Source organism: Bradysia coprophila, assembly GCF_014529535.1.
Source record: "Bradysia coprophila strain Holo2 chromosome X unlocalized genomic scaffold, BU_Bcop_v1 contig_20, whole genome shotgun sequence".
NCBI lineage: Eukaryota > Metazoa > Arthropoda > Insecta > Diptera > Sciaridae > Bradysia > Bradysia coprophila.
Genome location: NW_023503307.1, coordinates 2055162 through 2192216, shown reverse-complemented (window position 1 = coordinate 2192216; position 137055 = coordinate 2055162). Strand labels below are relative to the sequence as shown.

The window sequence follows — 137055 nt, the reverse complement described above, 5'->3', positions numbered from 1 at the left end:
CACAATATTTTGTAGGGTATGGAATTTCCAAATATCGAGAATCACTTGTCGACTGTCACCGAAAACAAACTGCTAATTTTTAGCGCGGGATCTCAGGACTTCGGTGAGAGGTAATTCACGCCATAGGTCCTCCAAAAATTTAAATTTTGGCAACTGACAGTTGGACAAAATACTGCTGACTTCATGTAACTAATGTCAAAAACTGTGCTTTAAAAAGTCCTGATATGCAATGAGTATACTTTCATTGCCGATATGCACTGTGTTTTGAAATGGAAGGCGCACTTATGGCGTGAATTAATTTTTCAATCGGACTTATACTAGTGATAAACGTAATTTGATTAATGTTTGGGCTTGAAGACTGAAATTCGACGGATTCGACACGCAAACTACGATTGAAAAATTTAAATTTACTTAACTCGTGATATACTAATACCATTCAGTGACACTTCTGTCAGTATCTTACACTTTTAATTTTTTTTTTAATCTTTTATACTCTGTATGACAAAGAATTTAACGAACGACAATCGAGTCGACTGAAGAAAAACTCTGTTGAGAGTTCTAAGTGAACTAATATGACTGAACGAATCATTTTTATAGTCATTTTAAATACGTCGGGTTAATTCGGGCTTTGATTTCAAATACCCGCCCAAACCCGGCCCAACCCGAAATTCATTTTTTGAAACCCGACTCAGAGCCAACCCGAACTACTCACAACCTGCCCGCCCAAAACCCGACGGGCCGGGTCGGGTTTGCGGGTTACCCGAATCTTCGGGTCAACCCGCTCATCCCTAATCGACAGCCCTAAACTCAGGACCGGTTCCATTCGTCAGCTCTAAACGGGCCTTTAATATAAGCCCTAACTCGACACAGTCCTAAATGGTGGGGGTGCCAGCGACATGTACCTTACAGAGGTAGTTTGTAGTTTGTTTGCTTGTTTGGCAAGTTCGAATGTGTGCTAGAGATAGTATTGTACAAGCGATTTTTGAATTTTACGAATTTCTCAGTTGTTTTTGATGTTTTTTTAGCCCCGTACGAAGTACTGGGGGCTTATAAGATTAATATGCCGTTTGTAACACGTCGAATTGGAAGCAGACAGTAAGGGCAAAGCATTTGGTTATGTTCATAGATGACGAATCCGCAATAAAAAAAATGTCCGTCCGTCCGTCCGTCCGTCCGTGACCCCTCTAGCTTGAGTAAATCACAACCTTTTTTCAAAATTCTTTTTTTCCCCGATTGGTATCGATAAAAGTAAGGTCAAGTTCGAAAATGGGCATGGTAGGGTCGGCCCCTCCAGAGCTAGGGCCCTATAGGTGTTTTTCAGTCTTTCGACGATATCTACCGAAATACGCACGCAATAGCTACTTGTGATATATCAAATGAAAGGTATTGACGAGTAGAACAAAGTTGCTGAACATTGTTTTTGGGTAAGATGCAACGTGGGCTTGTTGGGAGGGCTCAAAGGTCGGCCCTAAGTGTTTTTTGCACATAAATCGAGTAAATCTCATCCGATTTTGCTAGATTTAGTTTTTTATAGAAGGTAATTGAATACCGAAAAGAACGTGGCAAAAAAAGTTTCAAATTTGGGCCCTTGGACTACTCGGCCCTAAGTGTTTTTTGCACATAAATCGAGTAAACCTCTCCGATTTTGCTAGTTTTTGTTTCATTTGAGAGATAACTGAATGCCGAATAGAATGATGGCGAAAAAAGTTTCAAATTTGGGCCCTTGGACTAAGGCCGCTACTCGGCCCTAAGTGTTTTTTGCACATAAATCGAGTAAATCTCATCCGATTTTGCTAGTTTTTGTTTCATTTGAGAGATAATTGAATGCCGAATAGAATGATGGCGAAAAAAGTTTCAAATTTGGGCCCTTGGACTAAGGCCGCTACTCGGCCCTAAGTGTTTTTTGCACATAAATCGAGTAAATTTCATCCGATTTTTCTAGATTTAGTTTTTTATGGAAGGTAATTGAATACCGAAAAGAACGTGGCGAAAAAAGTTTCAAATTTGGGCCCTTGGACTATGGCCGCTACTCAGCCCTAAGTGTTTTTTGCACATAAATCGAGTAAATCTCATCCGATTTTGCTAGTTTTTGTTTCATTTGAGAGATAACTGAATGCAGAATAGAATGATGGCAAAAAAAGTTTCAAATTTGGGCCCTTGGACTAAGGCCGCTACTCGGCCCTAAGTGTTTTTTGCACATAAATCGAGTAAATCTCATCCGATTTTGTTAGTTTTTGTTTCGTTTCGTTTGAGAGATAATTGAATACCGAAAAGAACGTGGCGAAAAAAGTTTCAAATTGGGTCCCTTGGACTAAGGCCACTACTTGGCCCTAAGTGTTTTTTGCACATAAATCGAGTAAATCTCATCCGATTTTGCTAGATTTAGTTTTCTATGGAAGGTAATTGAATACCGAAAAGAACGTGGCTAAAAAAGTTTCAAATTTGGGCCCTTGGACTAAGGCCGCTACTCGACCCTAAGTATTTTTTGCACATAAATCGAGTAAATCTCATCCGATTTTGCTAGATTTAGTTTTCTATGGAAGGTAATATAATACAGAAAAGAACGTGGCGAAAAAAGTTTCAAATTTGGGCCCTTGAACTAAGGCCGCTGCTCAGCCCTAAGTGTTTTTTGCACATAAATCGAGTATATTTCATCAGATTTTGCTACTTTTTGTTTCGTTTGACAGATAATTCAATACCGAAAGAAAATTGGGATAAAAAAAGTTGTAAATTCGGATTCCTAAGATTACATCGTAAACTTTTGTTTTATACTTGAGAAGTACTTCGTACGGGCTTTTGTAATTGCGCTAAGCGCAATTTTAAAGATGAACGCTTACAGTTTACAATTTGCAAAAATAGACAATGATGTCAAGTACGCAATAAGGTTACGGAAGCATTTTGATATCGGACGAATAAGGGTTACGGGCTTATTAGGGCTATGGACGTATAATGGTTTCGGGCTAAATAGGTTTACGGGTCGTACGGGGCTCAGTCGTAGCAAACGCTCCGACTGTTCTGATGCCTTGTTTTTATTGCGGATTCGACATCTATGAACACAACCAAATGCTTTGCCCTTACTGTCTGCTTCCAATTCGACGTGTTACAAACAGCATATTAATCTTATAAGCCCCCAGTACTTCGTACGGGGCTAAAAATTTCTCGATATTTGGAAATTCCATACCCTACGAAATATTGTGTTGGTAAATGGAACATTTACTCTATGGACGCGATTTTTCCGTCCGTCCGTCCGTGACCCCTCTAGCTAGAGTAAATCACAACCTTTTTTCAAAATTCTTTTTTTCCCCGATTGGTATCGACAAAAGTAAGGTCAAGTTCGAAAATGGGCATGGTAGGGTCGGCCCCTCCAGAGCTAGGGCCCTATAGGTGTTTTTCAGTTTTTCGACGATATCTACCGAAATACGCACGCAATAGCTGCTTGTGATATATCAAATGAAAGGTATTGACGAGTAGAACAAAGTTGCTGAACATTGTTTTTGGGTAAGATGCAACGCGAGCTTGTTGGGAGGGCTCAAAGGTCGTTACTCGGCCCTAAGTGTTTTTTGCACATAAATCGAGTAAATCTCATCCGATTTTGCTAGATTTAGTTTTTTATGGAAGGTAATTGAATACCGAAAATAGCGTGGCGAAGGCCGCTACTCGGCCCTAAGTGTTTTTTGCACATAAATCGAGTAAATCTCATCCGATTTTGCTAGATTTAGTTTTTTATGGAAGGTAACTGAATACCGAAAAGAACGTGTCGAAAAAAGTTTCAAATTTGGGCCCTTGGACTAAGGCCGCTACTCGGCCCTAAGTGTTTTTTGCACATAAATCGAGTAAATCTCATCCGATTTTGCTAGATTTTGTTTCATTTGAGAGATAATTGAATACCGAAAAGAACGTGTCGAAAAAAGTTTCAAATTTGGGCCCTTGGACTAAGGCCGCTACTCGGCTCTAAGTGGTTTTTGCACATAAATCGAGTAAATCTCATCCGATTTTGCTAGATTTTGTTTCATTTGAGAGATAATTGAATACCGAAAAGAACGTGTCGAAAAAAGTTTCAAATTTGGGCCCTTGGACTAAGGCCGCTACTCGGCTCTAAGTGGTTTTTGCACATAAATCGAGTAAATCTGATCCGATTTTGCTAGATTTAGTTTTTTGTGGAAGGTAATTGAATACCGAAAATAACGTGGTAAAAAAGTTTCCAATTTGGGCCCTTGGACTAAGGCCGCCACTCGGCCCTAAGTGTTTTTTGCACATAAATCGAGTAAATCTCATCCGATTTTGCTAGTTTTTGATTCATTTGAGAGATAATTGAATACCCAATAGAAAGTTGGCAAACAATTTTGGGTTTCTAAAATAATATCGTAAATTGTTGGTTTTATTTGAGAGGTACTTCGTACGGGCTTTCGTAATTGCGCTATGCGAAATTTTAAAAATGAACACTTTCAGTAAATTTGACCATGCCCAACTTGACTTGCATTTTGGTAACAGACGCATTAGAGGGTTGTAGACGTATTAGGGTTCCGGGCGTATTACGGCTACGGACGTATTATGGTTACGGACGAAATAGGATTACGGGTCGTACGGGGCTAGGTCGCAGCAAACGCTCCGACTGTTCTGATGCCTTGTTTTTTTTAATTTCTAGTGTTCACTAAAAATCTCACAAGTTTGTCTGGAAATTTTTTTTTCCCATAGTAAGCCATACAAACTTAGTAGTCCATAGAGAAAAATGTTCCATTTACCAACACAATATTTTGTAGGGTATGGAATTTCCAAATATCGAGAATCACTTGTCGACTGTCACCGAAAACAAACTGCTAATTTTTAGCGCGGGATCTCAGGACTTCGGTGAGAGGTAATTCACGCCATAGGTCCTCCAAAAATTTAAATTTTGGCAACTGACAGTTGGACAAAATACTGCTGACTTCATGTAACTAATGTCAAAAACTGTGCTTTAAAAAGTCCTGATATGCAATGAGTATACTTTCATTGCCGATATGCACTGTGTTTTGAAATGGAAGGCGCACTTATGGCGTGAATTAATTTTTCAATCGGACTTATACTAGTGATAAACGTAATTTGATTAATGTTTGGGCTTGAAGACTGAAATTCGACGGATTCGACACGCAAACTACGATTGAAAAATTTAAATTTACTTAACTCGTGATATACTAATACCATTCAGTGACACTTCTGTCAGTATCTTACACTTTTAATTTTTTTTTTAATCTTTTATACTCTGTATGACAAAGAATTTAACGAACGACAATCGAGTCGACTGAAGAAAAACTCTGTTGAGAGTTCTAAGTGAACTAATATGACTGAACGAATCATTTTTATAGTCATTTTAAATACGTCGGGTTAATTCGGGCTTTGATTTCAAATACCCGCCCAAACCCGGCCCAACCCGAAATTCATTTTTTGAAACCCGACTCAGAGCCAACCCGAACTACTCACAACCTGCCCGCCCAAAACCCGACGGGCCGGGTCGGGTTTGCGGGTTACCCGAATCTTCGGGTCAACCCGCTCATCCCTAATCGACAGCCCTAAACTCAGGACCGGTTCCATTCGTCAGCTCTAAACGGGCCTTTAATATAAGCCCTAACTCGACACAGTCCTAAATGGTGGGGTGCCAGCGACATGTACCTTACAGAGGTAGTTTGTAGTTTGTTTGCTTGTTTGGCAAGTTCGAATGTGTGCTAGAGATAGTATTGTACAAGCGATTTTTGAATTTTACGAATTTCTCAGTTGTTTTTGATGTTTTTTTAGCCCCGTACGAAGTACTGGGGGCTTATAAGATTAATATGCCGTTTGTAACACGTCGAATTGGAAGCAGACAGTAAGGGCAAAGCATTTGGTTATGTTCATAGATGACGAATCCGCAATAAAAAAAATGTCCGTCCGTCCGTCCGTCCGTCCGTGACCCCTCTAGCTTGAGTAAATCACAACCTTTTTTCAAAATTCTTTTTTTCCCCGATTGGTATCGATAAAAGTAAGGTCAAGTTCGAAAATGGGCATGGTAGGGTCGGCCCCTCCAGAGCTAGGGCCCTATAGGTGTTTTTCAGTCTTTCGACGATATCTACCGAAATACGCACGCAATAGCTACTTGTGATATATCAAATGAAAGGTATTGACGAGTAGAACAAAGTTGCTGAACATTGTTTTTGGGTAAGATGCAACGTGGGCTTGTTGGGAGGGCTCAAAGGTCGGCCCTAAGTGTTTTTTGCACATAAATCGAGTAAATCTCATCCGATTTTGCTAGATTTAGTTTTTTATAGAAGGTAATTGAATACCGAAAAGAACGTGGCAAAAAAAGTTTCAAATTTGGGCCCTTGGACTACTCGGCCCTAAGTGTTTTTTGCACATAAATCGAGTAAACCTCTCCGATTTTGCTAGTTTTTGTTTCATTTGAGAGATAACTGAATGCCGAATAGAATGATGGCGAAAAAAGTTTCAAATTTGGGCCCTTGGACTAAGGCCGCTACTCGGCCCTAAGTGTTTTTTGCACATAAATCGAGTAAATCTCATCCGATTTTGCTAGTTTTTGTTTCATTTGAGAGATAATTGAATGCCGAATAGAATGATGGCGAAAAAAGTTTCAAATTTGGGCCCTTGGACTAAGGCCGCTACTCGGCCCTAAGTGTTTTTTGCACATAAATCGAGTAAATTTCATCCGATTTTTCTAGATTTAGTTTTTTATGGAAGGTAATTGAATACCGAAAAGAACGTGGCGAAAAAAGTTTCAAATTTGGGCCCTTGGACTATGGCCGCTACTCAGCCCTAAGTGTTTTTTGCACATAAATCGAGTAAATCTCATCCGATTTTGCTAGTTTTTGTTTCATTTGAGAGATAACTGAATGCAGAATAGAATGATGGCAAAAAAAGTTTCAAATTTGGGCCCTTGCACTAAGGCCGCTACTCGGTCCTAAGTGCTCTTTGCACATAAATCGAGTAAATCTCGACCGATTTTGCTAGTTTTTGTTTCATTTGAGAGGTAATTGAATACCCAATGGAAAGTTGGCAAAAAATTGAGGGTTTCTAAAATAATGTCGTAAATTGTTGGTTTTATTTGAAAGGTACTTCGTACGGGCTTTCGTAATTGCGCTATGCGCAATTTTAAAAATGAACAGTTTCAGTAAATTTGACAATGCCCAACTTGACTTGCATTTTGGTAACAGACGCATTAGAGGGTTGTAGACGTATTAGGGTTCCGGGCTTATTAGGGCTACGGACGTATTATGGTTGCGGACGAAATAGGATTACGGGTTGTACGGGGCTAAGTCGCAGCAAACGCTCCGACTGTTCTGATGCCTTGTTTTAGATTCTAACAAAACGAGTTCTAATATGTGCGCGAGTTCACGAGTTTTTTTTAGACTGTTCTGCACCATTTGTGTGTGCGCGTGTGTGTGTGGTTGAAACATGGCTAATTCTTCGATTTGGCATTTTAGTTGGTTGGTATGTTGTTACGATTTTTTAAATGATTTTTAACATGCTTCGGCTTGAATAAAAAATGCTTATTTTTGTAATCAACACCAATATAGCTGAACAGTAAATTAATTTGACAAAAGTTTTGTTTGTTTACAAAACAAAATCGAAATAAAATGGTCGCTTTAGCCTCTATTTTTATCATATTTATTTATATACGCTGAAAGATTCATTATTAGGAGCAATACTAATTGTATTATACCCAGCACAATTGGTATAATGTCTGCGAATGAAAACAGCACGTATCAATGACTTCTTTTTAAGTAAATTATTATTATTATTAATGCATGTTTACTCAAGTGTTTTTTGCAGACTCAATTATAATTTTGATCAAATGCGAACGCTTAAAATGGAGTTAAATTACTTGACTTTTTGTCCTTTACACTATTCACTTGATACAGGATCAAATCTAAGTTATATTTTCATACAAAATTGAATAGCACTGGTGTAGTGTTATCTCTAACGTTGCGAAACTTAATGTGTCAACAGAAATGAACCAACGGAATGACGCGAGTTATTTATAACTAGATCACTGATGTGGTTTCATATTGGGGATCGTAAGTCTTTATACTCGCGTTCTGCCGTGCTAACATAATAACATGAGAGCACAGCAGCGTTTTGGGTTTGTGTGTGTGTCAGGGCATACTTTAGGAGATTTAATTCTTAAATTTTACAAGCCCTCTCTAGCAACCTAAATACATTCATTAAAGTGGTAAAAATGCAACATAGCCTTTGCATTTTAAAGGTAAAATTAGAAACTAGCCAACAGTGAACGATTCTACAAAGAAAGAAGTAGGTATTTTGACAGCTCAAAACGAAGTTGGTTTGCTAGAAAGAGTACAAGCGATTTCACTGCTAATATCATTTCTCAAAATACCTTTGCGAATTTCTCAGTTGTTTTTTGATGTGCTCGAACCAACAAATTTTCATAATTTTTGAGATCTTCACCTTAAAACAGTCCCTGGTGTACGAGGTCTAATAAATGTGCGAATTCAATACTCTCTCTAGTAACCAAACTCTCAGCAGCCCCCAACTCAGGACCGGTTTCAATCGTCAGCCCTAAACTAGCCCCAAACTATGTATTGAGTGGAAAGTTAAAAACATTTTCAGTTTACGCTAAAATGATAAACCGACATGTTTCAAAACTTCAAAACGTTATAACTTGAGCAGTTCGAAAACCCTAAGCTCGGGACAGGTTCCATTCGTCAGCCCTAAACGAGCCCTAAATGTTAGATTAAATTCTAGACCAGAGACACCCTCCATATAACTGAAACTGATGAAACGACATGCTACTCGATTTAAAACTCGGGACCGGTTTCAATCGTCAGCCCTAAACTAACCCCAAATTATAGATCTACTGGAAAGTCAAAAACATATTCTGTTTATGACAAAATACTTAAGTGACATATTTCAGAACTTCAAAACGTTATATCTCACGTAAATCGAAAGCCCTAAACTCAGGACTGGTTCCATTCGTCAGCTCTAAACGGGCCTTTAATATAAGCCCTAACTCGACACAGTCCTAAATGGTGGGGGTGCCAGCGACATGTACCTTACAGAGGTAGTTTGTAGTTTGTTTGCTTGTTTGGCAAGTTCGAATGTGTGCTAGAGATAGTATTGTACAAGCGATTTTTGAATTTTACGAATTTCTCAGTTGTTTTTGATGTTTTTTTTTTAGATTCTAACAAAACGAATTCTAATATGTGAGCGAGTTCACGAGTTTTTTTTTAGACTGTTCTGCACCATTTGTGTGTGCGCGTGTGTGTGTTGTTGAAACATGGCTAATTCTTCGATTTGGCATTTTAGTTGGTTGGTATGTTGTTACGATTTTTTAAATGATTTTTAACATGCTTCGGCTTGAATAAAAAATGCTTATTTATGTGGTCAACACCAAAATAGCTGAACAGTAAATTAATTTGACAAAAGTTTTGTTTGTTTACAAAACAAAATCGGATTAAAATGGTCGCTTTAGCCTTTATTTTTATCATATTTTTTTATATACGCTGAAAGATTCATTATTAGGAGCAATATTAATTATATTATACCAGCACAATTGGTATAATGTCTGCGAATGAAAACAGCACGTATCAATGACTTATTTTTAAGTAAATTATTATTATTATTATTATTAATGCATGTTTACTCAAGTGTTTTTTGCAGACTCAATTATAATTTTGATCAAATGCGAACGCTTAAAATGGAGTTAAATTACTTGACTTTTTGTCCTTTACACTATTCACTTGATACAGGATCAAATCTAAGTTATATTTTCATACAAAATTGAATAGCACTGGTGTAGTGTTATCTCTAACGTTGCGAAACTTAATGTGTCAACAGAAATGAACCAACGGAATGACGCGAGTTATTTATAACTAAATCACTGATGTGGTTTCATAGTGGGGATCGTAAGTCTTTATACTCGCGTTCTGCCGTGCCAACATAATAACATGAGAGCACAGCAGCGTTTTGGGTTTGTGTGTGTGTCAGGGCATACTTTAGGAGATTTAATTCTTAAAAATTCTTAAATTTTACAAACGTTTAAGTTAATTGAAATTTATATTGAGTTGGTAAGATTGCTTGAGGAATTAAGATGATTGTGCTAGAGATAGTATTGTACAAGCGATTTTTGAATTTTACGAATTTCTCAGTTGTTTTTGATGTTTTTTTTAGATTCTAAAAAAACGAGTTCTAATATGTGCGCGAGTTCACGAGTTTTTTTTTAGACTGTTCTGAGTTGATTTCACGAATTTCTCAGTTGTTTTTGGTGCTTTTTTTAGATTCTACCAAAACGAGTTCTAATATGTGCGCGAATTCACGAGTTTTTTGAGACTGTTCTGAGTGTACTAGATTTTAATAGAAGAATACTAATTACTTTTATTTTAAGTTTACATCGAAAGAAACTCATAAATTATTCCCTTGACTATAAGTCAGGGTCTTACGGATGAAAATCACTCGAAATGTTTGTCACGAAATGTATTTTATGATTAAATATTCCACGACGATTTAGACAATGGCTTGCTTATTTCGCCGTAATATTACGAATTATAAATATATTTGTCGATTTTTTTTTCAGTCAGGGCGAAGCTAGGGATGTAATTCACCCTAGTTGCATACTTTATTCATGAGAAAATGGGACAAATTTTCAGCAGATTTGCTTGGTAAAAAAGTCTTCCAAAATAGAAATGAACAAGACCATATTTGATGATAACAAATACTTACATCTATTGAAAAAATCAGTCAGTCGAGGGTCCTGACCCACCGAAAAGGTGAGGCCTAATTTAGTTGATATCTTTATGAACTAGCGTCGACAGAGATTCTGATAGATTACAAACCTTGATTTTCAAAATACAATTTTTGAAATTTTATATAGGAGGCCGTATAGAATTTTTTTCAGGATATTTGCATGACATATGGCCATATCATTAAAAATGCAATATGTTGGTGTTTTACTTAAGTTATGGTCATATCTTACACTTAGTTGTAGTCTTATTAATCGTCTTTCAAGGTTTTTTTTAAATATGTAAAATCAAGACGCCAAATCGCTCAAATATACTCTAAATGAACATGAACATTGCGTGCTTCAAAGTATGACAACTGGCAGAAACATATCTAACGTTGACATCGGGGGTTACTGCTTTTGATATATATTAAATTTTTAAGAACCAAAAGATTTTGCAGCCTTTTTGACCTAAGCCCTAATTCATCAAAACTCTCATGAAGTTAAGAAGTTTTAGAGAAGTAACCTAGAACACAGGGGACAGGTCCGTTTGGTCGCAGGCATTACATCGACGTCAGAGCTTTGCACTTTGAGAAAAGGAATTTTTATTGTAATATTTGTTGAAAGTCGTTTTGAAATTGAAAAAATTTTCTGTATACGTGAGAGTGTATTGGTGAGCTATGATATGAATCGGTCGGTAGGGAAAGTAAACGGTCGAGAAGGAAAGTAACGGTTGGGAAGGAAAGCACCAACACACTCTCACTATTACAGAAAAATATCTTTCAAAAGGGAAGAAATAAAAGCGATAAATCTAAAATAAGAATTGATCACTTGAAAATAAAAATGATTGCAGGAAAATAAGAATGTGATCACAACCAGTTTTTCAAATATAACACTACGAAATAAGATTCTATCAACCTAAAATAAGAAGTGATCACAAGTAGTACCTACCACCCGCTAAATCAAATGTGATCACTAAAAATAAAGAATTTGATCACTAAAAATAAAGAATTTGATCACTAAAAGTAAAGAATTTGATCACTAAAAGTCCGAACGAATACACATAAAAAGCGTTTTAACACGCCGAGCGATCCGGCCCATTGCCCCGGAGCGAAGCGGAGGGCCGCAATGCGAGCCGGGCGCCGGAACGGTGTTGGTAACTTAGGAGTTAATTTTTTTTCTCTCGCATCGTCTAATAATTAGTCTGTGTAATTCATTGCACATAAAAAGCGTTTTAACACGCCGAGCGATCCGGCCCATTGCCCCGTAGCGAAGCGGAGGGCCGCAATGCGAGCCGGGCGCCGGAATGGTATTGGTAACTTAGGTGTTAATTTTTTTTCTCCTGCATCGTCTAATAATCAAACAGAATAATAGATAGCATATCCTTATTTCTTGCAATCAAATTTTTTATTTTGCACGATCATTTCTTTATTTTTTGTAATCAAATTCGTATAATTGTAGATCATTTCTTATTTCGAGACGATCATATGTTAGTGGTAAAATTGCATATATTTAGTGATCAAATTCTTATTTTTTGGTGATCAAATTCTATTTTTATTGCTATCATAAAAAAATTGTGATCATTTCTCTTTTTCTAGTGATCATTTCCTGTTTTCTTGTGATCATTTCTTATTAAATAGCTATCACTTTAATTACATGCCCTTTCAAAATACCCCAATACACACTCGATGTGTGTTTTCGCTTGGGCTTCGCCCGCGCGTGCACACACATCTTGTGTGTATTGGGGTATGTTGAAATATACTATTCTTGACACAGCTCTGCTCCTACATAAAAATTAAAAATTTCAGAGTATATGTCCATTTAACAAAGTGTGACATTAAATAGTGTTAATCCCTTTTACAAACTGTGACATTACGTAGTATTGCTCGCTTTTACAAACTGTAACATTACAGTCTGTCGATCCCTTTTGCAAACTGTGGTGTTACAGACTGTTGCTGCCTATTACGAATTGCGATTTTACAGACTATTGTTCGTTTTTACAATAGGTAAATCTCAAAATCATTTCTCATCAATGTGAAGGCACTATTAGTCTTCGAATAGCATTAATATTGTCTATTCTCAGTTGACTGTCAATAGCATCAATATTGACTATTCGCAGTAGAATGCGAATAGCATCTGCCTATAATCTAGTTACATGGAATTTAAACAATTCAATTAAATGTAAACCACGCATTCCAGCGATATCGTAGGTTATTTATGGATCTAACGAAAACCTGGGAAACACCTCTTTCACCGGACGTTGTGTCGTAATTGCACTCCAAAATTAAAATTTATTCAACATAGACCATAATACTGGTATTATAAAACGATGGCATCTAACTTTAAATTTAAAGGTTCATTTATAAGATTATCATCAATGCCGTTTTAACCGTCACCCACGATACGAAACTTCAGTGACGGTAATAACGCCTGTTGGTTAAATTAGGAGTATTTGATTTTGCCTTGCCCAAGACCTACAGTTTTATAAAGAGTAACTGGTGCACCAGATGCAGCAAGGTGTAGCAAGATGCAGCAAGGTGTAGCAATATGCAGCAAGATGTAATGAAATGTAGTGAAATGCAGCAGGGTGTAGTGAAATGTAGTGACATGCACTGTAGTGAAAGGCAGTGAGTTAGGGTTTTATATATAAGATAACTGGTGCACCAGATGCAGCAAGGTGTAGCAAGATGCAGCAAGGTGTAGCAATATGCAGCAAGATAATCGCACCAATGGTTTTGTACCATTTTAATGTGTAGTTGTAGGGCGTGAGTTCATCAGTTTGAAACGAATTAATGTCTTGACATCGCTTACATTTCATATTTGGTAGTGATAATTTCCTACATGCAGAAACACCGTCGATAACATTCTTAACATTACTTTTTACATTGTATGCATGCTATCAAGCTATTCATGTCTTTAATGCTTGTGATAATTTTACAGAAGGATTGAATTTTATTTTATTTTGTGTGGATTTGATTATATCAATTAGGAATCTTACACTATCTTCAGATTCACAATCTTGAAGACAACGATTCGAAATACGAAGACCTACTAAAATTTAAGGAAAAGGTCTGTGTTTGGTAAATGTAGCTTTTAAAGAATGGATGTGGATGATGCATGTGATAAAAAGTTTTTCTTAATGAGAAAAGGTTGGGAAGTTGGTTGGGATTGGTTGCAGCAAAAGTTTAAATTTGAGTTTCACTATTATACTAACGAACTTTGAATTCAAATAATCTTATCAAATAATGTAATTCGCTTGCGATTCAACCAATTCTTTATTAAATTGACGAGCCAACGCACTTCAAGTGATCATAGTCGACAGCTGCCAAATGGAGTATTATTTGAAATGGTTTTTTTTACAGTGCCTTACAGTTGTGTGACACGCTTTCAAGTTTCAATACTCATGCTTGAAGTGCGTTGGACGAACCCTTTAGAACTATTAATTTCACTAGATCAACTGAATTTGCCTACATGCCTCGCATATCTTTGACCTGTGCATTTCACAGATATCACAGTATATACTCGCCAATCGGTCCATAATATTCATAATATTCAGACTTTCACAATCATCAAAGCTCTTACCAAACTTTATTTTATTCGTTTGCACTTAGATAAACACAAACACATTGTATGCATTGTGTGTTGATTTACCTTTTTGTAAATTTATGAAAGTTTGATTAGAACTTTAGCTTCGATGCAACGCTATTGCAATTCAGGAGAAATATATTACGAGCATAGAGGTAGACTACGAGCAACTCTTTCGATTGAGTAACCCGCAAATGGTAAAATAATTCAATGAATGAACCTCGACGGAATTTTAAGATTTTTTGTGAGATGTTGTCTATATAATATGAGAATTATGTCAAAACGTTGGTGCTACCTAAATTCTTCAGTATATCGCGATAGGAAAGGATTTTTTTTAGCAAAATGAAATCGGAAAGATGATTTTGCTGCTAAAATATTATTTTCTGCAAAACGGCATAATAATGTGGCGAATTTGAACATAACTACAGATGATATAGTTCCTATATGTGGTGGAAATCAATTTTCGCTTATGATCTCTCCATAAATCATATCATCAATGATTTACCACTCAAGCAAACCCATGAGATTCGATCGAACATTTGAATTTCGGATTTGTACACAACGTTATTCAAATTGCAGATATCACCAAATGGAAGACGCTGATGTGATAAATACGAACAAAGGTCAACTCTGTAACCATATAATAGCAAACCCTAGCAAACGGCTAATAATGGCCGTAATAATGTGTTGTAGCTCATATCAAATAATAGGTCCGTAAAATCGATGGAGACGTTTTAGTCTGTGTTTTAGCTTTATTTTTGTTGTTAGCTTGAAACAGACTGACTCCGCAGATGGTTTTTTTTCTGTTTCACATGTTTATAGCAGATCAACGGTGAAAATTGGCAAGCAAAGGAAAATTGTGCATTTTGTTACCAATGTTTTCGATTTTATTACGTTCAGATGAGCCATCGACATTATAAAATAAATATTTTTCCCTGAAATGATGGTGTTCACGTACAGTCGTGGTAGTCAGTACAATGTTAAACATATAAATGGAAAATCAATGTAACAGACAAGTCATTGTCTTCATTATTAAGAGTGTGAAATAGATGCAATGAAACTTACATTTTATTGAATTTTACAGTTTCTTTTCCATTTTGTTCTAATCTTACCGTTTTCATTCTTCTTCTTCTTTGATCTATTTTGGAATGACCGCAGATGGATTCCTTTGTAAAACAGCCTACCGATACCAGACAGATTTTTTAGTGAAATCAATACTCTCTCTAGCAAACAAACTCTCAGCTCTCTGTGTCAAATTCAAATCCTTTGTATTCTACTAACGCTATTCTATGTCTTGACTGACTACAATGTAACTTACATGAAAATGTCAAAGGCTGCTTGCTTCTTTTACCACCTTAATAAAAGGAGTTTGTTTGCTAGAGAGAATATTGGTGAAATAATCTTTATGTGTCCAGACAGAAATTGAACACTAGAGTCCAAAACCACGTTCAATTTTTTTTGCCGTCCACTCTGTCGTCAGTTGGAGGGTGAATGATAATTTTTTAATTCTAATCCAATTTGAGTAATATGCAGTGATTTAGTTTAATTTTTGGAATTCATTGTTTAAATAATTGGAAAACGTGGTTTATTTATTTTTTTCGTATTATTTTTCGGAGCTTTCGCACACAAACTGTGAGCTTTATCAGGAATGACAATAACTAATGAGACCTACATATCGTTTTTCTAATTGGTGTGAAAGGGATGGGTTACTATGAATTTGTCTTTCTTGTATGAAATCGTTTATGTTCGGAATTATTGGATTCCACGCGTTGCTCAAAATTAATCCTCGATCAGTGTTCATTAACGTTTTTATACTTTGTTGGATTGCCAGTCCTTCTTTAATTTTTCTTAGACCAAAATCTTTCTCTTTTATGATTATTTTTCCGTTGTTCCAGTCAATTTCATGATTTCTGTTTCTGATGACATGTCTTGCAACTGTCGATTTCTTGTATTATCTTCTTCTTACGTTTCCTTCCAGTAATATAAATTAGTGTCGAAGTAATCATTATTAGGGACCTCTAAGATGGCATCATCAGTTTATATATATGAGCATAACTTATTACAGAATTCTCTAACAATTGTCATTATATACAGAAACAGCAACGATTGTAAAATTACCAATCGCTGAAAATGGTGCAGTAAGTTGCAGTTTTCGAAATAGACGCATTTCACAATTCGCCAGACATCACACCCCAGTTCCATTATTTTTGATGTTTTTTTATTTAGCAGTCCATAAATTTAAAACTTGGGGCTTGAATTTTCCATGAGTGATGTTAAATATTTACGATGTAATGTAATTTAACCAACTTTTATGGTTAGCATATTAAAATATAGGTCCAGAGTGGAGTAATGACGAACAGATGGATGGTATGTGTGTAACAAATGTTTTACCTTCGCCTTTTTCAACAACACAAAAATACAATAAAATTTATACAAAACAACCTTTTCATACCCGTGCGCAGAGCACCCGGGAATTGAGATCGAGATTGGTTTTGCATTCTTTTAGGGCGAAAATGAACGTTTATACCTATTTTTTCGTGGGTAAATAAATTGTACGCCATCATCTGATCTGAATTAGAAAAATTCAGTTGCAAGTAAACGATTACAATAGAGTAGAATCGAATGGTGATCACTGATCAGCTAAGAGAAAATGTCAGTAGAATGCCGAACGAAAAATAAAGATAGTGAACAGGTATAGTAAGAGGAAAATGTTATTTTGCATTTCCTCACTTAAGCCTTGATTTCCACTTACCAAAAAATGTACTCCGTTTTGCCTCGGTTTAGCTAAACCACTCCTATTTTCTATTTTTTTAAGGTGTAACCTGAGTTCTTTTTTTGTACGTGGAAATCAAGACTAAGTTTTTTTTTCAAGCGATTCCTTTATTATCATCCCTTGACTGACGTGTGTGGGATACGAACGCACGTATGGTATCAAAACTACAAAAAAAAACTCAGTGTGAGAGTCGTGAGAGAACGAGCTGTCAAGTAAACAAAGTAAAACTTAAAAAATTCTATTTTGTCTTTCACCCGGAGTACTTTTTTAGTAATTGGAAACCAAGCCTTAAGCATGGATTGCACAATACTCTGAGAGAAAACTGTGTACAAAGAACTTTTTCGTAAACGGAGTTCGTGCGATTCAAACGTTACAATTGCTGCACTTTCGAAGCTCAAATATCTATTACTTCGTTGGGTTCAACGTTGTGTCTAGATAAAGGCCAAATAAATAAGAATTCATCTGCTCGTCGCTGATTGCAATTTGTGTATCGGGTTGAATGACTTAGGCAGCTTATTCAACTTTAGAGTCAATACCGAACACCATCGTGTGTAGGTACCGTCTATGCCGTCTCAAATTGACTTTCAGTCTTGTTACTAGAATAATGTGAAAAAATTACAGCCCTTCGGGGTAAGAAACAAGTCTATCCAATCTTTTTCTCTCGGTAAAGTTTTTCTTTTTTTTTATATATATGAAAAGTACACGAACGAAAAGCGTAAACGTTTTTATAATTTTATGTAGTTGTAATTTTAAAAGGGAGTGCGTCCTTGTATTGTTTGATATAAATTTTTATTTTGCATTCAAAGGCTTTTGCAATTTGAGTTTTCATTCTATAATTCCGTCAAATAGGTATTATGTACTAGGCAAAGTGTTTCTTCTGCCATTATTATAGTATATAATACTATAACTATCAAACGTACCCGATCACCGAAGCCATTCTTTTATGAAGCACCATTATTCACGTTCCGACATTCTACATTGGACTAAATTACGTTCGTTTTACCAATTTTTAAAAATTACAGTAAACTGAAGACAAACAAAAATTCAGACATTCCTGGTTACTCAAACAAACCCTTAGAGACTCATGTAGTTACGGTATATTTTTTGTGAATAGGCGTGTGCGGCTACCGACAATTTGAAATTTTGTGGCACCATTTCCCATTTTTTCGAGATTTCATTAGATATTCTACTCTTTTCTTATGACGTTTTCTTTGCATTTTATTCTAGACGTGTGACACCATTTTTTCCTCGGGTCGGTAACCCCTCGGGTGTGTGCATATTTTCAGCTCAACACAAATTAACTTTTGCTCATTTTTTTCACGAACTTTGAATATTTTATGCGAATATAAGTTTCGGCTATAAACCATTATATAGGTTGAACTGTTACCGCTCACACATTCGCTATAATTTTCATGGTAATTTCACTTTGGAATAGAGAAATATGCGTCGGAACATATAGGCATTCTTGGAAGAGGAAGAAGAGCGTAGTGAATTTTATTTTATTTTTTATTTTTATTCGTTTTACGATCAACAAACAGGCCGAAGCCCAATAACATGTCAATCAAAAATTTAGAAAAAAAAGAATATTCAAATCCGAATCGCATAACAAAATTAGAAAAAAGTTCAAAACCAGAAATTCCAAAAACTAATATGTAAGATGAGATTTGACAAGCTCCTTATACACTGAAAACCTGCCATCAAAAATATCCAACTCTGAGAAGAACATGTCGTGATGCTCCTGCAGCCGATAAATAGGACAATTTCTCTGGATGTTAGTTTTGAATTTCGGCAGATAGAAAACGGCTCTTCGTCGTGTCGACTTATTCCGGTGATCAAATGCGAGCTGATTGCGTAGATTGGAGTCGATACGGTAATGGATCAACTTGTAGAGAGCCAATTCATCATTCTCAAGTCGTCTAGATTCCAAAGAATGCATTTTGAGAACACTAAGCCGCTGGTCGTATGATGTTCGTTCCATGTTAAACTTGAAGTACAGCATTCTGGAAAATTTTTTTTGCACACGTTCGATTTGACTGGTAGAATTGTGATAAAACGGACTCCAAACTGATGAGCAATATTCAAGTCTACTTCGGACGAGAGCGTTGTAAAGTGACATAAAACTTGATTGATTGGAGAAGTATCTTCCACATCGAAAAATGAAACCCAGAAGCTTGTACGATTTTCTTGTGATGAAGTCGACGTGTTCGTTAAATGATAATTTATCATCAATGATGACTCCCAGATCGGTTATCGAGCGAACCCGTTCAACAATTTTACCACACAGCATATATGGAAACTGAACTTTGGTTGGACTATGAGTGAACGATAGGACAGCGCATTTCTTATGGTTGATATACATGTGGTTTGATTCACACCACCGTTCCACTAGATCGAGGTCACTCTGCAGAAGTAGGCAGTCACTTTCGTTGACGATCGGGCGAAAAACTTTGAGGTCATCAGCAAAACCGAGGCCGGAACCAGCTGAAAGAGATGAAAGCAGGTCGTTGATGAAAATTATGAATAGAAGTGGACCCAATATTGATCCTTGCGGAACGCCTGAGGTTGGAAAGAATTGGTTTGAAGTAGAACGACCAATCACTACCATCTGCGAGCGATCACTTAAGTATGAAGAAAACCATTCGACTAGGTTCATGTTGATTCCAAGTCCTTTAAGCTTGCCAATAAGACGACCATGGTCAACTTTGTCGAACGCTTTGGTGAAGTCGGTGTAGATTGAGTCAACTTGACCACCATCCACAATTTCGTTGGCCAAGAACGATACATACTCCATGAGGTTCGTTTGAGTAGATCTTTTGGAAACAAATCCGTGCTGAGAAAGGTGAATTTTATGCTTGATTTGGTCGAACAACATAGTAAACACAAGTCTTTCGAAAACTTTAGATACCGCACACAGTATACTAATTGGTCTGTAATTTGAGATGTCCGTTTTGTCACCATCCTTGAAGATCGGCGAGACGAAGCTTACTTTCCATTTAGATGGGAATTTTCTGTCAGCCAAAGATCTGTTGAACAAGATGCTGAGCGGTAGACCTAACGACATCGATAGGTTTATAAAGAACATCATGGGGATGTAGTCTGGGCTGCTGACTTTATGTACATTGAAACTCTTTAGCGCATCTTGAACTTGACTTTCCGACAGTGTAAACTCTGGTAACGTATGCTCATCGAATGCGTGCTGAAATGGATCATAAATTGGCGCATGGAGTTGAAAATTGTTAATTGCAGGATTAAAAACCGAATTAAAATAATTAGCAAAAAGAGTACAGACGGAATTACGATCGTTGGCAACTTCATCTCCAAGCTTCATGTCATTCGGCAATGAATTGGTCTTTCGAAGTGACTTCGTAAATGCAAAAAAGCATTTACTATTAGATTTAATCTTGTGCTCACAGTCCTTCACGTATTCGTCCAAACAATTCAAGATACCAACCTTTACTGCTCCTCGCAAACGACGATACTCAACAGAAGCCTCTAAAACTGCCTCAACATCAACCGGATTCGCTTTCTCCAGCTTATTAAGCTTTTTCTTCGTCCGAGCTTTTTTATTTATCAGGGAAATCAGCTGATGTGAGTAGTAGTTCGGATACTCTCTCACGGAACATCTACATTTAGGAATGGACTTAACATATGGATCTAAGACAGCGTAAAACTTCTCAACAGCGAGGTCAATTTCCAACCCATGAAGCTCCTTAACCCAGTCAATCTTAGCAAGTTCTTCGTTTAGCTTAGCATAATCTGCGCGATAAAAATTTGTCCTAGCAGGGCGATCTTCTATCAAGAACTTAAAAGGAGACAAAGATAGACAGACTTTAAGTGCAGGATGGTGTGGATCTTCCACAACTAATGGATCAGCGGTTCGGACGAGCTTGACTTGCTTTGGATCAAGATTAGAAACAAGTAGATCCAGTGATCTACGATTGAAATTTTCAACAGCATTGAACTGGTTCAGGCCACAAAAGGAAAGCAAGTCGACTAACGCATTGGGAATCGCACTTCTCACATGAGCCGGTTCACAACGCCCGTCAGCCTTGAGAGTCCACATTACCGTATCGCTCAAATTGTAATCGCCTGTAAGCACAAACGAGTCATTTGGGCCGCACGACATAATCACTTCACTAATCCGTTCAAAATGCTTCATATAATCAGGCAGCTTACTGTTTAACTCGATATACCGGACATTAAAAAAAGTCTTATCCCCATTCGTGTGCTCAACCGAGACCCAGACGTCTTCTTTTCCAAGCTCAAAATTATGCATACGCTTTGAGACTAATTCCTTTTTCACAGCTATAAGACACCCTCCCTTCCTGTTGAGACCTGTCAAAGACGAATTACGATCGCACCTATATATCACATAACGATCATCAAAAACTTCCGCACTCGCAAAATCGTCGTTCAGTCCGGTCTCACAGAGGAGAATGACATCGAAGGAGTTCTTAGCAACTCCCAATCTCATTTCTTTAGTCTTTGTCCTCAAGCCATTGACATTCTGATAATACACAGTAAAATAATCTGACATTCCGCTCAAAAAACCTGTAACAGAAATGTGAATAAAACAATGAAAATTAGTCTCACTCAAACGAGATTAAATCAAACAAATCTGCGGTTCGATAGGAAAAAATAAAAAAAACACACCGGAATGCCCACAATTATTGAATTGCAGAAAGTTATTGTGGTATTTAAAAATGAAGTTAGAAGAATGCTTTAAACGAATTTTTGTAAGTCAGACGAGTTGAAATAATATTTCATATTATGAAGTATGTGTTGAGCTGAATATTGAATCGATTCAACCTATTCGGCTCCCAGATGACGGAGTGAAATATTTCCCGTATATGAACATGTGACTGAAAAAAGCTTTTCTTAGATGAAATGGTTTCTTGTAACGTTGTGTTATATTTACAAAATAAGCTTTTTACACGATTTTATACGTGAAATGATTGGAAATGAAGTATAATCGATTCCTGATGACACTTTCACACAACAAAACTCTTTTCCCTTACATTGACTTAAAACATGAACATTTGAGACATTTGAATGCATTATGTCTATAACGAACCATTCAAACACATTCAACGCTTTTGATGTTCGTGTTTCTTTCAAGTAGATTTCAATTCACTGAATTTTTTGTACAGTATCCCTCAGGGCCTACTTTTTGAAAACTAATTTCTTGAATTTCTCGAAATTTCTCGAATTTTCTGGAATTTCTTGAAATTTCTTGAATTTCTCGAAGTTTCTCGAATTTGTTGAATTTTCTGGAATTTTCTGGAATTTCTTGAAATTTCTCGAATACGAGAAAATCAAGAAACTTTGAGAAATGCAAGAAATATTTCTCGAAGTTTCTTGAATTTCTCGAAGTTTCTTGAATTTCTCAAAGTTTCTTGATTTTCTCTAAAAGTTTCTAAAAAAGTAGGCTTTGGTATCCCTACTACCTAATGAAGTAGTAGTATACTACAGCATAATCATTCACTTATCCAAAGCACCTAGCAGAGCAATAGAGGTTTTTACACGTCAAATAAAGTAGTATTTTGATATCATGCCCGCACGTTAGTTAGCGGGCGTGACGCAAGTCCACTACCAAAAATGTTTTTAAAAAAAAATTTTGGGGACGGCGGAGCATATTTACAGCAACTTTTTGACTTCTCCCCCTTAACTCCAACGACCCCCAAACTAGGATATCTGGAATCTAGGAATCCATATGAGTTCAACGAGCTATCACACGTTACTGCAGCTTCAAAATTGGCCGAGATATTGAACTTCGAAATATTGATGTTTGTATGAAAATAAGCAAAATTTCGTTTTTTCAGATAACTGAAATCGCCTACGTTAGTTAGTTAGTTACTTACTCAGTTAGTTAGTTCCAGGATTCCGGGATCCAGGAACTCCTAAACGTTTCTATAGATTTTCCTGAAATTTTGGTTATAGGCTAATAATGGCCCAAAAATAAGAATGGAATTTTCAAAAGTTGGAAAAAGCTCATATCTTGGGAGCTGGAGCTCCTCAAAGTCTCCATATACAAATGTCATATAAAAACCAATTTGTATGTGTGTGTGTGTGTTTTGTATATTTTAGTGCATGATATGGATGGTAATGTGGTGAAAGGTGTGTGTTGTTTTTGGATGTGTTTCTTGTTGGAAATTGTGTGGATTATTAAATATTAACTTACACCAGATCGGTTCCCAAATTTTGGGATGACAGATGATTCCTCTGGCACTTCCTACCTTCCATCGGATTTTTTGATGGATTTGGGTTATTTTCGACATAAGTGAGGTGTTCCAAGGTTGGTTCCTAAATTTTGGGATGACAGATGATTCCTCTGGTACTTCCTAACTTCCATCGGATTTTTTGATGGTTTTGTGTTATTTTCGACATAAGTGAGGCGTTCCAAGGTTGGTTCCTAAATTTTGGGATGACAGATGATTCCTCTGGCACTTCCTAACTTCCATCGGATTTTTTGATGGTTTTGGGTTATTTTCGACATAAGTGAGGCGTTCCAAGGTTGGTTCCCAAATTTTTTGATGACAGATGATTCCTCTGGCACTTCCTACCTTCCATCGGCTAAATTTTGGGATGACAGATGATTCCTCTGGTACTTCCTAACTTCCATCGGATTTTTTGATGGATTCAGGTTATTTTCGACGTAAGTGAGGTGTTCCAAGGTTGGTTCCTAAATTTTGGGATGACAGATGATTCCTCTGGCACTTCCTAACTTCCATCGGATTTTTTGATGGTTTTGGGTTATTTTCGACATAAGTGAGGTGTTCCAAGGTTGGTTCCTAAATTTTGGGATTACAGATGATTCCCCTGGCACTTCCTAACTTCCATCGGTTTTTTTGATGGATTTGAGGTATTTCCGATATAAGTGAGTTGTTCCAAGGTTGGTTCCTAAATTTTGGGATGACAGATGATTCCTCTGGCACTTCCTAACTTCCATCGGATTTTTTGATGGATTTGGGTAATTTTCGACATGAGTGAGGTGTTCTGAGGTTGGTTCCTAAATTTTGGGATGACAGATGATTCCCCTGGCACTACCTAACTTCCATCGGATTTTTTGATGGATTTAGTTTATTTTCTATATAAGGGCAGATTTTGCCAATAACGGTCTGTTGCGTTACAATTTTTAAGACTGAAAACTCTAGTTTCAAGAAAAAATCGTAGTTTCAGGCATTAGACTGATCCTTCCTCTATTACCTCAAAGTGTTAAAAATTTGATCTGAGGTAACTGGTCATACAAAACTATTGCAATTGGCGGAGGTCTGCATTTTCAAACCCATATTCTACGGCGATCTCCGCTATCAAAATTTTTTCTCCGCCAACAACGGATTTGTTCCATTTGTCTACACCAAGTTTTATTCGTTTACCATAGAAACTCAGGCGTCCGCTGATAGACGATTTTACAGATTCTGAAAATTTACTATCAGCGAACCGCCGAGTTATGTGGGAGGACAACCAAAACTTTCGGGGATGGAAAGAGCCGGAAAAACTGTGGAACAAATCCGTTATTGGCGGAGAAAAAATTTTGATAGCGGAGAATTGACGAGGCTTTAAAGTTCAAATTCAACAAAATATGCCCATAAGTGAAGTGGTCCAAGGTTGGTTCCTAAATTTTGGGATAACAGTTGATTCCTCTGGCAATACCTATCTTCCGTCGGATTTTTTGAAGGATTTGAGCTGTAGTCGACGTGAGATGCTTACAAAACTAGTGACCCTTACCCCTAAACTTCCAAAAGAACTGATATCCCCCAAAAAACCCAGAAGGGTAAATGTGACGCAAGTCCTTTATCTTACTTACAAAATAACTGATATCGCTGAGGGTGACGCATCTGCGCCTGTACGCAAACGTTTTATCAACATAAAAGTGACCCAAAAAGTTTCAGAAAGAAAATTTTACCAAAAAAATTGCGTCACAAAGTGGCAGATGATTCGGCCTTCTTCCGTTTAAATTCCATTATTTCACGACGGATTTTGTCCTATTTTAATTATTTTCATAGCCATGGTTTCCTCAACATCTGCCACTTGTGACGCAATTTTTTTTTTTGGTAAAATTTTCTTTCTGAAACTTTTTGGGTCACTTTTATGTTGATAAAACGTTTGCGTACAGGCGCAGAATGCGTCACCCTCAGCGATATCAGTTATTTTGTAAGTAAGATAAAGGACTTGCGTCACATTTACCCTTCTGGGTTTTTTGGGGGATCAATAATACCATTAGCAGCCTTAATGATATTTTGCAATGACATTAAGTAAAAAGAGGTATGGAAATATTCGCATACTTCGATTAAAGTAGTACTCTGTTTTTTTCTGTTACCGTGCTAGGTGCTTTGACTTGTGTTTGAGTTTATGTTTATGTTCTCTCTCTCTCTCTCTCTCTCTCTCTCTCTCTCTCTCTCTCTCTCGATTAACGACAGTACAAACGGTGAAAGAGGTAAATATAGTCAAATGTAACACAGGTAACTGTGGAATCATTTACTACATCATCAGACCTGATGAGTAACATACTTTCGTAGAAAATTCCTTGAATACTTTTTCACCGCTGGCAACTCCTGCCCGCCGCTACAAGTTTTTCAACGGATTCAATGGCCAAACAAAACCATGTTGTAAACTCAACAATTATAGATCCAGCACTCGTGAATCTATTCTTAGTGGCACTGAGTCAGTGCTGGTATTTTTAACGTTGCAGATTAGCAGGGGTCTTAAGAAACAACATTCCTAATAAAACATTCGTGATCTTCATGCACGACTTAATCGTCTAAAAAAGAACAACACAACTTCCACAAACAGAACATTTTTGGAAAACGAGAAAAAGGGTCTTAATCCAGTTTCCTTGAGTTATATGAGACAGCGTTTCGTCCCACTACTGATCGCAAAACTCACTACGTCTATAAAATTTTCCATGAATCTTATGTGAACTCTTTTCGAAGTCCATATTTAAGAGACGGCCAGATCAAAGAAACGATGAGGCATCATACACTACAAGAACACAGCACGCACAAGAGTTTAAAACCCATAACATATTTATTGTGTTAAAATATCCTGTTAAAAAAATTGAAATAGTAAAACTAACAGACTCCATCGTAAATTATAAGTGTATGGTTGATGTGTAATAGTGGTAATGCGCTGCGTTGGTGACCAACGGTTGGTCCCATCTCCAATACGTTGGTAAACTGTTAACACTAATTGGTCGTTGAATTTTTTTTTGAGTAACGGTATTGTTAGTAGAATGTGTTGAGAAAGAATATTTATTTCATTTAAGAGTTTATACTGTTGTCCAATTAGATTTAAAAAAAATATGACGAGTCACATTGCATTATCAAAATGCCTGCCTCCCGGCTCGTTTGCTGTCGAATAATCACCAATAATATTCCGTTGTTGGGTAATTATGTTGTTCTTCATTTTTTTTATATTCGTCTGCTCTATTACGAGAACATTTTCCAAGTATTTCCTTCGCAATTCGATACAGATAATTTTGATTTCGCTGTCATGTAGACTTTTTCGGCATACATACATTGCCACAATATTCCCAAAAACACGAGAGAGAGAATAAGCGAAGATGTTTTTCAATTTTCGTTTGACATTGATTACTTTGCCATGCTGTAAAACGTAATTACTCATTCCCTGCTTCGAATGACATATTTTGTTAGTGAAAGTTGCCTTTTTTCGTTATAAATCAATTTTTATTGGATGGATCGTCATCAGCATCGTTAAACAGAATGTTGTTGTTGTAGCGCTGTTGACTATTCTTCCATAAAAAATGTCGATTCCGTTAAATTGTTTTGTTTAACAGTGATAACAATATTCAGGCATTACATAAACGCATCCGATTTATTTGATAGATTTATGGGAAAGCGATGATGCTCTAGTTTCAACCAATTAACGAAAATGAATTTGCCATAAAACATGTGATACTGTTTTATGGGACATACCCGCTTTCGAAATTACAGGCTTTTTCTCTTATCTGCGTTAGATGACTATCATCATTTAAATCCCAATTTTAATCCACAGAAGATTTAAATTAGCTTAATTCCTTGCATAGGATTACAATGTACAAAATTACTTACTGGAAATCCCTATCGGGATTACAATTTTAATTCCAGGTTTATATCTATGATAAATGTCAAAAATTATTTGTTTCTACCGCCGAACATCTGGACAAAAACAGTTACTTTCTCAACTCAGTGATTTTACGCTGATTTCCGTGATTCATCTAACATTTTCTGAGATAACACTTTGCCGCACTTATCGATTCCACAACATTACTGGACACATTAGCGGAATTAGCTAGTTTTGTCATTTCCGCCATTTCCACCATACTTCTACAGCTGAGAAAAACTATGCGAATGAATTCGATAATTCCACCGTGAATAGTTGCAAACTATTTTTTTAAATTAGAAAGCGAGCACTCGCACAAAATTAAATTATATATAAAATGGGAGGATTGTTCTCCATACAACAGTATTAATGTGTACGTAGACAAAATGAAATATCAGCGAAAGGTGTGGACTTGTGCTTCTTTTTTTCACAAATAATATTTCACTCTAAGAACATTAAAGAATTTAAAATGTTGTTCAGGGTTGTAGCTGGCACATTTTGAAATGATTCTATGAACAACAAAAGTATTATAATATCAAGATTAGGTCATATTAGGCCCGCTACTTGTTTCGAAAAAAGTGTGCAGCCTAATTTTCGATACTGAGTCTTTTACTTCTATTGGTAATAGTGTCTACTGTTGGTTGCTGATATTTATCATCAGTGTCGATAACAGGGAACTGAATCTTAAGGAAAACTTAATTTAATTTCAGACTGTTGATAATCGATCAAATCATAGTCATTACAGTGTACCGATATAAAATAGTTATTTTCGCAACTCAGTCGCGAAAAGTGAAACTTCTACTGCCTTTTTTGCGAAAAATGTTGTATACAACCAAGTGATAAATGCTGTTTTTAGGTACACGACGTGTATTTTCAAGCGGGGCTGCAAAAACACGTCTAGTGCCTAAAAAAGCATTTATCACTTGGATGTATAAATTACTATTTCCTAACGCATGCTCAAACGCTTTCTTAGCGAATGAGACGTTTCCAGCTCGAGTCGGAGGCGAGTGCTGGAACCAAATTAGGAAAATGACTATTTTGGTCTCGAAGCTATACTTTAAATTCTCCCAAACTCTAATTCTTTTCATCCTAAATGCGGCCCAGTGTTGGCCGTGGAAAAAGTTGTCTTCCACCATAAATTGTTCCAATGATGATGCATTAAACAGTTGCAACGAAATAAGAAAATATAAAATAATACGACGCTGGTCATTGGTTTGGTTGTGATAAAATTTTATTTCTTTGTATATTTAACATAAGCTGGTATTCTAATATAAATTCTGCTCTGCATTCATTATTTTAATTTATGAAAATTCTGCGGTATTTTCTTTATAAATTTCACAATTCTTTTTGCCTTCTCTGCCTAAAACTGAGACATTGTTGAGTCAAGGTTAGATCCACATTTCCTAGGAAAAAGCTTTGTGTTCAGTACAGTAATAATGTGAATATAAAACTAGTGAGAAAAAGGTCAGTTCCTATTTTTGAGAAATTAATTTTCCTTTATCTCGTAAAATATTCCAGAATTTCTATTTGCTATTGGCAAACTGACTTGACTTGACTTTCGCAATAATTATCTTGCCCCTGTGGGCTATCCCATGAGACTAATTGAACGTGAGGACTTGAATGATTACGAATGAAAATCAAGTCCTAATCCTCCCTTTTCTCTCTCCTAGACTCGATTCATTGTACACCAAGAGAACAATTGTGCACTTCTCTCGTCGAGCATACCCATTCACATTCACACTCCGCTTCCGAGTGTGGTATCTTCCATTAATCGAGTTCATCATCTTAAATGTGAAAGGTTAACATCGTCTTTTTTATCTGTCATTTCCTATTCACCCTCCAATTTCATCCACTTAAATGTTAATTTAGTTGCTCTAAATGCTGTGATAGGCCTGAGCGTGTTGACAAAACTGGCGAAGATAATTTGAAACAATCGCAAGTACAGTACACACAATGTAACCAGAAGGGCGACAATGTATACATGTAAATAGCGATCGTGCACAGTTGAAAACTAAAACACCAAACCGCGACATCAAAAGTTGCAAAAACTATTTACCAGAATTAATGGTAAGCCCTGCGTCATAAATAAATTGAAATAAAAGACGTCCTGCGAACAAACTAAATTTTAGCGGTTCATTCCGGCAGCAAACGACACAATAGTTTTCGTGAGAGAATTTACAACGGCTACACAGATACAATAAGATAAAAGCATAAATCTTGAATAAAAGGGATATTATGCACCACAGATGTCTACACCCGCGACAACGACGACGTTACGATTCGACTGTTTGAAAATGCAAATCTAATTTACATTTAAAACAAAGTTATTTGCATTTGTAAATAAATTGTAGCAATATGCCAGCAAAACAGTGTGTACTTCAGGTATACGCGAGTGTAGGATTGTACACGTTTATGAATTCAGTGTTACATTAATATGACTAGGCATATGATGCGAGGGAATAGAAAATCTTCCGTCTGCTTTTAAACTTTGAAATTTTTAATTGAAACAAAGGAAAAAAATAAACAGGACTTGGCGGATGTGATAAAATAAAATCTGTGAAAAAAGCAGAAGTACTTGAGCTCAGTACGGATTAGACTCAATACAATTTAACAAAATTATTGCTTAACTGAATGCTTTGACTTTTCTTCACGGAGTTTCGCCCTCCAAAACGTTCGATTGCAACTAGTTTCTGTCCCGCTCGAGGTCCCCCTCAATTTATTTAAAAGAAAAATCAAAATTTTTGATCGAATTTATAAGTCGTTATTGTTCTCGAAACATGATTTTAACAGTTAATTATTTTGCACTTTAGAAGCAAAGTTTTGGTATAAAAAGATTATTCTCTAGAGACTACGAAAACATTTACGCATCTCTTTTCTTTAAATAAAAGTAATTTTCTATTCGTCAGTCTCCATCACTTCATTTGTTTTACAATTCCGATGGGATATTCGTTTTCAAATCCTTTTTGCGTTACGGTGGATGACAAACTCTTGAAATAAGTTTCAAAATTAAAAAAGTTTTTCTCGTCAGACATATTTGCCACATAGGAAAAGTGTTCAACGGGTTTTTTTTTCTGTTTTTGTGTTGTGAAAATTACCTATTAAATGAAGATTCGGATAAGCTTTCTTATGTTTGTAATAGCAACTAAAGCTCAGATAACAGATCGCACGTGTCATAAAAAGCTTTTTAAATTATTCACAATATCGCTTCTTTAATGGTAAATGTAATGGAGATGTACTGAATATGCTTAGCTTTCACATTTGTTGTGATACAGTCAGAGGCAGTAAGATTTAAGCATGAATTTGCTCCAGCTGTTTTTCAGCGCATCCACACATACAATCAAAACTGATACTTGTTCATACGGTTAAGGCTGCTACATGTACGCGCGTTGTAGTTGTAAAACCGTATAAAGACGTATACATAGTTTTGATTGTTTGTATGGATCAGCTGACGGAAATTCATGATGAAATTTCACTGTCTCTAACTGTAAGAATAGCATGAAAATATTGTAGGGAATTGGGCAAACATAGCGACACAAAGAGTAAAAAATTCGGGACCTATCGTTGTAATTCAAACATTAATCGCATTATGAAGAGAAACTTTTAAATGTTTCGTAATTCGTACAATACCATCGTCACTGCAAAAACTTTCGGGGAAAATACTAAAAAGATTTTCAGAATTTTCTCGAATCTTTAGGACGAAACACTTTTTGTGAAATCATCTCCATGTACTTGAAAATAAAATATAAAATATTCTTTCATTCTCAGCACATCCAGACGGTGACAAAAGATTGTAAAGGAAGACAACACTTTAAATTTAAGGGGCCATTCACAAATTATCTACGCAATCTGGAGGGCAGATGGGTTGTCGGACTAAGGGCTTCTAAAAATTTCAAACTTTTGTCCTTAGAGATTGAGGGGACTTGGTGGTCGTCATTTTTCGCGGGCGTGAACAGAACATAAAAATAATGTGTTGACTTCTAACTTCCGGTTGTTAATTGCCGATTCATTTTCTATATATCGATAGTATACATCTGCGACTATTCCGTAGCATCCCTGTTGTGGCAGGACAAACTGAATACACGCTTGCTTATCAGTCTCGCAAAGCTCTTCACAACAACGAACGCTATGCACAACGGGTGGTATAGAGTCAAATCAAACTAAATTGATCGAGTCTCATAATTTTCAGTGTATCGTGATATGACAACAAGAGTTTTAATTTACACATGAAATAGTGGGGAGTGGGGCGATACCGAATTATTTCATCGATGATATTTTTAACGTTACCAATTGGAAACGGACACATTAGAATATCTATGAGTAAGTGTTACATAGAAAGCAAATGAAAGAAAAATCATCTTCCCCAGCCGCGGATTTGAACACGGGACCTCTCGATTATGAGTCGAGAGCTCTAGTGCCAAAGCCACGGGTTTGGACAAAATGATATTTATTTCGAATCTATACATATAAATCTGAACATCGGCGCACCACGACGCCCCTCGGCGCACCTCGGAGCACTACGGAGCACCTCGGGGCACAATGTGGCCTCCTAGTGGTCAGCCGGTCAGCCGGTCAGCCGGTCAGCCGTCCGAGGCCATTTTTAGAAATCGGCCTCCGACTGATCATTCGGTCAGTCCTCCGAGGCAGATTTTCAAACTCGGCCTCCAACGATTCAGCCGGTCAGACCTCCGACGACATTTTTTTAAAATCGGCCTTCTAGAAGCCAGCGGGTCAGCTCTCTGAGGCCGTTTTTCAAAATCGATCTCCGACAGATCAGCCAGTCAGCCCAGCAAGGCCCTTTTGAAAATCGTCCTCCTAGAATTTAGTGGGTCAGCTCTCCGCGACCTTTTTTTAAAATAGACCTTCTACAGATCAGCCGGTCAGTCCTCAGATCGCGGGGGAAACAACACGAGCGAATGGTGGGACAGTGTTAAGCGAATAATGAACGAATAATGGCGAAAAATGAGCGAATAAAGGCGAATAATGGGGAAATAATTTTTTTTTTTTAATTTCTAATACCAGAAGAATGTAACAAATTAAATATTGAAAGTTGCAAATCCAATCCTTTGTGGCTATTATCAACGTTTTAGCGGGCACGTCTAGATTCTTCCTTCGGTAGTTGACTGACCCATTTTTTGTCGCCAGATACAATTTTGTTTTTCAATAGTCCAAAAGCAGAGTTCAGCATTTTAATGCAATTTTCCAGAATCTTCATTGTACGCAATGTAGATTCGGTTAATTCAAGCTGACATCTCCGAGTTGACCACATCAAAATGTATTTAAAATTGGGAAATAATAGGCGAATAGAGGGAGAATGGCCAAACGGTGTGACAAGATTTTCCATTGTTGTTTCCCCCTCGTCTCAGATACCATTCTTCATAATCGGCTTCCGACGGAACGGCATGTTAGACAGTAAAAGGTGCTTTTCGAAAACTACATTTGAATTTCTTTCGGCTTTTCAAAATCTGTCTCAGATGAATCAGCTAGCAGAAGCTCAGAGTCGGCGCGCATCCTGATGGAACAGTGTGTTAGGCTATCGATGTCGACTTGAAAACCGCTCCCCCTGTCATTTTTCAAAAACAGCATTATCAGAAATCAGCTAGCAAGATTCTGCCTCAATCTAGAGTAACCTTCCCAAACAATTTTCGCGAACTTTTTACCCCGTACGAGGTGCGAACAATCTGCCTTGAGTAAAGGAATATATTTAAGTATGACTACAGACTACGAATCTGCAAAAAAAAATTGAATATACGCGTTGGTCGGTCGCGATTTCAAAGCGGTTTTTTTAATTAAAATTGTGGCTTAAAGTTCGTAGATGAGCAAAATTGTCCAATATATCATGTTTTCGAGCATTTTTGAGATTTTTCAAACTTTTTCGATTATATTTGCTCTTTAAACTTGTAGATCACACAATAATTATTAAAGCCGAAAAAGCAAAGAAATAACTACACGAATCTGAAACTAAACAGTCTATGAAGTTCGGTACAATAGATCAGAGTTGGCAGAGTAATGGTTAAAATGTTACTGGTCTCAGAAATTTGTGAGTAAAATAAAGGCAAAATAGCAAAAAGTTGGAAAAAAATTATCAATCTCGTTTTCCGGGATTTTTCATTAGCCAGACGTGATGCTGTGGACAATATTCTACTAATAATACTTTCTCGAGTTGATTGTGAGATTGGTTCTACTACTTCCCAAAGTCCATAGAAACCTTTTGTAATAGGTAATCCATTTATCGTGGTTCGCCAGAAGCTTTTCGCATATTAGTTAGGGAAAAGTTCCATTGAGAAGCACATATCTAATCTAACAAATATTGCACAAAATGGGCCAAGCAGTGGCCTCAGTGCACGTTTCTGTGTAGTAATGTAGAGAACAACTATGTTTAATTAAAAAAAGACAAATACTTGTTTGGCCAAAACTCCTGGGCCCAGTGCGACCCGGCTGTTCAATTTGTATGTTGTACGGCTATCTAGCACTACACGACGCGGCCGAAGGCCGCGTACCAGTGCTAGTGCTTTTATGTGGAGCGTGCTAGATTGAATGTGTAATATGGTGTATGTGTGGTGTGTGTACATAGATATTACATTGGGCTTAGTGTATTACGGATTACGGAAGGGGCGATACCAAATACAACAATACAAATAAATTTTGTCACTGTATGTGGACAGTTGGAAATTTTCTTCATACAAAATAGTACTCTATTTGGCAGCTGTCATTAGCAGCACCTTTGCATGAGTTCGTTGTCGCTATGTAAGTCTATAGATCGAATCACGATACACTGAAAATCTTCAGAATCATTTTAGTTTGATTTGATTTTAGTAACATTTAAACATTATTACAAATCAGAAATAAGTGTGTGGATGAGGTACTCGAATAATAGCGAGCTTCCATCAGAACAGGAAATTTAAATATCTGTTGCTGAATGCTTCGTCTATAGTCTAGACTGAATATTTATTTGTTTATCTACCGAGAAATACTTATCCATCAGAATTGTACTTTGATATTTTTCCAATAGAACGCACTTTTGCCAACAATACGTACGTTATTTTCAGTCTATAAGATAATTCAATTTACTCGTATATCAATTCACCTTACCGTACAGCTATTCTATATTGCGTAAAAACTCGATCTCCCAAGCAAAACATCAATATTATTATTAATTCCATTCGAATTCATTTCTACAACCTCACAATGCCATTGTAGATATTTAACAGAATTTCCTCCAAAGGCATAACAAATTTATACCATCAGCTTCCCTATATTCCATTTCTTCAGCAACGTTTCTTTCGGTTGAATTACTCTCCGACAATCTTTTGTTTTAAAGTACAATTCCAATCTGAACATCATGTTATGCGAACAAACTTCATTTTCCTGAATTTCCCTTTTTAACAATTTTTTATCAACAGTTTGGCTTTTGATACTCTATTCAACTGTGCGCATGACAATCAAATTGTTAACGATAGAATAGGTACTCCGTTCGTATGAGGAGGAAAAGCTTTTCGAAATGCAACAGTACATCAGTTGAGTTTTGCTTATAAGCGTGTGATGTTCATTCAAGTTCAATAGCAAGTTTTGTTTTTTGGTTCTGTGAAAATGTGGTAAATAACTGCCATCGAGTTGTTGCTACGAGTTACAATTAATAAATTATTGAGACTGTGACAGCTATACAATTAAGCAGTTAAGCAATCGTGTGTTAATTGTCTGTGTAAAGAATTGTAATGAACAGAAAAATGTTAAACATTTGTTTTTCGTTTTGTTTTAAATTTTTAACTTCAACAAAACGTTGTATTAGCTGAGGCACTTTGAATTCTGTGTACATGGAAAATGTGGCTGTGTGTATACTCATACTCATTTTGACAAAGTTACTTTCCGTATTATCGAGAAAGTTATATATTACAAAGACGAAAAATTCATTCCCTCCTGGCATAATATTCAAAATTAAAATCAAATAAAGCGAAACTGGGTACCAGTCTATTATAGAAATACCATGTTATGTTAGCTTTTATACAATTCACAAAAATCTCATTAAAATCACATTACGAAAATATGTGAAAAATGATATGTTTATATGAACAACTCTGGCGGGACATGAAACAAGAGTTAAGTTAATCATGTGTGCTCCACTCAAATATTATCAACAATCTGGCGCAAAAGTTTTTTTGATATCCTCAATTTACAATCGGACTCGGATAAAGAAATTGGGAATTATGATGTGATCAAGAAGTAAAGTAAAGTTTACAAAAAAAATGCGGGAAAATGAGTCTCGATTTTCTTTCTTAAAACTTGGGTTGATATTCTGAATTCTTCTTAAAACCGTGTGACAGGATTTTTTTTACAGTTTACCTGTCAGTTATATCGGTCAAACGTCTGAATTGGTAAAAACAAGAAATTATATGTCAGGTTTTTGGTAGCCTTCGGCTATACCATTTCAAGAAAAACAATAGCAGTAATGCCTACTAGTTGTTGTGTGTTGTCGGTGGAACTGATTGTATTTTGTTTCTTATATACGAATTCTGTTAAAAGAAAATACAAAATCTCATTTCTATGATTTCTCGTTTCAATTTAAATTATATTTCATGGAAATATTTCGGTGGTAGAGACATCCTCACCGTGCTGTTCAAATATTTGTATTAAATCGGAGTTATCCGCAACAATTTGGATATAATGGTAAATTATCTTCGCTTTCCACAAAATATTTCCATGGAAATTCTCGATTAATAATACGTTTTCTAATTCACTCATATTATTCATTGTGTGCGAGTCTTCTCCGTATCAAATAACGATATTTAGTAATCGGGGAAAAAAAGTAGCCGTAATTGTACACGCCAAAAGATTCAATATGATGATTACACCAAAATTCATATTTTATTCATTCACCGACGAACACAAAAAATTACTCAATTTGTTGTCTCTATATGTTTTGGCCAGCAAAACACACATTTCCCAAGTTTTAATTAGTCTGCACCCTCGATCTGTAGATATTACATGTTAAACTAGAAGACACATTTTCATAGCAGCCTGTAAGCATACTTAATTGAAAAGTGTTTCGTAAAAATTCCCAAAAAAAAGTTAATTAACTTGGGAGTAATTTCGTTTCGTCCGAACAGTTTTGGTGTTGGTATGTTAAGAAACATTATGCTTTTCGCTCGGAAGCAATGATTTCCGCAAATGTAGAGTAATGCAAATTTTTATGAATTTTATTTTGTGTTTGAATTCAAATGTGTCACAAAACCCTGGTGGATTGTGTTTTTGAAATAAGATGTGGCAATTCAGTAAAAAAGTGTTTGCATAAAAAATTTCTTCTCCGTGACGAGGTAGTGAAAACATCGTCGAGCATAATATTTACATAATACGAATTCTCTCAATGAAATTTCTTTTTCAAGACGTCGTCTTTTGTGACGTCTTTTTGCAAGAAGCATTTCCGCTCGGAATTCCATCCAATAATGAAACGTAAATATTGCTTGTGTATACGACAATAATTAGCGACTCTAAGTAACTTTGACGTTAACAGTTTAACATTCATTTCGAATTCTAAATAACTCGATTTAATTTGAACGAAATTGCTAGTCGTGTTATTTGAAGTAAAAAGGACAATAAATACCACATTGAGGTTACATACAGTGGAAAAAGTTTTTCATTTCACTATTTTGCTCACACACCGTTTTTCACATCATAGTGTGGCTATGTGGTCTGGGTTCTACGGTTTACTTTATTAATAAATTTTACGTGTTACGGCATGTTTCATTTTCATTTACATTGCCTAATCACGTAAAGCATTGTACTTACGAAGTTCCAAGTTGTTATTTGACAAGTGGGGAATACAGCCCTCCCCTTCGGGTCGGGCTGTAACACCCCACTTATCAAATACACAACTTGGAACCTCGGAAGTAATATACTAATAAAGTTCGTTTTTACATTGTTCCGAATGACCTTGGCTTTGAGATAAAGAGAGTCATTACGGTTACGTTTCCTGTTTCTTCTCGTAATTATATTACCGAGAGCACTACACTCACTTCAATCAAAATTGTTCACAGAATAATGAAGTCAATTAGAATTTGGTATGTGCTGTACATCGCATCGCTTGGAGGTATAAGCCTTGAAACATAAAGAGTTTGTGATTAAAATTTTTGATGTATGTGGGTAAATGAAGGTGGCTCCCCCTTCACACTTTTATGAACTGTAAAATGTTCTTCAAAACATTTAGAATTTGAATTCAAAAAGAAATTCGAGCTTGAGTAATTAATTCTACTACTTTCACCATTAAATGATATTAACTTCGTCTCAGAAATGGTTCGTTTCGAACGTTCGTTGCCTTAACAATGATAAACTTAAATTAATTAAATTTTTAACAGTAAAATGCCAAAAACATAGCGAAGCTTTATTTCATTAATTCATATCCACGTAATTTTTTGTTTCGTCTTATGGGAATAACGCTATGAATAATTCCCGTTGGTTCACTACTTTCTGATGCTTTAATGTTCATAATGTGTGTGGTTTTATTCTCTGACTATATACCATGTGCTGTGAAGCTAAAGTTTCGTATCGTATCCAATATACGGAGTAGAGTTTTCACCTTAAGCTGAAATTCTTTGGTTAGCGTTGTTAAGGGACGGATTCTTATTCATTCATTCATTCACAATAATTGATGAAGTAATAGATTTTGCAAATGCAAAACCTTGTTTGAAGTAACACACACTCGCTAATCATACTGGTTGTAAAAAATTAATATTTAATCAGATAAATGTTAACGGCAGATGGTTCGCCGACTCTGCGAGGTTGAACCGAGCATGTAAATGACAGGTGGACTGATTCTCTCCCTGCTGTCATTCACCTGCGCGTTCTACCTCGCAGAGTCTTCACGTCTGCAGCCGTTATCATGTCTTTGGAATTAATATGTAGCAACCAATTTATGATAGGATATTCCAATCAAGTTCGAAAACAATGGCAAAGTCAATATTTAAACGAGTCATGTACCATTTCTTTAATTGATTATTTGACCCGCCGCGCCAGCATAGTTTTTTAAATTTTAGGATTCTTTTAAAAATTTCAGTTATAAGAGCTTAACCTGCGTCTTTAAACGGCTATTATATTTGCTGCTGAACTTTGTATATCGAAATCGGATCGAAACTTGTACCGAATCGTATTCCAGTGAAGTATCGCCAAAGTTAAATCGCAAAAAAAAATCGCCAAAAAAAGCGCCAAAGTATGAAGAAACTCCAATTAACTGTCTTTTTTTTGATTTGTCGTTTCTTCACACTTTGGCGTTTCTTCACACTTTGGCGTTTTTTCTTGGCGTTTCTTCACACTTTGGCGTTTTTTGTTGGTGATTATAAAAATTCTCAAAAACTGATGAAACACCAATAAAAATCACCAAAGTGTGAAAAAAGGACAAGAAAAATAGCCAAAATGTGAAGAAACGCCAACATTTTGTTTTGCGATTTAACTTTGGCGATACTTCACGGGAATCCGAATCGTAGACACAAGACAAAATGATGCCGGTTCTCGAGATAAAATTGTGCACAGTGTTAGTTGTATAGTATAGTGTTATGTGAAAGTTTTTGTGTACGACCAAAGAAAAAGCAGCCAGGCAAAGCAAACCGGCAAACATCTGGAGGCTAGTCATTTACTCGCGAATTGAAAGTAAACTTTCAACATCAATTTCCCATACAGTGTTTCGTTGGAAATGAAATCCGGACCTTAACTGATGCGTTCAGTGAGATTGAGCGTTCTGAAACATAAGTGCATACGAGGTGTTTAGTGTTTAGTTCGAGTGCAAAAGAAACCGAAATACTTTCTATATATTTCGATATACAGCAATGATAATCCATGCCACGAAAATTATGAGAAAAACAGAATAATCGACCCTCACTTTCTATTACGTGAATTCGCTACTATATTGTGCTGGTATATGTATACGAATTCGTGAAAGGTATTACTTTACACGTTTTTCTCTTTGACGTACACAGTGCTCTGCAGTTAATATACAGGCTTGAGTGTATGGTTTTATTAGTGTAACATACATCGTATCCTGTAGATAGAACGAGTACTAAAAATATCGTTTTGAAAATAAAAATTAATTTACCTAATGAGAGGGTACGTAGAGAAAATTATTGGAAAGTCTATTTGAATGGATACAAAAAAAAAGTTTAGCTTCGGACGTGATATGTATCGGAAAATAAATAATTTAATTTGTGTTTGGTGGGGTGACTATTTGTATTTTATTCAGAAATCCATCGAAATTTGGTGACTGGCAAACATATATATACTAATAACTTCCCATTTCATTGTATCGCCACACCAGTTTTTCTTCCTTTCCCGAATAGGTCATGATAAATTTATTTTGCGTGTAAGTTTTCTTGTCAGGAGCTTCTCGTTATTTGTAGACTTGTCAGTCTCATAAAGAAAATCATCAAATGAAATACAATTGTACATAAATTTTGGATTAGGTCTGAGTTGAATAGATGTTATAAGGTGGAAATGTTCTATTAGTTTTCAAATTTGATGTGAAATATACTGAATGAAGAGCTGGCAAACCAACTAATTTACCATCTAAATTTGAGTGAGAGATGATAGCTACGTATTATCTTTCGGTGGAATATATTACAATTTGTATTTAATCAACCAATGGTATGTGGGTAGAGATGATGTTACTGTTTCGGCGGCCACCTAAAGTGGTTTATTTTCAGAAAATTCACTGTCATTGCAACACAAAATGTGGAGTGGTTTGGGCTAGGAATTTCACAATGTTGGAACGTTAACAGCGTCTCGATGAACAATTATATTTTTCGTAAATGAACAAAATTATTTGAGTTCGCCTGATGTATCTAATACAGGGAAGGGCAATCAAATTTTAGCTGAAATTTGCTTCAGGGCAATTCCATGTAATTTTGGAATTGGTGATGTGGGAACGGTAATTTTGAGAGTATTTCTGGTGTCCTACGGCTTTCTCATCTTCGAAAATGTTTTCGGAGATCCTCGATTCATAATCAAAAACGTTGTGTCTTATTTTTCCAGCTTCTGTACTTTCGAGATAGCTAGCCGTTCCCCATATAACAACACCATGTAACTGCCCTTCAGCTAATTCACTCATTCCAAGAAAAGTGGCCATTTATGTTTATGCGGTTATACCATGCGTGGACTGTTAAATGAGTATACACTCATCACAAGTTTTGTTCGTAAATCAGCTGAAAATCAGTTGATGCAAACTTGGCCTGAAATTCGATAACCCTTTACAAAAGAAGGTGTAATAGTCGTCGTCCCTTCTTCGAACCAATCTTGGTGCAGACAAATACTTATTAACAAACTTGCATTTTCCGATCTGCATCTGGAAAATGAGTTGGAATGAGAATTGTACAAAAGTGATGAAGACAATAAACTCTTTCAAGATATGTGTGCGTTAAATTTCTTGCTGTTTCACCCGTATTTCACTACATATTTATTTTATTTCCATTTTGAAATTTGAAGTTGAATTATGATGAAAACATAAAAATGATAGTTCGTGAAAGTAGGGTCATGGGACGAAATTTAAAAGGTTAATCGAATTCGACGAAGAGTGTAGTTGGAACTGGGGAAATGGAGAGGGAAATGGTTAAAATAAATTTTTCATATGCAAATTAGACGGAAATTGGAAAATACAGAGAGTATGACATTTAAGGGTAAATTGAAGGAAATAGAGGCCCACATAAATACATCTGTAAAACATTTTTTCTTCGATATATTTAACCGAAAATTTGTCCTTAAATTTGAAATCCCTTTTTGAAGGAAGTTTGTCAAGTGAAAGCCTCTAAGGGATTCTTTTGAAAATACACCTATCAAAATCGGATCCATTTCGTCTGGGATGGATATATACATGGTTTGAAAGGTCTTTGCCAGTTGACCTAGGCCTCACACAGTCTCGACTCTCGAGCCACACCTGGTTGCTGGTGGAAGATCTCCGAAGTTGGAAAATAAATATAAATATAAATAATCGTTCCGGGTGAGAGTGGGCTCGTTGGAAAGCTGAGCTCAAGTACTTTCGGGTCATGCCTAGTTTAATTAGATTCATTGATATATGGTTGCAAAAAATGCAAGAAATTTGTTTCAAAATCTGTGTGAACTTTAGACAGGTCTGGGATGGTACTGATGACTCTTAATGTGAACCTAAGATGCTAGTCGTAACATACATTGTCTAAACTTTTCATTGATACCTCATTTGCAGTGCTGGTGATTGCTGGCGAGTTTTACGAGTAGCGGTTGTACTAACATAAAGTTCTGTTATGTCAGCTATCACCAGCACTACAAATGAGGTATCAACGGAAAGCTTAGACAATGTATGTTACAACTAGCATGTTAGATTCACATTAAGCGTCATCAGTACCAGCCCAGACCTGTCTAAAGTTCACACAGATTTAGAAAATTTGTCTTGCTAATTTTTGCAAACATATATCAATGAATCTAATCAAACTAGGCATGACCCGAAAGTACTTAGGCAAAGCTTTCCAACGAGCCCAATCTCAACCAGAACGATCATTTATAACGGCCAAAAAAATCGGATAAAAAACACTATTTTCCCAACTTCGGAGATCTTCCACCAGCAACCAGGTGTGGCTCGAGACTGTGTGAGGCCTGCTGGCAAAGACCTTTCAAACCATGTATGTACCAATCCCAGACGAAATGGGTCTGATTTTGATAGGTGGATTTCCAAAAGAATCCCTCTCTATAATTTGAACACCGAGTAAGGTGTTGAAATGCTGATGTTCCCTAATAGTTCTCGATCATTAGTTGTGATAACCCTGTTAGTACCGCTGCAAAGGTAGCTTTATCAGTTCTCTGATAACTACACAATCAGACCACTTATAAAATCGATTTTGGATTCGTTGCAGCTGTATTCAGTAACTGGTTTACATTCCATACAAGTCTTACTAATCTCCACTAATAATATGAATTAGTTATTTACGTATCTGTGGTGGACGGTATATTTTAGGCAATTTCGCGAGTTGTAGCCCGAACGAAGTGAGTGTGATAAGCGAAAGTGCCTAAAATAAACTGTCCACAACAGATGCGTCCGCATACAACTTTTCATGCTGAGGGTATAAATAACGATAAAAATTCCTAAATTTATGCTCAAGGCATGAAAATAACTAATAATTTTCCATAAAGAACGTGTGGGTTATTTGAATAATCCCCGATTGTCAATTGTTCAACACTTCAAAATTTTTAAAATTCAAAGCGATTGACACAAACCGACATATTTGAGCCAATTTTCAAACTCATAGGCCTTAATAATGTCCTATCATTCATTCCGATTGGCATATTTGTTGTGGGTATTTTTTTCATCCATATTTAAAATTCTCCAGGGAATACAAATATTTGTTCCAGGTTAAATTGAACAAACTATGTTGTTCATTTCATACATATTTTGTATACATATTGTATGCAATGTGTCGGTATATATGGTCGGGAACAAAACAAAATATAACAAACGCCACATAACATTGCGTTACATATTACGAAATGAAAGCTCTCAAATCTGACTTCTACTCGGCGTTTCTTTTTTTTACATTTTTGTTTGGGTTGCTTTTATATGTAGACATGAATAAATAACGATTGCTTGCTTATGATGAAAACGATATCTGGGTGGATATGAAATATGTGAATTTATTTCCACTTGTTCTGTTTTTTTTTTATGAATCAATAAGCATCATCAAGCCAGTACCAAGAACGCATAATATATAAAAGCCACTTGTTCTGATTATTGGAAATTTATTACTTTTTTTGTGCAATAGGAAAATAGGGACGGAAAATCAACTAAAATATTCATACAATTTTCGTTCAACTTTAGGGAACAATCGGTGGCGTTGCCTTTAGTGTATTGTCCACCTTTCAACAATATTGTTCCACAAATAAAATTCAATAATATATGTGAGTTAGAGGTTGGTTTGGTCATTTTGAGAACAAACAGACAACTAGGGGTTAGAATTGGAAATTTTAAATGGTTCCAACATAAACAGAGAGTTATATTTGGGTTGTTTAGAAAAGATAGATTAGAGATTGTACTTGTTGCGGTTAAATTTTATCATCGACATAATAATTTTGTGTGCTTCATATGAAACGCGATAAGGGTATATCCACAAAGTATTATGTATCAGTGATGCGATGTGGACGTGACTATTATTAATTTTTGCTTAGTTTAGTGATTTTACACGCCAGAATAAGTTCAAAACAAATGGGCAAAAAAAACTCACCAATGATTTGAGGAGGGGTGTTTTAATTCTATTAATTGTCTCGCCGCTATAAACCACGTTAAATAACCAATATTAATATCCATGAAGTACGGTACAGTGCATAGTTGGGCGTAAAAATTACCGACATCCAGCAATCGAATAAGTTGATCACTTAATACGACACATTCCTTAATAAGCTGTTCATAAATTACGTAATGTTAAAACCTACACTTTTAGGACTCCCTCCTCTTTGTCACGCAAAATGTATCATCATCTGTCGTCTTACTCCTCGAGGGAGCATATAGAGTCTACAAATTGTCGTCATCGTATTCGGTTCGGTGCGAGTGCCTTGACTTCCGTCCATTCCTTCTAGGCTTTTCTCGCTTCGTCGTCGACAGGTCGTTTCCACGTTATTTTGGGTCTGGCCCTTTTCCGCTTACCCTGTGGGTTCCAGTCCAGTGCGGTTTTCGCAATGCTTCTCGCAGGGCGGCGAATTGTGTGACCGATCCATATCCATTTCCGACGTCTGATCATCACTTTCATTTTCTCGAATTTGGTTAGGTTCCACAACTCGATGTTTGAAATCTTCCTTCTGGCCAGCGTATTCTCAGGATTCTTCTAAGGCATCGATTAACGAAGACTTGTATTTTGTTCTCGATTGTCGATGTCATTTTCCAAGTTTCGCAGCTGTAGAGTAATACTGAGATGCAATCTGATTTGAAGAATTTCAGCTTCAAGTTTCTCGTTAGCTGTGTCGAATTCCAAATGTTGTTTAGAGAGATGAAATCTTGTCGCGCTTTTTGAATTCGGCTTTGAACGTCCATATTGGCTCCGCCGTCCTTTGCTAAGAAACTTCCCAGATAATAAAAGCTCTCAACTTCGCCTATTGTTTCTCCTTCGATTTTCAGGTTACACGGTGCAGTTGTGTTTATGCATATTAATTTCGTCTTCGTCACGTTTATCTTTAGTCCTACTTGTCCAGCATATTTAACAAGCAGACGTAACGATTCCTGCATGCCTCGTGCTGCCTGTGAGCGTCAAATCGTCAGCAAAATCAATATCTTCGAGACATTCGGTGAGCGTCTATTGAATACCTCTGGTTTCCAGTGTTTACTTCGCGCATCACTCAGTCTATTACCAATAAGAACAGCAGTAGCGATAGCACACGCAAAATGTATGATACTTTAAAAAAAAAAATGGATGGTCGCACAAGCCTTAAGTATAGTTTCCACTTAAAAAGAGCACTCCGTTTAGCCTCCGTTTACATGACAGTTGTAAAATAGAACAAAGGAACTGTCACGTAAACGGAGTAAAAAATTGAAATAAATTCAATTTCCACTCCGTTTGCGTGACAGTTTTTTTGTTCTATTTTACAACTGTCATATAGACGGAGGCTAAACGGAGTGCTATTTTTAAGTGGAAACTATACTTTAGACCTCCATCTCACCTCTTGCGTTACGTAATTTATGAATGGCCGTTAAATGACATTGACATAGATGGACAGGATAGGCTATCAAAATTTTGTTTTAAATTGCAGATGAATCACAGCATCAATATCCTTAAATCTGTTACTTCGGTTGTGGAACGCGTTTCTTTTACTTAATTTGTTTTGGCGTACATTTGTCTCTATAAGACAATGAGGCCACATAAGCCGGAGATCAGCAATGATTTTTATGATGATTAGCCGTTTCTGAAAAGTTAATAACACACATTCAACCGTTTTTTGTGCTTAACATGTTTGAGAGGTACTTTCACAGAATGGGGAATAAAGAAGTGGATTGAATGGGTAATTAGAATAATATGCTCGTATAAATCTCGACATAAATTCACTGCGCAGATCGAACTCTTTTTTTTTGTAAAATTGACTGAATTTGAATAATAAATTTTATGAAGAAGATAAAATCCCTGGACAGGTTGTTCGCTCTTACATTTGTTCTTCGAGTCCTTCGTTGTTTAATGTTAATATGAAAGCAGTCACGTATCGATTTGATATTCTTTTCTCTTCATTCATTTGATTGAAATGTTCTGAATATAATGAAATAATGTGGGGTTTGTATAATGTAAAACATTTGAATATTTATACAGATTCGGCTACACGAAAAAATATTCAAACATTCCCAATGAATGTCACATGTGTATTTCGATTGAATAAAAGGATTACAAGTGATGACGATGTATATTATGTGCAAAATAAAAAGAAGTTCGTGCTGTAAATTAGCAAAAAATTGATTTTATCAATATTCAGTATCCTAAGTGAAATAAATAAAAAAAAAATGTCATTGACAGTGAGGATTATTCAATTCCATCTACCGAAACCAAAGTCAAACCTTATTGGAAGAGTGGAATTTAGAGGTGAGTTTATTGTGACATAAGGAAAATTGTTAACATTACTTATACCATGTATACCACCACAGTAAGTTTTATATAACATCGAGCGTTGTTCAATTCATTTTTTTTTTTGAAGAAAATATGTTGTTGCTATCATACAATGAGTGCAAAAAAGATTATAAAGGGATCTTTGCTATAGCTTACAGAATGGTATCCAGTATCCCAAAAGAAATCAGTCATGACATTACAATCATCACCATGGAAGCTTAAACAATTTCCACCAATATTCCACTTTTTCGTATGCTATTGGAAATCCTCCGGCAGAGTTCCCACGTTGTTTTTCATAAAACTTTTTTTTATTAATAATTAAAAAAAACTGGCGATACATCTGATCAAAGCTTAACAGATGCATTATTCGGTAAACATTATACCAAAAAATATTTCAACATCAAGCATCTTAACTCGTTTCAGAAGTCTTATAACTTCATTGGAACAATAGAGGTTGATACGACTCGCGTAAATGTATGTATAAGTCAAAATAATGTCACACAAAAAAAAATGATGAGGAAATAGGGATAAATGGGTGAATGCTGTCAAACAATTTTCCCGAAATAAATATTCCATTATTACAATGGAGGGTCTTAATTGAATGATATTTAGAAATTATTTCGATCAAATTCTCTAGATAATTCTCCAAATATAATTAAAGAAATGTTTGCAAATTAAGAATGCAAGGTCCAAGAAATGAAATTGAAATTTGGAAATAAATTTTTTGTTGTACGTGCCCAAATTAGATTCGAACCCGAGACCTCTTGATTACGAAGCAAGCGTTCAACGAACTGAACCACCGGTGAATACACATTAGGCTTTACTTTCCTTGTATTCCCAACAATTTTGCACCAAAAAATACGACGATATTCAACGATACGATAGTTATTGGCCATTTAGAGAGCAATGTTATTGTGACAGATGCGAAATTACAACTCGAATTTTAATTCATAATTTGCAATTTGTGAATGAAATTCGGAGTTGTAATTGTGCATCTGTCACTTTTAGGTTGCTATCTAACTCAGCAATTAGATGTGTATGACGCACAAGATACCAAAGCCAAACATATGAAAAAAATTGACATGAGAATCGACAAAATAGGGTAGGTGTACCTATCCTCGGACGATTAATTTTTTTTTCGATTTTGTTTAAGAGTCAATTCGCCAATTCGTCAGCCAAATTTTCAATTTCTGAAACAAGCTATCGCCGATATTATTGAGTTCTAGCTCATTCGATTCGTCGTTCAATTCTAGCGAGGGGGTGTCTGCCATTTTTTCTCAAAAAAATCCAGTTTGGGTGTAATGTGTCTACGTGTGGTTTGATGTCAGAGGGTGTCAGAACACTTTTTTTAGCAATAACGTTAGGAAGGAGTAACACAAAAAGTTGAAACTTTGTAGGATTGTTGGCCTATCCACGGCCGACCGTTTGAGCCCACTCTGACTTCCGTACGCACCACCCATGGCCTTGGCCAGCTATCAGTCAAAGTATGGTCAACTTTCAAATAGTACTGTACCTCTGCAACATCATTGTTCTGATGGGTGAACTACATATTCAAGTAGCTGGCTTCTCCCTCTATCACATATCAAAAATCTACCACAGAAGTTTTGTGTTGCAGGATTTGCGGATCATTTGAAAAAAAGTTGACCTTTACGGCTGGAATGAAAGAGTAAATTTGAACCAAATTTATGTCCAAAATGTTTTTTTATTAGTAACGTGTCTGGGGGACAATCCTAGCCCATAGCCGATCGATTCCGAGTAACTCTTCTCAAAAAATAACTAGTTTCATCCTTTTTTTGAAATGCAATATCTCGGCCAATTTTGAACCTTTTGCGAGACCTTATGAGACGTGCGATAGCTCGTTGAACTCGTATTGACGCCCAGAATACGTGGGAGCTAAGGGGGAAAAGTCAAAAAGTTGCTGTACATTAGGGTGTAGCGTTTTGCAACCTTTTTTTTAATTTTTTAAGGCCTGCGGGTAGGTTCGATGCAGAATGGTCCACTGAACACGAAAATACGAAAAAAAAATTTTTGAAGTTCGAAGCTCCCATGCGCACCTCTGAAAACCGACTTTTTTGGTCCCAAAGCCATAGTGAGATTAGTTCTGCCAGCTGTGCGGAAAAATATATCTTAAGTGTATACGATAATTAATCGTAGAGACCGTGGCTTCGATTTGGCATACTTTAAAATTTAAAAAAAATTGAGTCACCGTTGAACAATTACAAAAAGTGCTCCCGACCATGACTTTTTCAGATTTTTTTTGGATTTAAAGCTTTCTAAAATATGTGACTGGAAATGAATATAGTCGTGTCGTAGCTCATTTTAAAGGGAATTTCAAGAGCTTTCAAACGAATATAGACTCGACGTAAAGATTCACTGGGTTGCAGATTCGATGACCTTCTAGTGTGTAGAAAATGGTACGAGAAAAACTATATTTTTTTAATTTTTCACAGAATTTATGCAAAAACGGTTCCAAATTGTTCTTAGTATTGCTGGCGTTAATAGAGCGGCGATCCTGGGACGAAATGGGTGATGTAAGGTGTAATTTAAAAAAACAAATTGTCGGTTTGATGATTTTTCGATTATCTTAAACATACGAGTTAAAGTTACCCCAAAAGTCGGTTATTTCTTCCCAGAATTGCTGCATTCTTTCGACTGACTTGTTATTGGGCTTCGGCCTGTTAGTTGGTCGTAAAACGTTGAAAAATAAATAAATAAAAATAAAATAAAATATGTTCCTTGCTAACGTGCAGGCATGATGAACTGATCTCATCATAAGAATACAATTTTGGTGGGTTTCGTTTGTTCCTTTCATTTTATTTGTTCGAGACGTATTCCACCAGATAGAATTAGCGTTTGTCTTTACGCTTCTTCAATTCCACACTTACGTGTGAGTGAAACGACACTCTTTATATTTACGCTTTTTTGTTGACAACGTGTAGAACGATGTGGAACAATTAAAACTGTAGAATGCTAACCAATTGCAAACTTAAATTGAGTTGAGTTTAGGTACCAGTGTTAAGTTTTAGGAATTTTAATTCTGAAAATTTGGAGAAAATCAAAAAAGCTTCCGAATAATTCCGAAAAATTATTTCAGAATTTTTTCGGAATTTATAAGGAATTAAAATTCCTAAAAATAAGCTCTGCTGGCAGAATCAGTTTTTTTCAGCTGGTGAGCATTGTACATAATGTTCTCTTAGTAATACGCGTGTATGTGACATGTAACAAACGATAAATGCAGGCGATACTATCAATAAATCAGACATCATCTGAAAGAAAACCTGCTGTTGCCAGGTGGGCTTGCCGAAAATATTTTGTCCGATTTTGTCGATTTTGTCACTGTACCATATTTTTCGGTACTATCTGTTAAGTTTAGAGGAAAACTGCATTGTAAAATTTGTATTAACAAGAGAATAAGAATATTAAATACACTTTCCTAATTTGATCAGCTCACCCATCTCAGGATTTAGGGATGAATGCTCTAAAATCCGTGTACGAATGACTAAAATATCAGCAAATTAGCACCATAAAACAATCCCTGAACGCAAAACTTACCAACGAATGATAAATTAATACCTGTGAGCCTGTGAGAACCATAAATCATAGACAACACTCAAGTTCCATTTAAAGTTTCATGCTAAATCAAACAAAGTTAAATTCGTTGCTACAATTTGAATAGCGAGTATACCTTTAACATTCGTGTCACACAAGCGTCAATTGGAAAACACATTAAACGAATGCTGTAATACTGTTTGGTTTTCGCAATATATCGAAGATTACCAGTCTTCAATCGCGAGAATCTTTACAGATTTCCTTTGACTCCCCTAGCGAATTTGAAATTTGAAAATTGTTTTCTAATTTTCTTATTCAATGTTTTCCTTTGATGTTTACAGTCATTGTGTTTGGCAATGTAATTTACGTATATATCTCATTCACAGCCATTCAGGTGATTTAAACATAATAGGGCGAGAGTATAAATTAGAAATTTTCAATGATTTTATTCGATAACTTATTTCCGGTACAAGCTTTAAGTTCGTTTCATGTTTGCGTTTAATTTTCGATTGTTTTTAATGCCAATGTTTATGCATGAACATGTTCATCTTTGGTGTTTGCTCAGCAAAGACACACATAATATTGTATTGTTGTTGGTGAAAACTACAGTCGACGTCAGTGATTTAAATTGACTTGAACTGACTTGAAGTTACTTGAACAGACTTGAATTTGTTTCAGCTGCTTGTCAGCTGGTTCCCTTATTGGTCTGAAAAACAGCTGGAAGAAATTAATGTCTAAATTTCACTGACGTTTACTGTACTATGGTTTTACGTAAAATCTGTCTCATAATGGACTTTTTAAGAAAATTGCGAGCTTACAATATGAATAAATTTTTCGAGGCTAAAAGTGAAAATCTACTTTAGAATAAAGCTTGTTTAAGTTTGCATCGCCACCATTTCGAACAAGAGATTGTCAGAAGATATCTTTTACATTAATTTAACACAGCATCGCAGCTGCAACAGCGTGACTGACGTTTACAAGAAATTTACATTTATTTTGATATGCAGATGAATGTGTTGAGCTTGTCTTATTTTCGTAAAAATATTCCAACGAATATCTTAGATGTTACTCTTAAACGATATAACTTAAACAAACTTGTGAGAAGTAAGAAAATATCCGTATCGATGTGTCGAGGGAGAGTATGTGCTTGTGCTTACAAATCAGGGATACGTAGATACTTGGTTACTTGGTTCACATTACACGCGTAAAACTTTGTTTCGGAGAAAAGTTATGTTTACCTTCTGAAACCAAACTCAAACAGGTGAAACATTTCCATTCACACAATGTTATGTTAGGCTAACCCATAAGTACACATATGTGACGTAAATGATGTTTTTTTTCGTATTGGAAAACTTTTTTTTTCTGTCTTCTACTTTTTGTGACATTTTTTCTCGCTTACCAGCATTGATTTTTGAAGAAATTGAACATGTAATGTGGGGATAGAAAACAGGATTTTTAGACGAATGAAAAGAGAAAAAAATGTAAAAATAAAAAGGGTGATTGTGTCCCAGGTGAATTTATTTGTCATTTTATTGGATGTTTTTAAAAAGCTTTATTGCAAAATGAGTATAACCATGAAAATGGGAAATTGAAATTATCCAACAAAAGTCGAATAAATATTTATTTTCGTTTCATAATGTTCTTTTTTGTGTGTATGGAGAAAAATTCTCAACACACACTGGCTGCCTTTCCTTTGATAAAAACTCACATTTTTTTTGTTCATCTATTCCGCCAGCGGATGGCACGCAGTGTTACCATTCTTTAAGAAAAAGGTTTATGGTAGCATCAGGTATACATATAATTTCATTTTCTAAGAAAATCTACTTCGCCGTTGTTTCAGTTTCATAATCTATCCGAACGCGTTTGGGATTTTTTAATATAATTTCTTGGTATCCTCACATGATGCAGGGCTTATATTCTGACAGCGAGTGTTTTTCCTTGAAGCGTATTATATACATCCTGTCCTATCTACTTTAACAAAGTGCCATGTGTAATATATAATAAGCTCCTATAGCTTAAAACCAAGCCATAAGTCGAATTTTCCATTAAAAAATGTGAAATATTATCCTCCTATGGAATGTTAAGAAAAAGATACGTCCTCTTCACTGAAACCTGCCCGAATCTTTTGGATAAAATTTAAATCACTCTGGGAAATTTAACCGTACAGGTTTTGTAATGACAAAATAATGTCACTGTTTTTCTATTGGCTACATGGTTGGTGCCATAGAATTCATGTTTAGCAACAACAAAAAATTGTCTGCAAGGAATTGACATTTAGCTAAAAGTAGGACAGTACAGCCGCTATTTATTTTTCGGCATGCTTTGTATAAGTTGCTTTAAACTCAACCTCCCATCCATCAGTACAATAAAAATTTTAATCCAAGGTCATAAAAGCCTTTGCTTTATTTTCAGCTGCGTTATTTCTTACAAAATGCTATATTATAGTAAAACGTGTTCAAAGTTTCATCAATTATAGTACTTTTTAGAATTTTTTAGAATTTTCACTGTCTGTTAATAGTGAGAACCTTGGCGCTACGAACAACTGTGAGACAGAAACAATATAAAAAAATGTTGCAGCTAAAATTTTCAAAAATTTTGTTTGGCTCTAAGCTCCGTCTAGCCCGAGCTACAGACTTCATCTTATCGATAATTTGCGCTCTTTTAACTCAATGATGAACAAAAATGTTTCCATTATATATTGTCCTATTTTCCATTACACGGCGCTGAAACGTTTCAAACATTGACTAGAGAACGACGAAAAAATAAATGTTAAGCCAAGTGAAGTAATAGATTTATTTTAATCAATGTATAGAAAATACTTACATTATGTCGATAAAATTGTTACGGCTGCGAAAGACTAAAGCCGAGCAGGGAAGACTTTAAAAGTTGATCGCAATAACAACTTTCGAAGTACTAATACGTCAATCAATAGAAAAATTATTGTGTGCTTTTTGTTCATACAGATCAATCAATTGATAGCGTTGAAATAGAACTTTAAAAGGAAACAAATTCACTGTCACATTGTTGTATACGAATCGAAGGTTTCGTTATTTCTGCTTCTTTTCATCCTACACATAATTCATCGGAATAAAATCTAAATTTTGATTTTTTGTTTGACATTCCATTCTTTGTGTTAGGTGAAATAATTCGCAAATTTTATTCTATTGGAATGAATTACATATAAAACCGTAGGATGGTAAAGGTCATCCTTTTTTAAATCGTCTACAAAATTAATGTCTCTGATTATATTGCACGAGGGCATTGTTCTCACTAAAAATTGATCAACAATGTTTAACTTCAAAGTTTAATTTGGTTTTATCTCTCAATTTTTTCAATAGAATAAATTTCTGCGTGTTATATGAAAGTTAGTGTCTTGCTTTAAGCTCTTTTAATTCCATTTTCCATTTGTTCATACATACTGAGCGGAGTCCAGTTTCGGTATATAAAATTTAAGTTCAAACAAACATTTCTTGATATAAATGCACGATTTGAAAATGCTTTTTAGTTGGGCTCACTGTTGCAACCAATATAAATACAAAAAAATATTTTTCATTTTCCAGGAGTTGCACACACAACTAATGAACTTGGGTCGAAATCAAACATTCTTCAAGTGAATCAGGTAAGGTGGAATAATATTAATGAAACACGTACATGAAAGTGTTAGATGGCTTTCGGAGTTAAAACTTTGCCTATAATATCAGGGAATATTTCATATGAAGTTGAAAATCTATGACAAATATGTCGGATAAGAAATTGTACGTGTTGCATGCGACAAAACATAATTTAGAAATTATGATCGGACATATATTATATGCCTCCCAAGTACGATTAATTTACAACAAATATACGTGACTTCATGACGACATTAAATGGAAATCCATTTTTTACAACTAGCAACGAGGTAAAAGAAACGGAAGTGCGGTGCAGCGCAGTGTGTTTCACATAGACTCATCAGGTCTGGTGTGTCTTTGGATCTAACAATTTTTAATAGGCAGCACTTCATCTTCAATATTTTTAACTCTAAAAATTAACCAGATCACATGCATCTATTTTGTCGGTGTCTAAATTGTTTTCGTAATTCTGCTAGAAATGAATAGTAAAACGAGATTTGATTGAATTTTCTCATAAATCCAAAGTCCACGTAAATGGTAATTCCTTCCTGTTTTTCGAAATCTGTGCCACACTCTCACACTGGCTGAAACAAAAAATGTTTCTTATGGTACTAACATTGCCATATATGAGGAATTTATAAATATTCCAGATGTCAGTCATGGCAGACTTTCCAACAAAATTGTTTAGCGAGACGCGAGACTATGGTCTTTGCCTTTATCGTCACTTTCGATAACTGATAGAGTGAGCGTATAAACAAATGGATACTTTTCAAAGTTCATTAATGTGAGTATATCACGGGCTCAATTATAAAAATTGTCTTTGTATCCTGCGGGCCTTGGTGTAGCGATAGCCTACTTTTATTTTATTACGACTTTTGACCGTCGCATTCGATTTACCATGAAGCAAGTTTACATTAAATTTCAATTTTAATTTTTTATTAAAAACTTAGTAATTAGAAAGAATTATACATGCTCTGAGTGTAGACGATTAAAAATGCTATCACAGAAGCAGAACAAATTTAAAACTTTAAAATTTATGTCTCATAAAAAACTTATATTGTGAAGCATAAACTGTCTGACTTTCTTTTTGCTTTGTACAAGAAGAAATAGAAGAAGAAGAAGACGAAAGTAAAAGCTAATTTCATTGGTATACTAAAATTAATGTTATTTACAGTCGTTCATATGGCCATTAGCAAGATGTGCATCACCAGAAGAGCACATAATTGTGGAACTTCGCAGTCAAACAACCAAAATATTGCTGAAGACTGGTCTTGCCTCGTCGTCAACATCAAGAGGTGGCAGTTCCCGTGGTGCCATATCGAGTAATAGTAAAATGGTTGGCCGTTATGTGATGCTAATGCAAGGTAACCCATATCATGTGTATTTTTAAAACTATGTGTTGTAGCTGTTGTCGGACTTAAATATAAATACCTTTGTCCATTGCCTCAATTTTACGTTTCTTTGTTTTGTCTGGTACATTTGCATTGCACAACAAAGGAATGTAAGGGATTCGAAAAATTATTTACAACCTAAGATAATGCCCATTCATAAAACTCAAAACATTAACCATTTAATTCGAGTTCGTTGTTAATGTAAATTGTCGATTTTATGATGGAGTATCCATCTTTTCATGCACGCGCTTTTATGACGACGTCTACAATATATTCAGAGTGGTTAATGTAATTTTATATGCCATGCCATGCACTGCACACTATATAATGTTGGTTTTTCGAATAAAAGTGTTGTAGCCGGAGATGTTAGGAATTTATTATGCGATGGAAAATTGTTATGGTAGTTGCGGTGAATGCATTGTGATGACGAGAAAAGTTTAATAATTAATGGTCAATCGAATCAATTAGGAATTTGGTTTTCGTAACGGTGATGTTAGTTACATTATTAACGACGATACTTTGGGAAATGATTTTACGGTATGGAGTATTAATACCAATGCCCTTCAGTGGCCTTTAGTGGCACGAGAAAATGGCTTTTGAAATTTCGTACATAAAGTAAAATAAGGGCAGGCAGTATTTTTCCTATGAATAAACCAAAATACGGATGAATGAATGTTGAATCATGAAATGCATTATTTATGTTCGTATAGCCTGCGAATCAGAATAATACATTCGCTTTTACGTTATACTGTCTAGAGAGAAGATAATTTTGTTTACTGTGAGCGTTCGCTGGATATAATACCGAAAATGATTCGCATCGCAACGTTGACCTATATTATACGATACAACGACACAATTGCACCTAGACCTATATTTTACCTTGCACTTTCGTTGTTTTACGTTGAAATTATATGGAAGCAGCTTGGTTTACATGCTCGTGCCGAGGTTAGTAGGTCATGCTGCTATATGTGAATAAAATTGTCTGCAAAAAGAATTGCATTTTGTTAAAACAATATTTCGTTGCTGGACATTTTTCGTTGGGAAATTGCAAGAATGGTATTTGCGAGAGAGCTAACATAGTGGTCAGCTTGTGTGGTAATGTCCTGTCCGTCGTTAAAATAAGTTTAATAAATCTCGGGTGCGATACTAAATTCCCAGCTGAATAAATCTGGGTGGGATTCGGATGCAATAGGTGCATAGTATAGTCATGAAAGTAGATGAAATAAATATTGTTTGTAGCTACACTGCTGCTGATCAGCTCGAATCTTTTATACCAGCACAGATGTACAGCAGAGCGATCAAAGTAGTGTATGAATGCACTAGTACGTAAAATTGATGTTTGTAAAAAATCAGTACCCCGGCTGTTGTACGCTGAATCTTATTCCTTACTTTTGCTTTAACTGAGATTTCGCACATCTGATGTGTTGTCAGTATCGGTTTCGCCTTGGGTTGACAATTTTCACATCTCTAAGGTAAAATATACATTTAAGGACATGTTAGGAAAATAACTATTTAGAGTGGTGACACCAGTCTCCGGACCTGTACCAGACACCTGTTGCTCTTTTATTCATATTCTTTTTGTGCGGTGATATTAAAGTGGGACGATTGTATTGATTGGAATGGAATAAAATCCATGAAAATGTTTAAACTTATTTTGAGTTAAGTTTATCTTGTTTACATTCGGTAAATGCAATAGAAAATGTTTTCAAAGCCTCTTATGCTACGATCTCATTCCGCTTAGGCAATCGTTCGGACGTATACTTGAATCATTGTGATCTTAAATCTTCTTTATTCTATGTCAATGTTATTTAATTCTTCACATTCGTCTATTTTCACTCACTCGTCTGTCTCTGCCATTACCCATAAACATGGTAAAATGTTACATAAAGTTGTCAGTCTATTATATAGCACTGATAAAGTAATCTCTTCCATTTCGAGTGACATTCGATTGATGTTTTACTCTGACTAATATCTACAGTGTTTTTGGATGTTCAACAATTTTTTTTCTTCTTCTGTTTTTTCAGGATTGATTGGTTTGGGACATTTGCACGTTGAAGATCTTCTATCAGATGTGAATAGTAAGCCAATAGAGGTAATATTTCTACTTGAGTATCTTTTTGTACGGAAAAGGTAAAGGGGTAAAGGTAGTTTGAAATCACTCGAAAAATTGAAATTAATTAAAATTTGGGTTGCAACTGAAACATCGACGGAAACTGAAGTCGTATAGCAATGAAAACCGTTTACATCGGCAAAAATCAGTCCGTTGATACCGTTGAACCCGTTTTTACTGAAAGGACAGATGTAGATTTCATTTTATTTAACCCAACGTGTTCTCCTTTATTCTAAAATTACAAAGTAAATTTTCTGCGTAGTAATTTAGTATATAGAGAAGATGCAAAAGAAAAAATGTTATTTTTTCCGCCCGTTCCAGATTGAAATAATAAACAGAAACAAATCTTTTCTTTGATGTTGTATGCGTAAAAAAAGAAAGAAAGTGGAAATCGTGAACACTTTCAATTTAACATTTTTTCGTAGATTTTACTCTTCCCGTCGTATCAAAATCCCAAACAAAAACCCTTTCCGTCCGCATAATAATGGATCTCTGTTATCACCTTCAATCTAATAATAACACAAAAAAAAGATGCTAAAACGAACTCTTTTTAACGTATCCGTTTCGTACATTACACAGGTATCAGTAACGTTTGATGTTATGTACACCTCACCGGATGATGAAGCTGGTAACTTTGAGCCGACCAATTTAATTAACTCAATCCAGCAAAACAGCTTAGATGACGATCAACAAATGTTGTTAAAGGACATTGAGCAAAATATCGCAAATTTAGAAAAAACTTTGTGCCAAGGTAAAGCCTATAAGACATGAAACACATCAGAGCTACTTAAACAAGTTATTATATTTTCTGTTTGAATGTATGAATTAATTAGCCAAATGTACGGAGAATATTTATTTCCAATTTTTTCATCTTATTTCCTTCGTAGTTTGTTTTTATGGAAAAAGCCCCGGCTCTTAAACATGGAAACATATCATTTTCTCGTAAAGCTTTTACATAAATTGTATTTTCATATTTACAGATAGAGAAAATAGTTCAACGAATGTTAGCAAGAAACGACACCTACTGAAACGTGTAATGTCACAAAGCACTGGCGAAAAAGTTTCGAAAAGCGACCCGAAACTGATGATGGTAAGGAATATGTTTCAGACAAAAAAATTGTAGAGTAGACAATTAATTCAATTCATTCACTATACTTTCCCTAAGAAACTTTTTATCTGACAAAAATGTCTGATTATATTAATGTCAGTTATGAGATAGCAAAAATGTATGTTTACTCAAACATATAGCCTTATGACCGAAGGTACGAGCCATGTTGCCTCGTTGCAGGGAGAAGGCAACTACTCTAAAAATTGTTTCGGATTTTTTTTTTTCGCCCAAAATACACTGAAAATGTTCACCGATCAACTTTTCGCCCAAAATACACTAAAAAAATTTCTGATGAACTTTTCGCCCAAAATACACTGAAAATGTTCATCGAACAACTTTTCGTCCAAAATACACTAAAAATGTTCATCAATCAACTTTTCGCCCAAAATACACTAAAAAAAATTCTGATGAACTTTTCGCCCAAAATACACAGAAAATGTTCACCGATGAACTTTTCGCCCAAAATACACTAAAAAAATTTCTGATGAACTTTTCGCCCAAAATACACAGAAAATGTTCACCGATCAACTTTTCGCCCAAAATACACTGAAAATGTTCATCGATCAACTTTTCGTCCAAAATACACTGAAAATGTTCATCAATCAACTTTTCGCCCAAAATACATTGAAAATGTTCATCGATCAACTTTTCGCCCAAAATACACTGAAAATGTTCATCGATCAACTTTTCGCCCAAAATACACTGAAAATGTTCATCGATCAACTTTTCGCCCAAAATACACTGAAAATGTTCATCGATCAACTTTTCGCCCAAAATACACTGAAAATGTTCATCGATCAACTTTTCGCCCAAAATACACTGAAAATGTTCATCGATCAACTTTTCGCCCAAAATACACTGAAAATGTTCATCGATCAACTTTTCGCCCAAAATACACTGAAAATGTTCATCGATCAACTTTTCGCCCAAAATACACTGAAAATGTTCATCGATCAACTTTTCGCCCAAAATACACTAAAAAAATTTCTGATGCACTTTTCGCCCAAAATACACTAAAAATGTTCATCGATCAACTTTTCGCCCAAAATACACTGAAAATGTTAACAGATCAACTTTTCGCCCAAAATACACTGAAAATTTTTCTGCTTCCTGTCAGTTGAGGGCGATGCTTGTCTATTTTATCTCGTATTTGTAAACTGCTTTGTAGGTCTGTGGTGTGATAAGAGATCGCTTGGACTAAACCACGGCAGAGTAAAGTAAACCAGGCAGAGGACACAAATTCAAAAAAGGAATCTAACTTAAATCATCTAATTCTTGTTATTTGTACACGTCCGTGGCTCTGAATTTTTGTTTTAACGAGTATGGACACATTCATGCAATTAAAACAAATCGTCTATCTTTACAAGCAGAGACAATCTAGTTCCATCAGCCTTCCAATATTTTTGGTATTAATGCTAGGAGTAGTGCTACGGTCTGACTCATAGTATTATCTTTAACTCCACCGTTGTTCGTAAAATTACCGCATACACCATCACTCGTTGCCACTATTTCGAAGACAATTTTCTCATTCTATAAAGTTTTCAGTTTTTAAGTGTTCGTGGATTTTAAGAGGCATCTGAATTATTTTTTGTACAACAAATCTATTTTTTATTGAAAGCTAACACATCCGTGGTTGTTATTGCGGTCGTATATCTTTCAAAAATGATTTTGGTGTAAAGATATTATCGAAAATCAAATACGTAACACACTAATGTAGGCTACAATTTGAGCTAAGCATCCATGCCTCTTAATTTTCAATTTGTCTGCCAGAGGTGTCAAAGCGTTGCATTCTGAAAGTTTAATACGCATACAAGCATTCATCCCAATCTAACAGATCATTGCATCATCTCATTGACATAGTCAAATTCTTTAAGTTACACATGATACCCCAAGCTCATCAGTATGTCTACCGGTCTACCCCCATTAGGATAATATGGAACAGAATAATGCTGTTTATTAAAAGCTCTTGTTTACCTCACAGCCTTGATAGCTCTTATGTTCTTTTCGAATAAAACTCTTAAAATTCCATTTTCTTACCACTTTAATAACGATTTTGTCGTTTGAAGACATTGTCACGTCACTCGATGTTTCACGTTTTATTGCAAACGATGAAGGAGAAGAAGCAAAAAACATTTCTACCCTTAAAATGAATAGGTCGCGGTTTACGACGCTACACAATAAGCTTTTATCGTATGAATTGAAAATTTCGTTATCTTTACTGGTTTCTGTGAGACTTATTTGAGGTACAGAAATTTCGTGAATTTGTATGATTTTAGCTGCAAGAACTCGACAATATCTGTAAAGAACGTTCAGTGTAGTCTTTGTCAGACTAAATTCAAAAGTTTATGTTTGTTGTTCCATGACCTATTTTACCAGATCGATTTTTGTGAAATTGCTAACACTCGCCATCTCGTCCAAAATTTTCCGATGATTTTCATCAAATTTTCCGATCAAAAATTTATTACTGTAAATAATAAAGTTAATCAAATTATACCAAATCGAATCGCATCACGAACATTTTACTGATTTAAAACATTTTCAACTTCGATTGTATTTTAATATAATTTTTGTCATCCACCAATGAGGAGATGTAGAAGAGTATTCGCATTTGAAATTTAACGAACATCAACATTTTTAGTATTTGAATAATGCTGTGGTATTATATAAATGCCTGTCTGTAGCACATTTATTTTAATTTAATCCAAGGAAAAAGCGGCCGGTCGACAATTGAATAACAGCCCATCGGAGAAAAAAGGAACATTGCGAACTGTACGGCAATTTATGAAATTGGGAAAACAACGGCATCAACGTCAAACGTCGCGTGACAGTAGCACTGAAGATGAGGGAAGGTATGTTTCTATATTATTATTGTTATGTATAATATGAATCAGTCATATCTCTCCAGAAATTACATTTTTGTTTATGGCATTTCTCGGGGCCATATAAATCATATTTATATAAACAATGAGTGACTATACACCGGGAATTTCATTTCATATTTTCATGTTTTCAAATATTTGAATCATTTATCATGGAAAACGAAAATATTTTCGTTTCGGTAATTATAAAACACCTTCTATCTCACTGTGCCATTCAGGCATTGATTCATGAAAATTCACTGTCCAGCCATCAGTGAAGCGTTTAACGAATTTCCATTCTTCCAATTTAATTCAACGAACACAAATTTAAGTTTTTGCTATGGCGTCTCGTCCATATCCTTTTTGTTTTCATTTTATTTTTAATTAATCGTCGATTTATTCAACAAATTAGGTCGATGGAACGACGTGTATAATATTAGAGAAATGCGACCCCATCCCCATTTTTGCTTTACAGCAAAAATAGACATTGTGATATTTACATAGAATCAACATTGATTTTCATAGTATGTTAGTGTATGTAATCCATGCCTCCGGATCCGAATACGATAGTTACATGGTTGATATAAGGCAATTAATTAAACGTCCTCAAATTGGTCATCGATTATTATCATTATTGTTGTTCTATTATTGTGTGTAGTGTATAATATCCAAGGCTGATTGGACAAAATCGTACGGGTGTGCAATACATATAAATGTTTCTATTAAAGATCTCTCATTACGGACACAGACGGTGCAACATCGGGCCAGGAAACACAAAATGAACAAACAGATAATATGTCACAAGCAGACAGCTTACAATCAGGTGCATCAAGTGACGTTGAAGAGTGTACAAATTTGGATAGCAGAAACAGGAGGTAAAAAAATGTATTTCATTTGCTCGGTTTTAACGTTTTTTACGGTTAATTTGAATGCAAAATTTCTCCTAAGGGGCATGGATGCTCAGCTAAAAAGCCTACATTTTTTCCGCCTTCATCTTTTACCAGAAATCTATTTGAAAAAATTAAAACTGTAAACCACAATGACAACCACAAAAGGGTTGGCTTTTGATGACGAAAGTAGAATTTTGTGCGTCATTTCACTAGTTATGAGAAAACTAAGCATTTTATGCAAATTTAGGTAAACTACTCACTTTTCTCAGAACTCGTCAAACTGATGCAAATTTCTTCTTTTTTATTAAAAGCCAACTTTTTTGTGGTTTTATATTTTGCAAAAGGGATTCTGGCGAAAAATATCATCGAAAATAAAATACGAAACTCGAAACTGTAGGCTACAATTTTAGCCAAGCACCCATGCCTCAACGGATTTATTAATGAAATAGGTAATTTACACCGAGCTTAAATCAGAATTTTTTCCTACAATTTCTAGAGTACGACCTCTCTCTAAGGTTGAACACCATTTAAAAGCGCAGGACTTTCAAGTTTGCGTGACAATAATTGAAGCACGACAATTGCCTGGTTTAAATATGGACCCCGTTGTTTGTATACAAATAGGCGACCAAAAGAAATATACCAGCGTCAAGGAAAGCACTAATTGTCCGTATTATAATGAGGTTCGTATATATTGTGCTTTGTATTTTAACATACTTCCATTCCATAGTCACAATGCTCTTTGAAATTAATGATCATTTGTTGAAATCTACGGTGTACAAGTGTACATACATTGTGTGGCACGTTATCATTCAGTGTACAATTCCGTACGTATCGTTTATATACGTTTAGCTTATTATTTTCTGTCTAGTCAGGACGAATTTAGATTAAATTTAACTGACCGCGGTTAGCTGTTTTTAAACGTTGAAATCATTAAAAAAATTGAAATTTATAATTTTGCGTGCGTGAACTTCATGAATGAATTTTATTAATTTTCATTACTTGGGGAATTGTGGGACACGTCATGTACGGCTCGAAAATTCCACAAAAAGACAAACGTCCTTAATGGTCCAATTTATAATTAATAATGGATGATCCAATATAACATTTTAACAGGAAGATTTTAGTAGAGCAAATACACTGAATTGCACTTGATGTGAATACTGACTTCCAGAAAAAAAGAGTCCAAACTGTATCTCAGCTAACAAAAATTTCAATTTAATTCGATGAAAAAACATTTCACATTTTTTAAATGGTTACAAGCTTAAAAACAGCATGACATCTACGGAACACACCATGTGCGAATAATTTCGCTAATCAATTAATTTAATGAGCAACTTGAAGTACACACCCCGAGGCGCAAATGGATTGCAAAAATGATTTCAATTCGAAATGTGTGAGCAACGGTTTCATTTTTCAACTATTCTCATATGTTTGTCTAAAATAGTTTTCATATCTAGGGTGAGAATCATAAAAAATAAATCTGTTCGGTTGCTTTAACAACGTGTATATGTGGTAGCTGGATATTTATTCATCGAATTACTTCAGGAAAGTGGATACTTTCGACGAAGTGTTGATTTAAGATTTGCAGAAGAAAAGATTTATTTTTACAAATGAATAGAATTAAAACATCCGACAATTTCCATCCAAATAATTCGGTTCAGGCGTTCCATACATATGAGTAAAATATATTAAGACACGTACTTAAATATATGAATATCAGCATTGCATGTCGATAACAATGACTGGCTTGAAATTGCTGGCTGTTATAATTCCACTGGTGTAATTTCATGTTCTTCATACTTTTTCTAATCCTCTGTGATGGAATCGGCACGTACCGTAAACAAATTCGTAAAGCTCATAAGATAACTCATATCATACATGTAACAGAAAGAATGGAGCTTTGGTAAAATTGTTGAAGTTAAGTAAATCGTGTGTCGTAGACGTAGAGTTTTCAGACAATATTCAACGACAAAAATGGTTTATTCACTTTCTGTGTAATTTTCACATACTCATTTTCGTTTGAATGAAACTAATTGTGGAATATCCGCTGGAAATAAATCGAAATCTTATTTTATGTTTACGTTTTAATTCAAGCGCCAATAAATGTTCATTCACTCATTTCTCCGTGGTATACGACAGGAAATAAGATAAATTTTTCAATCCGGATATTGAAGGCATTCATACATAGAGAAACGGGTAGAGTTTCTCTGGAGAATCTCACAGTTTTGCTATCAAAAAAATAAAATAAAAATTGAAAAGAAAGTTGAATAACAAAGAAACAGTGTAGCGTGTTTCTTCAATTCAAAGTCGACTCTCTTTTCCGCTTGAAATGAACTTTCTTACGTTATCACGTTTTTATGTGAATTAAAACCGCATTCCACAGGTATTAACAAAGAACGTAATTTCTTCTTCGCTTTATGGCATTATCGGGTTATCTGAAATCCAGTTTTTTAGCGTTCAGGTCACGTAAGGCCTAGTCCAAGCGTTACGAAAACAGGTGTATTTTACTCGAAATGCTTCTTGGTACGATTTTTAATGTTTCAATACATTCGTATGCCATTTCGATAACGAAATTAATGTTTTTCTTTCATCCTTAGATTACCAATATTTTTTCGCACTAGTTAGGAAAAGTGATTTTGTCGAAGTAATGAATTTCGTTCTCAATTTAATAGTTTTTAAGTCAACGTCATCCAACCTTACCACTTTGTACACGAGAAAATTACGTAATCCCACTATATGTAACAAATTATAAATAATGTTAAGGGCATTTTCTGTGTATCACCCAGCAGTAGTATGTAATTTGAAGCCACTACCATCGAGTTGACTTTGTTTTTCAATTTTTCTTTTGCAGTACTTTGTGTTTGACTTCCACATGGCACCGGTGATGCTTTTCGATAAAATTATTACTCTGTCCGTAAGTATCCATTATTTGTACATTATCTTCACTTGAGTACAGTCTTAGGTGGTAACGTTTTTTTCTTTGATATCCTTAACGAAATTGTGTTGTATATTTACGTTGAAGGTCCGTAAGGGTTGTGTCGGGTTGTGGGTATATTGAAGGCGTTCCGGGTATTAGGGCTTTGTTTGTTTTTGTTTTAAAAACGAGAAGAGACAACATCTGAAGTTTGTATTTTATTTTTGTAATGTGAAACCTATAGCTTAAAATCAAGAACGAGACAATATCCGCCAAACATGCTTCTTTAACACTGCGTCGCAGTATGAAATATAAAAAAATCAAACTGTCGTTAACACCCAAGGTAACAGGCTGATGAAATTATAAACTTATTCCATAAGCTAGGCGGAACATTGAAAAAGGGCAAAAAATAAGGAAAACAAACGTGGTTCAGCTCATCGGTTTTTAAAAGACCAAACGAACTCTTTTGCAAATTCATTTCGATTCATTCAGTGTTTCGTTTGGTGAAACTGAAACCAATTAATATTTAACTGCGTCTCGAATATCTATTGAATCTTTGCATGATGCGGAAAATTAATCATGAATGTACCTTTATGTCCAGGTTCTATTCTCGAAAAAATATCCTTCAGAATTTTGCAGTGTAGCCGGAAGCGTTATAGTCTTGGTTGAATCGATTGAATTTTTAATTAAAATGCAGCCATGTAGGGTAAGCGCACCAATTCTCGGACAAGAATGAGCCCTCGGATACCTATTATTCTTTAATTCATAAACTCTATTCTTGTCCCAAGATTGGTACGCTTACTCTAAATTCGAATTATTTTGTATCGAGCTTCAGAACGCAGTGGCATTATACCAACATTCAAAAACTGAATTTATATGAGAAGTTGTGATTATACTAACCGTTAAACAAGCTCTTCTGGTACTTGGTTTGCGGTGTATCATACAAATAACGATGTTTTCCTTGAAGAAACCATCTAAGAAAACTGACCTAGGCGCGACAATTTTACACTTTGTATGAAGTTACTTATAAGACTAATACAACATTTCGTTCTGGCTGCTAAATTTATTGTTTAGACGAGTGGGAGGTTTGCGGTCCGACTCAAAGTCAAGGGTTACAATATCTGACTCGTCAACAAATCAGTTAACGAGCAACAGTGGACATAATTGTGGAATGTAATTAAATTATATCCAACCACAACTGGTGCTACTTGGGGAGGAGAAAAAAATAATCAATCCTTGATTACGATTCAAAATCACTGTAAGCGCCTACATACTGTCATATGAATTTTATGTGCCATGTCCTGCTGCCTACATTTTATTTTATGGGAAGATCAATGTGATAAAAATGACAACGTTTTCGCACAGCCTCTTTTTGCGGTCCGACTCAATGTCAAGGGTTACAATATCTGACTCGTCAACAAATCAGTTAACGAGCAACAGTGGACATAATTGTGGAATGTAATTAAATTATATCCAACCACAACTGGTGCTACTTGGGGAGGAGAAAAAAATAATCAATCCTTGATTACGATTCAAAATCACTGTAAGCGCCTACATACTGTCATATGAATTTTATGTGCCATGTCCTGCTGCCTACATTTTATTTTATGGGAAGATCAATGTGATAAAAATGACAACGTTTTCGCACAGCCTCTTTTTGCGGTCCGACTCAATGTCAAGGGTTACAATATCTGACTCGTCAACAAATCAGTTAACGAGCAACAGTGGACATAATTGTGGAATGTAATTAAATTATATCCAACCACAACTGGTGCTACTTGGGGAGGAGAAAAAAATAATCAATCCTTGATTACGATTCAAAATCACTGTAAGCGCCTACATACTGTCATATGAATTTTATGTGCCATGTCCTGCTGCCTACATTTTATTTTATGGGAAGATCAATGTGATAAAAATGACAACGTTTTCGCACAGCCTCTTTTAATATACATAAGACATTTTATCTGCGATTTCATTTCAGTAATAAGGAACCGTGTTTTAATGTGATGTTGTCATAATTTTGCGTTCGCAAATAGTAACGACACGTGTGATACAGATTGTGTGTTTAAAGCAGACATGTTATACCAGCATAGAAGGGTGGTATTACATATAGCAATGTTTATTAATTTAAAACCAACAATCGTAGAAAACATGCAACATTATATTACCTGGCTAACATTAATGCCACACCTAACCCCCGTGTATACACACACACACATTACACATCTAAATGACAAAATGTACCTTCCGAAATTCCTTTACTACGATGGTAAACAAATTATTTGTTTTAATTGCCGGTTTCGTTCCTTGTTTGCTTGGAAATGTTTGTATAAATATTTGAGTAGGATTGAATATAACAAGTGGAATATCACTCAGCTGGAAATATAACAACATTTATGGCAGTCCAGTTTACACGATTTGATTGGTATTTAATGTCAACAAAAACGTGTTTTTTGCCATATAATAGGTTTGATCTTATTGGCAAATATTTTTTTGGTGTTGTTATTGTTTTACAAGCAGTTAACATTGACACTGATTTCCATATATCTATTGAGGCTTCGCTATTTCCGGTGTACTTAATCTGTAACATATGAATGGGAAAATGGTTTCTGGCAAAAGGCAATTTGCCCTTTTTCACACTTTTTTGTCCAAAACATTTGGCTGATCTGTCCAATAGGTCGACAGTCCACTTCGATAATGTAATATCTATGGGAACGAATATCTGTTCTTCAAAAACTATCGAAGTGAGAAGCTGTTTGACCTAGCAATTTCTGTCTATTTTGTGGAGTAAAACTAGAATCTCTGGTTAGATGACATAGTGGGCAGTGAAGAGGTATTTCAATATCCCAACTACGTCAATTTGATTAGAAGTTGAGAAGATTCTTTTGTTGAAAAATGAAAACCTAAGAAAACAAACTGATGATTTGTACATGAAGCTCGACATGAAGTGAGTAGATAGATAAAATCATTGACATATTACTTTAGGCATCATGTAGTTCGAAAAAAAAAGCTGAAACATCTTTACAATCAATGGTTATTTGTGTACCTGTTTTGGACGATTGATTTTAGGCAATTTCGCGGATTATAGGCTGAACGAAGTGTGGCTTACAAGCGAAAGTGCCTTAAATCAACCGTCCCAAACAGGTGCACATGTCAGTTTTCATGCAGAGGGCCAGAAACCCGAGAAAATTCGAAAAATTGCCCTCATTTTCGGCCCCGAAGCATGAAAATAAAATTTTATCCGACCTGTTTCAAAGCTCGCCGGATTATTTTCATTTTTATTTTATTTTCACAGCGTACGCGTAGGTCAGAAAAGTTCAATACAAAATAATGAAGGCCTCATGCCTTATGGTATATTGCGTAAACTTTAGCTGGTCCACTTCTCGACAGTTTTGATAATTTTCAATGGGACGTTCCACATTTGTTCTACATTTTTTTGAGCAGTATCAGCTTTACAGCCCAGTGAGCGTGAGCTTAAAACTTAGCTTTCAGAGAAAATCGTGATATCTCAAAAAGTTCAACATCAGTCATCTGTCGGTCGCTGTAGACCGATTTGGTATTTTGCGTGCACGATAATATTTCGGCTAAAGTGTTGATTGGATGTTTTTAGTCATTAAATAAGGTGAAAAAACACTAATGGAATACTGTTCAGCCCAACCAACCGGGAAATTGGTCAAAATTGACTTTGAAAATTTCAAAAATCCATGTAAAATCAGAAACGTTTTGGAATCAATTACTTTCTTCTTATGGTACGGTATTTTCAAAACTAACGATAAAAAGTACAAACCATTTACAACAACAACAAACAAGCAAAAAATGCAGACTTTTTTTCAGCAAGAGTTTTGAGCAAACCATGAAAAGATTTTTTGCGTAGAAATTCCCTAAATTATCGTAGCTCCTCTTCCGCCTACTGACACATTGCTTTTTATTCATTTGGTTTTTGTTTTGTTATTTTTACAAACTTTCACAATTCGACCCATTTCAGTCATTAAATGGTAAAATTGTAAAGGTTCGTCACACTGATCTATCCGATCAAATCTGATCTATTTGAATATTCAAAATGTTGACTTTATGGTCCTCATTCGTTACCCTTTACACCACTTATGTATAGTGAAACTCATCGGGCGATCAATACCAAATAGTCAATTGATAAAAGTGTATTTAATTTGAGTAAAACAAATTTAATTGAAATATCTTCACAGGTAATTCATTCCAGAAAATTCTTGAGATCTGGAACAGTGGTCGGATCATTCAAAATCGATCTAAAAACTGTATACGACCGATTGGGTACTAAAAATTGAACAAAAATAAATGTTTTTTTTTCTCTTTATGCTCAAAATTCCTTAAAATATTATATTCGTGTCACTTACCTATTATAGATGTTGTCATTATCATGTACTATTTCACGTTCATCTATACATATAATTACAGAAGTTTAATCCGCTTAATCAACAAATTTTTCTCCTTTATTATCGAATTAACTACTATACACACAACAAACAACAAATTTCTCTACTTCCATTACAAAATAAAACCACAGACCATAATATACCACTTTTCGTCTTACTGAAGTTTCTGCGTCAATGATTTCACAGATGAGGCATGTGACGATGCGTTTATTAAACAACACATTTCAGACGATGTTCGAAATTCAATTTAAAACAAAATTTCATTGTTACAATAGCAGCCGAATGTAGTCGTGTATTTTTGTCTTTAATTTTTAAGGATCAGAGTGCATTCAATGAACATTTCGATTGTATTCGACTTTGGTGTTTTAAATATTTGACTTTCACTGCACATTTGATTTGTTCTGAATGCACTCTGATAGGTTACCGACTGTAGAAAATAACATTAATTTCATTTTTTTATTTGTTGTTAATTTATACAAACAAATTTTTTCTCTCTCTATTTACTCATGTTTTTGAAAAAAAAAAATCGCAAATTTGGATGAAATAAAAAAAATTGTAATTACAATAAAAAGGTGTTGCAAAGTAGAAGTATGTTGCGGCCAAATGTATTGGTTGGCTCATTTAAATTGGATATTGCTACTGTTTGGCTTCAAAAAGGTAATACTAGTTGTACTTAACTTACGTGCCAGTGCTTATTTTAATCATCATTCACTCAGCATGTTAAGTAGAGCTTTATTGCACATACATTTTTCAATTCATTTACATTTCCGTTTGAGACAGACTTTACTTTACTTAGCGACACACACAACAGATGCAGTATAGTGGCCTGTTGCTTTGTCATTGCTCTCATTCGGAAAGCTTCAGTGGTTATGCGGTATTGCCGATATTTAAATCCAAATTGTGCAAGAGAATATTTTCTCAAAAATAGACTCTGGGTCAAAGGGATACCCATATTGTTGTAGCTATTGTTAAACTAACCGATAGATTGCCTTAGTATGCGCAATAAAAAAATCAGCTTAAATTTCAGGTTGTCCCTTCGAAGTTTAACTAACAAGTCGAAGAGCAAAACAAATCTCATTTTTTTCTGAATCTGTGGTTCCAACGACACAACGTGTTGTAACATTATTATGATCTAATATTGTAAAGTTTCTTAGATTATGCTAATCCTACCTATGCCAGAATAAACAAATTCGATCACTGTTCTCTACTGCATTTGAAGACCTTCATTCCGTATTAATTTCCTCTGCAACGGCTTCGTTACTTGAATTGGATTCAGTAAAAATAGTAAAAAAATCTCTTGCTACTCTTAAAAAAATCAAAAAAGTTCCTACATGACGCATTGGTGCGACATATGAACCAAACCCGAACAATAATAATTTTATAACAAATCCAACCTCATAAAAAGAATAAATAATTTAATAAAACGGTTTAACAACCATGAGATAAACATTTCCTAAAATGAACTGGTCTACAGCCGTGCGAGCATCCTTTCCCCTTATTCACAAATGGAGTTATCTGAAAAAACAAGTCATAAAATTGAAGTTGTTGTTAGTCATTAATTTTGTTGTTTTTTTAAGTACCGAAATGGATGCAAAAAACTAATAACACAACTGCTATGAATACGAAAAACTTCATTGTTGATGCAGAATTTATAATCGTTCTGTTCGTGAAACAACCGTTAGAGTTGTGCAACTGATTAATTTGATAATAAAAATGTTTTCTTCTTATATATGATCCAAAAATCGGATTCATTTTTCAAATTTGCATTTTATTTTTTTAAGTAAACATATCCCCATTTTGTGTGTTACAATTGCCATAAATTACCGAACGACCAGACAAATGGAGTGAATTTGAAAAATTAGGAACAATTGTTTTGCACAGATATGATGTACACCTGTTAAAATACTTCCGTATACCATGCTCATTCCATATGAAGAGAGAAGTTACGATGTTACTCGAAAGGAATTGCTTTCATACATTATATACATACACACAAGACCGAGTTCTAGTTGTTTTCATTCCATTTAGATTTTATGGAAATTATTTTAATTCATAATGAGAATAAGGTTGTTTTTGTGGAATCATTTCTATTTCTATTTGGTTGGGAAAATCTTAGTAGCATAAAATGAGTAATATACAAACCTAATTAAAAAATAAATGGCTTAATCCTTGCGGAAAATTGTTGTTAAATTAATTAAAAGAAAATATTTATTTCCGTTTGTCGTTTAAATGAATTTTTTCCGCGCTGATTATAGTACGATGAATAATCAAAAGAATTTAAACATTAGACGAGACGATTCAATGCACACATTTCCGTTAACTAAGAGAAGAAAATAGTAAGTTAAAATACTACCACTTAGGTAGCTCAGCCCAGGGCCTATTTTTGAAAAAAATTCCAAAATTTCCAAAACCTGCGAACGTCCAAAAACCGAATAATTTCCAACTGTTTTGGCAACTCCGGAGCTCAGCCTTATGTTTTAGCCTGCTCTCAATGATTTTGTTTGATTATTGACGCTCTCAACTTTCAAATTAATCATGCTCGTTCGTCTTCATTTGAAACCTGATAGTGTCAAGAAATAATCGAGAGTCAGTTAAAACGCAAGGCTGATTCAGGAGATGCCAAAACAGTTCGAAATTATGGAAAAATTCGGTTTTTGGACGTTCGCAGTTTTTGGAAATTTTTGGCAATTTTTTGGAAATTTTGGAAAAAATTTCCAAAAATAGGCACTGGCTCAGCCGTTCTTGCTGTTATTCGTTTCGCTCATTTGGTATGTTATTTCAAAATTTGACCATGAAATTCAGAATTGATACCTCAGAACGGGTCAAGTCAACCTGAAACCTGACCCGAAAAACCTAAAATCTGAGTTGACCTCAACCCGAAGTTCTGTTTCTGTTTCGATCTGAAGTGACCTGAAACCTGATTTGACCTGAGTTATCGTTCTTTCGTTTTTTCTTTCAAATAATTGTCCGAAAATATTTTGTATACATTTTTGGAAGATAAAACCTCGGGGATTTTCAATTTTGCACGGCAACTCGGCCTCGCCTCGGATTCATAAACGTAATTCAAATGAAAACTGGACCTTTCAACTTTTCCTAACTGGTTATGTAAATAACTATTTGTTAAAAATTGTGAATAATTCGTAGCAGTACAAAGTGAAATGCAGTCTCGTAATTAAGGTCTGTTTAAACCGGCAACACACAAACAGTTTAAAATTGTTGATCCTAGTTAATCCCCTTACGCACTGGCTTTTGTTATTCACACAGTAGTGCGATATAGCATAATCCACATTTCAGTGCTGACAATTGCCAGTGTGTTTCTAGATTTCATTAACTTAAATCCTCGAAAATTTATTTTAAAGTTTTTCTTCTGATTTACATCCTAAGACTTTGCTTTTGCTAGTGATCTAACTATAGATGATTCAAAGCAAATAAAATTTAAGTTAGTGTGGAATGAAAAGACTGGAAAATAGATCCTAATTTAGACAGAAAGCAGATTCAAATCGGAAGATCAAAAATGATGGTAACGTGGTTCAAATTGACTTTGTTACTTAAAACGTAATTGGTTCCTAAGTCTCTTGAACTATCTTTGGAATAACATTCACCCTTATTACGTGGAAAGCATTACTTGCAGCAATAAAACTGCAATATTATCTGGTGAATGAATCCATTATCCAAATACACATTTTCAAATTGAAAACAAAATTCAATTTCGTTTTTTATAGTTTTACTCAACACTTTAATTTCTCTGTGTTTACCGTTATTGGAATAAACGGAACTTGGGTTGTGAATACAAGAATATTAGACTAGAAAATCCCATGGATGTGATCATGTAAACAATTTTCTTCCCATTCCCTTTTCGTATTTAGTTACGTTGGATGATTCCCGGGTATTATTGCTTGTACAATGTTGTTTGTGAATGTCTCGCATTTAGAATTTGATTTTGATGGAACATCTTTGTATCACAAAATGGATATATTGATGATGGACGCTGAGCCTTCATAAACCCATACATTTATTAAACACGAAGGTTTTGTCCGTTTTTGTCTATCGAAGTAAATAAGAACACACCAGCCAGATCTTGTGGCTTATCGTCGTTGTCGATAACAAATGACTGATTTATTGTAGAAAAATTTGAAACATCGACCTAACGCTTACGTCAAGAGATTGCTCGTTAGAATGAGCTTCAGGCATGACTCAAAATGATGAACCAAAATCAGTCCTAAGTCAACATTCAACAATGTCAACTCTTCCATTCGTTTTTCTTTTGCAACGTTTTCGGTATCCAATTAACCATGATTAACCACAAAAAAAGGGTAAAAATTCTTTGCTTAATTGAAAGAACTGTAAGAGCGGTAGCGATGATAAGAAGAAAGCATAAATAGGGTTCAGGTTCAGATGCTACTTTGCGAAAATGCTGTCGTTTAATTGAATCTAATTTCTTGCTCGAAATTAGTTTTTCGACATGAACACTAGTTGTTGTGCTCGTACATGCCAATTTATGGTACAAGAGAAAATAATTTTATTAATTAGCAGTTTTCTAAAGAGACACACATTTAATAGCAGCATAACAGTCAAAATAGTCATAAACAGTTTATGAATCCATTGCTCATTTTGACTGAGAAAGTGTCACTCATTAGGAAGGATACAAGTCTTTACATAGAGTGATCGTAGTTATAGCAACAAATAATGTGCGTACTTAATTAATTGGTTTCAACTGAAATATGTGTTTGCATGGTTGCTGTATATAATGTTCGGTTAACTTCAATGTTGTATTTTATAATTTGAACAACATGAAATAAATGTGATTGGTAAATAGAAACGCTGTGTGCGACTGGAATTCATAATTCATGCTCGTTTGTTTCACGTCTGTTCGGAAAATTGGTTTGAACTTACAGAAATGTAATATTCTAATTCGGTCTGATGTAAATACACACGGATCAAAACGCTACCCATGTCACAATTCATTTTACATATAATACGCATGCAAACAAGAGTAAAATCGAGAGAATCCATCATTCAACCGATGATTGCTAAAAAAAATACTTCATATCGTCGTAAGGATGTAGAAATTGAAAAGACTTTATAAGAAAGAGTTTATTTGGTGGAAAATATGTGTATACCTAGGTGGAATTGACACTTTATCAACTTATTACGGCTATCGAAAATCGAATGCTGTGAACATTTTCCTGTCTGTAACATTTTTGAAAATTTCCCAAATTGAAGTCGTTTGTCTGTTGTATGTCAAAGTACAAAAATTCCTCTTAAAAGTTAAACGAGTCGATTGACATGCAAATTACTACATGCCATTCAACACTAAATTTATGTTGGCTTGACATGATGTTCTGAAACAGCAATACAGCCAAAAAAGCAACCCTATAAACAAAACTTTTTCTATGGAAAAAAAAGTTTAAAGTGAGTAGTCGCCCTTTTTCTAGATGCTATTCGTCCCATAATTCGATCAATTTTACCTTATAGTATGAGAACGATTATTTCCCTCACATATACAAGTCGAATCTTGTACAAAATATTGTCAGGTCACTCTTCGTCCCTTATCCAACGATCTGGATACGCTGCTATAGTTTTGTGGATAAACAAATTTAAAAACACCTGCCCCGAGGTCGAATAGCATAAAAATTCAAGTAAATTCAACTCGAATAACAAACAAAATTTAACGACACGAAGATGACATCTACTTTATTGAATGAATTTCAAGTGCCCATTCCATAAGAAGCTTAACGTCACTTTATTTTTGAAAGTTTCGCACGTCCAACAGTACATGTAAGTAGGTACCTAAAACGATTTTTTTTCTGGAACTTTAAACTCTCAAGATGTATGGATTGGAAAGCACAGTTTCAGACATTCAGCAGAAACTGGTAACACAACATAAAAAGAATGTTTTGTTGTACTGAATCAACAATAATTTTTGTCGAAAGATTAGTAGATTACATTGGAAGTTGCGAAAGTAATTCATTACATGAGGATAACAATTTCGTCATAAAAGCAAACTCACTCGAGCAAACTGCTATCTAACTGTCAACTTTAGCATGTAGTAGGCAATACAAGTATATACATCTTACGGTGACGAAATTGGAGGATTTATCAGAATTTATTCAAGACTTGTTTACTTGCATCAAACGTTGTATATACGAGTATGTCTTGGATTTTAGACAATATCGCTTGCTGTAGAACAAACGGAGCAAGACGGATATACATAAATACTTATCGGACTACAGCGACAACTTTTCCATATGCTGCATGCCTATTCTCGGTAAAGTGCACTTACCGTCACTTTTTGTGGCAGGGAAACACTTACTGTAGACAAACATGTAATAATATGTGATAATAAATAATGTAATAATTTCCCATTTATCACTCTAGACCATTTTCGTATATCGGTTCCCGGCAGATAATAGTAGATTATTCACCTCTGTCCACATGTTTATTTAGACACTTGGGGAGTTGTTGCATGAGCCGAAGACGAATGTTATAACCCCAAGTGTCTAAATAAACATTTGGACAGAGGTGAATACGCTATTTTATCTACCGACGGCGAAATAATAGCACTTTTTCACTGCTATTATTTCACCTAGGGAGATAAAAAAGTATATGGGCCTCTTGCCAAAATTGTTATCTTGACGTTATTACAAGGGGGACCGCACTGAAAAGAGTTGCATAGAGTTGCAATCTGAAAAAAAGAATTGCAAAAGAGTTGCACGCAAAAATAAAGAGTTGTAAAAGAGTTGCACGCGGAAAAAAAGAGTTGCAAAAGAGTTGCACGCCGAAAAAAAGAATAACAAAAGAGTTGCATGTGCCAAAAATAAAGAGTTGCACAAAATCTGGAATTAATACAGAAGAAAGATCTTCCTTCATTCGACCCAATACAAATTGTAAGAATACAAAGATAAGAGATTCTATAAAATTATTAAAAGAATTTCGAAAATGAACGTTAGAGACACAATTTGTGTTTGTAGAGAACACCAACTGACAAGAAATTTAAAATTTTGACACTGAGATGTTCACAAATGTCCTCCATTCCATTTTTCTCAAATAACTTTGGCTTTTTATTGTAAAAATTTCTAAAATTCGCCGCAAGTCAACAAAAAATTAGAACCGTTTCACTTCATTGTAATAGTAGAAATCTAAAGAGTCGCTACCATTACGTGAAGGTGGAACAAATCGATAATTAGAAACAAGCCAAACTACTGGAAATTTACCTTCGAAATATCCTTTCTCAAAAATTAACTTACTAAAATACAAAATTACATTTTTCAATTCAGCCACCCATTCATTTCTATCGTCATTGAATTCAAGTAATTATATCTCTGATAATAACACCGATTTTCGGTCCATCGAACACACCGATGAAAAAGAGTTGCAGAAAGAGTTGCAAAAGAGTTGCACGCGGAAAAAATGAGCTGAAAAAGAGTTGCATGCCGAAAAAAAGAGTTGCACGAGGAAAAAGAGTTGCAAGTTCAGTGCGGTCCCCCTCGCGTTATTACTTGTATCGTTCACAAAGCATATGACCCACCCATTGGTGATCGAATTGTTCATTCGCAATTATTGTATTTCATTAGAATATGAGTAAGTACACAGATGCATGACAAAGTACATCGGATTTATAAACAAATGCGTGCGTATGACATAAAATTACATAATACACGTTTGTATGGTACTGACATGCCTTCCATTTATTGCATTTTGTCATTGAAACGAAGTAGAAAACATAAATCCCATCCCATAAACCATAATCCGCTTTGCAGAATCTTTTTTTTTTCATCCTTTTTTCAAACCATTTATTTTCACATAAAGCAGCATGTGAATAATATTGAACTTTCAATTTTCTTCTAAATTAGGAAAAGATAAATAAAAACGTAAAGTTTGTGAAACTCATTTCATTTTGCTTGCAGTATATACATTTTGTTCATTAAAACGCAATCACATTCACTTCAATCACATAACATAAAAATTGAAGCAAGAAACTTAAAAAAAAAGAAATTGAAAAATAAAAACATAAATTTGGTTCGTGGTTTTCCAATTTTCTATTTTATTTACAGACCATCAATTCTATCACAAATGGGCCTTGCTTACCGACCCAGAAGATTTTATTAGCGGACCAAAAGGTTACTTAAAATGTGATATTGGTATCATCGGTAAGGGTGATACCGTAAAAGTGCCGCAAAAATCGGAAAAAGATCCCGACGACATTGAAGCGTAAGTCATTTTAACATTTGTTAGTGTTCGACAATTCAGCCAAAAAGGCCAGTTTGCAAATATGTACCAAATTTCGGTAGAGGTTTTCCAACCAATGAAGGGTGAATGTGAGATAAATTTCAAATTAAATTGGGTGAATGAAAAGGCGGGGTACACCATGCAGAGTGATATGGTTTGTCATCAACGTTGTTTTCCTTCTCGTAAACCTCACCGAAATGTGCATATTTTCTTCGTCGCCTTTGTTCAATTAACTTTTTTTTTCTCCAAAATTAACCACAAACATGTCAAAGCAACATTGCGAGTAAGATTTATTTCTCTTTTCTGGCAGTAATTTGTTATTACCGGACGGTGTTCCTATCGAAAGGCAACGAGCGAAATTTGTTGTGAAAATTTATCGTGCGGATGGATTGCCGCGAATGAATTCATCGATTATGGCGAATGTGAAACGAGCTTTTACTGGTGAAACAAAGGATTTGGTCAGTCCGTATGTACATGTGTCATTTGCTGGATTAAGTGTAAGTGTATGATTAGGTAAAATTTGTAAATTTTCTTTGTGTAGCAGAAAGTAAGACATTTCGACGAAATGGCTTCATTACTAAAATAAAAATTACCACATCTTCACTCTGCATACCCTTATGTGGTTTAGTCATCTTAAATATGGAATGAAGAAACTCTGAAAATTCAGAGTGTTTTAAAAATTTAAATTTATGATAAACACAACAGTATATATTGATGTTTCCATATTATACAGGGGAAAACGAGTTTGAAGAGGAATTCGTATAATCCAGTGTGGAATGAACAGCTCGTATTTACGGAAATGTTCCCGCCTCTGTGCCAACGTATTAAGGTATGTACTTTAAAAGAAATTGTAAACGGATAAAGGTAATTATTTATACGGAATATTAAATACAAACACAGCAGCTGTAAAGCGTAATATATAGGGAGTGTTTTTGCAGAGAGAATGTATAATTGAGTCCTCTGTGAAGAAGCAGTGTAATAATGTATGCAGAAGAATGCTTTACATTTTGCATTATTATGGGAATGAAGCTTTTTCTGTTTTACTTTTGTAAACTGTTGAACCGTTATGGAAAAAGAAGAATTTCTAAAATAATAAAGAATTGAGAAACTTAATTTGCATTTGCGGTTTGGAACTTTTTTTTTGGCTGAAAAACAGTTACAGTTTTTTTAAAACCTTCATACAACTGAATACAAGAAGTAGCAGTTTTCAGTACAAGTAACGAAACGGGATTGTTTTTCGCATACTATGTATTCGCATTACTGATTGAAGTACTCTTCGCCGTTTAGGCTTTCAAATCAAGATTTTTGTTTGGTGTACTGTACTGTGGTGTATTAGACTGTGGACACTTAAGTTTCAAAAGTAATCTTAAGAGTCATATCGCCAAATCTTCAGGCGATTTTTTTAACTTTGGGAACAAGCGGTCTCCGATTTTAATTAGTGATCGCTCGTTGGACTTGTCTTTCAATTCTAGGAAACGTGTCTTTCACTTTTTCTAAAAAAAAATTGTTTTCTGTGAAAAAAGCTCAAAAGTAAAGACATGTCAGAGGGTACCGAAAACAGTTTTTCGGCAATAACTCAAGAAAAAATTATTTTAAATTGCTGTAATGTTATACGAATGTCGGCCTTGGAAAGACCTACAGGTAGAGTATACGCACTGCTTGGTGCGAGTACATCCACGAGAGTTATGACTAAAAATATAGTGAATGTTCGGAGAGTCCGGATTCTCTGCAGCTTCGTTGTTCCACGGAACTGAGTATGGGGTGTTGTAGCTGGCCTCACCCACCCACTATCTTTGCACATATAAATGAACCCAGTACTTTTGTGCTTGGGCTTGCAACAAATGTCTTGGAAAAAAGTTGGTGCCAAAATGCAGATTTTTTCCTTCTTTCTGAGGGCTCTACAGCTGGAACAGTATCTGGAACGGTACTACGGCAGTCATTTTTTATCGTCTACTATTCTTTTACCTTATCAATAGAAAAACGCTGTGATATGTCGCGAATATATGTCGTTGAAACAGATCCAATGTCAGTAATATCAAGAGAAAAATTATTTAATTTTTCTCGGAGGATTTTAGTCAAATAAAGTGTTAGCACATGGCCTCAGGAGTCCGGAACAGTAATTAGTTTTTCAGTCGGACCAATATCTGCTACGCGACAGGAGTTTGGAAAAACGATATGATCAAGTGTGAGCAAACGGTTTTCCCAATCTTCTGTCACGCAGCAAATATTGGTCCAATTGAAAAACTAATTGAGTTCTGAGGTCATTTGCTATACGCTAACACTTTATTTGACTAAAATCCTCGGAGAAAAATTTAATGATTTTTCTCTTGATATTACTAATTACAGTGGATCTGATATATTCGCGACATATCGAAGCGTTTTTCGGCAATAACTGAAAAACTGTTTTCGGTACCCTCTGACATGTCTTTACTTTTGAGAGCTTTTGACAGAAAATAATTTTTTTTAAAATAGAGAAAGATACGTGTTTCCTAGAATTGAAAGACGAACCCAACGAGCTATCACTCATTAAAATCGGAGACCGCTTGTTCCCCAATCGCCGGAAGTCTTGGCGATATGACTCTTAAATGCAGTAGGAAACGTAATTCAGTACGATACTAGAACGAAATATGCATTTTTCGGAACTACATTACAGAATAATAATTCTCTCAATTCAGTGACAAAGAGTAGAGCCTTCATTAACTTTTTTAAGAAATACATTGGTTGGTGACTCAATTTGCTTCAGCTGTTGCTCAGTTGGTCCACGCTGGTTGGATCATGTATGAAATTTGATGATAATAGCATATTCTGTTGCTGAGTTGCGTAAATTCATTTTTTCGCAATTCCGGTCCATAATCATCACCTTTCCATGCATCCATTTAATGTCGTTTTGAAGGTATTTATTTCACTGTATTCCCGGACACAGCGCAATATGAACTTTTTTTCGCACGCCATTACCTTCAACGAAGGCTAAATTTTTATAAATAAAAATCTTGCATTGACCAGAAATCGAACCCCCGACACCAAAAGGTTTTTGAGCACAAAGCAGCGACTATAGCCATTCGGCTATAGAGTCATACAATTATACCGAACGTATTGTTGAAGAGTATATACTAAGCATTGACTACTCGATTTCATTCAACGCGTCTCTTTACATCACATTGTAATGTGTATTATAATGCAGCTTTCTTGATCGTTCAAATGAATTTCTGTATACACAAGAATTTTGGAACAAAATGTAGGATATGTTTTGCATTGGAAAGGTGATTATGGCCCGAAATTGCGAAAAACGTTGTATCTACCACGGTAGGTATGCCGGTATTTTCTCGCACACGACGTCTTGTCGACCTCGGCTTCGACATCTAGTGCGAAAAAATACCGGCATACCTACCTTGGTAGATAAATAACTATTAAATAAACGATGTGCAGTCGCGTAGTCACATTTTGCACACCATTTCGATGTACGTATCGAACAGTTTTTTTTTTGTGCGTTGATATACCAAATAACAATTTTACCGTGAGAAAGACCTCTATTTCCAGTACAAATTTCGAGTAAATTTGTTATTTTCGCCCACTTGCAGGTGATTCTTTGTACATTCAACGCCGCACTTAGTACAATACTTTCTTAATTTGTGAATTCGTTTTGTTTTGAGGAGTGCATACGAGTGGGAGGTTGCTATATTCCCACTCCTCATAACAACAAATTCGCAAGCCATGATTACGGACCTTGCCTTCGACTAAAGCCACAAAACATCCACTTCTCAAAAAATCAAAAATCAAGCAACGTAACATACCATTTCCCTTTGGTTTTCAATATCAATTTTTCATAAATCGTGCTAGTTCTCACAAAAAGACAGTTTCACACTTGGTGTAGTTAAACGTTTCAGTTGTTTCTAATATCGTTGACTTCTGTACCCAATGCACATTGCACATCCCATCGTATTTCCAATAAAAACAATTTCATTGTCATTTTGTGTTTGCAATTGCTCCATGCGACATTCAGTCTAAATTAAATTTTCAATTATCGCAATAACGTTCCAAATTCCGGCTCCATATGTTCCTAAAGCACTCACAAAATGCACATTAAATTATAAAACTTAGATTGCTAGAAGCAAATGAATGTTATTGGTCTGACCGAAATGAAACATGAACGGTGTGCGAAGTTCGATAAGAGGCTAGACAAGAGTGGATGCTTTAAAATCAATGACAACGTTGGCCATACAGTCCATATGGAATATTTATAAAACAATTTTTTATCTGTCGTATTTTCCGACATTAATAATCTGTAGTTGTCGTCTATCCGGATTTTATAGTAGTCTCGAGGCTACGCGATATATCAGCGCTGACGGGAACACATTTTGTATAGCATTTCGCGGAACTGTGAACTTCTAGGACGCTTGGTTTATTAACAAGCAAATCCAACTTTAACAAAATAATGAATTTTTGGCAAGTTAGATTTTGCTTATACAAATACCAATCGACCCAGACGTTTATGTATATATTAATAGAAATCTCACCTGATCAACTTGATCTGCACCAAAAATCAGATTAACTAGGGATGCTTTCGTTTTGAACGACCGAATTTGTTTGATACGACGAATGTTATTTTGGTATGATCTCCGTTACCTCATTTAATGTGTAACATTGCAAAATGTGAGGCGTGAATAGCAGTCAAAATTTGTTAACTGAATTGCCATTGATATACATCAGAACTAACACATTGGTTGAGACGAAGTTTTTAAGTGGAATGAATAATTCAAATGCAGTTTTCAATCCAAGCTCTGAAAAATTTAAATTCAAGACACTCTATGAGATATTTCAGAGACAGCACACCGCATTCCACGTTGAACTTAATATTAACCCATCGTCTTCTTCGTGTAGGTTAACAGGAGAACATAAGTCTAACATCATATTTCATGTATTTTAAGAACAGACAGAGACCGAATGTGTGGACACTGTTGCATACGACATGATACGAATTAATATTTATGTACAAAATTCACATAAATAAAGCTAGAACTTTCAGCGAAAATGGGATTTAATCTTTGAATATATTATGTTGTTTTTTATCGAAGTCTTAAAGTATTTTCCATTCACCTTTTTCTGTTGCAACGAAGTGCACCTTTCTTCATTTTCTCATGAATATGCAAAGTGTACACCTGCAGCACGGATTTTATTAAAGTTAATCGTCTGCTTTTGTGTTGTATTATGTATAAAGTGTCACTTTAAATAGTTATTTACGTATCAAGTGGAAAGTGATTTTTTTTGGCGAGTATGCAGTGTTGCAACATTAGTCGAACTTTGTGCAATCCTTTCCATTCCAAGTGTTATTAAAGTAGAATTTCCCTTATTCGCGGGGCGACAGTAGCAGCTTTCGCTGCATGACATAACAAATATGTTTCCTTTTAATTTAATCAAAATACGTCAATGGCAAGTGTAAAGTTAATGAATCTCGCACGCGTAGGATCTGTGATAAATTGATGGTGAATGGTGGTGGTAATTCAAGCAATTCTCAGTCAGTCAAATGTCACACAGAAACAATTTTCCTTTACATCACCATCACAGTTAATTGACTTGATCATGTTTCATGGTATTAAAAATTAGAAATTTTTCCTTCCGAAATTTTCACAGAATATTAAATAGACTTGACGATTGGAGTAGAAAGAAAAGGTACCGTTGCGGACATGACAACATCTTGGGATTTCTGTTCATAGTAAAATCTCCTTATAATCCATTTTACAGTTAACGAACAACCTCACCTATATTCACCAAAGAAAAAGGCACGTGTGTATAATACTGTCCGTATTAAGAAGAAGAAACTTTCCTAACAAAACATGAAAAAAAAAAAAATATTTTTATCGCCACATTACACAACGTATGTTACACCTACGGCACACATTTTATTCGCAGATTCAACTGAGAGACGCCGATCCAGTTAAGCCTTCAATCATTGGAACTCATTACATCGATCTGAAACAAATCTCCAATGATGGCGAAAAAGGATTTTTGCCAACTTACGGTCCCTCCTTTATTCATTTGTATGGCTCAACGCGGGACTACAGCTTATTGGATCAACATTCCAATTTGAATACGGGATTGGGAGAGGGAGTTAGTTACAGGTGAATATAAAAGTTGTTGCTGGTAGATTCCGTTGATGTGTGAACATTTTCCTGTGAATTTAATGCTCACTTCCGTTTTCGTTAATTAGGGCGCGATTGTTGATTGCAATCCGAACGGAAATCACGGATAACATTGACATAAACTCGGAGAAAAATGGTTTGAAAAGGCTAAAATATTTACAAAAAATCCACCGCCAAGTAACAAAAAATTTCAGTCGAACTAGAACCAACATTTCCCATATCCGAATCGTCCTACTCGAAAACCGAAGAATTTTTCCTCTTTTCCACCATAATGGAGGCGTCAATGCTGGATAAAAAATTGAGCGAGAAACCTGTATATTTCGAACTGAGCATCGGCAATGCCGGTAACAGTTTGGACGGTCACAACGAAAGCAATTGCAATAATTTAAATGATGACGAAGAGCTGGAAACGGTTGACACGACATCATATAGCAGTACGACCAGTTCCTGTAAGCCGATTTCACACGATAAATCGCACTTTTACCTGCCATATTGGGATTATAAGCCATGCATGGATGTCCGTTGCTATTTTCCTGATTTGCGTCGTCGAATGTATAATAGTAATATGATATCGAAAATCAGCGATAAAATGGTAAATATTCAATTCTTGATGGTTGTAGTTGTTGTTGTTGTTGTTACTTACATTATGGTGGTCTTTGACGGTATTTTAGCTAAATTAATTGCGTTAATTGATATTGCCATTTGCATAATTTTCGTCGACTGTGTGATTGTTTTATTATGTTCCTAAATTGGTTGAACATAAGTTGCTATTACAGCGAAATGGCTATTATAATGTAGTCACTAAATTATTGTGTTCTATTCCATTACCGCAAACTTCGTGTCTGTGACATTTATTCATGTGTAATGGAACGGAATGGTTACGGGGGTCGGTGCATTAAATTAACCATCAGGTACGCACGAAAGCGTATTTGATTGTAAAGTTGTGCGAGCAATTAGCACGCGATAAACAAAAAAACATATAATGTGATTAACTGAAACAAGTCACATGATGTTTGGTTATATTTATCCAAAATGGATTCTCTTGGGATTGAAAAATCGCACATGCATAAGTTGAGAGAAGGAGAGTCGGGGGAAAATAGTTATTTTGCACCACCAAATGCAGGTTGCCAACCCGAGACGAGACCGAGTTTGACATCATGTGCGATCAACTAGTTTCATTTACTTTAAAAAAATTATTCTTTTGCTTGGTCAGTAATTCCAATGAAAGTATACTCTTTAGGTATACGGATAATGTCATATATGGTTGAATAAAAGAAATTTTTTGCAACAATTTTGGTCAATTCAAAGCAATACAACGTTTTGTTTACATTTCCTGTTTCTCACTTTCTTTGAACCGAGCTTTTAACTCAACCAACAATACCTAACGTATGGATAAACAATCTCGTAAACAATCACTTATTATCGAGTTCAACGCACCAGCATATATCTGGATTTTAAATGTAACAAACAAGTTTATGTAACTAAGACACTCTTCTTGTCATTGTCAAGTACAGTGCAAATGCTGCGGTGCGTTGCAACATCAGTTTGAATTAATTAATGATGCAAAAATTGAATTGGAGTAAAAGAAATGAATAGTCGAGGGAATTATTCAGCATCTAAATCATAAGAGGGATTCTTCTGAAAAAACAGAAGACCAAAATCGGACACATTTTCAGTTTCATAAAAAATCTTCAAAGCTTGTGTGTCTAGCGTGAAGTGATCAAAAACCGAAAACTTGCACTTTTCTTACAAAAATTTCTTTAGTTACACGAGCCGTACATGGTCGTGTGGGGTGTCATTAGAAAAGTAATTGCATGTACTTCCGGGGCAAATAGAGTCTTATTGGGTTTAAAATTCATCCACGCTGGACGCTGAGATATGTACAGTTGAAGTTTTCAAACGAAAAAAGACTGAAAACTTACACTTTTCTAACAGAAATTTCTCGAGGTACACGAAACGTACATGGTCGTGTTGGGTGTCATTAGAAAGGTAATTGCATATATATATCGATATTTATAGATATTTCGTTCGGGAAAACCTGACATTTCATAACAAAAAATCATGGTAAAATATGTCGTATTTCAGTTGTTCTGAGCACAAATGTTTATTTTCTGTCCAAAAACAGTATTCAATCAACAGTTTCTATATATGAGGAGATTTATTTTCGCTACTTTCACGTACCTCGTAAAAATGTATGGAAATCGATGAAACACACATAATTTTTCACATTATTTCGAAATGTGCCCGCCACTCTACCCCTCGAACAAAATTTGTTTGTTATTACACAAAAAAGTGAAATACGAAGAGAAATCAGAAGTGCAAAATTTTTTGATTAAGTTTGGTTCAGGCACACCGTGAATAGTGTACGCAATATAGCTTAGCTATCCATACAAGTTATGTATATTAAAACGGCACTGCACCTTCAAAATTTTCCTTTTAAACTTATCTTTATCTTATCTCCCATTAAAGTTGCTTACAGCAATGTTGACAGTCCCGTACGAAGTCAGCCAATAATAACTAGATAAACAGTTATATACCGCTACACAACAGTTATATACCGCTATACAGGTGTAGCATTGAACACTGTCAAAAAAGATGCGGCAGAGAACTCATTTTCATTTAACTTTTTTTTTGTGGCAAATGACGTTACCTGCGGCAGGTAATCAGCTTTTATATTAGAAAAAAAAACTACCTGGCGACGAATCTGATTTTTTTTTGTTAATGAAATATTCGTAGAAACCTTTAAAAAAACTTAGCCTTCCTCTTGACATTGCCACACGGAAAAAGTATTAGTGCAATCGAACTGACTTTTGTATTGCTGATTTAACACCTCCAAGCAAAGACAAAAAGTTTCACTTTACTCAGTAATTCCGACTCGACATGTTACAAACGTTGTAGTAGACGCATTAGATACGTGCACTTCGTACGGGTCTAAAAATAACGAAAATATCAACATTCTACTGGGTATTGTTTGTAATTAAATGTTTCCCGGTTCCCTTGATAAATAACAAAAATATTGACAAAACGAATTGCACAATTATACGAAAATGTGAAAATGGTTTTATCCATTAAAGGATCAAAGGCGACTAGTCAGATGAAATTGATGAACGCCGGTGGCTGGATGATATATTCGAATTAAATTTTAAAATAAAACATAGCTAACGCCGACCCGTAGGAAACACCTATTCGTGTCAAAAGCCTTTAATGTGAAGCTCTTTATTTCTCTTACTTCATACTCTTCTCTATTGCAAAGCTATTCGCCCTTTAAAATCACTTACATTATCCACTCTTTGCCTTGTTATCATATACAAATTAGACCCCAGTACTTCGTACGGGTTTAAAAACGTTTGTGCTTGACTTATGCTCCGGTTTAAAATATATAGCAAATAGAGTGCATGCCATTTATTGTCGCTCATCAATACGAGTAAAAAATTATCTAGCAGCCCAAAAGAACGCCAACAACTCACTTCTTCACAACAAAATTAATTTTCATACTTCGCACACTGTAAGAGTTATGAAGTTTTAGTTACTTTGAATTATTACAGTAGACATCAGTGATATTTGCTTCAGCTGTTTTTCAGCTGATCTACTCATACAAATAAATCTGCTTATGACCATGTAAGTATTTCACCCATGTAGTTGTGTTTGTGTGAGTGGAACAGCTGAAAAACATGCCTAAATTTCACTAACGTCCACTGTACTGAGACAATAAATAATAATTTCTAAACAACCAGAATTTCAAAATTTGAAAATCATGTACTTCAAACGTAAATCTCAAACCCCAAAATTTATTGACCTAAATTCAGCACAATCTTTAAGTTTATCAGCACAAAATTAACCCAAATACGTTTCCATTATTTTTTATATCCAATGGAAAAACTCACATTTCCGTAAAAATACCATCTCTAATTGCACATTCCATTCTCTCCCCTCTGGCTGTGCAATTCTGTCGCGAATTCAGTATAATCGGTGTAATTATTCACCAACATACCACATCTTCACACATCGCTAAACGGCGAACATTCAATTGCGTTACTATCAAAATTTTCAATATTTTGTTTGTATGTTGAACGGACTCTGTGGCTGGTTTTCGATGACACACTCAAGCGTTGGAACGTGGTTTTGTGATTTACTATTTGCATTGAGCAAAAAAGTTTCAAAAACAATTCGTAATGTAATTGAAATATTTAATTTAAAATCGAAATTTATTCAACACACGGAAAGCGTATCACGATTCGTTACTTCAGTTGTTTAAACTACGTGATTCAATAGTTATTTACATGACAAGGAATAAAAAGTCCAGTTTTCGTGTGAGGTTTGTTGATCCGAGGAGAAGCCGAGGTCCACAATCACACGAAAACGCGACTTTTCATTTTTATCCATTGTTATGTAATTTATTTTATCGCATACGCGGTGTGATTCCCCGAAAAAATTATTCACCTAGGATATATAAACAAACATTATACTTCTGTAAATTGTCAAAGTGTCATTCGCATATCTTGTTGTCTCGTTTTCGCTTATGCGATAAAAAAGAATATGCACGTATGACAAGCCGTCTCGGCAAGCCTCGACCGCTTGTTCATACGTGCATAATATTTATTACATGCTGTGAACTCCCAAACGAATTCTTGGTTTCCCTAGGGATGTAATTCGCCACTTTGGACTCTAGGGAAAACCAAAGTAGTAAAACCTTTTACAAACTACATGCGTCGAAAACCGTAGTTTTCATGTTTATAGCACTACTTTCTACGGCCTCAGCATGGAATAGTACATTACTATACCAGTGAAGTAATTTGATATCTCGTATCCGAGGGCTTCAGCCCGAGGTACTTTTACTCATCGTGATACGAGATATCAAATTATTTCACGTGTGAAGTATAGCGTTTTACTTTACGAGCGAGGGAAAGGGTCTTCACTAGTGAGGGAAAGGCCACATTACCTCACTAGTAAAGTAAAGTCCATTACATAAGTCGGGATAAAAATGAAAAATCTCGTTTTACTTTACTAGTGAGGTAATGTGGCTATTCCCTCACTAGTGAAAACCTTTTCCCTCGCTCGTAAAGTAATATTATTTATCTGTCTAGAACGATAATCTCGAGCTTATCCCTCTAGGGAGTTTTTGTTTATCTCGATATATCTGTTCTCGACAGATAAAATATGATATGCACCTATTGCCAGACGTCAAAATAACAGTCTGGCAATAGGTGCATATCATATTTTATCTGTCGAGAACAGATATATCGAGATAAACAAAAACTCCCTAGAGGGATAAGCTCGAGATTATCGTTCTAGACAGATAAATATTATTGTGTTTATTGTCCTCTACTTTTCATCTTTTTATCCCTAGTCATGTAATAGTTTCCCAGGTTGCTAGGAATCTCGCGCCGCGTCATTCACAATAATTCTCATTTTGACACATTTTGTATAAGGAAGATGTCACTTTGTAAGTTATTGTGAATGACGCGGCGCGAGATTCCCTAACACCGTTTCCCCATCATATAACATTTGCAATATCCTCTCGCTTATTTTTGTGATCGATGTTGCTAACAAATGATTAGCCGTCACTAAGCCTTTGCATTGTTAATCTGGAACACACATTATGTCTGTTAACCCAAGCATTTATTGTGTAATTGTAGGAGGAAGGACTTATTGAAACAAATGCCTTACTTGAAGAGGAAGACGCACGTGCCGAAGTACGATTACGATCAACATTAGAAGATGTGGCCACCAGTTGCTCAAAATATATAACATTAACGAAAAGTAGTCAATCGGGAGCAGGCACTGGTAAAACTAAATTGGACAAGGAACGCATGAAGCTTTGTATCCGTGAAATTGTACGGACTTTCTGCGATTGAACTATTTTTTGTCAAATTTTCAAACCTATTTTGTGCACACTAGGAATCGATTGGTAATATGTCAAGGAATTTAAGGGCATTAGTCACAAGAAGCTCAATGAAAGAACGATACAAAACAGCTCAGACGTATTTACAGAAGCTTAGGTTTCTCATTGACGATGTAAGTACGATAGGGTCAATTTGACGAATTTCCCTTTCATCAAAAGCCCTTTTGTTCAGCCTCAACATTCCCTGCCCGACGTGTTCATATGGTTGATCGCAAATGGAAAACGAGCCGCATATCATCGAATCAGCGCACGAGATCTGATCTTTTCTACAAGTGAAGAGGAATGTGGACCTTTGTGCGGAATTGTACAAACGATAATGCTCAAATTACCTGGAAAACATGCTAACGGTCCCGCCGGTTGGATAGTACAGGCTAAACTGACCATTTATTTTTGGTTGGGGATGCTAAAACATAAGCAATACTTCTATGCTGGTCTTCCCAAAGGATTTGATATGTCACAGGAGTTGAGAAATGCCGAAAGAATCCGGGCGCTAGCACCGTCAAATATCCATTATGTTGAGAAACATGTTAGTCGAACGTTGAGTTAATTTCAGTTTCAAGAGGAAGGAATTCAACCAAAATGTGAATCTCTTTCAGACATTTCAACTCCGTGCCCATATTTACCAAGCCCGATCGCTAATAGCATCCGATGCGTCAGGTATAGAGTGGGATACGAATACTCTGTACAGAGCGAAATAAATTTCAATTTTTCACAGGACTCAGTGACCCATACGCAACCGTTTACATCACCGAATTCTCCAAAACCACTCAGGTCATTGAAGAAACCTTGAGTCCAACGTGGGACGAATTGCTTGTATTTGACGAAGTACTAGTTTACAGCTCAAAGGAAGAGATCAAGAAGAATCCTCCGACAGTCGTCATCGAAATCTACGATCAGGATAAGGTTGGCAAAAGTGAATTCATCGGTCGAGCAATTGCAAAGCCCAGTATCAAATTGAAAGAAAATGCGTACATGACACCGTCGTTGGAATGGTTTGATATAACAAGAGGGGTTGATGGAGCTGGTGAATTGTTAGCGGCATTTGAGATGTTAGAATTGGGATCAGAGGATCTTCCTCGCTTAACTGAGCCTAAAGTTTTGCCCGTTGAGGTAAAAAGTGGTAAGGACGAAACCGATACGTTTTAATGATAATCAGATAATTAGAATAATCATTTTTCCAGATCGTGCTGTACCCCAACCGTCTAAATGTTCCATATTGCCAGTTCCACGCGATGTTCGACCGAATTTATCGAAATTTCGTATTGAAGTTCTATTTTGGGGTCTTAGAGACCTGAAGCGTATCCATTTTATGTCCGTCGATAAACCTCGCATTGACGTCGAATGCTCGGGAACGATACTCAGTTCAAGCATCATTCAAAATGCAAAAAGGAACCCCAACTTCCCGAACATGTTAAAGTTTTTCGATTTGGAACTTCCTGTTGAAGAAACGTACGCTCCACCAATTACAATCCGTTGTGTGGATTGTCGATCGTTCGGAAGGTATACATTGGTCGGTACGCATCAAATCACATCGATACACAAATACTTGCACCGTCCCGTACCGAAGGAAGAATTGAAAAATGTGAACACATTGGGTGGTCAGATCATTTTGGCTTCTCCGGTCAAAGCTGGCTCCGATGAGCTGGTTACCATTCCCAGCAAAGGACATGATCCGAAAAGTGCGAAAACCTCGTCGTGCGAAAATCTGACATTGTATGGAGCGGCATGCGTTGGGAAGGTGTAAGTAATTCATTAACTGCATTGATGAAATTGTCACATCAACATTGCATTGCCCTTTCAGCGTTCAAAAAAAGTCACACAAAAAGAGGTTGGTCGAACAGGACGATTCGTTGGACTTTGACGATGACGACGAGAACAGCAAAGATTGGTGGACAAAATATTTCTGGTCGTATGAAAAACTAATCGAGGATGCCAAAGAACAGAAATTTCGTATCACCGGCGGAAACAATAACGTGCCTAACGGTAAGGATGACAAATCGAAATTGGGTGTCAAGGGATCGAAATTGGTTGCTCGACTGAGTCCAAAACATCGTCGAAAAGTGGAACGGTCGAAATCTTCGACAGCACTGTGCCAGGTATGAGTGTTTTGTAGACGGATAAATACCGAAGATGAATGTCGGATGTTCCAGATATATCCAACTGACCTGGAACACGAATACAATAATTTCAAAGAGTGGCTGCTCTCGTTCCCATTATATCGTGGCAAGAAAACCGGTGACTCAACAGAAGATGAAAACCGAATCGTTGGATTTTACAAAGGTGCAATCAAAGTGTACAAGTTGCCCATTCAAAAAGGATTGGAGCCGGCATTCGCACCAACTCTGCCCACAAACGATCCCATTCATGTGCTCGTCCGTGTATATGTAGTAAAGGCATCTGATCTGCATCCAATGGATTTGAATGGGAAGGCCGATCCGTATGTGGTTCTGCAATTGGGTAATAAACGAATTTCCGACAAAGAAAACTACGTCAGCAAGCAATTGAATCCAGTTTTCGGGAAATGCTTTGAAATTGAGGCCACATTTCCACAAGACTCGATGCTCAACATTCAGGTGCTGGACTGGGATTTGGTTGGCTCCGACGATTTGATTGGTGAAACGAGAATCGATCTGGAAAATCGTTTTTACAGTAAACACAGAGCGACCTGCGGACTGGCATTTAAATACGAAGAGTGAGATTCTCTGAATGGTTAATTCTTTCGAAATTTTTTGCTCATTTTGTCCAATATTACACTAATGAAGGAATGGCTACAACCGTTGGAGGGATGCCATGAAACCAACTCAAATTCTTCAGAAACTGTGCAAAGAAAACAAATTGGAAACACCGCACTACTTCCAAGATCGAGTGGTAATATCGAGGTATTGCATGACATTTTCAGAAGAAGAAGTGTTAATGTGGAACGGACCAACCACATGTAAGAATCGGGATGAACATTTGGCATTGGCTGTCCTACATAGATGGGAAGAGATTCCGCGAATTGGATGCAAGGTACGTTGTGTCATTTGAAGTTGATTACCGGCTGGGACTGGTATATTAAATCTTGTTATATAGATTGTACCCGAGCACATTGAGACGCGTCCGCTGTACAATCCAGATAAACCTGGTATCGAGCAAGGCAAATTGGAATTATGGGTAGATATGTTTCCAATGGATATGCCTTTGCCGCCGCCGCCAGTAGATATTTCACCGAGGAAACCAAAATCTTATGAATTGCGTATTGTGATATGGAACACTGACGAAGTTGTTCTGGAGGATGACGCTTTTTTTACCGGCGAAAAAATGTCGGACATTTATGTGAAAGGGTTCGTATCTTATAGCTTTGTCCGTTTGATTTTGCTTTATTTTCTGACTGACGAACACATTTCAGTTGGCTGAAGGGACCACAGGATATACAGGCCACAGACATTCATTACAGGTCTTTGACCGGGGAAGGAAATTTTAATTGGCGTTTCATTTATCCGTTTGACTATTTGGCTGCTGAAGAACGTATCGTTCTTTCGAGACGAGAGTCCCTATTCAGGTACATCGATTTTTGCATCCGTGAATGTTAGCAAAATGTTTAACTTGATTTTCTGCCAGTTGGGACGAAACGGAGGTCAAGATTCCTGCACGGTTAGAGCTCCAAGTTTGGGATGCTGACCATTTCTCAGCTGACGATTTCCTGGGTGCCATTTCACTCAATCTCAATCGCTTTCCCAGAGGTGCAAAATCGTCGAAACTCTGCACGCTGGACATGCTGAAAACGGAGAACGTTCCAACCGTCAACATATTCAAACAGAAACGTGTACGCGGCTGGTGGCCGTTCTTTATCAAAAAGGAAAACGACGAAATGGAATTGACTGGGAAAGTTGAAGCGGAGATTCATTTGCTGACGAAAGAAGAGGCCGAACAGAATCCAGCCGGCTATGGAAGAAATGAACCAGACGGACTGGAGAAACCCAAGTAAGAATAGCCGGAATAGCCGGAAGTTAATACTGAACATGAATTTACTACTGCCTTTTATTCTATTGCAGTCGTCCCGATGCATCATTTATGTGGTTCTTGAATCCGTTAAAATCGATTCGTTACATCGTTTGGCATAACTACAAATGGGCAATACTGAAAGTGCTAATTGTAATTGCAATAACAATCATGATTTTGCTGTTTTTCTACTCAGTTCCTGGCTACACTGTGAAAAAGTTACTGGGAGCCTAAGTTCATTCCACGGAAATCAGTGCACCACTAAAGTTGTTCTCGTTTAAAAATTTATTTGCAACCGAAGTAGTAATAGTGAAAAATATAGTGAGTGCATATCATTAACTTAACACTAATAGCTGACGCCATTTAAGTTTATTTAATAATAGAGAGACAAAAAGAGGTTTTTCTGACTGCGGCAGTGTTATCAAAAGTGTAGTAGAAGGTGCCATTTATTCATCTGTAGGACAATCTATCTGATTTTCTATACTTTTGTCATGCCTTGGTTTGATTTGATTTTTTACATTTTTTTGACTGCTGCTTCCAAACCGATTTGAGAAATAGAACAATCACACCATTCCGATCAGTTAATATTTCCTCGCTTATAAAGATTCATTTACTTAATGCCAATGACAAGAAAATCAGCATCCAACGTAATGTGATAAAAAATAAAATCAGGTCAGACCCATATCCGTACACATGGTCCGCCTGCCAAAACAACCACATTGTAATGTACAACCGAAACAGCAAAAGTATTTTTGATAGAAATATTTTATTTCGTCATTTGAGGTGTAATTTTTTTTAGATCCTATACTGTTTGTCCCACCAAAAATATGCTTCGAACGAATTGATTTACAAGTGTACCTTGACTTTAGTAATATCTTACAATTAACATGGAGTCTGGTTGCGATGTCGGTCATCTTATTTTAAACTATGAAAATGCACCTAGCTTGTAGCAATGAAATAGTAAAAAGTTGCATCAAAAATCACGGCTGAGTAAAATAAACCAGGCAGGAGAGGTTCATTTTTGAAAAGTCAAATAAGGGACATAATACACTGTATGAAAATGAACTCAAAGGAACACTGACATTCAGTAGTTTTATTCGGAAAAAATAAGACAACCAGATAATTCAGGTCTTTAGTCGAATCAAATGCTCTTGGCTGGTTCATTTTACACTACCGTGATCAAAAACTTAAATCACCTTTCACTTTTCACGTTCCTATGAAGTTAGTATAGGAAAATTTTTCAAAATTGAAAATTCTCGAACAAAAAAACTTAAATTTCCACTCAATTTACGGTCCGAAGACACGACGTTTCAGTGACTAATTTAATTCACAAACCTCATTTTTACAGAAAATATTGCATCAGAAATTATTATTTTTGGGTGTTGTTAAGAGCGTACTACGTTTCCTATGATGATCGGTTCTGCTTTAATTTTTGTCAATTTTTGTGATTTAAATCAGATACTGCAAGTGTCACTCACCACACCAATAACAAATAGCTTTAGTTGTTTTAACCTCGGCTACACTTCGGATCACACAAAGTTCATACAAAACCTCCACTTTTCATCGGTTACCTCTCGTCATGTTTTGGATTTTATCACATACGCGCGGTGTTCGGATATCAAAATTACCTAGAAGTTTAATTCAAAAATTACACTTCAGTTCTATGTTGTTGTCTCGTTTTCGCTTATGTGATAAAATAGAGTACACACTTGTCACTATCAGTCTCGGCAAGCCTCGACTTCTTCGTGACAAGTGTGTAATATATATAATATGTCTCTGTGTGGTAGGAGTAACATTATGCATCAGCTCGGAGAGGGTTTGGGTTTATCTTTGCATCGACACATAAAAGATGATATGCAAATATGTCCAAATGTTTATTTTGAAGAGTTGAATTTAGATCCGCGCCTTCGACTTAAGATCACAGTCACTAACTCGTAAAAAAAAACAGTTGGACACAGGTGTATATATTTATTACATGCTGAGGGCAGCGAAAGCCAAGCAATTGCTTTTTCATGGATTTTGTTTGTTTCACTCGTCCTATTCGTTCGACTTGTATTTCGTCACATACTACAAGCATTTCTTGTACATTTCTTACAATCCACAAGCGTGAATGCAACGACGCACTTTACGTTTTTTTTAACGTTAAAGGCATAGAAAACGTGAAACGAATCAATCTCGTAGAACCTTTGAGCTTATTATTTGAGCTAAGTTTAATCAAGCTCTGGAAAGGATATTAGTATCGAAAGCACACGAGCAATTTTGCGTTGATGGGATCAGCAGTTATGCAGCGTTTTCCATTGCAAGCATTGTCAGCATACAATATCAGTGGAAAACGTAGCATGATTGTCTACATCATCAATTGAAAATAGACAGTGTGGTTGCTGAGTGACAAACATTAACCCACCAACTCCAAACATCTTTTGACAGACATCCGACCATATTCGTTTTTGGTGAATTTCATTTCAGAAACCAATTCGCAAACAGACTTTACGTTAATTTATTGAAGTTAATTTTGTAACGTGATAACATAATTGACAAATTTCTTTACCCGTTTTTCATTTTACAGTTTCTATATTCACACTAATGCATGAGTAAACTGTTACCAAATCTACAAATTTTCTTTGTGCATATCTACTATTTAAATATATTTAGTATAAAGCTTTTAAATATGCAATTTCCAACCAGAAAGAAATGCATCGTACGCTTACAGCCCAGAAAAAACATGGAACCTAAAATTTGCACGTATACAATTTTGCCTCAGACTTTAAAGAAAATATATTTTCTCCCCCCCCCAGTTACCTAGAAACTAGTTTCAAAATAAAATAAAATAAAATTAAAACTACGTCCGCTCCTTCAGCATTTGTAATGTCTACCTGTCGAAAAAAAAATCAACGAAGTTTAGTGAATATTCGTGAATAAAAATACTATCCTTGTTAACGTTCAAACCTCGCTGGTTGAACACACGTTGAAACACGGAGTCCTGGTAGAGATACGTATCGATTTGAATTTGTTTAATTCTTTCGGTTGAATAGGCATCTCAACAAAGTGCAGTGCTGGTGATTGCTGGCGAGTTTTACGAGTAGCGGTTGTACTAACATAAAATTCTTTTATGTCGGCAATCACCAGCACTGCAAATGAGGTATCAACGGAAAGCATAGACAATGTATGTTACGACTAGCATGTTAGGTTCACAATAACCGTCATCAGTACCAGCCCAGACCTGTCTAAAGTTCACACAGATTTTGAAAATATTTCTTGCAAATTTTTGCAAACATATATCAATGAATCTAATCAAACTAGACATGACCCAAAAGTACTTAAGCTCAGCTTTCCAACGAGCCCACTCTCACCCGGAATGATCATTTATAACGGCCAAAAAATTCGGATGAAAAACACTATTTTTCCATCTTCGGAGATCTTCCACTAGCAACCAGGTGTGGCTCGAGACTGTGTGAGATTTTGAGGTCTACTGGCAAAGACCTTTCAGACCATGTATATATCCATCCCAGACGAAATGGGTCCGACTTTGATAGGTGGATCTTCAAAAGAATCCCTCTGTATGGAACTCGGTGATAAATGTTTTTTTCGGCACACATCGTGTACTGTCACACTCGGCTCTCGGCCTTGGGAAATATTAATTTCGTTCTGTCTGGTATGTAACTTACATTTGTGGATCAGATATTTTACTAAACACGTGAGAAGGAACTATAGTTTCATATACCGAGTTTAATAAACTAGTCTCAAGTGACAATGCATCAACTTCGACCACTTAAAAATCTAGTGCTTCAACAAGTTAACGTTACCTGGAATGACAACTTTGAAATTTGAATCAAAACATCGACACACACACACAGACAAAAATATGGTCGAGAGATCTTTATGTACTGTATCCTCATTACAAAATGACTAAAAATGACTTAAATGGAGGGACAATCGCGGCTTAATGGTTTTAAACATTTTACAAATGCTAAAGGTAGGACAATTTTTATGCAAATAACGAAGAAGAAAATTATTCAGTTGCGTTACATACAAGATGAGTATTAGATAAAAATTGATCTAACCAAATAGAGGAAATATTTATTTGATCTTGAAGTTTAAAAAAAAATATTAATTTTTATCTAATGTTTGTCGTTTTGAATGTAATTATTTTCCATATCAATTATATATAGCTAAATAAAAATGCCACCACCATACCCTTATCCCGCATCTGATATATCAATAAATTTGTAAATTCGTGAAATATTATTTTAATATTCCAACCTCCAGCCCATATATTGTGAAATTAATAAATCAATAAAAAATTAAACGAAATAAGAATTTTAAAAATCATTAAAAGAAAAATTCTAAAAAAAAAAAATTAAGTTCAGTGTACATTACTGATACTTGTTGCCATATCTCTTCTAAGTGTACAAAACAAATTACAAAGTTTCAAAAATAAATTATTCTTTTAATTGAAAAAATTTCCTTTTTTCTAAAAAAAAATCTCTTTACACTAAGTACGGTCATTACACAGCAAGGTTTATGAACCCTTACCTTTTACAAAATAATTTATTATGCCACTTCCAATGGGTGAGGTATAAAAGGTTTTCTAATAGTAGATTTCATTCCTTCAAATCAAACATATATTTTCCCGTTCTATGAGTTTGCAGCTGCAGATGCAACGGCTCCAATCGTAATAATCAAATCAACAATTCGGAAGCATGTATACGTATGGCGAGGCCCTTTATATAAACTCATGGCGGGAGTAAAAATGCGCTTTACCTCTTGCTTGCAGTGAACTAATATACGGAATAGTTATTAAATGATCATTTGAGAGACGCTCAACAAATCTGTAATTTTAAATGAACACCAGTTGCTGAACAAAGTCATCATATGAACTGAAAGTCCTTCTCTCTCCATAATTTTTCTATATTGACAAAACAATCAGCACCACAGATTATCTAAAAGATCCGCAAACAAGACCTTCAAATTATGGTCGCCTACATTATGCAGACGTAAGCAACTACATAATCGGGCACGATCTGATAAAAGACTCCTATAAACGTGTCATCCTGAACTAAGGGAAAGTTCCGTTCAACAGAATATGTTCAATAAGTTATAGTAAGCACAATGTGCCCAACGGAGTCCTCCTCGCGTCTTTTATACGGCAAGTACAACTATTTTAAATTAAAAAAAAAGTCGCTTACGTAGACACTGGGCCCGAAGCCCGAAGAGCCTGTTATACTTTTATGCGTTCAACGAAAAAGTGAATCATACTTTTAAGCAGAGATCAAACAGCAACATTACCTTCATTTTGAAGGCTTAGATAGACCAGTGCCTCACGGCACTTTGAGTCCCTCGTAAGGCCACGGTTTGAAACATATGTCAAATTGTTTTAAGTATCACCCTCGTTGAACGTAGGAACGTCGCAGAACAAGTGTTTCTCATTATTTGATTGAATTTTTGTATCAGTAAATCTGATTTTAGCAAAAAAATAAAAATTTTAAGGGTATCAGGAATGGTAAACTTCCTTATTTTAGAGAAACAATCAAAACCATCGCTCATTTTATTTGTCATTTCTACGAACATCGACAAAATTATTTTCTTTTAATTACTAGAATTACGGTGAACACGGACTTCGAAGAAAATGGCATCATCTCGGATGTAATTTCGTGTGTTTAGGGTCTTATGTGGAATGAAAATGTACTGGTTTTGTTCATGCGGTTCATTCTTTCGCTTCACCACAATCGTCTTCGAGATGTCTTTAGCCTGGAAAAAACGAAGAAAATAGAACAACGCATCATACAATTGACTGGTAATGCCCTTACATCGTCTAGATTATCTGGTTGATCTCGTAAAATTATGTCAGCTTGAAGCTTACACGGCCACACAAGAAGGCGATCCCATTCTCCATTCACTACTGTTAAACATGCAATTATATTTCTACCCTTCCACGTACCTATACCGTTTAGACTGACGTCGAGCTGAAATATGAAGAGTTTACTTTTCAAGCTATAGTTCCGCTTCATCATTGTCATGCATTACCCGGAGTGTGTATCCGTACTGTTTGTTGCAGAACATTGGACTTTTCAGGGTAACATTATTCTCCCTTCCGTCTTTCAGCTTCACAGCATAGTCATGAATACGCCAGATCAAATGACCTCTGGTATTGTGTATTTCCATCATTATTCGTTGGTTCATCATGTGAATCTCCAAATCGTTTAGCAACTGTTTGGTTTGATGCGATAGCTTTTTCACGTCGACCACAATTTTTTCTAACTTATCGCACTTGTCCTCGGTTTCTGTGACAATATGCTTCATGGACTTTACTTCAAAGTCTAATGTTGCGGTGCGATGGTGATTGGCAAGCGATAGTGATTTTAAATTAGCTTGAAAGTCGAGTTTTACGCTTTCTATCTGTTTGGCTACGTCTCGACAGAAGGAGCTATAATTTCGACATTTTAGATAGATAGGATAGATGTGGAAAAAACTTCTGGGCGTTGAGTCTACTTACTCGATTTGTTCTTGTTGATTTTTTAAAACTAATTGCATGGAAGACTGTTTTCCCGGTGACATATCTCCAGATATGTTTGGATACGTCATGTCCTCAGATAAGCCAAGTTTTAAGTTGACAAAGCCCGACTCCAATTGTTGAATTTTCGAAGCAGTTATGCGATTGTCTTTTATTAAAACTTCAACATGTCCCCGGATGTTATCGTCCTGAATCACACTTTCTTCGATTTCTTCGAATTTCGTTCGAATTTCTTGCCGCCATTCATCTAATTGCTGAAAATCAAACAGTTTGCATTACAATGTCGTTCACTTCCCGCATCTCTCTGATATTCACGTGTAACTTGAATTCACCTTATAGTGGTACATCAAACGACCAATGTCCACTTTTAATTGTTCGATGTCCACAGTGCGTATTTCTGTCTCTTCATTCAAGCATTTCTTCAACGCGTTCAAAACCTCACCGACCTTTTGTGTCCATTCATCGGATACAACATTATGTTTTCTCAAACCACCTACGTCGGATATCAATCGATGCCGTATGCGAATTTCTTCGTTTAAAGTGGATCTCAGCGAACGAATGTCTTGCTCCAACAATGCTAGTCGATTTCGATAGCTTTCATCAGTGATAACGTCACTCATTTCCGGTATATTGTACAATTCGAGTGATGTTGTCGGTGATTTAGGACATTCTTTTAAATGGGTATCGATTCTGCGGCGTTGTACATAGGCGTTGCAACTGTTCGGACATTGTTCGAGCACTTGGCCACACTGAGTAATGTGATTCTGAAAGATTCAGAAAAGGGAGATTTTTTATCGACAAAATACAGGTTAGAAAGTACATGAAATGTTGAAAGATAAATTATGCCTTGAGACTCATCGAAACAGTAATCTTCTGTGTCGCATTTCCATTTACATCATTCTTCTTTGGATGATATACGACATTCTTTAATATAAGAAATTGTCACATAAAATAGAGGAAATGTTTCCAGTCCTGCATGCAGCACACCTCTCCTAAAGTCAGTGAGATAATTTAACTTTACATAGCGTAAGTTAGTTTAAAATATAATTCAGCACTTTAAGTTTTCAGATTCACTTTACCAACGCACTTCAAGCAAAAGTACTTAGATTGACAGCTGTCAACTATAGCACTACTTTATATGAAATTTTTGTACAGATTTTTTTACAGAGCAAAAATTTGTTCGATACACTGTCTAGTTTCAGTACTCTATTTAGAGTAGCACACATGCTTGAAGTGCGTTGACTTTACTTTTTGCATGATAAAAGAACAGCAGTCAGTTCTCACTAATCTCACTGATTTATTTTGTCGTCGCTCTCGATAACTAGCCGTTTTAACAAGGTTCAGTTGAAATTAGACAAAGGTCTCTCTTGCTGTTGAGACGACCTACTTTATGTGTCATATTAGATTGTATCGATAAAACAATAGTGTACTGGATTTCTTTGAGGGATTCTTTTGAAAAACAGCCTACCGAAATCGGAAGCATTTTCCAGTGGACTTTTCATATAAAAGGTATTGGTCCAAAGAAGCCAAAACCACTTCCTAAAAGAATCTTCGACTCTTGTGTAGCTAGTAGGAGGTGATTGATAACGAAAGCATCACTTTTCACTGAGATATGATCAGTTGAAAAATGGGTTAAAATTTGAATCTGTATCCGAAACGCAATTAAAACATCAAAAAATTATTGTTTTCTCTGATCACTACTCGTTTCATCTTTGAAATGGCACCAAACATGCATGGTTCAATGGTGAAGTTGAATGTACCTTTGAAATGTAAATGTGTGACTCAGTTCCTCTACTCGCATAATTCCGTTCGCTGGAAAAATTCAGACAGTTCCACGTATTCCAGATCCACGCGATTATATCGCATTGGTAACGTCCTAAAGTTCACTCAAGCTTCATAATTTGGGTAGTTTCAGTGTGTTTGGTGGCCGCAACGATATACCCACTGAATGACTTGTAATATACGATGAGCTTAGGTGCATATTGTCTAGCCTACATAGAGGCGATATATCAATTAAGCACCTAACTTTCCTCAGATGGTATTTGCATACTTCGCGGCGTGGTTCGGAAGTCACGTAAAGCCGGTGGTCCAGACTACCAGACTGCACTTGTTATTGGCTGTAAAGGGCTGTTAGTGAGGTCTCTAAACAAACGAATAATAAGATTCTAGTTGCATCGAAAGTACGTGAAAGTACCTTTCTAATGACACACTCTTCTCGACCTTCTACGTCTTATGTACCTGGACAAAGCACTGGACAAAGTACCTGGACAGTGCGTTGACCTGGATAAATTTCCATATGACAAGTGTATGCTTTCGATTTTGAATTTCCCGCTATCACCGCACAAGCGTCGAGTATTCTTTTTTCGAAAGTAAGTTTGGCTTCTAGGAGAGAATTATCTTTCTTGGCGCATTAAAAAAAAAACTGGGAAATACGAATCGATTCTGGTAGGCTGTTCCTTCTATAGAGAGACATTTTTGCTTTGAAAATATTACCACAACGAAAGTGTTCATTCTGTTCTTGTACGCTTGAAATGTTTTTGAACGTCTCACAATAAAAGTGAGAGCATGTAATAAATATTGTGCAAGCGTAATAAGTCAACACTTGTTAGCTCGATGATAAGAATGTTATGTTATGGTTTGAGTCATAAAATACATAGAACTGCTGTGATGTACAATTTTATCATCATTCACTTATGGGCTTATGAGTTTATTTATATTTAATCTGAAATCATAAGAAAGTACCCAAATTCCTAGATATTATACCGTCACTCATTGAATTCCAAATTCAATTATCAATTCTTCTTCATCCCCAAAAACCGGAACATTTAGTTTGAGATAAAATTTCACTTACCGGAAAGTTTTCGGCATCCAGCCATTCGTTGCAGAAATAGCATGATGTCTTTTCGTATTTGATATGGGTGACCACTTCCCGATCATGGTTCTCCATTTATCTAATAAGGTGTTTCACTAGCGTTGCTGTAGATATTCCTTTATAATGTCCCCTTTTTGCATTCGGTGACTTATGGTTTCGCCGAGAAGACCATTTCTACTTCAAATCATAAATTGAATCGATAAGTTGGTAGTCGATTATAGTCGGTGGCAAAATTAGTTTTGTTTGCTTAATTTATTGGACGGCTTAGTGTGGCAGGTTCAATATCTTAATGTCATTAAGATACCGTAGTAGCAGATAAACGCCGAATTTATTGATGAATTATGGGAGGACATTTATTAGAAAAGATTTGAAGAAAACTAACATTGTCAAAGAACGGTTGAACTTTTTGGTTTAATTTTTGATCATAAACTCAGAACTTCACATTGATGTATAAACTACTTTTTCTTCTTCTAAGAACTATAAACTATGAATCAGTGTTAATTTTGTCTTATATTTATTGTCTTTGACGCACACCTTATGCCTCGCACAATTAAATTAATAAACTGAATTCCACATACACGCGGGCAATAACAAATTTTTTCTTTCTCTTATCGTTTTGTCATAGAATTTTTTGTGATAATGATAATGATAATGTAGATATCGAATTGCGCTTATATGGATATAACACTGATAACAATTTCAGAATTGCAACACAGTAAAACACAACATCATTTTTAGGTAAACATAATTTACACTTACACACCAATACGAATTAAAGTTATTTCTTCAACATTCATAAATTAAACGATAAAATGTTCGTAGCGTATCTACATAATAATGCGGATGCTCTTAATACTATTAGGTGTACTGACTTTACAGCCTGGTTTCATGATTATAGTGTTCAACAAAAAAGAGTCATCCGGGTCTATTCAGCCTTTTGTTACAATGAAGAATCATCATTGACTGAACTTTCATCTCTTTTGTCCTGATTTACATTTTGCAGGAACTGCAGTATAATATGGGAGAAGTTAGAACCATTTTATCCCGTCAAACTGTCTCGGGATTTATCTAACAATTTCTACAGTTAATGCCAACCTTTCTTCTACAGTTAATGCCAACCAATTTTATATGTAGGCTTGTTTCAGCAGCTTCATTCATACTGGTTTACACGTTTACACTCGTATAAAAGCTGGGCTACCCTTCTAAAAGTTAATTTTTATCATCGTAAAGTAGGTAAAATTGTCAGTGGCTTGATGATAATTTTACCTACTTTGCAATGAGAAAAATTAGCTTAGGGTAGCCCAGCTTTTATACGCGTGTAAACGTCAAAATAATATGTGGACAATGCAATGACCAGTCGTGCAAAGTAAGTTATAATTAATTGGTCTTCATCAGACTTCTCGCTCTGATCGTAACAGTCTAAACTCAAAATCTGGTTGAAATTTTCACTTTGAATGTACTGTTTTGCACACGTAAAAAAACCGTTTCGTATCTTAGCTGTTCTTTTTGGTCTCTCTGATTTCTCTCACTTGCCATTTGAAATAGCATACGAAATGAGATAAAAACGGAGAAGAATAGCAGTAACACATTGGGTACGAACGTGGGATTTTTTTACGCGAGCAAAGCAGTAACTAGTATTAGAGTGAACTACAATAATGGTTACCTGTGCTACCACACTAATTGGGAAACTCATTTGCTACTGCTCTAAACAGAACAAGCTGAACATGTTTTAGACCAGGGTTCAGTTTTTCGGGATCTAATTGTTGAAAATAAAAACCTGAAAATGTCATGAAAAACTTAAATTTGAGGTGTCAAGTCTGATATGTTCCGAAGGAGTGCTGTCACAGGAAATAATGTTTCAACAGATGATGTTAGAACTATTGTATATGTCCAAAGTAAACTTCTATCAATTTTCATTTCTCCCAAGTACTTTTTTTGTGTTGAAATTTTACCCTGATCCAAATAGCTCTCTTTGATGGCCGTAAAATCGAAAGAGTAGACGAAAATCTAATGATTTATGTCGCAATATTTACTGTTTGGATCTTTGTGTTGTGTGTTCTGACTGAATGTCAGCCGAAAATCAAACTTTCTGCTTTTCTGATAAAATGTGGAAGCTCTTTTGTTGAACATAAAAGCTGAATTATTCGTCGAAAAACAAAAAAACAAAATTAAAGTCGTAAATTTATAGACGTTAAATAATACCGATTCTAAAACACCATCCGCATGTATCATGCCTCGAACGTGCAACAAGAAAAAGTATAAAAGTCAACAACAGTTTTTTCTAGTAATGTGAAGCTACTATACGTTTTCCGTATAAGGCTGAGTATACACCACAGAGCGAACAGTATGTCGAAGCTATGCATGCGTATGCAATGCACAATGCCGTTATGGCAATTTTAAATGGAAGAAAATTCGATTTTTATTATTGTTGTGCACATTAAGCCAGTTTCTAATTTGCTGAGCATTTTCCATTTTTGTTCCAGTTCGTCGCACATCTAATCTCGTTTTTTGCTGAAGCACTAGATTTCTACGCAAAGGCTTTATCGACGAGCTGGAACGAAAATAGGCACTGGTGCCACCCTCCCGTATTTTTATTTTTTTAAAGGAAATACAAACTGGACCAATTTTTCATACAGTTCGAGTATCGACCGTCCGCTTATTTGTGTACATCGACCCTAAACATCAACAATTTTCTTCGTAACAAAACTTCGATAAAAAGAATTAACGTTGTGATGATTAACAGGAGCATCTCTTATTTGGTGCAATCGTAACAGTTTGGTACAGATATGGATCGTCGAATTTTCTCGGCTGACCACGCCTTCCTGGCAATCTCGATCGATCAACAGCATTTTGCATTCTAGAAAATGTTTCGATTAAGTGCGAAAACAACGAAAATATTTAATTGGCACGAAAGCGGCGCTCATTACCTTGCCATAACTTTATCCAACAAAATATCAACAGCTCTTCGAACATTTTGACCTGTAGCCGCACTTGTTTCAATGTACACCAAATTATATTTTTCGGCTAATTGTCTGGCTCGGGCTTCGCTAATGACGCGTAAGTGTTCCAGGTCACTCTTATTGCCACATAGAACAATGTCCGGATTTTCACAGTAAGCATGAACCTAAATAATTAATTAATTGTAAATGTACAAAGTTTGATACGTATCTCACTAATAATGAAGTTGCTATTCGCAGTCGCCATACTACTTCGTATAATGCTGTACTATAGCGTATACGATTTGGAAAACTTGACTGCGAATAGCATCTACAAAATAACTATTCTCAAACATAAACGATAACTTTATTGTCTGTGTTTGTTTATGTGTATACCTTTAACTGTTCCAACCAGTTCACGACTTCCAAAAACGATTTTTCATTTGATAAGTCAAATATTAACAAGAATCCCATTGCGTCCCGATAAAATGCGGTTGTTAAACTGCGAAATCTGCGAACGCATTACCGTTTTCAAAACAAAACTCTCAATTTAAATCAAATCAAAATTAAAGTTACCGTTCTTGACCAGCAGTGTCCCACAGTTGTAAATGAATACGATTATTCCGTCCATTAGCTCTGTAAATCTAAAAAATTCGAAAGATAGAATAGAAACGTTGATTCGATTACTCGATCAATTTAATTTTGCAGTGATTAAATTACCAAACGTTTTTCCCGGAAATCGATACCAACCGTTGAAATAAATCTCGACTGAAAATTACCGTCGGTGTATTGATACAGAAAGCTCGTTTTCCCGCTTCCACTTTCACCAAGTGCCAAAAATTTGATTAAATAATCATAGTCTACGGCTGAAGCCATTTATTATATTGGTATCCTAATTGGGGTTGAAAATTTTCGAAAATCTATTATTGTAAACATATTGAAGAGCAGGGCTCATAATGATATGGTTAATTGACTGAGATAAAAGTATAATATTTACTCTGAACAAAACCCCAAATTTTGAGGTGTAATTAGGTAATGTAATTAAAATAGAATTATTCTCCATAAACGCAAATTTTATTAAGGGCGAAAACGATGGGAAAATGTGGTTTAAAACGAAATAAGGTTAATGGTTTTCTAGCACTGTAAATACGCCAATTTCATAAAGCGAATAGTCACTGAAAGGGATGTATCTATAAAAACAATAGGAATATCAAATTAGTATGTTACAAGTATTGTAATGTTGATTTTTTCAGCACTAGGAAAATTGGGTCGTGTGCTGAAAAAATCTCATTACAATACGTGTAACACATCATGCTTTGTGCCAACCGAGAATTGAAATAGACAAGAGCACAAAAAATCATAATTTTCATTGTAAACAATCACTCTTCAAATTTGATCGATCACATTGCTTTGCATTTTCTCAAACGAATGCTGTAACAACTCATACAAATTCCAGATCAACACTGCTTTGAGTGTTGTAATATCACATCAAACGGGTGCTGAAATAAGTCACTTTACAACACTAAAATGAGTGCTGAAAAGAGTCGTATTTCAATTCTCGGTGGCACAAATTCCTTTTAATAATCGAAATTTGTGTTTCGTTTTGATTTGTCGTTAATTTATTCTTTCCATTACATTTAAGTTATGTGGTCTACTTTATGGAAACTGTGGATTTCACGTCTGTCTGCGCCTTGTTTGATGGTATCGGTTTCCATGGTAACGGTGTCCATGATACCGATTTCCATATTGATCGAGTCTATAGATCCAATGGAAAAATTTCATCCCTATGCCCTCAAATCCACTCTCATCTAGCACAATTCTAGATGCTGTAACACATACATATGCGATGTGTACTACTACTACTCTCGAACTTGCAATCGGTGTACGTACATATATTATTGAGTGGTTTAGGTTCATGAAAATCGACTAACGAACGATTTTGGACCAGGGACTATTTTTGAGAAATTCTTTGAGAAATTTTGAGAAATTTGAGAAATTCTTTGAGAAATCTTTGAGAAATTTTTGAGAAATTTGAGAATTTTGAGAAATTTGAGAAATTTTTGAGAAATAATTGAGAAATTTTGAGAAATTCGATTTCTCAAAATAGTCCCTGTTTTGGACCCGTAAGTGTATAATAGTATGTTGTGTTACAAGTATTGTAATGTTGATTTTTTCAGCACTAGACCCAAGTTTTCCTTACGAGCGGAGCGAGTAAGGAAAATTGGGTCGTGTGCTGAAAAAATCTCATTACAATACGTGTAACACATCATGCTTTGTGCCAACCGAGAATTGAAATAGACAAGAGCACAAAAAATCATAATTTTCATTGTAAACAATCACTCTTCAAATTTGATCGATCACATTGCTTTGCATTTTCTCAAACGAATGCTGTAACAACTCATACAAATTCCATTTCAACACTGTTTTGAGTGTTGTAATATCACATCAAACGGGTGCTGAAATAAGTCACTTTACAACACTAAAATGAATGTTGAAAAGAGTCGTATTTCAATTCTCGGTGGCACAATAGTACATTACTGTCTTGCTGGGACATTTTTTGTTGAGGGGTTCGAGGAGGTTGTATTTCCAGTCAAAGGCGAAAAATGCATACCACAAGATTTCCCAACAAAACAGTACAGTACTTTGTTGTCTTGTGGCCAGAAAATGCAAAAAATCAGTTTTGAGCATTTTCTAGCCGCAAGACAACAAAATCTATTACTTCACTAGTCTTACCATACTTCTTAAATTTATACAATGGCAATAGCTCATAAATTTCGTAGTTTTTGTATACGAAAATCTCTGCTCAGAATTGGAAAATGTTGAGCTCAACATTGCAAGCTTTCATCCATCAAAAGAATAATATAAAATAATCAGGTTGCTTTTTCCACATGAAAAGTTTTCCATTAAAATATACAATAAATTCGATTTTAAAACACAATACGAATAAACAATTGGTTTAATAGCACAACTCTCTTGACTACATCATTTCTATCGTTTAAAATGTACACCGGAACATTTAAATAAATTCACTTTTTTATTTACAGATCTCGTTTTACAAACAAAAATTTGATACACATTCACTAAGGACTCTCTCCGATAAAGCAGTCAGTCACTCACTGAGTTTTAAGCTAAATTTAATGATCTCATTGAATACATCACATTCAAAGGAAACATCTCTGAAAGACATTCACTCCTTGTCTTATCATAATAAAGGATTTCATTATTCTGATTACACATTACAACGTATACGTTTCAGGAAAATCGTTGATTTAAATATAACAACAAAAAAAAAACGTTCGGCCGAAGTTGAGTGGCAACCGTATACTTTCTCTCCTCGTAGCCTGTACAGAATTTGAATTAATCGAAATTCGATTTACTCCCTCTAAACGTTCAAAATAAATTTGTAAAAAAAACGAACAAGGATTTTAGCACAAGTCGTTATTAATTAATTACATCCATCCGATACTGGACGTTGTATTGATTTTGTGCGGTTGTATTGAAACTCATTGAAACGTGATACATTTATCGGACCAAAGAGGGTACAATCAATACACAATATTGGAATAGAAAGGCGATTATATAATTTCTTAAAATCCCTTTTCAAGCATTACCTGAGCAAATGTCGATAACGTATGGAACAGAAGACATGAGAAAGATATTGCGACCTCGACCTACGACGTTATTCGGTGAATGGCGAAATAAACTGAAATGGTTTCCCTTACAAAGACTTCCCGGTAAAGTTTATTACGTGCGTTACAATATCAATCCAAGGATCAATCAACTGTTGTAAATTTTGAGTATTTATATAATTTAGAGTTTGATATGATATGACCTTACGTTCTCGATTCTTTATGAACGTACAAATATGTGGTTAAATGTTTACAAGTTTCACAATCAATGTCCTAGGATTTAATGTTACCCGGGAGAGAAGAAATGAAGGTACTAGTCAAATCAAATTTTTCTCGTTAGACCACTCCTGGCGAAACGTGCTGCCTTAACAAACATTTTTGAAAGAGGCTTAATAAAACCGTATGGATGAAAAGTCAATTGACTTTAAGCTCAAAAGCATGTAAAATGTATTCATAACTCGGGATAACAACGAAAAGTTTGGTTTTGGTATGACCTCAGCTTCGTCTCGAACCAACGAAATACACACGAAAACTCTACTTTTCATATTTTTATCTCTTATTATGTAAAGGACTATTTGCTCGTAAGTGTAAGTAGTGACTGATATGCACGTTGCTTCCACGTGCCGTACAGCAGAAACCTTAGACAATTGGTTTCCAGGTATCCATCACAACGAAATGTTGACAGTTGACAGGCCCTAAACGATTACCGTTTACACTAACCTCTAAGCCTTTCGTATTCAACCGCTTTTGTTTTGCAGCTTAAAAGAAGAATAAACATTTTCTAATCCTGGATCCACCTATCACTCTGGTTGTGCCTTTTTTTGGTTTCCATATTCATATAGAATATTTACAATGATAGAGCTATGTAATTTAACTATTCCCAGAATCATCAACGTTCCGAGCAATTACTTTATGAAGTTCATGGAATGTTTTTTGTCTAACAACATCATAAGTATCAACAAAGGATATATGATACATTTCGCTACATTCATAAAAAATGGTTGGAAGTTGAATAAAAACTTCATTTTAATCTCTAATACTAAGAAATGAAGTGATTTTCCACTGATCATGGCCCTACGTTAGTGGTGAAGGGCCGTGACGCAAGTCCGTTCACACTGAAAAATTTGACAAAAAGAAATTCCGCAGGACTGAGGAACATATATACACAACTTTTTTGACTTTTCCCCCTCCGCTCCTACTACTTCCCACTTATTTAATTCGTTGAATTCCTTCGTCAACATCTGCCACTTTTTGACGCAAACTTTTTTATTATAATTTTCTTCCTAAAATTTTTCTGGTAAGATTTTTGTTGATAAAACTTTCGCGTACTTTCCTCATCAGCTGCCATTTGTAACGCATACCTTTTTGCGTGTCGAATCTGTAAGCGTCACCTACACCGATATCAGTTCTTTTGTAAGTGGATAACAGGACCTTGCGTCACACCTCCACTGTAAGTCGTTTTGGGCGATTTTGGTATACCCTAATTGGTATATTTTAGTTGACCATTACAGAAAAATTGCCTGTACCAATACAGAAAACGTTGCCTGTACCAATACAGAAAACGTTGCCTGTACCAATACAGAAAACGTTGCCTGTACCAATACAGAAAACGTTGCCTGTACAGGCAGATTTTCCCCAGAGAGATAAATGCGAGATTATCGTTCTAGGCAGATAAAGATCAATAGAGTTGTTGACGACCAACCCAATTCGATCACTTTCTGGTGAAAACGTTTTTGAATCGGACACACCATTTTTGTTTCCGGACGTTTATGATGCTATCGATAGGGAATTTCTTAGCACGTTCAGTAGTCATTCGGTGACCAGAAGTACTCAATGATCTGTATGTCTAAGTCTATGGACTTTTACTATATCAAGAAATATCAGAATATATCACCTTGCATGTGAACTTCATTAAATGAGTCCATAAACATCTTATAAGACATAATTTGTAACTTTATTTCGGTTAAGACTGTCTCAAAAATCTTTCGAGTAGGTCGACTTACCCACATATTTGACATCGTGAAGAATACAAGCCAGATAGCGAATAGGACAAGTTTGGTATTTTTGGAAAGGTGCGGTCTCAGACTATGAGATATACTAGCAACTGAAGCTATACCCAGCAGTGGATGAGCTAGACATGACCAGAAAGGTTCCCGATGGTGAAAAAATCAGTGAAAGTTTTTCACATTCACAATGTAAAAATCTTAAATTTGTTGTTAGAGCAAAAAATTGTTCGGTAGACCAGAGACAATTAATTTCATTTTTAGTCGAACTTTCCATACATTTCCATTAAAAAAATCTGAGGAATGTGGGCACCCATAAGAAACGTTTTTAAGATTTTTTGAAAAAATTGAAAAAAAAACCCTCCCAATTCTTTGATATGTTAAATGGGATGTACTAGCCTTCATTTTAAGCCAGTAAAATGAAAAATCGGTTGGGGTACTCATTGACCAAACCATAAAATTGGACTTTGATGCCTCACCCTGACTCACAGCTACACAGCCTTTCGACCCGACGATACTTTTATTAGAATCGTCTGTCAATTCTCTACAAACTACCATTAGATCGTTTCATTCGGGGGTAAAATTTTCTGAAAAAGTCATGATTTTGAAATTTTGAAATTTTCTCAGAGTCGTCCCGAGCCGGAGAGGTCGTTTAAAAAAAACCTTCTATGAAATGATCACCTTGAAATTCCCTATCGATAGCTGCATAAACGTCCGGAAACAAAAATTGTGTGTCCGATTCAAAAAAAAAATCACCTTCTTATTATTTACTTTTTGTTTAATGCGGCTAATACAGACGCAGACGTTATCGTTAATCGGCACCAACGGAGGTGTGTTTCATTTTTAGCTGATGCCTATCTAACCCATCACCACCGCACCGGTGTCATTATTATTATAGTGTACATCGCTGTATTCCTTTTACCTAATACTGGACAGCGACAACACAAATAATTGACTACCTATATATTAGGGACGAGCAATGTTCATAGTCATAGCACTGCTTCTAGCACGAAAACTCATTTTTGCAACGCCAAAAAACCTTCAAATTGTCAAATATGTATGCGTGTACGATTGCATGTGTTGTGTGCTGTTATTTATTCACACCAAGAAATCATGACTCATTTGCAAGGCCTATTTTGATTGCATAAGCCTCCGAATATTTCTTGTGTTCATGCTAGAAGCAGAGCTGTGCCATAGTGATTTTGTTCAGCGAAAATACTCAAGGCTGTATACTTTGGGGAGGTCACGCAGATGCAAATACGCGGGTTACACACCACGTTTCATACAAAAAATTCACAACGCCATACAAATTCAATTTTGGTGAATTTGTTTGTATGGAAAAGGTGTGTTCCCGCGTATCTAATAAAATGGCGATCTGCGTGACCTCCCCAAAGTATACAGCCTTGAAAATAACAGTTGGTTACGTTCCTGTTTGAAGTTTATTATTTTGCCCGAGTGAGGGGTTGCAAATTATAACAGGTATTTATGACATCGAGTGCGAAGTACTTTATTAGGCTCTAGATGTGTGATTATGACACGAGGCTGCAGGTGCCATTAGCCACAGTATTATAAAGAGACTATTGGCACCCGGAAAAATTAAAATTTGAATCAATATTTCGGATATTTTGAAAATTAAACTTGTTTTGTACACAATCCTAGCGAATCCATATTCTTGCGAAATGTAACGTAAAGACGGGTTGTTCGATACTAGGTACTTAATCCTTTTACTAAATATAACACAGATTGCTGGGTCCTGAGGAATTGATTATTTTACGAAATGTAACGTAAAGGTAGTTTGTCCGATCTTAGGGAATTCATCCTATTGATAAATATGATGTAAAGGCGAATTGCTCGATAACATTACGTTACATTTCCTAAAAGAATGAATTCCCTATGATCCAACAAAAAGGCTTCACGTTTCATTTCGTATAGAAGGATGAATTCCCTAGTATTCTACAGAACGCATATACGTTATATTTCGTAAAGGGATTAATTCCAAGGTATCGAACAAACCGTCTTTACGTTATATTTTGCAAAAGGACGAATTTCCTAAGATCGAACCTTTACGTTACATTTCGTAAAAAGATGATATCCCTAGGATTGTGTACAAAACAAATTATTATTAAAATTTTATTTTTTCCGGGTGCCAATAGTCTCTTTACAATACTGTGGCTAATGGCACCGGGTGCGATTAGCACTAGAATAATAAAGAGACTATTGGCACCTGGTGCCACAGTATTAGCCACCCGGTGCCAATAGTCTCTTCGTTTAATTTTGTCTAAAATTTGAAATACTCACTTGTATAGTTCAAACATAAATTATGATGTGTTTGACAACGCTCGACATAACTGCTACATTGCTACACACTGCTACAGTGGTACATCCCCCCTAAAGCATAATACAATACATGCTTCGAAAAATAGAAACTAGCCGACGATATGCAGCTGATTTAAAATTGGATATCGGGTGATAACAGTATATCGAAACAACGCAATAGTTTTACTCTGAATGCTTTGTATACCAACAAGAACTTCTCAATGTTTTATTTATCTGTTCCGATTACAAAAAATCTGCCGAATAGCTGAAAAGTTTCGTTGCTGGAGAATATTTGCCTTTTGTATCACCATTTTTATGTTTTTCTTTTCATTTTTCTTTTAATGTTTATGTAACAGCCTCGGAACGTATGGCAGAGGTGTATAAGCAGTAATAAATGATTAAATTTAATTGAATATTCATGTGCTTAATTTTGATAAGGTTTTACGGTTAAATACAATATATATGCCCAATATGTATGCCATGTATGCTAATAAAGGTTAGCGTTGATAAATGTGATTATTATTTGCTCATTGTATACACATAATATTGGCTCTGCCGCAACTTAATGAAAATTGACTGAATATTTTCAGCTCTGGTTATTAAACTCCGTAACGAAGCAACGAACTTCAATTGGTGTGAACTGATAACAGAACATTTCGTTTAATTAAACGAATGTAAGGTAAATATATCATGTCAAGGTTACGACGACAATGCGTCGGTGAAAGTGGAAAAACTGTTGCTGATTGACAATAATTGTTGAAATGGTGAATCAAAATCATACGACCTTCCGACAGGTGTATTTACACATGCCTTCTGTCCCCCTCCCCGAAATGTATATCGAATAAATTATTGTCGAAAAGCAATCCAAATCGTATACAAATAATATCTCCCATTATATTATCGATTGCTTTCTCGGAATTTCTTCTCTTTTTTTTGTTCTGCGTAATGATGGATGGGCCCTGTGATTTTACATTCAAACCAAAAGTATTATTTTATGAATCATGTTCCATTTAACTGAATCTGTAATCAACCTTCAACGAAGATTTAATGTAAAAATACAATCTACATAAACAAAATTGCATCAAACGTTTATACATTACCCTGGAAGGTTTTCACCTTGACCCAAAGGCTTTAGTAGAAAAAAAAGAACTCGTCTACACAACAACAGCTATCGGCAATTGAACGATTTAACATGCGCTACATTATACGTGCACATTACTACAGAAATGGAAATGTTTTCCTAAAAAATGCCTCAAGACTGACAGGGAGTCCTGAAATTTTTCAATTAACTTTGGCTTAGTGTGCTACTTCAGACAATACCTCTACATTATGTTTTTAGTGTATGGATGGGATTCTAGGAAATCTAAACAATTCACTGCGTCAATTATAATTCCTACTCGCATTACTGATTGAATTGAAATGTTTCAGTTGCTAAATTTGCGTTAGATTTTACACCGTCAGCGGTGCGTAAAAAAGACACAACGCTCTTCGCCTTTGCATAGAAATGGGTGAGTGTATTCACTTGTATTGAGAGTGTCACTAGACTGCCAGTAACGACGTTAGGAGTTCAAGTAAAGAAAGAGTTTAGTCATAGAAATGAATCTTATGTATGATTTAATGAAATTTTCCTTTTTCATCCTACACTTCTATGTGCAGCAATAGTGTGGAACCTATTGGTTTTGGATTGACTTAGATACATTGATTTAAGCACTTGCCTTATTCAATGAGTTTTATTCTCACTCGCTCGTCTACACATTACGAACACATTTGCAAACGTTTAAACATTTAACTCAATGTTCATGAAAAAGATTTCTTTAATTTGCGTGATCGAAGGTGATCGAATGTCACCCTTCATGGAGGAATGTAATACCGAATGCACAAAAATTAGTGGAAGCAAAAACAATGAGTTCTACAATTCCCTTACAATAGGTTTTTGCGAGTGGTACGATTTTTATTCTAACTTTAAGGTTTCATAGAAAATAATCAAAACTGCTACAAATTACTACTATGTTACTACGTTACTATGTGAACTGAAGTTTGAAATTGCCTTTATTCTCCTGCACCAACGCACTTCAAGCAAAAGTGCTTCGACTGACAGGTGACAAATAGAGAATGGTCCAGTTTCAGTACTCTATTTAGAGTATGCTTGAAATTCGTTGCGCGCACACAGGTGACTTTTTTACAAAAATAGTCTTGTATTTTAACTTGAAAAATTACTCTTACACGCCGCCAATAACTTTAATTTCAATGACGTTAAATGTTAATTATAATTATAGCTTTTCCTGTTGACATTTCGTTCATCGGTGTACCCTTTCCAACCAAAAAAAAGAAACGTCGCCCACCAATGAAGCGGACACGTTTTTCACCTTGTTTTCACTGGAAATTCATCGTATGCTTTGACAATTAGGTTGACGGTCCATTTTACCAAATTATTATTGAACGGTGCAAATTGTCGTTCGTCCTTAACAATCGATTTTATATAAACATTTTTGAAAACTGTGATTTCCATACAAATGAGCCAAATGACACAAAGTACTTAGCATCTAAGTAGCATCCTCTGTTAAATAGTGAAATAAATTGCGAATTTTTCATTTTTACACAAGGTCGTGTTGTTAAATAGTTTTTACATGCTACATGCGTCGAAAACCCTACTTTTCATGTTTCAAGCACTTCTATCGTTGCCCTCAGCATGTAAAATCCATTACATAACTCGGAATAAAAATGATAAGTCTCGTTTTAGTGTGTTTATTGACATCGGCTACGCCTCGGATCAACAAAACTCACACGAAAACTCTACTTTTCATCCCTAGTCATGTAAAATACTATTGTCATGTTTCGAGCACTTCTTTCGACGCTATCAGCATGTTAAATCCATTACATAACTCGGGATAAAAAGATGAAAAGTCTCGTTTTTGTGTGTTTATTGACATCGGCTTCGTCTCGTATCATCAAAATTCACACTAAAACTCTAGCTTTCATCTTTTTATCTCACTCACTACCATACGATGGTGTTTTGTTGACGTTTTTTGTTTGATGGCAGTTTGAGAGGAAGAAAATGTCTATTTTCTCACCTCTTGTTTTGGTAAGGAAAATTTCTCTTCCGAACTGTCACCTGTGTTTTTGTTGACGACTTGATATTTTGTTTCGTGAATAAAAACGGTTAATCACACTACGCACATATGAAAATCATTGTGTTTAACCTCGGAAAGGATTTATTTTTTAAAAACCTAACTGTATCAACTGTGTCAATACATATCGTCGAAATAAAAGAAAAATTCTTCTATCTCAAATTGAGTCTTTTATGGTGAGTGGCTGTTCGCGAGAGTAAAGTGAAACAGTTTTTAATTCAACGAATTTTCGCTTTTCACAAATACAATGTTCAGTTCAGGATGTATAGGAGATCACTGTCCATAAGTACTCTAAAATACAAATTATTCCATCAATACATCTAATAAATTTGATGAGAAGCAAGCATCTTCTGTCGAAGTAGTGTACTATGTGTGCCGAGGTAGACGTTGATGTCACTTTTGTGCCTTTGAATGTAAGTAGGTAACCATTAATTCTCATATTTCCTTCCCTTCCCGAAAACGGAAAATAGGCCCCATCACAGTATTTGATTGTGCGTCGTTTCCTCTCGAAGTAAGTATATTCTTCATTGTTCCATCATTGCCTACAGGACATGGTTTTAAGATATCTGAAGAGTACGAAACATTCTTTTATGTGGAATTTCGTCATACTTTTTAGGAAACATCAAACAACAACTATACTTCGGTTGAGTTTTTGTATAGATGCAAACAAAAGACTTTCTGGGATAACTTTCTAATTCAAAATACATAACTCTGCTTATTATAGCAGTCTTTTTGAGGGAATCGGATTTTGTAGAAATTGTACCGACAAACAATTCCTATGATATTTCCATATGTCCGCATCTTAAATGGCTTAAATTAATAATATATAATAATTTGCTGTAGCAAACATTATTTCTCTAACACTCAGCACTGTTTTGTTAAAAAAAATAATGAATTGAATTTCCAATGTGCCTCCCATTCATTTTGCATTCCCATTTCTGTTGCATGATAGATAAAACCGTCCATGGACAAGCATATATTGACAGTATGAGAGTCTCGATGCAAGAGTCGTTTTGCGAGCAAAATCGTTATGTATTTGCAATTTAATTATTTAATTATTGATGGAGGTGATTGAGTTATAACCAATTTGTGCCTACGCAGTTCGATTGAAAATCTTCTAGATCGGTGCGTCCTCATAAGGGAACGTATAGTTGTATCGATTGTATACAAGGAACGTCATTTAATCTTCGGTTAAAAGCGGCCATGATCAACGTATTATAGTACATTACCAATTACACCTTCTTTCGATCAAACACACAATGCATGCCATTGTGGCTGTGTACTTTAATCATGCACAGAATAACGATTTTCGTTTGATTTTATTATTCCCTTTTCTGGAAAAGTCTCTTAATGACAATGTTGACTATTTCGGTTTGTACGGGCTTGATCCCTGGTATAATGATATGAAAATATATTAGCTTTCAGTAGAGGGACTAAAATTTAATTAAGTAGCGGTGAAATGTGTCACATTGTTGCGGATTGCTCTCTTTCGTTCCATCAAATTAGGATGTAAGGAAGAGCCAAACCCACCACAACTACATATATTTTTTTTGTTATAAATCTTTTATCAGCCAAAAGAAAACTGTTCTTCATGGGTGAAATCAAAGGAATTCCAATGGAGTCTCTTAATTGAGAGTGTCATCTAAAGTTTAAACTCAATGACAAAAAGAATATTGCTCTACTGTATGGCACAGTAGCACTTACAGTTTAGGAATTTATCATTGAGTACTGTTTTGCATACGTAAAAAGTGCCACTTCCGGGGCCAAAGACGGAGCGAAAATTTTCTCGGGTTCTTGGCCTCATACATGAAAAATAATTTGCGTGTCTGTCTTGGCCGACGATTTTTAAGGTAGGCGCATTTGTCACAGTAGATAATAAATAATTGTATTCGAAAACGTGAGGTAAAGTTAACTTTTCTGCACGGATCCAAAACTTTGCCTCAAGTTTTTGTGTTTTCGGCTACGCCTCGATCGCCAAATTTCACACAAGAAGTACCATTTCCATCATTTGCCCCATTGGTAAGAAATGTACCATAATCAAATTGCCGCTATGCATATGATTTAGAAGACAGTATGAAGGCCGTTCGAAAGGTCGTAAGTGAATATCTTTAAAAACATCGGATGCTGAATTAATTATGAACATTTTAATTCATAATTCACTTGAACCAGCGGAATAATATAAACTGTTGTTCTACCAGACTGTAATACTATCTGTTACACGAATTTCTACGTTTTAATTCTTTTTTTTTTCGTACCGTAATTTTCTTGTAATTATCCCTCAATTAAAAATAACTTTAGCAAAGCAATCATACACCATCTAAGTGTCTGGAAAAACTCCTGGATAACTAATTGCTTCAAGTTAAAGAAACTGGAAATTTTTAAACGAATCTACGGTAAACTTGCTCGTGGAAATGACTTTGTCGATTCCCCTTTTTTTTTTAATGAGGGTAAGCGCGTATCAAACGCTTCTTTGATTGACATGTTGACGTGACTTTTAATGTTGCTTAATTCTTGCAACTTTGTGTGTGCATGTAGTTCTATCGAAGTAGTAATATTCTATTTGTACAGTTGCGATACAAAAACTATTGTTAAAATTGCAACGAATGATGTAATAGTTATTTATGAAAGAAGAATCACATTAATGCGCGTAGACAATTTCGAACCACAGATCTCACGGATTCCACAGTTGCATTTTTGCCTTTTATAATAGATGAAAGATTGAAAGTGAATGTTGGAAACGTGAGACTGTGGTCCGAAATGGACTGTGTGAGTAGTCCAAATAGTTCGGGTTGTCAGGTGTTCGAATTCAGAATGGATCAAAATAGATGCATGGATGGAGGTGTAGCCGAAGTGTACAAGAAATCGTGTGTGAAAAGATAAAAATTAAAATTTTCAATGAAATAGAATCGGCAATCAATCATTGGTGCACTACACTACTTTCAACATGGTTGTTTTCTCAACTCGGTCAAATCTCCAATACTTATATTGTGAAAAACGTGGTGTGCTACTCAAGGTTAAATGCTTTCTTAGCCACTAGTTGTGTTGAGTGACAATTACACATCTAGGGCCTGAAAACATATATCACTCGGTTGCTCAAATTGATTATTTATGACATCGAGTGCGAAGTACTTTATTAGACTCGAGGACGTGTTGCAACACACATCGTGGGTCTAATAAAGTACTTTGCGGAGAGATTCATATAAGTATTTATGCAACAGAGGCATATAAGGTTTGCAAATTTTTCACACTATGGTTTTGAGTTGCCTATAACTATTCTACTTAAGTACTGGACACAACATGTCATCAAGTATATTTTATGCATTTAATTTATTCAGGTGTGATGTGATTACTTGATTAAACAATGGATCTTAGGATCCACAGTTTTTTGCACTAGTGCAACCAATTTGTTTACTTGCACTCAATTTTTTGAATGAAATCAAACTGGTTTCAAAAGTTACTAATGAATTGCATAAAATATAAAGTTTTCAATTAGCTTGATAGTCGGACAGCTTTCTATTTTCTGTTTCAATTATGAATTATACATTTTTCCAACGAATCGACTTTTAATTAGTCGTATTTGATTGTAAAATTTTGAATTGGTTATAGTCCTGCTGGTGTGCAGGTATATCTTTGAAAATAATATTTAATGAACACTCGAACATAGATAATATTCAGGCTCCAACAGTAAAATTCACATACCAAAATATCTTCTGATGGGAAATATCTTCTTAGTTTGTGTACAAAAAAAATTGTTACAAATTTCATCGCCAATTGGATTTGATTTCTGATAATAAAATCACATTTCCTGCCATTGTAATGAGTTTTCTATCAATTTCTTTTTTTCAATCACTGTCCATCACAACACACACATTACAAGAAAAAAAAAATTGGAAAATCGCTCAGTGGCTAAAAAATCTATGTATCCACACACAAAACGCTTCAATATACACAATTTAAAACCACAGGGGTGTAACTTAGAACAATTTTTATTGTCGCTGCTTAGAACATTTTTGATTTTTGTACCAGCCCTGTTGAATGTCGTTCAAAAACATCGAATCGTTTTTTAATTTTCTGAATGTAGTTTTCGGCAACAACGATTTTCTGTTATAGTAACTTTTAATTGTCTTCGGCAATTGCCTAAAATCGATGCTATTTTACGACAATTTTTATGGTAAAGTGGTACACCCGTGTTTAAAACTCTCGTTGATGTGATTGATCAACCCCTAAAGCTCACATTTATAATATTATGTGCAACCAACCTGTTGCTAGTTTCCGCGTTCCGAGTATACTGTCAACGATAATATTTCGATATTACCTTCATAATCAAAAAGCTACATTTTCTCTGTTGTATAGCATATACTTATACTGTGCGTCTGTATATATACTCAAAATAGAATTTCCCATACTTGTTGCGTCCATATTCCATATATACGAGCAAAGTTTATAGTCCAGTTAAATTCATACCAATTTCGTTGCCAGTTCTACTTCGTTAAACATGTAAATTGGAATAGTGTAGAGGAATTTGCAACTTCACCATAACGTTTCCACCATTTCGATACAGGTTTCGTGGAAATTTTCTCGTATCTCAGTCCTTTGGTTTACAGGGGGGAACTCACTGAAATTTAGACAAGAATTGACTTCTGATGTTTTTCAGCTTTTCCACCCATACAAAATTCTACAGACGCTTTTATGAGGTATTACCAATACCACAAGCGTGAAACTATTTCAACCGTATAAAGATTAGTTTTTTTTTTCTATGACCAGCTAAAAACAACAGGTGAAGCAAATTCATGTTTAAATTTCACTGTATCCAGTGTTGCAATATCTTTGTCGCTCATTTCCGCACACTATAAACAAACCTTATTCTAAAAGGCTTGTTTAGCGATTTCAATTCCAGAACTTGCCTCCGACTAGTTACTATAATTTCCTGAATAAAAAACATTTTGTAGGCCTTTTTGTAGACATGAACGACTTACCTATCTCATTGGAATTGAGACCAAAACGACTGCATAGAGCACCCATATGGTACCGTACCGCTCGACTAACCGTACATGTTCATGTTCCAGAACAACGATTTTTTTATAGAGACAAACAAGAGAGAAAGAGAGTGTGTTGAATCGGATCTAAAGATATTTTCCCATATATATTCCAGCATCCCGAGGGTTGTCTGATTGTTATGAAAATGTTCTAAGAGAACATTTCGTTAGCGCGTTGCATAGCTTAAATGATGAAAAGAGATGTAAAAAAATGGGTATACGAAATACTTATAGATGAACTGATACAGTGAAAGGATTTAGGGAGACTGAATACAGCTGGATGATACGCCGTATCGGAATAATGTAAGCATACAATATACCATTATTTGGTAATGGCCTATCTCATACCAATTTCCCAATGAAAACAATAGGTTGACGAATTTTATTGCTTTTATAGGGACAAGAAATTGAGAATTTTGGTGATCGCACAGGAACGACCCAATTTCGTGTCGTTTTTTCGTTAATAGGCTTATAGCTTTCACATATAAAGAGAACGAAGGGAAAAGGTGAACAAGTCTTGCGAAAATTATGGGAGGAAAATTGTATTTATTGTCTGTTTCGTTTGCAAAAGTTATGGGCTTACAATCATTTCTAGTTAACCAGAATATCCTAATTAATCGGAACTTATGAATCGGAAAGTTAGTGGTTTTTGTGGTGAGATGGGTGGATCGTATAACAATTATAACGAGAACTGGCTAGGCAAAAAATATGAACTCGCGTGGTAGTGGTAAAACCAAATATAAAGACGTATGAGCATTTTTCTTTGTATGAATTGACCAGCTGAAAAATCTCTAAATTTCACTGTACTGCGACTTTAATTTTCTTACCTTCGATCTAAGCAAATAATACACTCCCTTGGGGTTATAATGACTCTTTAGAGGTAATAGGTATTTGTTACGCAAAGTAAACCGGTAGTGATACGTATGTCCTATGTTCGTTGTTGGAGTGGACACGGACAGTGTAATTTCTAACTTAAGTAAAGTGCAACCAATTTCGATGATTCATTATTTTCTCCATTCAGTAATGGTAGAAAGGAGTTCTGAGGTGAGAGAAAATCGGTCTAGGGTTCAGCGCAATTTTGGATATCTGGTCAAGGTTTTCCCATAAATCAGCAGTTTAATTTATGAGCATCAGCAAATATTGAACTATATTTAGCTGTACAATGCCCATCTATATAATTGCATAATTGCTAAATAGTCATGTGTATATGGCTGTATGGTCCTCTACATGTATGTTATATATTGTCATTTATAACAACTCAGTTAGAACACGACTTTTAACATTGCTTAAAGCAATTTTAATGACCAAATCTAGTGCTTTCAAGTCTAAGATATTGGTTTTGTTTTGTAAACGCCCAGATGGCGTCACAATCGCACGTCACCTGTGTCGACACTTTGGCAGCATCATATCTAAACCTTGCTAGTAAGGTAGCAGGTTCAGCGGCTGAACGTGCATGCCAACAGAAGCACAGTCATTATACAAAACTCAAAGCGTCAGGTTTCCTGTTGGCTGGCCTAGCATTTGAAACATTAGGCCCATGGTGCAAGGAAACAAAATTCGTAGATTCAATTGGCAAAATGTTAATTGAAGAAACTGGTGACATTCGAGCAAAACAATTTTTATACAACCGTTTATCTTTGGCTATTCAACAAGGTAACGCAGCCAGCATTTTAGGTACCCACCCAACAAGCAACAAGTTTGACGAAATTTTTAAGTTATAAATATTGACACCAACACATGTAAAATGATTACAATTAACTTTGTTAATAAAGACACTCATTCCTTTTGTTTCTTGCTTGTAGTCGCTAAGAACGAGAAAGAAAAACCAACATTTGAAGTATCGGTAAAGAAACAACCCTGAAACTTGTGACCTATGTCACACTGGAAAAATTACTTTTGTTAGCTATTACCTCGGAAGTCGACTCAATAGTGTAGTACATGTTAGACTACGGACTGAATTATTGTGTTGGAAGATCCCGGGTTCGAAATCGCATACATAGCAGTAAAAAAGATTACCGCTAAGGTAGTGTTAATGAATCAACGAAACGAGTAAATTACATCAGACACCGAGTGCCATCTTTATTACAAATATGGTAACACCATGGAAAAGCTCTTCAGTCATACATAGAAGATAAAGTACAAACTCGATCTCATGCGATAAGGTTTGTGGTGAAGATGCCGCTCTGATTAAGAGTAACCAGTCATTGGAATGGGAAAGCTCGCACAAGCATGGCTTGAAAGAGAAAGTGACATTCAGGACATGCAAAATGTTTTACATCGCATCATTTCTGAGACCTATACCGAAAACACGCGAGCAATTTTGCGTTGACTGGAAAGATAATTCCATTGTTTAGGCGTTTAGCCTGTGGTGAATATCTGATTACAATGGAATGCACAAACATTGAACGAAATTAGAATGATTTTCGAATTACAGATCGTATTAAATTAGGGCCTATTTTAAGGGGATTTATTTTCTTTATATTCTCCAAGATTACAGAAGATCAAAAACACCTAAAGGTTTTTCAATGTGAAGCGTTACAAATAAATTAGTGAACAGAAAGTCTAAAAAATGAGGGAATTTTAGGGAATTTATTCTTTTAAAGTGGACACTGTGTCTTAGTGTCATTAAGTTGATTGAATCCATTTCGAATGACCTGAATTTTTGACCTGTTCCGAACTCCAACGAAACTTCCTTTATCGTTGCAGCTACTTCTTTCACAGCCAACAATTATTATTCATTCAGATATCAAGCGCGGTCCATAGAATTTTTATCAACTTACTCACACTATTCGGCGCATATTAACCACGCAGACACAATTATGCTAGCCAGAAAACTGAATGATCGATTCACCTGCGTCAGGTCCATAGAAATTACACGTTGGTCTGGACACACACAAAACCAATCTCTCATACGGAAACTAACACTTCATTAAACCAATTCCGTCTTTAAACATCAATCGAATGGTTAAACTCAAAAATATGTGTTGCCTTTGTCCCCTTGGTGATGTTAAATTGAAAATTTCTAACTTTGAATGTGTTACGTATAGTTTTACACCGTACCATAAAATCGAATAGCATCAGCTTGACAACTCGGTTTTTATGCACACCGTCCACATAATTGTTATCGCTGCATTGGGTATTCGGTTGTGTTTGGGTTTCAATGTTACATTTTTGTCAAAGAAAACCAAAAGTCGGTGTCGTTTTAACAAAATTCTTACTCTTTATTTATTGTACTCAAAAAAACAATTTGTAATTGATCCAACAAAAAAAGTTCATTTTATGGCAATGTGACTGAAGATTCAAAGTAAAAATTATTTAAAAAAAAGTTATGACCGCCACCCACTGTGTTTTGCTCAAATATTATAATAAAAAATTAAATTGTTTTTCTTCATTAAAAAACTTAGCGAATCATTGTATGATTAATTGACCAGCGCGTTGTTTAGCTCAGCTATTTGTACATTAACAATGCACAATATCTTCATTGGTTTTTCATATCATAGTTGAATGTAGAAAGAAAATCAAAAAAATAATAATCAAAATCTCTGGGATACAAATAAGGAAATTGAATTCAAGAACATCTTATAGAGCAGTTTCAGGAAAAAAAAAGAAAAATCAAAATGCCGAACACTTCTTACAATCTACTTTCGCGGTTGGTTAATATGATGCATTGGCTTCTGTTGTACATTCTGTGGAACTTTCGGAGCGTGTGCCGCTTGCACAGCTTCGGTTGGATAGTCGTGAACACCCTTAACAGTCACTCCACTAACAGTTGTCGTACTTGGCGTTATGTTTGGTGGTACCTTAAGGCAATTACATTTCAAGCTTCATTTCGATTATACGAGGAAAATATCAACACCTACAGTTAGTCCAGTACAATCTTCCAAATCCTTTGCTGGACGTTCCGTGTTCGGTGTTTTATGTTGAACTATTCGCATGCCACCAGCTTTGACTGACATGAAAAATTGAAATTGACATAAGAACATGATTGGCACATTAAACAGGGGATTGGATAAAAATTATTGGTTGAGATAAAAGTTGCTATGAACTGGTGCTATACATGACAGTGTAGCATAAACATTCATACCACAAAATTCGGAAAAAGTCTTGCGAAGTCTTGCTACGATTGTTGTTCTTATATACACACGTCAATCAGTACCCTGACTGTTATGTGTAGACGATACGTTACCCAGTACTCTAAATCATTAATATTTCCTTGGCAACAAATCAACATTCATCAATAATACGATATAAGATATTTTCCGGGGTGGTCGGATGGGGACCACTTAAAATAAACTTATTTTCCTCCTGCACATTATTCGTACACCGTCATATCATGTGGGATAATTTGACTCATTTTGATACATCATGACGAATGTCCCGTTATAGATACAAAACATATTTGGATTTGTGTGGGATCTGATAATTCGGAAAGTATATGTCACTGTTGAACACCTCCGCCATGTACGTAATAAAAGAACCTCATACGTAGAGCGTACACCCTTTGTCTTACAACAGTAAATCTTCTTAATTCATTTAATTTGACACCAGACAAAATGTACAAACAAAAATCGCATTTTATGCTCAGCAGCTTATTGTCAAACAACAGAAGGGAACACTTGTTCAGAACTTTACAAAATTGAGATTAGTGTTTCTACAGTGACACGGAATGGACACGTTGATAAATAAAAATTTCCTGTAATGTCCCACAGGACTTATTGTTCGTTTTCATTAAAATTAAAACTGAGCTAAGTCATGACCCAACGGGTAATTACCAACGTTGCCCGTGTGAGAAAATTTTAATTTCTAATATTCCCTAACCAACCGTTATTTTCGATTATAAACTGTTGTGCAACACTCACTTGTTTACAACAAGCGAAAACAACAACTTCAAACGATTTGCAAGTGTGCGTGTGTGCGAATGTTTGTGTGGTTTTTCACTAAGTTATTACGCATTTGTGCGATGGTCCAACAGCATAGGTGTATCGTGTGTATGTTTTTCGTCTTTCGCTGTTCAAAATTTGTTCGAATACGACGAGCTGTTTATCAACCTTAACATGAAACTAACATTTGCAGCTTGAAGGGTAGCGTAAATTTGCCACAACAGAAATGTCTAGCACGAAACCGGTAGACACTCGATTTTCTAAGAAAATTTGGGAGAAAAATGTATACTTTGCACATACCATTACATAGCCAAAGACAATGTAATTTCTTATCGAAAAATTTCGGTGACAATGAGGAAAATTAGACATCGACATAATAGGCAACGTGGTAGGAATCTGTACGGAATGAAAACATTTGTTGAAAAACACTCAAATAATTTTGAGATAGTTCCGATGTTATCTGATGATGTCTGTTATTGCAGCTGATAATTCTATTTGATAATAACAATTCGAATTGAAACAATTTGCGCAAATGTGGCAACTGGTAACTATGGATTGACCGTAAAAAATAGAGTTTTTCATTTAACTGCACCATTTAAAACGACCAAACGCTTTAAATTGATCAATGAGCCGTTATCCTTATCATAATAAATACAACGTAATGCATTCAGCAAGGCCGAGATTTTACAGTGTTGAGACAAAGGAAAAAATCTTTTGACTGCAACCAACCAAAGATTTATTTCAAATAGCACAGAAAACGAATGATTGTGCTCGGACACAATTTTTCGTCATCAAATGTGTCTTGAGATGGTTTTAGAATACGTAAAAATGGTTTTAGAATACGATTCGCCATGGTGTACGTGCTGTTAACTAACGAAAATAATGCTGAGATAGTAAGGTCGACAAGCGAATGGAAAGTTTTTTTTTTCGTAAAAAGATAAATTTCCAATTAAGAACAATACAAAGTGTATATAAAACCGTTGTATTGAATAATCAACCATGCTTTAATGATCAAAAGAAAATGCAGCGAAAACATTTTATTACGCACTTAATGACCAAAATCTTTTGCCGTGCCTTTCACACTTTCATCATATCGACTATTTACTGCATATTTAGAATTTATTTATCAAATGTAAACAATTAATTACCAGCTGCTGGATGCCCGGCTTTTAGTTGTGCTTCTTCATCGGCCATTTTTACCTCTTTATCTTTTCTTAGCAACTTTTTTTAATTATGAAAAAAAACGAATCGTTTAATACGTCTATCTTTTATCAAAATTGAATTATATCTGCGTTTGGATTTGTACACCACACAATTTATGTTTTGACACGAATGCAAAATGCAGACGACGTTTTGGAACAAGCCTACCAACTTTGTGATAACATAAACGTAGTCAGGGCTTTTCTCGCTTTTCTTCAATCAGAATTTTTGTATTAAAAAAAAAGAAAAATTATATCCAAAACTGAAAAATCTGAACACATTTTGACCTGAGCCTTATGTGATCAATGTTGACCTGATTTGAATGACCATAAACTTGAGTACATATTAATCATGTCAAACTTGACCTGAAATGTGACAAGTTACATGAAAATCTGTATGTAATCCAGGCTTTTTTCGACAAGATAATTCCTGTTCTAATCTTTCAGTTCAAACTGGTTTTTGACTGTGGTCAAACAATCAAAGTATAAAACATGGTAATATCGGCTGGGAGGATACAATTGTATATATATTTGTATACACTGTGTCGAAGCCTGTCAAAGCTGCTATGCAGGGCGTAGATTCTCATGCTGTCTGTAACTTAACAGTTGCATGTATAAAATCCCATTGTCCCAAGAACTGTCAAGTTACAAATTCTTAAAGTTAAGAAAGGCATAAGAATCCAAGGCTGCAAACTTGGGGTGGTCACACAGATACAGATACGCGGGTAACACACCACAGGTTTAGATAAAATGGCGGATTTCATACAAAAATTCACCTCCTGTGACGATTCTCGTCGCCGTGACGATGTGGTGAATTTTTTTGTATATGCAAAATCTTCAGAAGTGGTGTGTTCCAGCGTATCTAATAAAATGGCGATCTGCGTGACCTTCCCAAAGTTTACAGCCTTGTAGAATCTACGCTCAGGGCGCCAATTATCGTGAATTTAAGAATTCGTAACTTGACAGTTGCCACCTCAATTCGTAACTTTTAAGTTACGAATTATTAAATTCTTGAGAATCTGCTCCTCAATTATCATTCGTTCGTAATTTTTGGAATTCGTAACTTGACAGTTCTTATGGGATTTTATACACGTAACTGTCAAGTTACGAATATTATGGGTTACGAAAATACGAGAATCGTCGCTGCTGTTGCAGAACCAAAACAGAGAGACGCTAACAGCATTGTTGGTATCATTTCTCTGAGAACGTTTCTCGGGTATTTCTAAAGCAGTATCGTATTTACTCTGGCGGCAACCAACTCTATTTTACTTCAGAGGACGAATAAATTTAAATCGTTCGATCCCTTGATGTTGTATCGCCGGCTAAAGTACGAATTTTGCTACCAGTGCAAAAACGTTGGTCGCTGGTTCTTTTGTCGCTCACTGTCCTGACCAAAAGCTAAACGAAAACCCTCAGTTTGTTCTTTTAATTATGATTTTGTCTTGCATTCGGTCAACATAATTTGATCATCTCCATGGCTGGAAACATTAACAATGAAATTGAAGGTTTACAACAAATTACTGGAACGCTTCTAACTAAGAAAAACTATTAGGAGCGTGAAAAACTTCACAAATTATCGTATGCAAGGTTGTAAGCTCTACAGATTTTTGTTTTTACGTCCCGGTCAAAATAAAAATAGTTCTTAATGCCGCCCATGCCGCCGACTGATAAATGCTGGACGCTAGATGTGTAGATTTTGTCACTCGAGGCCGACTAATAGGCTGTGTCATTTGTTTTATCTGAACCAGTTCACCCATGGATGAAAAACAGGGATTTCACCATTGAAAAAATGACGAAGAAAACATCAGTTCACAATGTTCAATGAACAGCGTATTAAGCTATGAAAATGTTCAATGTTCACGAAAATTTCGTTTTTGTTTCTTAGTAATTATTCATACACTCAATGCGGACCTGATAATATGCATCCATGACATTCGTTTTGTTTTATTTTTTAGCTGTCAACACTGCTACATGACAGATTCGGAACCATCATTAGAGTAATCAACAAGATAACGACATTAGAATTAGAATGAGTTGACCCATTCATCTTGCGTTTGTCAAGTTTTTTCTTCGTTTTGTTCAAGTAAAACTCAAATTTCACGTCAATTTACCAAGATGGTTCTAAACACCAATGAACTCTTCGATGCCATTGCTATATTAACTCAGGAGCAGAATATGCGCGTCACTGTTAAACAAAGTGCAAAGGGCGCATTGATTTGTGGTGCTAGCTGTTTCGTTGGTAATTCAAATTTCGACACTTCCTTCCCATCTAAAGAACATTCGTGACAAAATATTTACAATTGCGCTCAATCAATTTTCCAGGTGGACTAGTCGCCGGTCCGGTTGGTATGGCAGTCGGTGGCACTGTTGGAGGAATCAGCGCATGGAAAATGTCTCAAGGTATAAATTTGGCATCTCGTCACTTTTTTGTTGGAAACATTGCATCTATTTCGTATTTCAGGGCAATTCAAACCGGTTAGTGAAATTATCAGGAACGATCTCACTGCACGACAGAAGGAAAAATTAATGGAGCACATTATGGCATCTGTGCGGGATCTAGATGTGACTGACGCTGCCATTCTCTTGCCAATGTTAATGGGTAGTGCGTCGATACAGCAAGCAGTTCTGAGCTCAGTCGTAACATTTGTTGGAAAAGAGTTGAATTTGCAAATGGTTAATTGATTGGTCGCCAGAAAGTTCTTGAGATATTACCGAAGCTGTTATTTAAATTCTACGTTTTGTATGTTCGCCTAGATTATTATGAAAATTTGTACGTGCAAGTGGTGCGTGCACTTTTTAACATAAAATATTTTTACCAAACAAAAAGGTATTGGTTGCACTCATTCCAGAGCATCGAAAGAAAATTGATAAACCGAACAAATTCGTTCGTTATACCTATAGCGCTTGCAGCTAAACAATTCTTGGTCGAAGTAACGCACCCCAATGGACAGTGCCCTATATCGAGAAATATTTCACTAAATTTCACCAAATTTCACTAAACAATTCAAACTTAGTGAAATTTAATTAAATCACTCTCAATATTAAGTCCTGCCGATGGGCGAGTCAAATCGAGTCAGTCACCGCTTAAGATCTTAATTGTTCGAAACGTGGATATCTGTTTGAAACCATGGCCACGACGCTCCGACGGACAGTTAAACAAAACTGTTGCCCTGGACGTTTTTCCATTGAAAGTTTTTTGGAATATCACTACAACATCTTCGGAGCTCCGGCTCAAATAAGCAGCAGTAAGTTTAAGATGCTACAAATCATATGGGAATAACAAACATCTCTACATACGTTGACTAAATCGAAGGCTTTATCAATATTATGAGTCATTCGTTTACAATTTCGCTTGTACTTGTAAAAGATTTACATTTGTTTATTGCCAATAATGTAATGTACACAAACAAAATGCAACGTTTCTAGAACGTCAAGCTCAAAATTTCGCTGTAGCTGGACATTATTCAATTATTAAGGAGATTTGCACTGCCAATGTGAGTTATTTCCAATGTGGTGTCGTTGGAAAGCTGAGACTACCAGTAAAGCAAAAGTACTTAGTCTGACTACGATAAATTATTATCAGGGGTCTAGGGTCACTAAGTCTCACGGGTATTACCACGGCAGAGTAAAATAACTTTACTCTGTCGTGGTATTACCAAGTTATAGAGACCACTCTGAACTTCTCCACAAAGAGTGTTTAAAAAGGGCTAACTGTGAATATTGGAAGAGCTACCTTTCTACTGTTACTACTATTCACCGGCCCTATACCCCACGAATTAGCAGCTGTAAGAACTTTCTGAAAATCGGGATTCTTAAACTTTGACGAACGAGACAATACCAACTACGCTGACGTCTACTGTCGTCGAAAGTGATTTTATTGGATTTAACTTTCATTCAGCCACGCTGTGCGAGGTCTGAGCTGTAAGAGATATTTTTGTCTTATAAACTTAGAGAATGTATTTTACGTAATATGTAACTCTATAATGAGTCTTACGGTTCAAACGGTCCACTTGGTTTTAACAGGTTTTATAGTCAATTACAGTGAAGAATCGCCAGAATCAAACCGACAAAAAAAATAGAAAATCGCAAAGAAAAATCGGCAAAGTGTGAAGAAACGTCCAGAAACATAAAGAATTGAAAATTTGTCTTCAGACTGACGATTTTTCTCAGTGTTTATTCAGATTCTGTCATTTTTTCTCTGCAATCGTCATCATTATTGCCTGATTTGTTAAATCACCTGAAATGGTGAATTTGTCTTCAGAAATGCCAAAATGTGTCGAATCGTCGAAAAAAAATCTTGCCGATTTATGTTTTCTCCAATAGATGGTTTCCCGAAAAGTTGTATTTCCGATTGTCCAATATTTCCGAAAAAAACAACTCTAATATGTAGATTATATGGCTATAATAACCACTCTGCTAAAACGCCGAAAAACTATTTGTTCATTTTCAAAATATTGCGCCAAAAATAGCCTCTAGCGGACTAAAAGCCGAAACGTTACGTCAAAAAATGTCACAATATCACATGATTATGCGCTGTTTATAAAAAAAACTTTTTTTGTGTGTTATGTCCACAAAGGAAATTATAAATAAAAACTTTTTCCATTCTATCAGTGACTCTACTTCAGTCGTTGGCAACGTTTGCGTTTTAATATAATTTTTTTTTGTAAACATCTCAAGTGATTTTAAAGTGATTTCCTTAGTTTAGTTTAGATTAATAAAGAAAAAAGAACGATTTTAATACGGTGAGTAGGCAAATTTTAATAAAAATCGTTAAGCGTCTATCTTGTCCAATGTTCAGAACGATAACCCAATTCATTGTTCAGCTACAATAGAAAAATGAACTAAATTTCACTGAGCATATAATAGGTATAGGGTATGCATCCATGACCTTAAGTCTAGCATTTTTCGTCACCAATAAAATTGAAACGTTCGGTTTTGCAGGTAAATGATTTCGTTCGGCGTAATTTATTAAATGAAGCCAACGAACGTGTGCTCTTATCAAAATTACGTTGTACTTAGCAATATTTTTGAACCTTCTACAGTATAGATGTTATGCTAAAGTAATCGCTATCACGCATATAGATAAGTTGATGAGTCAATTCGATCCTAAGTCGAGTCTGTATTGTACTCCAAAAATGTATTGTTTCCAATAATAATGCTCATTCAGTTGACACCACCACACACACTCTTAACAAATTTGTGTTGTAGTGTAGTCATTAGTTAGCTGAATTTTTGTTATTGCAAATGCCCGCATAATACGTTCCAAATGTTCTTCGGTCTCGTCAACAACATTTTTTTTTTGTTTGTAAAGACATTATACTGACCTCGGTAATGACTCATAACTTTGCAAAATATTCTTGCAACAATCCGGTTTTATTTTTGTTATACTTTGTAAACACTCAACGTTAAGCCTTCTTCTCGTTCTCTGGAACTTTTTTCGTTGCAGGTGTTTTTTGGCAATGTAATGTCCAAAAAATGAACTAAATTCAGGTTTCTCCATATTGTAAATTGACGATATGAAACGGCTATCTCTTTGAACAAAAGAATTTATGATTTAAAATGTTTGTATTCGAAAGCACAAATTATGCAACGCATAGTCAGAACCATCATTGACCAGCCGGCCTTCTAACATTATTTATTTCTTTTTGAAGAATTTACTGAAGACCTCAGTAAGACGTAATTTAATTCTCGGACTTAGTACGGTGATAGGAGATAACCAGTTAAGGTCATTGATAAACATTGATGATGAATTTACATACCAAGAGAAATAGCATCAAATTCTGTTCGCATTCACACTTTGGTTGTCTGAGATTAAGATTATCACCACCGAAACGCAGTGGTAAAATTTTAATATCTGAAAGCCGCTAAATCAGTGAATCAGCTGCCAATCATTTTGACAACGAATCACATGAATGTTCTCTGGCATATGTTTTGAGTGCATTTAATCATCGCACGATTTTTCTTTGTTGTAAAAATAAAAAGGCGAAAAAAATGGTTGGTGACTAATGAGCCGAAACTGGTTCTTTTGTCTCTCGTGAAAGATGACACTATCCTGACTAATTTTGATTATAATGATGTTTCAGTGGTGTTCCGATCTATCACATATTTCCATATCCATCTGTGCTTATTGTTTGCAAATATTTTAAATAAACAATATCGTGACGCAGATGCGACTCTGGAATTTTCTTTATTTATTAAAAGAACCAAATTCCGGATAATCAGACCGATCATATTATGTTTACAACATTCGTTACACATTAGCATTATGATTCAGAGGAATATCGATTGCAAATGAATTTGCAGCCCAACTGATAAGCTTATAATATAAGGTTTCACCAAATTTTCCATTTCTCATGCAGTGATAACTTGAGGCTAATTTAAATATTTTTATCTTTCCAGATAGGCAATATGAAAGTGTTAATAGTTTTGGTAGGCGTTATTGCAGCTGCAAGTGCTGTATCATTTTTCGAATTGGTCCACGAGGAATGGAAATCATTTAAGGTAAGAAATTGTTTTAAAAATCGTAAAAATTGTTGCTCCCTTCACTGCAAGTCATAATAAAAATGATTAATCGACAACTGAACGGAATGAAATGGACAATCAAATGTTCGCCTCATACGGGTCATTTCAGAGGACCCTCATAATAATTTCCCATTTAATTTTACTACAAAACGGAATTCACATGAGGATCGCATAGTAAATAAATGATGAAATCTGTGTTAAACCGATGGTTGTATAATCTCGGCGTCTCATACAGTATGATTCTGTGTCAGACAATCTTAAAATGCTAACGGACAACAACAGCGAAAAAAAATGTATTTACGTTGGTGAGAGGAAAATAAGAAACGAACAAGCAAACAAAACTGGAAACTGATACACTGGCCACGTGACATGTTGCGTCAGCAACAAATTAATTGACCAGAAAAACACACTTTAAAATACTTGTTGTCCGGTCTTGCGATTATTATTGTCGTTTGACGTAGGGTGGCTACTATTCCGACAAAGAAATTTGTTTACTTGTCGGTACCCTACAGTCGACATCAGAGAAATGTATACATGAATTTTCTGCAGCTCTTTTTCAGCTGGTCCACTTATAAAACAGATGTGTTTGTGCGTCTTTATGCAGGTGAATCACGTGTGTGTTAGTGGTAAAACCGTGTAAAGACGCACCAGTATATACAATGTTAAAAGAGAGTCGAGATTTTGACATATCACCCATTGAGCTCAGTTAAATTAACTGGTTTTTTCCCCTGTGTTTACGCTCTTCTAACACTGTATAAGCTGAAAAACAGCTGAAGCAAATGCCTTAACTTCACTGACGTTTCATGTATTTCGAAAAGTATAAACGATTTCAGAAGTACAGTAAAACGAAAGAGTTATTGAAGCTCGAGACTCGATCAGTAAACTCTTACCATTTTGAAATGTCGACGTCGAGGTCGGCGTCCTGATATTTGGAAATGTAAAACGACATTCCATTATTGGGTCTTTCGTCGACGTACATTCACAATGTTCGAGATTTTTTTTTTAGTATTTCAAGCCACCCTAATTGAATAATAAAATCATAATGTTAGAATATCGCACACAGCTTACTCAGCGCTCAAAAAAATTCACTTTTTCTCTACGTCCTTTTCCGTTTAGATAGAAAGGGTCACATGCAATTAGTTTTTGCACAATAGTGAACTGTCGGCGTCGTCGGCAGATAATTCACAGTCTAAGTTCAATAGTGTTATGGCATAGTTTATTGCTCCTTTATTCTCTAGACATGTGACAGGAGGCTGTGGTTCTATTTTTAACCCAAGCTTATCGCTAATCAAACTGATAATGTCAAAATGAAGCTAATTGAAAAATCGATTGCAATGATGCGGAAACACAGTAGAATATCAATTATATTAATATTTGTGAATAATACAATATGCGGAGTAAGAACTTTATCTGTCTCCCCGTTCCCCAGCAATTTATATTCTACGTCTTTCGGCCTCAATTTCGTTGAAAAGCTAGTGAGTGCAAAGTTCAATGGAAGTAACGCATTTTGTAGCGAATGTTGAACCACAAGTTATCACTAATCGCTAGTTAAAATGAAATTACTGCTATAAGTAGCGAGTGGCGACAGCGTGGCATAGTTTCTGAAGAGTTTGATATTAAGACTTTTTGCTGTGGTCATCTCCAGCATAGTTTTTCTGTTTGAAATTGCACTCAGTCAGAACAAATTCACAGACTTTGCTGAGTATTTAAATAAAAACAAATATTGTTTTTTTCAGGCTTCTCATAGTAAGTCGTATGATGATGATACCGAAGAAAAATTTCGCATGAAAATTTTCATGGAAAACAAGCACCATATCGCAAAGCACAATCAGCTCTTTGACCAGGGAAAAGTTACATTCAAACTCGCACTGAATAAATATGCCGATCTTTTGCCGCATGAATTCACTGCCCTGAACGGCTACAACAAGACATTGAAGTGAGTTTCTCTATTTCGATTGTTTTATTTTTCTGACTCAACAAACTAAACGGAATTTTGTTTGCTTCTTTTAGACGATCAATGGTCACTGGCGAACGTGTTGAGGAGGGTGTCACATTCATTAGTCCAGCTAATATTGAGCTTCCAGAAACCGTTGACTGGCGTAAGAAGGGGGCTGTAACTCCAATCAAGGATCAAGGTCATTGCGGTTCATGTTGGTCATTTTCCGCTACTGGAGCCTTAGAAGGACAACACTTCCGAAAGAGCGGTGTCCTTGTGTCATTATCCGAACAAAATTTGATTGATTGTTCCGCGGTCTACGGAAATAATGGCTGCAACGGAGGCTTAATGGACTACGCATTCAAGTACATCAAGGACAATGGAGGAATCGATACTGAGAAAACGTATCCTTACGAAGCAAAGGACGACACATGCCGTTATGATGCCACAAACTCCGGTGCCACCGATAAAGGTTTCGTTGATATCGACCAGGGCAGTGAGCAGAAAATGAAAGAAGCCCTAGCAACTATTGGACCAGTATCAGTTGCCATCGATGCCTCTCATCAATCGTTCCAATTTTATTCGGAAGGTGTGTACTACGAACCGGAATGCGATTCGGAGAATTTGGATCATGGTGTTTTGGTGGTTGGCTATGGTACCGATGAAGCAAGCGGCTCCGATTACTGGATTGTGAAAAATTCGTGGGGAACGTCTTGGGGCGACAAGGGATACGTCAAAATGGCTCGTAACAAGGAAAATCATTGTGGCATTGCAACATCTGCCAGTTATCCTTTGGTGTAAATTGAGATTCGATGGACTGCAATTTTACGTTTTTAGTTTTGATTTTTTTTTCAATTTTCTTTTTTTTTGTTAAATTTTTATGTGTACATCTGAAATGATGCTAGGATCGCTTAGAAGATCTGCATTCAGTCAATTCAATCAGTTCAGAATTTAGAGGCTAAATGATTTTCAACCATTCAGTTATTACAACATTTTATTTTGATTATGCCGAACTGTTTCAAGTGGAATCCTTTTTTGAATAAACGATTTTACCGAAAATAATTTTTGTATTCAATGGAACCGATGAATTTTCAGACTGGAAAGATTAGGAATTTTCGTTCACTTAGCTGAATCTGAAAGAGATTCCGAAAAGACCCTACATCAATATGCGAACACATATAAAAAAATCACCAGTTTATCGTGGCGACGACAGTCATCACGGGAGTGTGGTGTATGTAATGTACAAACGTGACTTCACCAAGGTT

At 35.6% G+C, this 137055-nt stretch overlaps 6 protein-coding genes and 3 long non-coding RNA genes across 12 annotated transcripts; 4 read left to right on the top strand and 5 right to left on the bottom strand.

Moving 5' to 3' along the window:
• Positions 1 to 45448: 45448 nt before the first annotated feature.
• On the top strand, positions 45449 to 94446 carry LOC119068851 (otoferlin-like). 2 transcript variants are annotated; one of them, XM_037172667.1, is made up of 30 exons: positions 45449 to 45709; positions 52843 to 52901; positions 54068 to 54257; positions 56309 to 56376; positions 56974 to 57145; positions 57375 to 57484; positions 60209 to 60351; positions 61089 to 61235; positions 61747 to 61930; positions 64102 to 64164; positions 69146 to 69230; positions 76628 to 76784; positions 77113 to 77299; positions 77536 to 77631; positions 82710 to 82918; positions 83008 to 83075; positions 83134 to 83531; positions 88576 to 88773; positions 88838 to 88954; positions 89014 to 89367; positions 89438 to 89498; positions 89557 to 89961; positions 90023 to 90581; positions 90643 to 90937; positions 90992 to 91533; positions 91604 to 91850; positions 91914 to 92164; positions 92230 to 92382; positions 92442 to 92804; positions 92876 to 94446. In XM_037172667.1, the coding sequence occupies exons 1-30, from the start codon at positions 45631 to 45633 to the stop codon at positions 93054 to 93056; spliced, it is 6141 nt and encodes a 2046-aa protein (XP_037028562.1). In that variant the 5' UTR covers positions 45449 to 45630; the 3' UTR covers positions 93057 to 94446. The 2 variants fall into 2 exon arrangements, with proteins under 2 accessions (XP_037028562.1, XP_037028563.1); XM_037172668.1 differs by lacking the exon at positions 69146 to 69230 and adding an exon at positions 68367 to 68451.
• Positions 70692 to 75665, top strand: LOC119068902. Its single transcript, XR_005086244.1, has 3 exons — positions 70692 to 70702; positions 75303 to 75312; positions 75475 to 75665. It is a non-coding gene; the product is annotated as an uncharacterized LOC119068902 (long non-coding RNA).
• LOC119068904 lies at positions 88991 to 95588 on the bottom strand. The gene is made up of 3 exons (XR_005086246.1): positions 95458 to 95588; positions 90041 to 90043; positions 88991 to 89002 (listed from the first exon to the last, which is right to left on the bottom strand). It is a non-coding gene; the product is annotated as an uncharacterized LOC119068904 (long non-coding RNA).
• A 2754-nt stretch (positions 95589 to 98342) lies between these two features.
• Positions 98343 to 103387, bottom strand: LOC119068867 (TNF receptor-associated factor 1). Its single transcript, XM_037172705.1, has 6 exons — positions 102185 to 103387; positions 99666 to 100097; positions 99316 to 99587; positions 98847 to 99246; positions 98630 to 98785; positions 98343 to 98570 (listed from the first exon to the last, which is right to left on the bottom strand). Exons 1-6 carry the CDS (start codon positions 102278 to 102280, stop codon positions 98409 to 98411), a joined length of 1518 nt encoding a protein of 505 aa, XP_037028600.1. The 5' UTR covers positions 102281 to 103387; the 3' UTR covers positions 98343 to 98408.
• Positions 103388 to 104682: 1295 nt separating this feature from the next.
• On the bottom strand, positions 104683 to 120494 carry LOC119068884 (ras-related protein Rab-27A). Of its 2 annotated transcripts, none has more exons than XM_037172750.1 (6): positions 120477 to 120494; positions 105862 to 106033; positions 105718 to 105785; positions 105538 to 105652; positions 105133 to 105329; positions 104683 to 105062 (listed from the first exon to the last, which is right to left on the bottom strand). In XM_037172750.1, exons 2-6 carry the CDS (start codon positions 106015 to 106017, stop codon positions 104942 to 104944), a joined length of 657 nt encoding a protein of 218 aa, XP_037028645.1. In that variant the 5' UTR covers positions 106018 to 106033; positions 120477 to 120494; the 3' UTR covers positions 104683 to 104941. The 2 variants fall into 2 exon arrangements, with proteins under 2 accessions (XP_037028645.1, XP_037028644.1); XM_037172749.1 differs by lacking the exon at positions 120477 to 120494 and adding an exon at positions 119917 to 120220.
• Positions 120495 to 124503: 4009 nt separating this feature from the next.
• On the bottom strand, positions 124504 to 132670 carry LOC119068897. Its single transcript, XR_005086239.1, has 2 exons — positions 132620 to 132670; positions 124504 to 124652 (listed from the first exon to the last, which is right to left on the bottom strand). It is a non-coding gene; the product is annotated as an uncharacterized LOC119068897 (long non-coding RNA).
• Positions 124649 to 127463, bottom strand: LOC119068892 (death-associated protein 1). Its single transcript, XM_037172761.1, has 3 exons — positions 127282 to 127463; positions 125114 to 125202; positions 124649 to 125053 (listed from the first exon to the last, which is right to left on the bottom strand). The coding sequence occupies exons 1-3, from the start codon at positions 127325 to 127327 to the stop codon at positions 124892 to 124894; spliced, it is 297 nt and encodes a 98-aa protein (XP_037028656.1). The 5' UTR covers positions 127328 to 127463; the 3' UTR covers positions 124649 to 124891.
• Positions 129312 to 130158, top strand: LOC119068890 (protein C19orf12 homolog). The gene is made up of 3 exons (XM_037172757.1): positions 129312 to 129571; positions 129655 to 129732; positions 129794 to 130158. Exons 1-3 carry the CDS (start codon positions 129448 to 129450, stop codon positions 130012 to 130014), a joined length of 423 nt encoding a protein of 140 aa, XP_037028652.1. The 5' UTR covers positions 129312 to 129447; the 3' UTR covers positions 130015 to 130158.
• On the top strand, positions 131872 to 136852 carry LOC119068878 (cathepsin L). Of its 2 annotated transcripts, none has more exons than XM_037172717.1 (4): positions 131872 to 132074; positions 133736 to 133833; positions 135591 to 135790; positions 135865 to 136852. In XM_037172717.1, the coding sequence occupies exons 2-4, from the start codon at positions 133741 to 133743 to the stop codon at positions 136589 to 136591; spliced, it is 1020 nt and encodes a 339-aa protein (XP_037028612.1). In that variant the 5' UTR covers positions 131872 to 132074; positions 133736 to 133740; the 3' UTR covers positions 136592 to 136852. The 2 variants fall into 2 exon arrangements, with proteins under 2 accessions (XP_037028612.1, XP_037028614.1); XM_037172719.1 differs by having other exon boundaries at positions 131922 to 132074; positions 133732 to 133833; positions 135865 to 136844.
• The last annotated feature ends 203 nt before the right edge of the window (positions 136853 to 137055 follow it).

Bases quoted from the DNA above. Each gene is read 5' to 3' on its own strand.
- LOC119068892 (XM_037172761.1), bottom strand. From the start codon at position 127,327: ATGGCCGATGAAGAAGCACAACTAAAAGCCGGGCATCCAGCAGCTG. The intron at 125,203-127,281 runs GTAATTAATTGT...TTTTCATGTCAG, and splicing joins AGCCGGGCATCCAGCAGCTG to TCAAAGCTGGTGGCATGCGA. The intron at 125,054-125,113 runs GTAGGTGTTGAT...AATTGCCTTAAG, and splicing joins AAGATTGTACTGGACTAACT to GTACCACCAAACATAACGCC.
- LOC119068884 (XM_037172750.1), bottom strand. From the start codon at position 106,017: ATGGCTTCAGCCGTAGACTATGATTATTTAATCAAATTTTTGGCACTT. The intron at 105,330-105,537 runs GTATACACATAA...TTAATTATTTAG, and splicing joins ACTGGTTGGAACAGTTAAAG to GTTCATGCTTACTGTGAAAA. The intron at 105,063-105,132 runs GTAATGAGCGCC...AACATTTTCTAG, and splicing joins TTGGATAAAGTTATGGCAAG to AATGCAAAATGCTGTTGATC.
- LOC119068851 (XM_037172667.1), top strand. From the start codon at position 45,631: ATGTCATTGACAGTGAGGATTATTCAATTCCATCTACCGAAACCAAAG. The intron at 52,902-54,067 runs GTAAGGTGGAAT...TGTTATTTACAG, and splicing joins ACATTCTTCAAGTGAATCAG to TCGTTCATATGGCCATTAGC. The intron at 82,919-83,007 runs GTGAATATAAAA...TTCGTTAATTAG, and splicing joins GGAGAGGGAGTTAGTTACAG to GGCGCGATTGTTGATTGCAA.
- LOC119068878 (XM_037172717.1), top strand. From the start codon at position 133,741: ATGAAAGTGTTAATAGTTTTGGTAGGCGTTATTGCAGCTGCAAGTGCT. The intron at 133,834-135,590 runs GTAAGAAATTGT...TGTTTTTTTCAG, and splicing joins AGGAATGGAAATCATTTAAG to GCTTCTCATAGTAAGTCGTA. The intron at 135,791-135,864 runs GTGAGTTTCTCT...TGCTTCTTTTAG, and splicing joins GGCTACAACAAGACATTGAA to ACGATCAATGGTCACTGGCG.
- LOC119068867 (XM_037172705.1), bottom strand. From the start codon at position 102,280: ATGGAGAACCATGATCGGGAAGTGGTCACCCATATCAAATACGAAAAG. The intron at 99,588-99,665 runs GTGAATTCAAGT...TTTGATTTTCAG, and splicing joins GTTTGATGTACCACTATAAG to CAATTAGATGAATGGCGGCA. The intron at 98,786-98,846 runs GTAATGCATGAC...TTCATATTTCAG, and splicing joins AGTACGGATACACACTCCGG to CTCGACGTCAGTCTAAACGG.
- LOC119068890 (XM_037172757.1), top strand. From the start codon at position 129,448: ATGGTTCTAAACACCAATGAACTCTTCGATGCCATTGCTATATTAACT. The intron at 129,572-129,654 runs GTAATTCAAATT...TCAATTTTCCAG, and splicing joins TGGTGCTAGCTGTTTCGTTG to GTGGACTAGTCGCCGGTCCG. The intron at 129,733-129,793 runs GTATAAATTTGG...TTCGTATTTCAG, and splicing joins CGCATGGAAAATGTCTCAAG to GGCAATTCAAACCGGTTAGT.